At 34.2% G+C, this 109,834-nt stretch overlaps 3 protein-coding genes across 20 annotated transcripts; 2 read left to right on the top strand and 1 right to left on the bottom strand.

Moving 5' to 3' along the window:
- Positions 1–37,231: 37,231 nt before the first annotated feature.
- On the top strand, positions 37,232–38,795 carry LOC123702499. The gene is made up of 4 exons (XM_045650278.1): positions 37,232–37,301; positions 37,397–37,599; positions 37,845–38,025; positions 38,549–38,795. The coding sequence occupies exons 1-4, from the start codon at positions 37,262–37,264 to the stop codon at positions 38,734–38,736; spliced, it is 612 nt and encodes a 203-aa protein (XP_045506234.1). The 5' UTR covers positions 37,232–37,261; the 3' UTR covers positions 38,737–38,795.
- Positions 38,796–49,758: 10,963 nt separating this feature from the next.
- On the bottom strand, positions 49,759–79,081 carry LOC123705748 (dynamin). 14 transcript variants are annotated; one of them, XM_045654757.1, is made up of 20 exons: positions 78,856–79,081; positions 75,575–75,648; positions 75,199–75,348; positions 70,991–71,194; positions 70,487–70,679; positions 68,374–68,583; positions 67,647–67,854; positions 67,305–67,442; positions 66,940–67,097; positions 64,601–64,645; positions 63,339–63,445; positions 62,711–62,898; positions 60,898–61,017; positions 60,651–60,665; positions 60,545–60,550; positions 58,803–59,012; positions 58,219–58,453; positions 57,290–57,443; positions 53,495–53,638; positions 49,759–50,455 (listed from the first exon to the last, which is right to left on the bottom strand). In XM_045654757.1, exons 1-20 carry the CDS (start codon positions 79,017–79,019, stop codon positions 50,392–50,394), a joined length of 2,787 nt encoding a protein of 928 aa, XP_045510713.1. In that variant the 5' UTR covers positions 79,020–79,081; the 3' UTR covers positions 49,759–50,391. The 14 variants fall into 14 exon arrangements, with proteins under 14 accessions (XP_045510713.1, XP_045510714.1, XP_045510715.1 ...); XM_045654758.1 differs by lacking the exon at positions 78,856–79,081 and adding an exon at positions 77,808–78,081; XM_045654759.1 differs by lacking the exon at positions 78,856–79,081 and adding an exon at positions 77,808–78,081 and having other exon boundaries at positions 62,711–62,895.
- Positions 79,082–81,174: 2,093 nt separating this feature from the next.
- LOC123705747 (protein PRRC2B-like) lies at positions 81,175–98,908 on the top strand. Of its 5 annotated transcripts, none has more exons than XM_045654754.1 (14): positions 81,175–81,335; positions 81,825–81,986; positions 82,461–82,606; positions 82,774–82,831; positions 82,966–83,140; positions 83,301–83,428; positions 83,522–83,787; positions 83,960–84,913; positions 85,495–88,756; positions 88,906–89,044; positions 96,731–97,020; positions 97,262–97,537; positions 97,809–98,049; positions 98,254–98,908. In XM_045654754.1, the coding sequence occupies exons 2-14, from the start codon at positions 81,873–81,875 to the stop codon at positions 98,373–98,375; spliced, it is 6,171 nt and encodes a 2,056-aa protein (XP_045510710.1). In that variant the 5' UTR covers positions 81,175–81,335; positions 81,825–81,872; the 3' UTR covers positions 98,376–98,908. The 5 variants fall into 5 exon arrangements, with proteins under 5 accessions (XP_045510710.1, XP_045510711.1, XP_045510708.1 ...); XM_045654755.1 differs by having other exon boundaries at positions 96,713–97,020; positions 97,809–98,010; XM_045654752.1 differs by having other exon boundaries at positions 96,713–97,020.
- The last annotated feature ends 10,926 nt before the right edge of the window (positions 98,909–109,834 follow it).

Genomic DNA, 109,834 nt, shown 5'->3' with positions numbered 1-109,834 from the left:
AATTTTACTTTGGCAAAAATTAGGTACTATAGGTAGGTATGTTTTGCAGACGTAGATACTGCTTCAGAGCTTTGAAAGTATTCAATTCGTAATTTATGTGATTTATATTGAAGAATGAAATCAATAAATACCTATACCTACTACACCAGTACCTGCCCAAAAAAGATTAATGTCTATCAAATATTTAAATGTGTCAACTTAGCTATTTATCCATGTCGACGAGAGTTTTTAACTGTTGAAATGCAAAATATTTTAAATGTTTGTTGTTGTTGTTTTTAATTTTTATTTTTTTATTAATTATAGTTAATGCTTAGTTAGCTTAGCTTAACGAATAATCGCAGGAAAATGTTAACAATATTAATTGCCATTAGGTAGGTACAAAATCAAATCACCAAATTTACCCCGGCAACTGTCGAAAAATAAAAATAAATTCCGACTTTGTGGACCATCATTTTTGTACGGCATCTGTGTCATACTATTTCTATACTGCTTTTAATCCATTATTCCGCAACGCCGTGCGAAAATCATGGAGACAAAGGGAGAAAATCTCTACCTGTACTTTCGAATTCTCATCTGCACTGAGGTGGACAGCTTACAAGTGACGTCATAGACCATAGTGCTGAATGTTATTATTTTATGCTCTTTATATCTTTCTAGATAGGTCACCTGGTGGGTCAAATGACCCATAATTTTCAACACGGCCCTGTAGTCTATATGAATTCACGAACGAAATATAATCTCAGATAAGAAATAGGTAACGTTGTATTTAATTTTAATAAAAGAGTGGTAAAATAAATAAATCATATTTTTCATTGACGTTCCTATTCTTAAATGGGTCGCATAGTACCTATATAATATCATGTAGGTATTATAAATTATTGTAAGGATATCAAATGCTAATAAAAAAATAGAGTAAATAATAAAATAATTATCTATGCACTCTAACAACGGAAACGCTAAAAACACCTGCTAAGCAATAACAAGGTGCCTACCTACTGTATCCTAAATAATATATTAAGCCAAGTTATAAATATAAAATTATATAATAAAGAATAAAACCTATTATATATATATAAACCAATTATATATAATATTAGATACAAGGTACAAGAAATAACAATAAAGTAGATATCTACCTTCCTACGGTATGGCGTAAGTATAAATATAAAACTAAGATTTATGTATTTTTCAGAACAAAAAAAAAACTGTTAAAATCATTAATTTAATGAATCTTTGATTAATAGATAAAAAAATTTATTTAAAAATACTGAACACGATTTTATATAAAAATAGCTGATAGCGATAAAAGCGTGTCTACCTTCTTTGAAAACCTTATCCATAGATTTTTCAAACATTCTTAGTGCTCGTTCGTTTAAGAAAAATATTAATCAAAATGTAACATTCATAACCTTAAAAAGTTGACAGAGCACATCCTTTAAAGGGGACTATGTATGGGGGATACGTATAGATTCAGATCTAAGTGCAAATTCTTATATAAAACTTGCACGTACCACTAACAGTTGCATAGATTGAGAGATACTGATGTGTGAGCTTTTTAAATTTGTAAAATCAAAATATCTGGTTCAGTTTATTCATGTATTACCTAATCTTTATTTATTTTATAAGCAAAAACAAGCTTGATAATTAAGTTACATGTCTATGATGGCTGTATGACTCAAAACCTTTGCCTGCTTCTGATGATTCCCGCGTAATTTAAGAATCTTTTTTCAAATTATTTTTTCATAACTTTCATTCTCATTAAATAAGCGAAGAAATAAATGAAAAGTTTTATTTTATTATATTTCTATTTTGTACAAACTGATTTTGGATCGGAGATACGTGGATTTTTTATTATGTAGGTACCTACCTACATATTTGTTAATATGTAAGTAACTAACAGCTTTTTATCTTTTTTTATTTAATCTGTGATTATGGCAAGTAAGTATGATTTTGTTTTGTTTTGTTTTGATTTTAATATGAAAACACAATGTGCTATTCGAAAAGGAAATGTAAATAAGACAAAATTAACGATTCTGGAAGGATTTTACAATTTTACATAATAATATATAGGTACCTAATTACTAATTAGGTACCTTTGCATCCATCGTCTGATATTGTATATTGTTCTAGGTTTATAAATTATATACCATATATTTATTTTTCCTGATAAAATACAGTTAATACCTACCTACGTTTAAATATTTTCATGTTTCATTTATTTCATGCTCGTGTGAATCTTTAATCGCATGCTGTCTACTTAATTGCATATGATGGCTCGTACTGAAGTGCTTATTGAAAGTATTCAGACTGTTACATAGACACATTTGAGTTTTTACATCACCGCTAGAACTGTATTTATGCTTAAAGATACTCGAGCATTTATCGAGAGCGCTAGTTAGCTAATTTCACGGTCGCCGACGCTGATCGGTGATTAAAAAAATTTAATCGTGCCCGTCTATTCATAATTTATATTACAAATATGATAATATTGAATGATACATTATGGCTGTGGCTCCAACTCACAAACTAGAACGGTTATCGACCGTTTCCGTTCTTCGTTCGCGCGACTTTTTGCTATCAATTTCCACGGAACTGTTGTTTTAATAATTATAATCGTTACGTTCCAGTTTATTCCGGCGCGGTTAATCTTTTATGTTTGTTAATGATGCTTAAATAAAAATATTAATATGTATGTACGCCATTACACATAAGCTATACAAATAGTAATCGATATCTAATAAAGAATTATGCATGTACCATCTAATGATTATATGAAATACCTACTTATATTAGAACTAGGAAGGAAGGTAGGTTTTTAAAAATTGAATAGGTACTAGAAAAATGCTAGGTTTATTTTGGTTACCTAAGCATTCTTTGGAGAATTTTCAAATGAGGGCCCAATGAAATATCAATATCGAATAGAATTTTGAAGATCGGTTTCCTATTAAAAAATTGAAAGTGAGAAACCGGTGAACTTGTGGTTGTGTATGTAGGTACCTACCTACATAAAGTTAAAAAAATAGATCACATGTGATTTGATGTTAGATGAAAATTAGTATGAAAATCTACACATACCTAATATTAGGTATGTTACATTATTCACAAATATCTAGTCTTAAACTATAACGCATAATTATATATGCCTTTAAGAGTAGGTACGTACAGACAGGTGCGAGAGATCAATTAATTTCTATTGAACACTGATGTTATAGTAGATTCAACTAGTACCATACATATTTTCTTTGGCCATGTAAACTTCATAGACGGATAAGCCGTATCATATGAATATCTGTTCTCACGTAAGTAATCAATCTCATGGATGGCTTATTTATCACAGGCTGCTTTGTATTTTCCGACGATAGGTGATCCCCTTCGCTACTCTCGACTTTCGCTGAGTACCGTCAGGAAAATTACACATGTATGATGTATTTTAGTAAATAATAATTAATCGTCAATGTACAAATGAACAACATTTATATTTATTGCAAGAAATTCTTCTTATACATATTTACACATATATTACGCTCTTTTAAAACTTATATAAGCTGTTGCAGAATAATATTCGATGCTTTTAATGTTACAATTTATGAGTTTTAAAAGACACGATAATTATTCATTAAATTTTTATTTAATTTACCTATTTCTTTCAGCCCCGATTTCTGTCTCCTAAAAGATACTAAACGCTGATGGTTGGCCAGCACACCTTTTAGCCAGGTATTTATTTTTTCTATTAAAAATAAAACATCGTTTAGAGTAACGTCGACTCCAATACTAGGTACTACAAACACTCCAGACTCCTATAGTAACCCAAACTGATTAGATGATAATTGGCTAGAGTTTGGTCTTGAATAAAGACTGTTATCATCATTAATAACAATTAAATTCTACTTAATATAACTAAAAGTATTTGAGACATTCTGACGGTACTCTAATTGCTTTAATCACTCATTATTAGGAAGCTAGCTCGCACTAATTTACGGAAGTTTTTCTGCTTAACAAATACTCGTGTAATTACATATCTATGTTTTTCAAACATGTCGTATTATCTGCAAAGAATTTTTAACCGACTTCAAAAAAAAGGAGGAGGTTATCAATTCGGCCGGTATGTTTTTTTTTATGTATGTACACCGATTACTCCGAGGTTCCTGAACCGATTTACGTGATTCTTTTTTTGTTCGATGCGGGATGGTGTCGAATTGGTTCCATGAAAATTTTATTCGGAGAGGCCCAGTAGTTTTTATTTTATGAGCATTTTTGTCTGTATTTGTAAATGTTGCAAGTGCAAGTTTGACGTAGTTATCACTTGTGTTGTAAAATTAATGCCTTTAGCTGACTAGGAAATCTATTTAGACTCTACCATGCGAGTGATGAATCGAGTTCTTTTAGAATAGTTATGGGAGAATGTTAGGAATAACAGTTTATAAGTTATTCCAGTTGATTGATTTATTCCAGTTTATAATACCAAAATTTACATTAAACAATTTCCACTTATTTCGAGTGGTATTTACTAGATAGTAGATATATCCTGCAACTATAAATGCTTTAATTCGAACCGATAAGTTTCATTAAATAAGTAGAATCGAAATAATTAGCAACATCCAGTAAAATTCCATGCACTTAAAATTGAAACATGCAATAAAGGAATGTCTCATTACAGAAATAAAGGAAACCGAAAATTATTTCACACTGTTCACTTTGTTTGTTATTCCACAGACCCGACAGGTAAAATCGTAAGTTGACAGGTGATTTTCAAAACGTAAACACTATTCGATATAGCGTGCTACTTGACGAGCACCAAACACATCGTAATTATATGTTAATTTGCCATTTATAATTTTCTATATCAACACTCTTATGTAATTAAACCCGCTGGCCAATTAGCCAACTCATTAAATTTGAGCCTATTGGTTGAACGTCAATACACAATTTTGGAATTAGCGACTATAACAATTATGAATATGAATTGAAACGTTTATTTTCATGAAAAATAGATAATATTATGGTACATAATATAAAGTACCTATCAACATTTTTTTAAGATTATTCAATTTATTATTATTTCAACGATTTTTACTTTTTACACAAAAATTGTACGAAGTAAACCGATAGTGGTATTTTTCATCACGCACACCTTTGCATACCAAGAAATAAAATGAAGGTTACGTTAGACATTTTTCAACGGTTTAGATCACAAACATCGTTAATTAATAATTGGATTATGTATTATTTTTATTTTATATCAGGTCCTTTTCGAATTTGCCTTTAAAGGGTAGAAGCTTAATTAAATGTATAATTATTATAATTATTATAATTTATTGTGTTTGTGAGGGTGTATCCATTAAAACTATTAATTGATAAGGAGATCTTTATTATTTATTTTCTATTATTCTTAATTAGTTGTTTAGCTAAAACGGTTAATTAATGCAATAATTGATTATGTTGACGTATTACATCTATCCTCTCCATCACCCGTTCGTGCATGTGGTTATCACGATCTTCTTCAAATGCGATATGCATCCATCGTATTTCCATAGCGTCCTCCCGTGCTAGGCGGCGACCTCAGCGGTGGTGATTGTTCATAAGCGACGTTACTGGTGGTCGCTTGTGGAGAACGTATTGTTGTAGGTTCTGGGGTGCTTAAAGCAAAAGAAAAGTTAGGCTATAATTTAAAACAATCATTAATAATTACAAAATAAATGTTGAGTAGTTCTAACCTAACCTATATCTCGAATTTGCTATTTTATAATGACTTATTTTAAAGTTCTCTTGTAAATCTTAACTTCTCGTAACTCGTGTCTGTCTCTTCTTTATTCCATTTCAAACAAAGATTATAAGAGACCTATTAAGATAGGACATAGAAAAGGCTAGTAGGTACCTACATAGAATTGATATTAATGGATATGTTTTGAAAATTATATTATTGTAGCTTTCCGCTTGCGTCTTTGTCGGTAGGAATCCGAAATTACCCCAAGAACAATAAAAAATTAAATATTAACTTTTCGTCATTTATCCGTCGATCTCTGAACACCACCGCCTAGAGAGTTCAATAGAGTTGTGATTTCAGCCCATAATGGGCGCTTCTTGCTCTTCCTTGAGAGAGTACCGACCGCCAAGCTGAGCGTCTACATGGACGAAGGGTTTTGGCCGCAGGGAGTTGTGTTTCGCCGCTTCCGCGGACGGATACCCGGCCCCCCGGAGTCGTGTCACACGCCGAAGACATAGCGTGTGATATTAATATTAATTTAGTATTTAAGTTCATATGGGCCGTAGTTTTAAGTTATATTAAGACCTTTAACTGTAACTACATTTGTTGCCTGAAATAAATAAATAAATATCTCCGTGTCTGTTACATAAACAACACCACATTAGAACTTTAGAATTATTAAACACAGTTCAACATTGTGTAAGTGATGCCATCTATATTGTAGAGATAAATTTGATTGTTTGTGTGTTTGAAAACCACAACACAGAACAAATTGCTTTTTTGCTGAACTTGCGAAAATTCTAATTTATATATAAATTTTCTTCAAACACAATTCACACTTCAATATTTTTATGTCAGTTTGATAGGATCGTGAAATTTAATAATTCATAGAGAATAATTGTTATTTTTTATTTCTGAAGCGTTCTAAGGTTCTAATACTTCTAATAGAATGAGCATTCGATCTATGGTTCAATCACTCCGGTACATACGTTTGGCTACCATGATGAACGTACATATTGTATGTTTGTAGAAATATATTAGATGTCTGCGTGATGTCTGCCCTTTGCCTAGAGGCTCAAATTCGTTTCTTCTCTACATTTGTATAAACAATTACGTTTTCTTAAAATTAAAATATTGCACTGTTTTAAATAACGCATTCGTATTTCGTACGATCCACACGCGATAAGCCCATACTAATATTGTAATATATTATCTGTGCCTATACTAAAATGACATAACCTATAACTTATGATCATGCTATCATGTGTGCTATCATACCCTGTAAGGTGTCTTGTTATTTAGATTTCTATGCCTGTAAGCAACTCCATTATGCAATAACAATATCACCATTAAGTTTGGACATGCTGAACTATGGTATGTCTTGAAGCGTGAAAATATAATAACGACTGGTAATGTGCATACCTATTCTGTAGACCGTACGCGGGGTAATTGCTCCGTTTAATCTACTTACCGCGATTTAGAGATCTTTTATCATGCCTTATGTACCTAATGAGAGAATATGAAACTAGCAATGCTAATTGGAATGTTTTAAAATGGAGAAAGGGATTTGTAACATTTTTTTTTTACAAATTGCCTTAAGGAGTTGTTACTTGTTACACGTAGAAAATATAGTTAACCTCGTATTAAGAGAACAGTAAATTAGATAAAATGAACCAGATTTTTTTAGCTGTTTTGAAATGAATACAGAGACACATACCTAGTAGTTTTGTTTTAACTGAGACTTTTTAGATGTAAGTCATCTTAATATTTTTTTATAAAAAAAACCAAGCTAAAATAATAATAAGACATAGTAGTACATTTATAAATAATATTGTAAGTTATATTTCTTGTTATTAAATTTTTATTTGAATAGTTAAAAACACACTTTATCGTTTATTTCACTCATTTCCTCTTATTTGAAAGAAGTGGAACTAGTGAAGTGGAGTTACTTAGGTAGGTATTTGTTTATTTTATTCTATTTATGGTATAAACAGCTTTACACGGTTATTGAGCGGGATAATGTTATTTTTATTTTCATATTACAACGTAAACAGGCATGTTTTTTTTATACTTTTCAATATTCCAATCTGACTATTTATGTACATAAATGATTATAGGTAAGTACAACGTATATATAAATCACATGATAATAAACAAAAAACTTTCTATTCAAGCCAATTTAAAAACAGTGCTAAATTATGTAAAGCTTTCCGTTATCAATGTAAATGAAGCAGTGCATTCATTAACCAAACCGTTAAAATAATTCATACGTCAGTTCCGATTCATGTCATACACATTAGTCAGATGTTCTAAAAATAAGAAAGTATATTATTAATCATAATAATGAGTCAGTATAATTAGGCAGTCATTAAAACAATCGTAATAAGTGAGCAGCGATTATATCTTACATAAAACAACAAAAGTTACACAAGTGGAAATTAATTAATTGCATTTTTGAATTACGAAAAAGCTCATAAAAAATCAAATAGTCACAAAACCATAAAATTGGTGTTTAGAGGCACCGCGGGACCGGAAACGGTACAGACATGTAGAGAACGCAACAAAATAATGAACAAAAGTCATTATAAGTGGCGAGATGGCCGCGATAAGCGAACTGTTAGAGTAAACGCGCTTTTTACGTTAATTAAACCTCTTCTGTAAACGATGACGGTCTCATTAAGAGTGGGCATAAAGCCAGAGAATTTCTAAAGTTATGGGCCCCGCCCTAGCGCGCCATGCCGCGCGCAATCATTCTTCCATCATACACGGCTCACCGTACTTACGTAAAGTTCATCGGACGCTAAATTAAACACAATATTCTTCGCGCGTTCAACGCGTATTTTCGGTAGTTAGTATACAGTGAAGTTGAAATCATGGCAAATTATGTAATATGATAATTTATTATTATTTTTTAATTTTTATTTATAATTATTGATGATAATCTATACGTATATAATAAAACAGTAAAAAAAGTGTATACGTATGTAATATATTCAAAAAAACGATATTAGGGAAACAGTATAGAGCACGAATCTGTAAAAAATTCTGTCTGTTTGTTTATGTCTGTTTGTTTGTATGATTTGAATGAATGTTAAATTGTTGTGTTTATACTTTATATTATATTTATTATATACTAGCTTTCCGCCCGCGGCATCGCCCGCGCAGTCAAAGAAAAACCCGCATAATTCCCGTTCCCGTGGGATTTCCGGGATAACACCTATCCTATGTCCATTCTCGGGTATCAAAATATCTCTATACCAAATTTTATGTAAATTGGTTCAGTAGGCGTGATTGAGAGTTACTTTCACATTTACAATATTAGTATAATATTAGTACAAGGTAAATTAGCTTGGAGAAATATTTGCATATCTAGTGGTGTGTATATTACTCAGATCTTAGAGCGCGTTTCCACTATAACGTTCAGGCCTATACAAAAATGTTTCGATATCCTTACATTACTATTTAATTTTATACTTATTCCTAGCAACACTCTGATTTTTGTTTTCAATAAAAACAAGTTTTTATTTGAAAGAAAATGGTTTTGACTTTATAAAAAAAAAAAAAATTATCATTCAATTTCACGTTCTTGAGCAAACGACAAAACGACTACCGTGAAACAATAAAATATCGTGTCCATAATAATTTGTTTCGTTATTAATATTTGACCATAATAATTGCGAAACAAAACAAATAAATAAATCGTCACTTGATAGTTGAAAGTGGAAACACGCACAAAACCAGAATAAACCATATAAACCAGTTTACGCTGTCCGCAGGTACCACGTGCAGTCCGTGAGTCGCTTGGTACCGTTAGAACATAAAGCACACATTTCATTCAAAAGTTATAATTATTACGTAATTGTTAAATTTTGTATTTGTTGATTGTTGTTAGTATTTGTTATTATTGTTATAATATTTGTTGAAGTGTTTAATTTGTGTGTAAGTGTTGTAACTTTATATTGTTAATTGTTAATGTAAAAGTTATACGTATGTTAAATGTGCAAATATTAAAATAAAGTTTCATCTTTTTCAGAGGAGAAACACATATAGTTTAATTTAAAATCCCATATACAGGGTTATTTGTAAAACACCGGCAACCTCGCAGGACAAGATAGCTAACATCATAAGTAACATTTGTTCTACGACTTTTGGCTGTTGGCATAACGAAATAAATTATTTTTAAATGATTTTTTAAGCTTTTATTGTACTCTCCTAACGTTTGTAAGTCTATGTTCTACTCATCATCGAAAGGACAACCGCGACGCGACGCCCCCTTTCCCCTCCCGTTCGCTTCTTGTTTACGTAATTTTTGTGATGCACGTAGAGTTTATAATATTCAAACGGAAAATGAAATGAACATTTATTTTTTTATGAAAATAAAATCTAACAAAATATCAAAAGTCGTAGAACAATTATTAATGTTGTTACTTATGATGTAAGGTATCTTGTCCTGCGAGGTTGCTGGTGTTTTACAAGTAACCCTGTATATATAATAAAAACTAAAAATAAAATGTTGTTTTTTTTTATTTGCTGACCATACACTACTACAAACGCAAAAATTTAGCAAAATTAGAAAATCCCCGAATTTGCATTCGCGAGTGTATTCATACTTAGGGTTGCCAAACAGTATTCTACTGTTTTTCACTAAATTATACTTTTTACTGTTTAACAAATAAAAAGTATTTATACAAAAGACTGTTTTCAGCATCAAAGTGCAGACACATAATATAGACAGATATAATGTGTTACATTTAGACGCTCACAATTTTTTTTTATTTAGTCAGAGGGCACACACTACAATAAATACTGTTTAATATTTTTTTTTACACGGTCGTAAGAGACGCCATGGACAGAGACCGGTGGAGGCAAATCATCCGCTCCAGATGCAACCCTGATGCTGACCACGATCCTCAGACATGAGGGACCGACAAGAGAGAGAGAGAGACCTGAATAATGAATATACGTACTTTATTTCTTGTAAAAAAAGTTGGCAACCCTATTCATAGAGTTTGTTTATAATATATATCGGAATTGCTGCTATCACCGTCGGTCGTCGCTTGAAACCGGCGCTCCAAAAATGGATATTCCATCTTTTGATTCACGCGCAGGACTGTCGCGAAATTTCTCTTATTGGATTTCGTATGTAGGCATTGTACTGAATGTTGTTTCATATGAGCGCAATCGAGAGCGCTCCGTTTCGCGTGTTACTTATGAATGATATATGTATTTTATTTGTAACTAGCGGTCCGCCCCGGCTTCGCCCGTACATATTTACGTTTTCTCTACATGAGAACCATCCTTCATCCTTCAAGGGATACAATAAAAAAAGAATTATCGAAATCGGTTCAGCCGTTCACACGTGATACCGTGAAAACGCGAAACGGGTTTCATTTTTATATATACAAATATTTAGACGAGTAAAGTTACTTATTTTATTTAATTTTACGATAGATTTCAAATAATGAGCAGGTATAACTTTATAATTTACTAGAGGTCCGCCCCGGCTTTGCCCGTGGTACATATGTATTTCGCAATAAAAGGTAGCCTATGTCCTTTCTCGGGTATCAAAATATCTCCATACCAAATTTCATGCAAATTGGTTCAGTAGTTTAGGCGTGATTGAGTAACAGACAGACAGACAGAGTTACTATCGCATTTATAATATTATAGTATGGATTATAATTATTTATGGGAGTTCACTGCACCAGTGATTATTATAATACAGATTGTGAATATATTATATTATATATATCTACTATTCACAACCTATTTACGTTATTTACTGGAACAACCATAGGAATCTACAAATAGGTAGTAGGTAATCATAGTAGTAATGGTAATAAGTAATAAATAAAAAAATATACTAGGTACATATAAATCTTTCTTGATTTTATTGATGTAACACTATGAATGAAATATTTGTATCCATATAATATATACCTATATATATGTTTGTATACCTAAGATCGTCGCGTCAATACTCAGCCCACGGAAACGAATTTATGCATTTGCATAAATTCGTGTGAGTGTGATTAGATATTACATATTTATGTAATATCTAAACTCACCTGCATAAAGTTTCTGAAATGAATCGAAAGTCGTATTTTTTTATTAATACATATTAATAAATAATAATTATTATTATTTATTATAAATAATAATTAGGTATTTATTAATATGATTACAATACTATACTTATCTTCGAAAATTAGTTAGATATCATTTAAATATGAATCTCTTTTAGTTCTCGTTTCTGAAGTTTCAATGTTCTTTTGTTGTTTACCATTTTCAAAAAAACAATATTGAAACAATATTATTAAAAAATCGGCGCGCGGCACAGCAATTTAAGCATGGTCTACTCGTCTCAACGGAGCGATAGCGTCTGATGTATGAAATAGAATTATGTTTGAAGCTCCTAGAACGTGCGATGCAAGATGATTTCTTGCGTAATTAAAAATATAGTAAGCGCCAAAAGTGTTTTATCGTGATTAAATCAAAACTAAAAGTAATTAGACAAAAGTGGTATAACAAAGTTCTCACAAATGTTTCAATATAATTGTTTATGAAAAAAATAACATAATAGGCATAACCATGTCAAGTAAAAAACGTCAAAGTGTGAAATTTAGAGGTAACTTCGTGAATTATTTCTATCGAGTCAATTTCAATATTTTATGTTTTTGATCAATCAGGATAATCGAAAATATCATCAAGTTTTACATATATTTTATTTTTTATATTTGGTCTTGAATATAACACGTATCAACTAAATGTTGATTGGTGATTTGACTTTAGTCGCGTTCTTAAGCGGTCGCGGCGGGGGCCGGGGCACGCCGGGCGGGCGCTCGCCCTAGTCTGCGTCCTGTGATGCTTCGATGCACTCCTTATAATGCTAAATATATTACGATAATGTTCGACACTGTTAAGAAATTTTTACTCTTACGTAATTTAAACTGAAATAATTGTACCACTCTTTTAAACAGTATCTAAACATATATTATGTATACTACATAAGCAAACGATTGTCTCTACATCGAAGTGTTTCATTTTATCAATTTCTCGGCTAGAAGCATGTTTATTTTATGTGTGCATGTTTAAAATATAAAAACGCTTTTTTAATAAGTATTTATGTGTATCAAGAATAACTTTATATGCGCTTAATATAATTAGGCATATTCGTATTATATATAATTAAGTTATAACGATCCTATAAAAGTTACTGCTTAAATTTTTACTCACAATAGAATAGACACGTACCGGCTGTAAACTATACGGTTCTTTTATTTCATTTACTTTTTTAACATCCATTATAAAATATATTTTTCCATGCTCTATAAAATGCCACAATTTTTCTACGAAAGACTATTACGGAATAGAAACGTTCAATTACAAGACGATTATCTTCGAAAATTGGTCCTGAGCCGTTTCGTGATTGGCTACGCGAGGAGCGACCATGCGTGGCGACCACCACAATACATACGCACAAATTATATAATAATAATCACTGACAAGCCAGGACAGATGACAAAAACCGCCTCATTATCTTTTCCTACGACTATTCAACTCCATTTATAATGCTATTAATAAAATAATGCCCCATTACAACAATAAGATTTTAATTCCGCATCAAATGTACATTAAATGTTATTTTATTAGCAAAAAATTGCTCAGCGTATTATATATAATGGGAATAGTTATTTTAACATTATACGCTAAGCCACGATAAACATCCGATTCGCATTTCATAATGTTAATTTATGTTCTGTCTATTGTTAAAAATTAACATTACGTAATTGTTTTTGTAATGAATTTGCCTGCTTCCGTGCATATGTAGGAACCAAATGTAATCAAAAATAATTAACTCAGCATTTTACTCATCTTGATAATATTAAATTGTAATAAATATTATCTACTCTCGTATTTCATTTGAGCTGCGTGTATAACGTTTTCTATTTATACCTAAATATATTTTTTGTGTATCGAATATAATATAAACTCACCTTAAGTGTGTTACCGTGTTTATTATCTATAGAGGTAGTTACATCGCAGAAAGAACATTATAAAACAGAATATATTTACGAATGTAAATGTAATTAGGTATTACGAGACCGAGTAATTACAAACAAAACAAAATGTAGAGTTAGATCTGTATTCATTGTAACGTTATAATGAATGATAAAAATACAGTTGTAAGTGTAAAATAGTTTCATGGAATGGAGAATTTAGAATCGCGAGCGGCTAGAAGTCACAAGGGAGACGGGCGAGGCAGGCGAGCAGGGATAAACATGAAGAGTGAAGACTGCTTATTACGGAGCGCGTTAGTATGCATGGGCTGGGAGCGTGCCCTGAGCCCTGCCGATGTTGCATTATGAACGACCACTGTACATAAACGATGCCTCAATTTACAAGTATCTAGCAAACCTCTGCACTGTTATTATTTAGATTGCGCTCGTTGTTATCTACTTTGTTGTGTACTGATTATTCGATGATTCGAAAATTGGCGAACTACCTATTGCTGAAATTTTCGACGACAAAAGGCAATATTTTTTGCTTTAGACCATTGCACAAATAATTAAATATGTAATTCCGCGTGAAGTGGTGTTAATTAGTTAGATTTATGTAGGTTGGAGAGCAAATAATTTTCAAAAGATTTTACTCGATAACTGTACAAAAGTGAATATAATTAGAATTTTAACTAAGAATTAAGATGTTTTGTTGTTATATAAAAAGTAGGTATACGATAATGATTAAATGTATGTCTTCAAAATAATATAACACTTCACATTCACAATTTAAATGTTATTTATCTTCGAGCATGAGATAGTACCTACCTAGGCGATATTATTGCCAAGAGTAAAGAAACAACCCTTTGCAAATAATACATCTATTAATTAATTCTCATTTTAGAAATTTATTTATTTATTTATTTTTTACATACATAGATTCCTTACAGCTATTTGTATTACAATATTTTTATTTAACTTTAACAAAACAATACGCCAATAAAAAGGAATACCAATAATAAGACAATTAATGTGACAGTAGTTTTACATTAATTATAACAATGATAAAGTGGAAAAAATTAATTTATACATATATATTTTTGGACATGATACACAAAAAAGAGGAAAACCTTTAATTAAAAAAATAATGATTCAATTATATCTAAAGCTGCCTTTAATGTTCTATATTGTCTAAAATGTACATTGTATAAATTTCACCTAAATCCTAGTAGTTACTAAAGCTAAATCAGAGTCATAAGATTGTTACGGAAACAAAGAAAAAACCTTCCCCACGCTAAACAGCGATTCAAAGATAAATCCACCAATTTTGTTCATTTACGTAAAAAAGTAATAAATAGGATGACATTCCGTCGTTTTCTCAGAGACATTTCCTCAAATTAGACTATTATTAGTTGCCGATCACATCGTAGGATACTTTTAATATTGAATTAGGGAACCCTGTGGTTATTTTGCCCTTAATCGTCCCTACGAGAGCGATGTTCCTATATTAACGTAATATCTACAGAGCTGTAATGGCGTAAGTAATAATAATGCCCAAATGACACAAAAATATTGTCAAATTATAGGCCCTGAAAGTATGAGCAACCACTTAGAAGACTGCTGTTGATCCCAGAGTAGCGACAGCAATGTAACTTTCTTTTATTTTGGTTAAAGCATCTGTCGCTTTATTTTATTAAGGTATATAATATATGATTAATAAAAACCAGTATACGTCAGATTTGTTGAAATATGTTAATGAATTGCTGTCTAAAAAAAGTTAAATTTAAAAAGTGTCGGTTCACAAATTTCATTTAATTAAGTATTATTTATTTATTTATCAATTCTTTATTGCACTTAAAGAGAATAGGCGCCAGGCGGTCTTATCGCTTTAGAGCGATTTCTTCCAGACATAACCTTTGGTACAGTAGAGGAAAAAGTATAAAATAATTAGTTATAGTAAAACAAAATTTACTTTTAATCATATTTTATATCAATTGATAAAAATGTTAATTGTTTTTTAATACTCTAATAATTATACTTCTACCAATATTTTTTTCAAATGCCTATATAGAATTATATCATACCTATTATAAATCTCCGATAGAGCTCTAGTCACAGACTTGTTGCAGGTAAAATGCAAATATGTAGGTACTTAGGTATGTAGGAAATATTTATTTAAAATATCAGCTTGAATGTGGTATATGACTACAATATAGTTTTGTAAAAATAAAGGTTTGTTATTATTAGATGTCGTTGCTGCCATTACAGCAAAATTATGACTATATGAATAGTATCCAGGACCGTGCATCAGACAGTTCCAAAAAGGCTGTGTCATATTATTTTAGTGGATGACGCCGATCGTATATCTAACAGCTGCAAGTTACTGCTTGATTGTAGTATTTATACTCGATACGAATCGATTTCATTCGATTCATTTCGAATTATCCGATCGTAGGCTAATAGGAGCGATCTCGGTGTATTTTTCGGCCCACTGACCGATCATTTAAATTGTACGTGACGCGCTTACACGAGAAATAAATCGTTTGATTCGCATTATACCCATTCGTATTATTAAATGCTCATCTCTGTGAGAATTTTTGATTATTCGAACGTGCTGGAATGTAATATATTCTGTTTTATGTTCCTATAGCAAATTTGTGTTTATTTGCTTGAAGATTACAAAGTTTCCATTTTATTACCGTTTTATGGTTTTCGAATACACTTTATCTAATTAATACCGTTCGGTGATTTATGTTTTGTTTAAAGGCATTTAAACGTTATCTACCCTTTAATTTTATTGCCAATTTATTGCTTGGAGATTCCTAAGCGTTTTATTTCGTCAAAATGTTATTTCTTTTTTATGATTGTGTCAATAAATCGCTGCATAATTAAATAGCATAATATTTACCGTTGCATTAAACATACTAAAATGTGCAGTTTACTTCTAAATACTGCGAAGTGGTGTCAACGATGAGGAATAGTGGACGACCTTTACAAACAAAATAAACCCTACCGATTTATCGGCAGCAACCGTACTAAAACAATATTTAAAATAGAACTGTTTGATTATTCGTCAAGTTTACTATTGTCCTATGTCAACATAATATTTGGAATTAATATTATAATATGTATACGAATTTTGCTTTTAATAATATAGAATACCTATTGGCTATTACCTATAGATCATTTCTAAAACAGAATAGCAAATATCTCTCTTTTCTTCTTTCATAAAACAAATAGGTACTTTAAGTAATCGTATATGTACCTAGAAGTGTAGGTGTAAAAAAGAAATGTTATATTATCTGCAATAATATCCATATAAAAAACTTTATTATTGGTGTTAACATAAATCTATACAAAATATTATTCCAATTTTGTTAAAGGTAGAGCGAAAACAAACCAATGATCGTAGAAATATGTATTTTAAAGAATATTATCCTCCTCAGGTAACATAATAAGTAATAACATAATATTATGTAATATTATATTGTTAGATTTTATTTTCACATTTTCAGCACTTAGATATATTAAGTAGATACTATATAAGTACCTAACTACTTACTTGATTTCCTCCCGCGTTTTCAAAGAAAAAGCCCGCCTTTGCCGTTCCTGTGGGATTTCCGGGATAAAAATTAGATAGGACCTATAGAATAGGACATTCCGGGTCTTCAGCTAACTACCTACATATCTGATGATGTGATATGATTTCCCTTTTTTAATTGAGCTTATAATTAAAATTTTAGTGAATTTAAGGTTCATAAATTCATCTTAATAATAAGTAATAACAATACATTTCCTAATTCAGTAGGTAGGTATTTTAGTTACCTATAGTTTTATTTCTTACTAGGTTTCCGCTCGCGGCTTCGCCCGCGCAGTTAAAGAAAAACCGGCATAGTTCCCGTTCCCGTGGGATTTCCGGGATTGCGTCATTTTCCCGGGATAAAAAGTAGCCTATGTCCTTTCTCGGGTATCAAAATATCTCCATACGAAATTTCATTTACCAATGTTCAGTAGTTTAGGCGTGATTGAGTAACAGACAGACAGACAGAGTTACTTTCGCACTTATAATATTAGTATGGATAATAGCGATCAAAATGACATTCATGATTTTTGTGAATCAAGAATGACCTGTTTGGCTAGTAGATATCTATATGTATGAGCAAATATTTTAAACATATAGATAGAAACAACATCATTAAACATCCATTTGGTACAATTAATTAATTTTATCTAAAACCAAATTGAGCAGGCCGGAATTGCTGTGTTTAGCACCGGAAATGAAACTATCGCTAAATAAATCAAAATTGCACTCTATTATGACCGCCGTGTCTCAAAGGTGCCGACTGCCGACACGGCGCTATACGTTAGTTCAAACAATAATGACTAAGCACGCCATAATTTTGTCTAATCATAGATAATTTCTCAAACGACCGGTGACTCGGGTAGACATATTCCCACAAATTTGCGGATCCGCGTGGACCCAAAAGTCCATCCATTCATAAAATTTTACGAGAGGTAAAAGTAACCTCGTTATGTAAATGTCGATATCCGTTCTGGCTTCATTTTAGAATACAGGAAATCGCGTAAGCGTTTTATTCGTCGTTGTCTTCGTCTGATAATGAATATTTAAACATTACTTTGTAATTAAAACGGGAGATTATTATTTATGAAAGTATACAAATACGTGCTCAATCAATGTTTAATAAAACCGGCTTTAGCTCGTCAACCGCACGATCGATTTTAACTTTCAAATATGTTTCACGCTTTTAGTCTATTCATATAATGTAAATGTGACTAGTTCCGGATTTGTTCTCGCTAATTTTACGACTTGACGCAGAGGACTCGGCGACATTTATAACTCGTCATTAACGCTAATTAACACCTGACAAATCTAAACGTAATGTGAAAGTATACGGTACATGACATATTATAATTAGAAATAGCACGTTTTATAGCGTTACGTGACGGTTCGGTCGCGACAAGGTGCTAATGGAGTCGAAACTATTATCTGTGATAACTGAAGGGTTCATCATCCTGTGTATCTCAGCTCGGACACGTAGAGAGCGGATATTTGAAATTGGTACAATAAAACGCTTAGGCCCAATAGGTTTATCGAGTCCACTTCCTATAGCCGCCCTAATGACCAAAACAAACAATCACGACGGACACAAAGGGAGGCAAATAGTTCAAAAAGTGCTAATATAAAAAAGTGTGCCCGTTTTTATAGCGCCTCAAGTAAGTGTGAGGTCGGAGCGAGGAATGTTGGCGCCTGTCTGAGTACGTATACCTGTCCGTTTATCAATGGGCCGTGGACAATAAGACGAAAAAAGAACACGGAAAAAATATCAAAAGAGTGTTTTATCAATCGTTGCGTCCGGCAAGGGTTGTCTCGTACTCCATTCGTAACCATCATCGCTGTCATTTCTCTATGTATCATCAAATTTAAGAATGTGGTTATGGTTACTCATTATTTAAATGTGGGTAGGTATACGTATATTGTTCTCATGAGTACACGTGTTTATTGTTCGAGAAGTTTCCTTCAAGAGTCACAATTCTTCGCCCACCACACACTTAGTGTAAAGCTCCATTCAAAGTCGTAGGTATTCTGCGAGTGCGTATAAGTAATAAGTTACCAACATTGTCACATGTAGACTTGCCACCCCGGCGTCGGGCGACGTAAATATCCCGAGTAAAGCCTAACACAACTCAAGATGAACACGACAAAACTGATAAGACCTGCCGCGCCTCGCCGAGACATCCCAATTTAGTACCGGCTCTCGGAGATAACGCTATTATACAGCTTTTAACTATACTTGCGATACGCTAAATGTGTTTAAAATCACCTTATTGTAGTGTTTTTTAAGATAAAATAATGCTTTAGTGGTTTTCGAAGCTATTACTCATTTAATTGGGAATTTTAAGGCTTAAATTTACGTCAAAGTGTAGGCGTCAACGTTATTGATAGTGGAAGTTATTGAATGGAAGGGAATTATGAACTGAAACAGAGCTTTGCGAAGTCTAGGTAAAGTACGGTCGCCCACACGTTACATTTTACAGTATCGCAAACATGTCCCGAGATTGTACTGTGGACTATTTATGAGATCACTTATTATTGACCGATAACTTTTGGGTTTTTATATCGATACATTTATATGGCTAATGATGTTTTGTCGCTATTTTTTGCAAAATAGAAGACACGTAATCACATCGACATGAAATAACAACAGAAAAAACAAATGAACGTCGTTATATAAAATACCATAATAATTTAATGTGTGTGTGTTAGGTTAACGTCTACATAGAGTTGAATAAAATTATATTTAAATACCTACATTTTGTTTTCATTTGGTACCGTTAGCTAAAATCCAAACTTTAATAAGTACTTATTAAAGCACCTACTTACATTATTCTCAAAACACAGAAAAACATTGAAGTTTTATGGACTGTACGTATATGAATATTTATGAGAAAAATGAATGATTTTCCAAATGGGCCAGAGTTCAAAACAATCGCGTTTATACGTGTATAATATAGCATGATGTCACAGCCTCTGGCGGGTTAATGGGTTTTGCTGATAAAACTATTCAAAGGTGCCACTAAAAACATACTTCAATAAAATACATTTGAATTTGAATTGAAAGGCTTGACACACCTGTGGCTTTCATCAACCATTCCACAATACGACTGACATAATCGTTCATTAAACTGACAAATTACGACTTTAATTTTACGTTTTATGTGCACATGTTTATTTTGTTATATATTCATATTGAAAGTGTTGCATAAAATTGTCAATGGTTTTATTCATTAATATTATCATTAATTTATTTTATTGATAAAACAGGCGTTATAAAACAGCTATTGAACGATTCTAATAAAAACAAGAAAAACATTGCCATTTGGACATAAACGACGTAATAAAATTACGAATGTGACTTTGCGCAAATACATGATTACGGATTTATTGCATTGCATTTACATTTTTCAAGATAGCGTCATAATAAAGTATTGCACAACTGCATAAAACTTTTGAACTAATGAACTTGTAACTAGGACTAGGTAAATAATTTGTCGAACTTTTTACGAACACGGCGAGGTGTGTAGAACATTGCATTGGCCATGTCGGGCGAGCGGGGCGCAATGAGCACACAGCGGCGCACAGTGCACACAGGCACACGGCGGGCGCCGTGTGCGACCGCCGAGGCTCGATTTCCGTTTAACTAATTGAGCGAAAACGACACAACACGCCATTCAGCGTCGAACTAATGAATGGCCCTCGAAAAAGCCAATTTGTAGTTTTTTTAACACTTCAATTTGTGCCGTAAACCCCAAAAAAGTCTCGACCGAAACCACAATCGAATTAGTGTCCCTTGTTCCAGAGATTACAGGACTGTCCGGCTCTTATCTCGGTCGTTCGTTATTTTATTGGCTTGTAGAGAGTAAGTCGATAAACACGACGCATAATGGCCCATAATGAATCGTCCTCGCTAGAGGTTTGACTAATCATAAAGGTTTTATGGGTGTCGTTTCTGAATACTCGCTATATGACGCACGTTTGATTTTTAACGATTAGATTAGTCCATTACCCTTGACACTTTTGTACGGAATTTTAGACAAATAAAACTTTAAACAATACATATAAATATTGTCATTGATTATTCGACCCGCTGCGTCTGTACTCTGTATTCATGTTGCAGTATTCATCTTTCCTTGTAATAATAACTCCGAAATCTGTATTTCCAAATGATAAGAATTTTTGCTTGTAACCTTAAATTATGATTTTCAACGTAACTGAAATATAATCATCAATTTTTTTATTTAAAATGATTACAATTAATCTATGTTAACTACTTAGGTATTATTTTATATCAGATAAATAATGTACCTACAAAAAATTGAGAAGTTTTTGTCAAAACTGTTTCCATGTTTTTAAAACCAAGATTATTTATTATTTGCACATTTATTTTTAAAGACTTAGGTACACTTAAACATGAAAAGCGCGAGCTGCGATAAGTCTTGATGTTAAATATGTATGACAACAACATTGTGTGTATTGTCCATGGGTAACGAGCCATATTAATAATAAATTAATGAATAAAATGATACAAATTGCGCAAAAGAGCCATTCAGGCTGCGAATTAAAAGTGAATTATATTGTCTAAAATGTCCAATTGCGAGGGCACATGGCTTGTTAGTGATAGCTCTACCGAATATCACACCGTTTTGTAACATAAGATAATTGTATTTTTATTTTTTATTAAATCTCTAAGGTTTAAATTATTTGACGCTTTACATTTTGCAGCAATACATTACAATACATAATTGTATAGGAAGTGCATCTTTGAATTTATTCATAAATAGATTTTTAAAATAAGTTCTATTGATACGAAAATGATAAAGTATGATAAGTATGAAGATGTAGATTTAAGAGAGTTGGTACCTTATCTCAAAAGTCGTCTGAAGTAAATTCTATGTGGGGAGCGGATTTTATTTAACAAACAATAAATTCCTATAATTAATTGTTTGTTAAATAAAATCCGCTAGGGTAAAAGCCGGATAGTTGCGCCACTTTTCAAAAAAGCTATATTATGAAAAATTATGTACTTAACAAGAATAATGCAACATGTATATCAAAACATAGGTCTTTGAACCATCATATTTTAATATTTTATTAAACATAATTATTAAAGGTTTTGAGTAAATCCTGTTTTATTTGACCTCTCAAAAAAAGGATAGTTGCCTAACCTAGCGGATAGTTGCCTATCGTAAATAATACTTCAGAGGATACTTGCCTCGTGAGGGGATAGACGCCTCGCAATATTTTTTTAAATAAAAACAAATTTATATAAATTCACTTAATCAGTCTTTATTATTTGTTTTGCTTTTTAATTAAGAACTAATCAACTTTATACATTTTTTTGCTATAAAACTATAACAATATAACAAAAATAACATCTAGTATAATCACATATTAGTTATAATCACATATTAGTAAAATTATTGATATTTATCTTACAGATAGAAGAAGAATAATCAAATCTGGCAATCAACTTTGGCATTAATCATCAGAAGCGAGGGATTTCATCTTTCCACATCGCATGCAATAATTTGCAAATTTTGTACAAGTTTCATGTAACCACATTTGACACATCTCACATTGAATCCAATCTGATTTCGATTTAGTAAAATTATAATTCTCAAAACATTCTACGCAATAATCATTAATAGAAACATTTTTATTTTTAATTTTTGAATTAGCATTTTTAACTTCTAATATATTTTCAGTATATTTTGTCGATTTTATTGGTAGTCCTTCAGTGGCTTTTCCTTTGAATGCTTTCGGACTTACATACCTATACATTTTCTTCATTTTCACTGTCAGAACTGTAATATTGTATTCTTCTCTTTCTTAAAGGGAATTGACCAAAGGAAGAGCCTTTGGTCAATTTAATATAATCTGTGTCGGATTCTTGATTAACGGTTCTTGCACCTTTCTTGGCCAATACTTTACCAGGTTTATTATTGAGTTGGACCCCAGTTTCATCCATATTAAATATTCTTCCTAAGCTTTCTTCTGTCCAGCTTATGTGGCGTGGTACCACGCCTGCTTTACGTTGATATTTGCGAGGCATTTTGCTCACCTAAAACCGTTAACAATTTATTTGATTTAACATGGATGAGATGGATCTATGATCAGAATACTTATTTTATTCAAGCTAAGTTATAGCTACAATGAGTAAAAACAACACAAACAAAAAATATCTGCCTTTGCTAGTGAAAGAATTTATAGTTGTGGATAGTTGCCCCGAGAGCAACTATCCGCACAAGTTTCTAAGGCGACTATCCTTTTTGATACGGATACTTGCCGTTTTTATTTGCGAAATAAATCAACAATGTTTTACAATAAAATGTAATTAACAGTATAATTTAAAGTCTAATGCACGCAAAGAAACATAAACTATATTGAAATCACAATTAGTAACAAAAATATTCAATACAAATGACTTACCAATATAGTTTCAACGCCTATCGAAGTTTCACCGCGGAACAATTTCGCTCGCAGGAATGAAACGCTTGCGTTTACACTAACGATTGACGTGGCCCTAAGGTCTGCAGGAAGGGTACTTACAATTATAGTAAGGCGTTAATGCCACTAAAGTCCGTAACATAGTGTATTCGAAACTGCGGCAAGTATCCCACTGGCGCAACTATCCGGCTTTTACCCTATTTTCTCTCTCCGCGCATTTTCTCAAATACTCAAAATATAGTCCAATAGATTCATTAATATACCAAGATTTTTTTCCTTCATTATTTATTAATTGCAATATCAATCTCGTACTAACACAATTAATTTTTTTTTTGTTATTTTCAATTGCTCAGTACTGTGTAACACGCGGTCACACATACATAACCATAGAAACATCCCGGACACCGGTGTCGTGAAATAGTTACCGTTCATTTTGTCACTAATGACTTCCGCTATTTTATTACTAACAAATTATATTACACGAATGACAAAAAGAGAGCCTTTTGTTTATAGTTTTGTTAACCTTTAAAATAATCGGCTAAACTAGGGATATAAAATATCTATTACAATATGTATTTTCTGATATATGTTCTTACTCTTGATGTATGTTTCTGATATATGTGTAATAAAATCACTTACTAAATTTTTAAAACAAAAAGCTACTTAAAGTGCATTCCTGTGTTTCAGTGTTTACAAAACTGTACAAGCAAGCCTAAATTATTCAGCTCTATAAAACTCTGTTGTAAATGTAGGTCTGATTAAACATAAATAAAAAAATATGAATTAGGAAGGAATATATCCTACTTCAATTTCAATACATAAGTATATTTTTATGATTGCACTTTTAAAAAATAGTTTTTTAATATGAAAGTAACTAACTCTACATGCATGTCCAGAACATTGTGTATTTTAACTTAAAGAGAGAAATAGAAAATGAAAACTTGTAAGTAAAACGGCTATCTTAATTAGGTACTGGTGCCACGCAGCACTTGCGGGCAGAAAGGCTAATGTTGATAGGTAATATTATCTACCAAGAAGCCAGAAGGTAATTAAATTCGTATGATTAAAAAAATGAATGATCTATAAACTATTACTATATACTACATCTGTAACATATCTATACAGGGTGTAATCGTTAAGTGTGCACAAGCGATTATTCCGTAACTATTGCAGATACCAAAAAACTTTAAACTGATATCGAAAGTACTTAACCTAATGAGTAAAATGGCCATAATAAATTTTTAAAAATAAAACGAGAAATATCCAAAAATGTTACATTAAACGCTCCCATACATTTTATTTCCCATACATTTTGTATTCATAGCAGATTTTCGAATTGATGTCCTCATTGTGCAATACAATGAGGAGCTCTATTTACAGTTTCTAAATGAACTTCCATTCAAATTTGCGAAGTAATTAAAGCAGAAAACCAAAAAAATAAAGAAAAAGCTAAAATCTTTCATATTAAATGTACTAGGTTGATCCAAAAGTAATGATAATTAGGTATTTCCTGTGCACATAAAAATATAAAATAAATGTTTTTTGCTTGCTCATGTATTCACTAAGTAATCACAAAAAAATCATATCAACAGGCCACGTTTCCAATTATTATATGTATTTACATTAATTTGAATGTGAACCGTGCGTGCCAGAATGTTTCCCGACGAAAAGAAGAAACAACGATTCGATATGTAGAGGGTAAATTTCTAAATTTTTAATGATATCAGGATAATTTTTTGTCACGTTTTGTGATCATGGACGTTACCCGAGTTCACCATGTTTATGCTGAAAGCAAAAAAACAATCAATGTCCTGGATGCGAGCTTCCAAAGTGACGATGAAGAAATTCAAAGTGAAAATCAGTAGGTTAGATTAAAGCGGTAGTTTTTTGGGACGCTGAAGGAATAATTATGGTGGAATATTTTAAAAAGGTAGCCACTTTATTGGGCTCTTACTAAATAGACCAAATTAAAAGATTGCGGTAGGTTAGTAAGGAAAAGAGACATGGCAAACTGCGGACCTGAACGCTGATTCACCAAGACAACGCACCAGATCACAAAGCGTCAGTTGCGATGGCTGCCATTCAAAAATCGGCATTCCAAATGCTTGAACAACTACCCTATTTTTTAGATCTAGTTCCTATTTACTTTTATCTCTTTCCTCGGCACAAGAAACACTTTCTTAGCAATAAATTATTTTAAGACGACAGCGAAGAGTTGGCCGCGTGGAGGGGTTTTTGTGGATGAAGTCAAAGTTTTTTTTTTTTTAAGTTTAGGAAAAAAAATATTGAAGTATATTTTCTAGTTAGAAGACTATCTATAGAACTACATAATTATTATAACTGTAATGATCTTGTTTAATATTGATTATCATTACTTTTGGATCAACCCATGTACATGGGATATTCGTATCTCATACTAAATGTATGGGAGGGTTTCAAGTTATTTTTTAAGATATTTCTCGTTTTATTTTTAAAAAAATATTATGGCCATTTTACTCATTAGGTTAAATATTTTCGATATCAGTTTAAAGTTTTTTGATATCTGTAATAGTTACGGAATAATCGCCTGTGCACACTTAACGATTACACCCTGTATACTACATCTATCATATATACTATATCTATAACATTTAGCTAATTTTAATACTCTCCTTTATTCCTAACACCATTGGCTCCTACAAAACCAACGCATATACATTTCCTCACCTCACAGTTCTCTATCCAAAGATTAGTAAATAGTAATGGTGTGTTGAAAGCAAACTTCACTGTCGATACATCATTATACACTTGACACGAGTTGCGTCGCAGCTGCAACCCGCTTATTTCTTGTGCTTGGATGATTTAATATTATCCGTTACAAAGAACACGGTAAATGAATTATAATAAAAGCGTGCTAGTCGTCATCGGAACAAATGGGTTTTAGGTACGTGTTGCCGCCCACGCAGCGCCGCCATCGCTCTATAACTTTATAAACGATGCTTAAAGATAAAACAATATCGTTTATCTGACAGTATTTTAAGCTAATTATGTACATACGTATATCGGATGATTTAAGGCGAACTCTAGTTTATGAGGCAACTGCAACCTAGCTATCTTAATAGCCAAATTGATATTTTACAAAATTTCATAAATTGCATGTTTGGTTCCGTGATCCGTACATGGAAACTTGAGAATCCTTATCCTAATGTTGTTTTATTATTTTAATCCATTTAAGTAAAATAAATGAGGAAATATGTTTGATTTTCACACCTGCCGCCAAAACAAAATTGAAAAAATATCTGGTGACCCTGGATAGGATAGTACTTGTCTATAATTTCATTTTAGTATTAAAAATTTCGCAAATCTTAATAATTATCCGAAGTATCTTATTAGGAACACGTTTCGGCCACAAACGACAAATACCTACAACTTTTGGAGAAATTTTACGTGATAGTGCCATATAACTAAGAGATCCGTATCTCCTCTTATCTTATCGTTTTATCTGTTCCAAACTGTAACAGAATTATTATCCGAATTTAGTTAAGAACATTGTTAGCCGAGGAGCAAATAGACAGAAATTCTATTTGGTAATTTTTTATTCACGTCAATTTGTTTGAATATCTATAGGTACTGTTAAATAATCATGAAGCTAGTTAAAATGTTTATTATAATTACTACCTACTTTATTCTAAGCTCTGGCCCAGAACCACAGAGCACCTATAGTACCTATGTATTCAAATTGGATGAGAAACCTTATTTAATACTAGCTGCTACTATCTATCAATCTTAAATTCTCATTCAAAATCTACATACATCTAGTATAAAAAATTCATATATGTATACACATACGACATCATTCACCAAAACACAAAAGTAATTGCACACCGCCCAAAGGCACGGAAGAGACAGTGGATATCATTAAATGACATATTATAGTAATAACCACTTTTGTATTATTATAGACCCGATGAAATTATGCGGTGTCGAAATGCTTGCAGTCTGCTTAGCCATTTAAAACGCGGTGGAAACCGCAAACAATTATTCCTTATTTCGAAGACTGCTATAAAATGACATTTGGCTAATTCGAACAGCTTTTGCGAAACGGTTTTGTTTATTTTACGTGCTTGATGGTACGTTGAATGTTCTGTTTTATGTTAGCCTAAAATGAAAATAGATAATAAACAACATAGGCTTTTAAGGGCCGATTTTTCAATCCTTAGTTAAAAATTATTCATCGAATATCGTATTAAACAACCATTTTTAAAATGTGTTACTTTCCCACTTTTTGACAGTTTTTAGGTGACACCTGTATATTATTGTGTAATAATTTATTGTACGTACCTAGTATTTGTATTCACTTTGATTTATTGGACGGATAAGATTTAACCAAGGACTGAAAAATTAGCCCTTAATTGATAAAATATGATGTGATGAATAGGAAATGAATATTATGAAAACATCATCATACTACCTATTGAAGCAGTTAGCTTTTCTTTTTTACTTTTCACCTTAGGTATCTACTAAATACTTTATCTATAGATGTCTTCGATGTATACGACCAAGGTTTAAGCATAAACAATAATTTTCACGACGATAGTGCGATTATAAAAGTAGGTACGTAAAGATAATAAGCGTTCTTACACATGGCGCGTTTGAGGCTCAATACCGGCTTCATTGAAGGATACACAAGAAAGCACGTACGAGTAAATGAAGAAAATCGAGCTATATGATTGATACTACGTGACTACCAACCTTGCAATTTATAGTTATTGACTAGTGCCTAGCTTTTGTGCGGTAACGTAAACCGTTATTTTGTTGGCAAAATAAATAATTGACTGTCATTTGTTTAACACCAGCTTTGATGTTTTAAACACTTTTATTTACAACAAACGGTCCGCTCCGGCTTTGCCCGTGGTACATGTTTACGTTTTCTCTGCATAAGAACCATCCTCGTACTTTACTAAGGTTTAAGGAATAGGTATTAAAAAAAGGATTAACGAAATCGGTTCAGCCGTTCTCGAATTTTGCGATTTGCAACACTTTTGGCGATTCATTTTTATATTATAGAAGACTAGCTTACCGCCCGCGGCTTCGCCCGCTTTGTATAAAACCTAATAAATTATATAACTAAAACCTTCCTCTTGAACCACTCTATCTATCAAAAAAACCCGCATCAAAATCCGTTGCGTAGTTTTAAAGATTTAAGCATACAAAGGGACATAGGGACGGAAATAGCGACTTTGCTTTATACTATGTAGAGACTAGCTGCTCGCTCTGGCTCTGCCAGGACAGTCGATTTAGGTAAGCTGGCAAATTCTTAATATGTTAACAATTAATGAATAACTAATAATAACCTATAGGTATTAAACTTATCCACGCTGAAAAAAATCACAAAAATCGGTTTAGACGGTCAAAGTAGGTACATAGTTAACTATAAGTAATTTCAAAATATTCCCTTCAGTTTTCGTTAACGTGCTTCGACTATAAAAAAAAATCCTTTGATTTCCATGAAGGCACTCCTGGCTTTTCTCTTGTCTTTCCTCAAACAATTTATATCTATCAAGCTAGGATTTGATATAACTAACATAATATGTTAATTCGGGAATAACTTATGTAAATTAAAATTATCACATTTTTAAATATTCAATGAGTGAAATTAATCACATTGAAATTATCATAATGAATAAATTTATAGGTATGGGTAGGGTAGACTGGGTACGGTTGAAACAATTTCACTTATAACGACCATAACTTTGCTTTTTATAACCCGAGCGATGAAAAATATATGTTAAATAAAAGAGCATGTATCTGTCTACTAATAGGCACTGTGGTTTTAGTTCCAGGTGTATTATTTTAAATAGTAGATCAAATTAAAAAAATAAATCCGATTTGTTTCCACCGTCCCCATACCAGGGGCGGTTGAAACAGTGATTGGGGTCAGTTGAAAAACATGTGAATAATACAAAATATAGTATTAAAATATGTTTTACTGATTGTTTATTTTAAATCTAACAATAATTAAGAAACTCTTTTACAATAAGGTCTGCTCTCTACACATGGTGACATACAAACAAGACAGAAGTACCTACTCCTCATCTTCTGATGATATCTTCTCTTGTACATTTTCTTTTTGCTTTAATGGTGTTTCTTTTACATTTTCCTCCATCAAACTTCGTCCTTTTTCCTCTATCCAATCGCTTCTTCACTTGCTCAGCTCTTGTTCGTTTCAAAATTAATTCTGGCTCTTTTCTTATCTCTTGCTTATCTGTTGTGTCAGTGTAAATAGTAGACTTCCTGATTTTTCGCCCTCTATTATTATACCTTCTATTGTTATATCGTCTATTATATCCCATTTTTTTATTTTCTTGCTTGCCAGAGTCATCTCGCATTCGAATTTACCTTAGAAGCGAATAATCGTGCTTCTCTGCCGCTTTTTGCAATGATTCTCCGGTTTTCACCTCCTCATATGCGTCTTTGTACTTCGACAAGTCTATTTGTCTTCCCAAAATCTCTCTTACACGTACTATCGGCTTCTAAAAAATAAAAAAAACAATTAAAACAATGTTTCAACCGTACCCAAAAAAAATGTTTCAACCGTCCCCAACTCCTACTTTAGGTAAAATACAGTTATAGTAATTGTAACAACAATGATACACAAAAATTAATCACAATTTCATATTCCACCAGATTCACTTCAAACAAAAACGCACACTTAATACTGTCACTTAAATAGAAACGCCAATAATTGGAAAAATCTCCAAGCCAAAATACTTACTTTTGGTCATAAAAACACAATAGGGTCTTATAAAATCAGCTGAAGCGCGCGGAGATCGACGCAACTTTGTTGTTCGTGTTTAGAACAGTTGTGCGCTTCATTTTCCCCTTGGACCCTTAACGCCCCCACCAACGGTTTGCGAGATATTCGTGTTGTTTCAACCGTCCTTTGTTTCAATCGTACTCAGTCTACCATGCATAAAGCATATATTTTTAAACAGCTGTACCATGTGTTTCTTGTAGAAAACATGCTGTTCTATGCAAATGAAGCTGCAAATAGTAACCCAACTGATGAACTTCAATAAAATAATTTATTTCAATTGTAGGATATATATGGATAACGGAGATTAGGTAAAAACTTTATAGCGAATCACATTAATTATATCATACCATACTGGTAAGTACTGAGAAACGAAGCTTAAAGCTCGTCAAGTTTAATCTCTACCAGAATAATATCTAGTATCTGGAGCTATCCATACGGCTAATATTATTTTAAGTTACATTTTTAAAAGAGTAAATTCCCTTATCTAATCAAAAGAATAGGTATGGTATGGAGATCAGGTAGATTTGGGCAACTTCTGCATAGTCTATCATACAATTCCTACTTAGGCTACCGCGTGTACCTAACATACATTTTTTGGCATGCAGTATTTAATATTAAGTCTAGTACTACATAATTTGACCCAGATTCACAATCTCAAAATATTATTGTTTTAGTATCGTGTAACTTGATACCTATAGGATATTAAAAAATCATACACAATTATTATGATTCCATTCACTGCAAACACATCCTCAATAATCAATTGCAAATCAAAATATACCGTTACAAATACGATTTGATCTTTCAAAGCTTCATACTGAAAAGTAGTCGAGGATAGTAGAGTAGCAATCAGCAAACCGAGTTGTATAATTAGCTTATCGTCAGTGATCGACTAACGACGTCCAATCATGCGCGGCCGCACTGGCGAGGAACAGGCCAATCGCGTGCCTCCCCAGCCACGGTGAGACCATCGATTCTTTTCGGTTATTACAATAATTCAGACACGATTCCGTTTAATTGCGATTGAACGAAGACCTACCTACACATCAGATAAACCCAGATATCGACGTAATCGCAACATCTAAGTATAATACCAGCATTGTAAAATCGGCCCTTGTTGAGAAAATTATATCACGTCCGTAATCTTTAATATTGCATAGTTAGATGTTATTAGTTATGAACGTGTTTTCCGTATATGCTTTTAACAACAGCTTCCTCAGGGTTTCGTGAATATGCCTGCATTTTAATAAAATAGGGTCAACTCATCTAATTCTGTGACAAAACAGAATATGAGAAAAAAAAAACAGGTTAAACTTTATAAATTTTATTTTTATTTTTAATAGGAACATTAATCAGTCTTCTATTTATCATATGAGCAAGTGTAATCTTAACATATATATGAATTATTTCAGCGTTAAAATGAGCTTAATCAAACCGCGATGACTTGTCTAATTCTGTGACAATCACTATAATTCGGTGATAGTACTTCTCTAATTCTGTTATAACCGAATTAAGTGAGTATTTATTATTTTTTAACACAAAAGTAACAAAAAAATAAAATTAATAAAGAATATAACATCTTGGAAGTAATACTTATGTATTTATTAATCAACGAGAAACTATCAAAAGAGGGTAACAATAAAAATCAATATTGGACTTTATAAATTGTTTGTGTGTAGTGTGTACGGACTCATTTTTGACTGCAGAATACTTTGAATTGCGGATGTCAGGGTTGTTTCATTATATTTTCTATTTTTATTTTTGTCTTCCTCCATGCTGTCTAAAATAAAAAAAATAACTCACTTAATTATGTGATAAAAACTCGATAAAAAAAATAACGGACTTTTTTAAAATGCTTGAAAGCTATCCTAATTTTTTACCTGAGTAAAAATAAATATTTTCTGACTTAAACTACTAACGTATACGTACTGAAGACAATTATTAATACACGAATTGAAAATAATAAAAGTTTGCTTGGTTAATTCGGTGACACTGTTTTGAGTTGCAATATTGAGAATCGTTAACTTTTTGAACCCAGGAAATAAGGTATTATGCAAAAACAAATGAAAAATTACTAAAACCTTTGTCGGTATCAACAAATATATGTTTTTAACAATTAATTGTCAAAGTATCATGAACTTTAATTCACCTTTTCTATTTAAAATTAATTAAATAATGACAGCATAGTCGCACGCTACCGGTGAAACGTCAAACATGGCGGGCGCAATGACAAATCCCGTGATTGTTACTATTTCACTCGCACGATCTTAACAAAAATTTGTACATGAAAAGAAGCTTTATTACCCTACCATAGGGTTAATTTTAAAGTATTGGATTTTACTCCTATAACGCTGTGTAAGAGTCCAAACGTTGTATCTCCGAATTAAGTGAGTCACACAATTAGGTGAGTTTACCCTATAGCATCATTATGTATCATAATCCAAAGTATTCAGATTCAAAGTCACAAGCTTGAGAAATGCAGAATTGTCTACAATAAGTAGTTGAAGTCTACCTTCAAATTATCTAATAATTGTCGTATAGAGACGGAGAGATCAGAGATGTCGTGCTTAATACGTAAATTTGTTCGCTTCCAGTGTTTGCACATTTGCGTAACAAATCAATATCTACATGTAACTACAAAGCTTGATTTGTATCTTTATTTTAAAAAGAAGATTAAAATGAAATATTAAATTTAACAATCCTCCAATACTAAAGAAAAAGGATAAAAAAACATGCAATCTTCCATCTAAATCGTTACAATGCTTTTTATTATCAACGTCAATTTAGCAACGGAAGCTTAAAAACCACCATCGGCAAAACATTTCAGTAATGTTTTTACCGGCGCGCTAAAGGCTCACCGCTAGATGGAACGGAACCTTCGTACATAATCAAACCACATGCAGAGCAGTAATTGCCTCTACATTCAAAGACCGCTCACATCACGCCGTATAATGACAAAAATAGTCCAAAAAATGCCTCCGCATATGAGATATTTTTTCATGAGTTCGCGCGCTCGCATCGAGCTAAATTACGAAATAAAAGATTAACTTAAAAGATCAATAAACTTAATAAATGATCTCAATAATTGTTGTATTACGGACACAATGGAGCGGCGTCGTGAAACGTCATTAAGGCGCGAACATCATTAATTTTATTCGCGGCTTTCTGACTTAAAGGCAATGGCGTCTGTCAGATTTGAAAAGAGGCATTGCTGCCACCTGTTGGTAGCGCGGTGAATTAGACATCGAACCCTGCTGTGTTCCACTTGATACTGCCACTGGAATGACTCGCCGGAAAGGATGTCTTTTAATTGCATTCACAATAGTTGTTAATTATCGATACATTAAAAATGCTTTTATGTATTAATTGTGATCAAATCGCGATTGAACCCATGCTGAAAATATGATATCGTACCTATATGTAAATTCTGAACTTAACTAAGCAATTTAGCGCATTCTTTTATATTTTAAAATATTCATGTGCTAGTTTTAATTGAAACTGAAACCTATCCATTTGTACGCCGCAAGTTGTATGGCATGGGATTAGTTTTTTAGTCATAATGAATCATACGGCGAGCATTACACCCACAGCCCACTGCGTGTTAATACAAAGAAAAACTCCATGATATTAGCCATCAAAATGGAACTCATTCAAAATTGAAGCTGCCAAAAAACTTGAGCCGCCTCTGGAGATTAGATTTCTTTTTGGTAGCTAATTGCGTTTTATCAAATTAAGGCAATTCCGCCCGCGGCCGCTGCCAATGATTGATAATGTTTGACGTGGAACTGTTCCCACTAGTTTTACAGAATAAACTGTTTTCATTTATACTAATATTCGTCATTTGTCTTGAACACATTTAGAGATGAGATGATTTCTTAAAATTATTATTTATAAAGATTTAACGCGTTATAGATATATATTATGGTCTTAGTTTGGGTGCACATAGGTAGGTACTATAGGCAATTCTAATATAGAAACTTTGTAGACAATACATGTAGGTAGGTTATTATATTTATTTATAATTGTACTTAAATTTATAACTTATAAATTTTCATAAATTGTCTTTGATTAATAATAGAAAAATAATCTTAGTTTATTTATTTAGTTCACACGCATATCATTTGTAAAGCTACCGCTACAAACATTTAAATGGAGCCTTACAGTAGCTCTGCTCTACATTGCCCCAAGCTCTTCTCAGGATATCAATAATAAATTATCTACTTTTGCACGGTACACAGAAATATAAACTTTATACGAAATTGCTTCAGTACATTGCAATCTTTTTGCAAATATCAACGATTGAGAAAGGAATTGAGGCATTTGTTAATTAATATAATCGGGTAAAAAAATAACATAATATGGCAGCATAAATACTTTTAACAATGTAACAAATTGATACACTTATTTAAACAATAAAAATGAAGGTATGCAACCCGGCACTAAAGACTCCGAAATTGGCAAAATGTTTGACAGCGATTTAATTTAAAACGTGTTAAGTCCGCCTTTAGGCCGGTAATACACGAGTTAATGTTGTTCACATTAACCCCTGTGCTCTAGTGCATCCATATATCGCTGCCGTCATTTCAATCATTAAGAAATTCGGCGGCGGGCACAAAGCAGTGATTGATGCGCCCGTTTACTGGTCGCAGTGGCAGACTAAAAAAAGAACACTTAATTAACTCGTTTGGCACCGCCGCTCATTAGAATTATTAATCAAACCGAGGCGGGGCGATAGCGCGAGTATGATGTATCGAGCTTTGATTACATTAATGTATTCGGTTCGCGGTAATTAAAACCTCGCCGAGATGTCTACGTGACGCTCCGAACAAAGCGTAAGGTCAGCTCTATCCCGGCCGACTAATGACACCCAATGAAATATTGTTTCGCTAATTCCTAGGCAGGTGAGGCAATCAAGATAATTAAATTTCATTCGAATAAAATAAAAATACACCTGCTCGGTTTATTGTGTATAGTTTTTCTCTATGTGCTTCTAAGAAGGGTTCGAATCAGCCTAAAATTGATCAATCCTCGAAAACGATTTTCACTTTTCAGCATATACAATAATATTATTTGAATCGTTCAATAGTCAATACTCAATAGATGAAGGTTTTAAAATGCGATCTATGTATCTAATATAATGTATAGCATGTAGATTGAAAAATGAATGTCAATAACAACAGAAACAAATAATCGTGACTGTCCATCGAAACACACCGATCATTATTAGTATACTTACATAATTATTGTTTAGTCATCGAACAGTGCATCAGAATCAATATAATATCGTTAGAACTAGCAATTATTGGTATTACTGGGAAATAAATAATATTCCAATGCAACCTAGCAGAACAATTTCAAATGAAAATAATGTAAGCCAAGACTGACGATCGTGAAATAATTATTTAAATTGCTTATCCAACGAGCATTTATTGAGTATTTTATATAATATTTATATAAGAATAAGGTATAATTATTACGTACCTGTAAGCTTTGTATAGGAACTATTATATTGTAAATGCAACCTTTAAGTGGTGTCCATTCGATCTGTTATTTAAGTCGAGGTTAGGCACACCTGTAAGAAATATACACTACCTACTACTTCTAAGATTATCGAATAATAATTATAAGCAGCAACACTACAGTATCTTTCCAAATGTATTTCCTTTATAGGTTTCTTTTATACATATAATATATTTTCGTATTTTAGTCTTACTATTTCGTATTAACATGCTGGAAAATCGTGAAAATTCAAGTAATTTTTCCTGATTATCTTCAAGGGAATATTTGACATTGAGTAATGTCGCTACAAAATTTCCCATTAATTACTTTAAATTGACTGGCACAATATCAATATTAATAGGTGGTATTAATTTACATAAATCGCGTTCACGGCGAGGATCTCGTAAATTGCAAAAGTACAGAATGGACGGGATGCCGCCGATTATTCAGTTTACAGTCCACTCATCATTTACTCCAACGCGTTTACAAATCTTATAACTTATGGACTTGACATTTTCCACTTCAAAATATTTCTTAATCAGACACAATTAATTAATTACTAATATTTATTTAACTGTTTATTACAAATATATTTTACAGAAACTTGAAACTCAGCCATTCAAACTCAACGTTATCATACATTCTTGAATGTAAGTATTTCTTTGGTTTACGTGGTAGGTACCTATCGCATTCTGATTTCGCTACATATTTTAATTTCATTTATTATTTATGCAATGGAACATGAAATAGTTGAGGTGATTTTAAAAGTACTTATTTAAAACTTAATTTCTTGGAACTTTACAGATAATACGTACCTACCTACTTACATAACGATGCAAGAATAAACAATAAATGTATACCTACTTATAAGAAAAAAACCGAGCATAACTCGAAAAAAAAATATATTTTCAAATAAAATAATAGTTTATGTTATCTAAAGATATACCTACATAAAAGATAGAGGCAGTATTTCGTTTCTTCTTAGGGTAAATCATCTTAACGATCTTCTTTTGTTTTACTTATTTACGAAGTAATAAATCGTAATACAGCGTATCAATCCTTAAACCTCTTGTTTTCCTGGAAAAAGGCAGATATTAGCAAGAATACCAGCAAAAAGACGCATTGCCGCCTCTGGCAATAAGATTTATTCGCAAATGAATGTTTAATGCTGTTATCCTTTCGACATACCTAATCAAGTCATTCAATTCATTACCGCAGCTCACGTCGCTCTCGACATGATGTTCTTTAAAACGACGCCAACGGTGTTAATTTTTGGTAGTTTTTATTTATTTATCTTCATTCATAAAAAAATATCTAGCATCTGCCCTACACTCCATCAAGCTTACTTTATACTTTTAATTTGTTTGCAGTAACAGCGTTGATGTGTATTGGATTGATAACGGGCAAGTCACATAAACATGCCGATGGTCCGAGTTGCCAGAACTTTTCAGCGGGTGTGAACTTCAAAGACGAGCAAGCTTATGGCACGTGGCATCTGCTGCATTTCAAAACGGAACTGTCCAAAGGGTCTGGTGAAAAGCATTGTGTTTCGTTCTCCGCTCTTAGTAAGGAGGTTCGTCATTTCGATTAAGTAATAATTTTGGGTTCTATTTACTATTTTTTAATTAAGTACTAATGGTTACCTGCTAGCACTAATCTTGAATAATTATTCTATTTTATCAATGCATTCAAGCATTGATAGCATAAGGTACAGTTTACATTGTCTCTACATTTGATACCTATTAGATATACCTAATAGGTACCAATTTAAGAAATATAAGTTTTCTGAATAATTTCTCACTCATCTTTTACTTTTAGGAAAGAACTGATCTTGAAGAACGTATAGGAAAATTTGTGGAGAACCTTAAATGGGAAAACATGTCTTTGAAAATGCAAATACCCTGCGCTGAAATTAATTCCAACAAAACCAGGGATTATTATCTAGAACGACTTCGCGATGATGGCTCTTATAGAACTTTACAAATGCCACCTCCCACAGGTAACTAACAACTTATACTTAGTAATATAATACATATTACACATTATAGGTATAGTATTACTTGTATTTCGTTATAATGATAACTCTCATTAAAAAGTACACAACGTAGTTTTTGGAAAATTAGATTCCTAAAATCGAGTGTTCCATTTTTCAAACTCAACTGATAAACAGTTGACATCTACCGATTATATCATACTTAATCAACACAAACCCGCACTTGGCCAGCGTGGTGGATTATGGCCTGTACCCTCATAGGAGGCCCGTGTCCCAGCAGTGGGAACGTATATGGGCTGATGATGATAATCAACACAAAACTGAAAATAAAACTATACCTACGTTTACGAGACATATAAGATATTAGAGATTAGACTTCAGAGAAAGACAAGGTAACTTTTTATCGCGCCAACTACAATTATTGAGGGGGTTGAAGTGAAAGGTTGAAAAAACAGTTGTCCCGAAAAACCTTATCCTCGTGGATGGATACCTACAATAATTAGACCCCTAATAGATCTTTACTTTACAGCTAAGCTCGACTTGGCTGATTTCAGTCGCTACCCAATGCGTTTGAAGATCATTGAAGGTCAGTACCTCGGAATGATGGACTGTCACGAGAAATTTGTCTTCTTGATGGGAAAGCAACCTCCAACGGAGAAGCAAATTGACGACCGACTTAAGAAAATGATAGAGGCATATTGGCCTGAAGAAAATTGATAATATTTTGTATACTTTAAAAGCATATAGTTATGATTATTTCATAATATTTATGAAAGTGATAGGAATGTTACCATATTTTTAATTTAATATTATTCCTGATCATAGAAAAACATTCTTATGTCATATTTATCTATAACTACTATTTTTTTATTAAAACTCCAGTGAATCTATACATATAATAAATCTGTAGAAGGGTCAATTCTGTACATTGAAAATATTGAAAAAATAAATAGCAGGGGATGTTACTGGATCGATACCAAACCCAAATATGTGATTAAAAAAATTTTTGTCTGTCTGTCTGTCTGTCTGTCTGTCTGTCTGTCTGTATGTGAAGGCATCACGTGAAAACTAGCGGTTCGATTTCGATGAAACTTGGTATAATTATACCTTATTATCCTGGGCGTAAAATAGGATACTTTTTATCCAGGAAAAATACGTAGAAAAAAAATAATCTTAATTTTTCAGTTTTATCCATAGACGTTGTTCCGTAGAACCGCGAACACACGTTGCGTATTATTATAGGCCTAGCCGTATTTGGGAATTGGGTCCAATAGATATTTATAAGATGTTATTGACAGAGGTACTCAAAATGGAGAAATAACCATCCACGCGAAGACCGACATCCGCGCGGACGGAGTCGCGGGCGGAAGCTAGTTACGAATATTATCACACTAGAAAATCTGAAAGGTGGCTTAAATTAATAAAAGCTAATAAATGAAGTGTCGTTTCATTAAAAAATAATCATCACAGTGAAAATAACCTCAACAATCTTCATTACATTAACTACGAAATAATTGTAGTCTTTATATTTTAAATAAAATACCTTTTGTTGTAATGAACACTGGCGATGAAAACGTAAAGTGCTGTTACAATTAATTTTGAACAGAGTCAAATGATTTAAATGGGCAATCAAAGTGCAATTACCCTGTAGTGGCATACCGTAATGGAGGGGTTGGAACTTGTAACGGTCGGAAACTTGACGTGATGTATGAAATCTATTGTAATTGTGCTTCATTTTAAATTGGTTTTGTGCAGTTTTAAAATAATATAACAAAGGCACGTAAATAGTTGTAATAATATAGCGTATAATAGCTATCTAAAATACTCAAGACTTGTTTTTAAGGATAGAGCTGTTGTTATCTTTACGTGCAATTCTTTGATTTACTATTTATCAGTCAGTATAGTCATTGAGCCGTATGTTAAATTACGAATTCGCTAAGATTTACCACTAAAATGACTAAGGGCTTATTTTTCAATCCTTGGTTAAAACTTATTCATCGAATAACGTATTAGACTACCATTTCAAAAATGTATTCTAATTGTCCGTATTTGACAGTAATTACAGGTGACATTTTAAAATGTTCGTGTTATACTTTATTGGACGGATAAATTTTAACCAAGGATTGAAAAATCGGCGCTTAAATAAACAATAGAGCCGATTCGATAGAGATGCGACTATCCATTATGTAGGTAAATTAATTATTTTAAAATGCAATAAAATTCCTTATAGCTATTGTTGATAAAATTTACTTACTTAACTACTTACCTTTTTGGTAGTTCAATAAAAATTATACAGTTCTCCGTCACGGTCGTCTAGTGAGATAGAGCTAGCTTCCTAAACGTCTGATACTGTTCCCCACAATTTAAATAGAGCTTTTAATTTTCCCACAGAAATAGAGCTTCTGAGTAAGATAAGGGAAATCAAATTTAAAAGAACTAACAAATCTAATATTAATTAGACATAAAAAGCTACCTATTCACTCAAACTTTAACAACTTTTCGATTCACATTTAATAATTCACCAACCAGAAAATCAATACTAATTATTTTACTAATATCACGTTCCAATTACAAGTTCCTGTGTACAAGATAAATACAAATATGAAATAGTCATAAAAGCAAGTGAACCATTACTTTCCACCCCACCCGCGGCCCCTCGCACCACTCAAATAAAATTAAGTGTGCCTCGATCAACAGTCATTTTCGGTTACAATTAACCACACATTTGAGTGAAAAGTCAACCACCCACTCCAATTGATTTATTGTGTTCTACGAGTTGCTGCTATTGTACCGCGAAACTTTTATTATAGCTGTAGAACAAAATATGATACTGGAAGGATTAGTCGTAATGAAAATACATTAATTTAGTATTTTTTATCATTATTGTTCCTTTGTCAAACATAGTGGAAAATCAAAATAAAATAGCGCTCATTTTGAGTTGCTGCTTGCATAGTATTTAATCTCTACATTTTCGTTGAAGCTAGAATAACAATATGTTATATCCGTAATGTCTAGTCAGGTGGCGGAAAGCCGCTGGATGCAGGCCGCTGGTGATCCACCGTTCTGGAAGTCTTTGGCCTGGCCAATGAAGCAGTGAACGTCGTATGACGACGACGACGATGAAATCTGTAAACTTTACCAAGCTTTTTACGTTTTCAAATACTTTTTATTTCAACAAAGTAAGTATATATACTTAACATTTATTCTAGAAATGAAAAAAATTAAAATAATTAACAGTAATAGCTAAAAATAAAAACCCTTCACTTCTAGCATTTTTAACTCAGTGTAAATGGCGTGTGCCGTGAAGGGAGCAACGTTGTTCATTTGTCTAAACGCAGTAGCATTTGAAGGGCACTCGATAAGGGCTGGGAAAGTGTTGCACTTCTAAAAAGTCAAAAATGGATTTCGAGGACTAAAACACCCGCTTGTTATATCACAGCCGCTGTAGGCTATTATCAAATTATAATTACTTTTTCGAGTGGCATTTTTGACTGCGCCACAATAATTACGAAGAATCAAAGCAATGAAAAGATGGCTAGGCTCTATTACCTAGCTAGCGGAACAGATTTGATAGAATTTAAAGAATAAAAAGAGCTTTTATACGTATAAAGTAGAATTAATTTGTGATATTTTTGACCTTTCCGTCTGTGTACCTTTAGGTACCTACATAAAGTACCTGTTATGATTGTAGAGATCTATAAAATAAAATAAAAAAGAATCATAGTTTTACCTTCTATCTACATTGTAAGTTAAAATTGTGGTGTCATTAGTAAAAAAAATTACACACAATTACAGGAACGTCATGCCGACTCATTAAATAAAGTCGAAATTACACCGAAGTAAGTGATATGAATCTTTTCAACATAACAGTAAGTATAATTTACGACTATTTGGTCACTATCGACGAAAAAGTTTTTCAATTAGTCGCCATTGCTAATATTAAACTTAGGAGTTTCTTTTGTTTAAACAAATGAGTTTTGTATGTGCTGTTGTTTTCCCAGAAATAGTTAGGTATTGAATTTTATTATAATAAAGGCTGAGTGAAATTATAAAAGAAAATTCTTATTTTTGTTTAACACCACACATTTGCATTGAAGCTGCAGATAAAAGTAGGTAAGTTACCTACTCGAAATTCTAAATTAATAATCTTGTTTTATTTTGTGGCGTATTGATTCATACAGAACATTTTCATCCAAATTGTTTCATTGTGTCTTTAAGATAAAAGATCCTAGTTAAATTTAAATAGGATACTTACATCTAAGTACCTAGTACGGTCTACCATCTGCTTGGTGTACCTAGATGATTCGCCTTCTGTGCCTTGACATGTCGAGCCTTATTTTGTTTATAGCCCCTGCTTGGTGTAGAAGGTATACGAAGACGAGGACAATATACAAAAATATATAAATGTTTTAGGTCATACCTATATTCGAAACCGAAACTCGCCCATATCAATTTTACTGATAATTCAAAATCAATCTTACCTACCTACTTCTTTAAAGGTCTACGTGTCTTGAAAATTAATAGGGTCTATACAAAAAACAAAACCGTCTGGAATACTCGTTAATTAAGTAAAAATAGGATAAAACAGCTGTCTACAGTGATTGAACCGGCGCTTATTGCAACACCTGTAATTATTGCATGTGTATCACGAACCTCGCATGTTAATTGTTGGGAAAATGTGTTCTTTATGAACGAGGGTGACTTTATGACTTGTGGGAACTCGCCCGTTGCCAATTATATTAGACAACTGTTTAATTACATCGACCAAGCGCTACGATTTTTGTTCTGCTAATAGCCGACTTTAGGTGTCGCACGATATTTAATTGGAATGACATACGTAACGATTATTAGCCAGATAATTACTTTTGTTTTATTAATTAGACGATTGTATGACATTTTTCGGAAAAGATTTCTATAGCTGAATTGGTTTAATTATACCTAGACGTTTTTAACGACATTATTTTCTTTTCATTGCTGAAAATGTGTATATGTTCATAACTTAATTTTATACAGACAGGTAGGTACGTACCTAAAAAAATGCACACAGAACAACCCGTTTCAAACGTTAGATACCTATATCTAAAGAAATAGAGATATGGTCAACTAAGCCCAAAACAAACGAAAAACAAAAATGAAAGAGCGTCACTAATCTAATTTTGTAACAACAATAACATAATATGAATTACAATCTTTGGTAGTAACAAAGCGCGACTAAGTGCATCCAAATAGTTTCCGCTCAAGTCGTCCACGGCCATTACGGCGGAGATACGAAGGCGATAGAATTACCGACCACTGAATAATTTGATAGGGGAAATGATTGATACAACGATCACACGTAATCAGAATCGTGCGAGTGCGATTAGGCCTCCGTAGGCCGCGACAGAGGGCGCCGCCGCAGGACCCGACATTTGCTTGCCGACAATTTAATCAAATACGACCTCCTAATGGCTTTTTCTCTTCATTAAATTGTAATAATGGTTGTTTTTGTCTTCGAGCTGCGATGGGCGTGCACGGGAGTTAATGCTTTTAATATAAAAAGCTGTAAGCCTTAAACTCTTATGAGCATAAATGCGTACATACTGAATGATATTATTTGGTTAGTTGGCTTCTACTGTATACAGTAGGTATATCTATGCAGACAATTTAAATGAAATAGAAAGCTTTTATTTAATCATTAGATAATGTATTCTTAAACATTTGTTCATTAGCCTTTATAATCATTATACCTACCTAATAGATAGGGAGGCGAGGTAGCTAAATGGCGTAATTCAACGGCGTCGTCGAGACTTATCAAAATCGAAAGAGAAAATAATTTCGAAAAGAAAAGCTTCTATGGTAAAAACCATTTTAGCGGTGGGTTTGGCGTGTACGGATTTTCAAAAATGTAAAAAAAACAGTTACTTGGGCATTCTCGAGCGCGTCAGATATTCATACTACGTATGCCCCAAGTGCCTCTGATAACAACGGTATACTAATCTGCCGGTTTGCGTGGTGGGGCTAGGCATATAAATTCGTCAAAAATGCACAAAAAAAAAATTTACTCGAGCGCGTCAGATTTTCGGAAGGGGTGTTAATTAGGCCCCAAGAAAGCTCCCCTTAAAAAAACTGACGATTACGGCATGACGATAAGTTACGATGAATTTTTGAAAATGCAGAAAAAAAAAGTTCTTTTGAAATACTCGAGCGCGTCAGATTTTCATAGGGGAGGTTAATCTAGGTATCCTGAAAGCATATTTTCTTAATCTGATAAAAATGTTGGTGGGTTCTCTTAATCTGACCCAAAAAGGTTTGTGGGTTTCTTTTTTTTAATCATCGTTATTTCATATCAATTTTTCTTACCACCCTCAGTTTTCGAGATATACTCAAAAAACCGGGAGTTTGAGTTTTTATGATGCTTCAAGTAAAAAAAAATTAAACTTTGGACAAAAATGAAAAGAGACCTTTTTTTGTAAAATAAAATTAAGTACCATTTTTGTTTATTTAAACTTTTTTTTTTTGAAAAAGTAAAGTTCGCGACTTATATGCAACGCGTTTTTCGGAAGACGAAATGGCTTCTCCAGACTTCCGGTCATGCGGAAACCGGCAGATTTTGTGTTTTTAGTAAGTTTTAGATTATATTCTTCAAAATAAAAATAAAAAAAATCGCGCTCGAGAATGCCGGGTTAACGTTTTTTTTTTACAAGTTCGCGACCCTATAACTCGGCGGCGTCAAGGACTTATGGTCAGATTAATTAAATTTAGTCTTAAACACTAAAATCAACCCCCAATATCTTAATCTGACGCGCTCGAGTATTTCAGACTATCGATTTTTTTTTACTAATCTGATCGTCTATCCTAGGCGCGCGTCACTACATATAGAGCTAAATAGTGAAAAAGTTTGTTCTATTAGGTCTAAGGTATCTCTCATCTCATATCTTAAACTGCCACGCTCGAGTATTGCAGAAAATTCCCCTCTTCGCCTCCCTATCTATAACTTACAGCCTAAAATTACTACATTATTAAAATGTAAAGGCAAAGTTCCAATTTTCTATTCTTTATTATTTATATTCAGGTCAAATGGGTACTACCACTCCAAACATTTGCAAAAGCATTAAATAAGGTCTATAGTATTCTCAACAGAGTTAAGAATAAAGAAATAGATAATCTGTTATATGTCTGAAAACTGAAATCCTAACGCTTTATCTGTCTTCTGCCTAAACTGGCCAGGGGACAGAGACTGAGTAACTACCAAACGTAATTGCTAAATCTAGTGTTGCCATACAAAATATTGTCTTCAGATTACGAATAGTTGTTCGTAGCACAAGTGTGCGTGGTACTAGGTAGATACCTACATATCTTTGCTCTCCTTGTTTCTTGGTATTAAAATGTGAAAGTAAATATAGTGTACCATTCAGTTAAAAATTTGTCGTGAATATGCCTCAATCAAACTTATGTTTCAGCAATAGTAGAATAAAATAGAAATGATAAATATTGTTCAACTGTGTATTGAGAAGCTTGGATAACCCATTCAAAATGTATCTTCTTAATTTTCAGTTAAGGAATAAATAAGCTTTTAGCATTCCATATCATAACTCTTTAATATCTCAACTATCGATATCAAATTTTGACCATTAACCCTTATTAAAACGCTGGGAGCTATACTTCCCACGTCTCAGATTGGAATAAATCGTGTTTTATTTTTATATGCTTAAACCTAATGCAGTGTAATACTTATCTACGCAATCTTAACATTTCAGAGAACTTTTTTTCATGGAAACACTTTTCAGAAAATTATTACATGTCATGGTAAACACACGTCAAAGTCAGGTGACGTGATTTTGCGACCGAAAACGACCGTTATTTTTTAGTTTTTTGTGTAGTGCTGAAAAAAAATTAGATAAGTAGATTTGAGTTTTAGCTATGTAAACTAGACTATATTAAGGTAGCGTGAAACGTAAAAATATGCCCAGAATCTTTCGTTTATACCTTGGTAGAGTCGATTGAAATTACGTCTATAAGTGGGAAGATATCATCCCAGTGTTCTTCACTGCACACGACATTCGGAAATTCTATATATAAAATCCGTGTGTCTAAAAAATCTTTTTTAGTTGGTAAAAGCAACTTATTTATTATTATTCATTATTTCCTGATCAGATAATTAGACATCTTAACTCAATACATTAGTATTTACCTATTGCTTTTATTTTGTTTTAGAAAAATGCCTTGTTTATGTTGAAGTCATTCATTTTTCAATTCCCGAATTCTTCCCTTAGTAAAAGAAACTTGCATTGATGAGTACTTTCGCCTGCTTTATTAAAAAAATATAATCTATATAATTTTTTACGATAAAATTTAATTCACAAGTGGAGTCAGGGAAACTAGCTAGTGTTTGAAAATATTGGTGTCATACTGGACACTGGGAGCTATAGTTCCCACCTTTCCAACCTTTTTACAAGAGAGAACAGATGACGGGATATATACTTCCCACCAAAAAAAGGGTACTTCCCCCCCACTAACCCCTCTTTTGTGTGTATTTTTGAAATCTACGACCCAAAATTACCCAGGAACGTATCTTACTTTTTTGTTAACTCCTCCACAGGCTCGCGTTTGAATAAGGGTTAAAGGGCCTATCAAAAACTTTTTTATGATATTCGTAAGAAAGCTTTTACGTTTCCAACTTTTTCCATTAGACAGATATAACCCTTCAAACTCATAAGGGACAATCGTATGATTTACTTTAATGGGTATAAATAAAAGTAATATCTAATTTATATACACATTTATTACATCTGTATACATTAGTACACATTATAAACAGGTCCACAATTACCATTACATCTATATACACACAATTTACGCTGCCGCTTGAATAATGAGAGTTGGGGAATGTATGGAGAATAATTCAACATCATGTGATAACGAGATAAGATTATTATAATTGACTAGATATAATTATCGTAAATGTTATTAACATAAATTTTCAATTTTTACTCTTAAATCATTATTTTGTGGAGTTTAATAACATTTGCTTATATTTCGTATTCATATAAAAATTAAATAATAATTATTTTTAAATAATAGAACACAATTTAACACTCTCATTATTCATGTTACAGTTACGACAGTAAATGCCACATAGATACACTTTATTCTTAAATACAGAACAGAAATGTTACAGTCATATTTTTACATAAAACTACGTTTAAATTATATTGTAAGTTCTGTGCCTCCAGTGAATAAGGGAATAACTCAAAAACAGCACTTTTCAGGAGAGACAAAAAACTATATATCAACACTAAATCTTTATAGCTTCAAATTTTTATGCTTGTATGGGTGAGATATGATGTTAGACTTTAGTTTTACATATGAACAGATATTGTAACAACCCCATAAATATACTTTTTTCGTGTTTTTTTGTAGTTGTGGCCTTATGAACGAGTACTTCATGGAATAACTCAATGTATTCACATAATTTTTTTTTGCTCTTTGCAATATAACGACTTATGCCCTAATGCACTATGTTCATAGTCGCATAACACGACTTATATTATTGCCAGTTTTGGTTTTATAGAAATGATGCGACTTATTACCTATGCTTGAAATTTGTGTACTTTATGACTCAATTGATGCCTTTTAGTGGAATAACCATGCACGTAGCTTGAAAAACGAATAAAATCTACGGATTTTTTATCGTTATTAGATATAATAAAAACAAAACAACATTTAGGTGTTTATGCATTTAACCCTAGAAGTCCAATCTACGTAAATGTGATGTACACCGCGGCCTTAGACCGCGGCGTATTATCTTTGTCTTTTCTATATTTACCATCGAATCGCTTCGAAATCCAGAAACAACTCATTAGCCGTCGAGACCTAGCAGTACATAGTTGGCTCATCCCGGTAAATTCCGCCATTTTGTAGTAAAGAGGATATTGTACGTCATTTTGACGTATAATTGGGCTTTTCGTAACTTATACGATTGTTTAAAAAAAATTATTTTGTGATTTATTTGAATATTTTTTTTTTCTAAGTCACGTTTTACATGATATAGTATTATATACTATATATTGAGTATAAAATAGGATCCTGAAAACTTTAACACTAGGACGAAAAACCTTCAATTTTAGTAAATGACGATTATTGTCCTCCGCTGGATTTGGACTCCAAGCAAAGAGATAAGAGAAGCTTGAAAACCATATTCCTGTATGTTCAGCTACCTTACAGGGAAAGTTATAGGTGGTCAGTGGCGATATTTTACGGCATGATACGGAATTTTAACAATTTCTATATCTAATAATATCAAAATAATATAGATAAATAAAGAAAAAACAATGAGCCGCAAAGATTTTATGAAAAAATTAAGCACAGATTTGAAGGTGCCTTGGATGCAAATACGACTTGAAGAGACTCTACGTGGCAATATCCCAATTTTTTCAAAATATGTGGTACCAGAGTATCCATAATACCTATGTTTACGATAATGCAGGACCAAAATAGTATCGATATTGCGGATTTTTTTCCTATAAAAAAGGCAAATTACTTACAGTGGCTAAAACGCTATATGAGAGAGAACACAATATTCATAATTGTCAAGACTGGTTTTTTCTATGCGTCTATAATTATAGTATTATTGGTTAGATTAAATTAAAAAGAGAAAAAAAAAAGATTAAAAACTAGTTATTTTTTATAAAACTTACCCAATTATAAGAAGAAAATATACCTAACATTTTTGTTGGCTTTAGATGATTCAATTATCGTTCCGTATTTATATAAACAAAGAGTATAATATCATTAAATGCACTTAATGTGTTAATTTTATAATCATTCATTCATATAATCATTTAATTATTTAATAATCATATTTGTATAATATGCTTGCACATACCATTTATATATCTAACTAGCTCACTTTCCAAGTTTTTTTGTTTTATAAAAGTTCAAATGACTTAGGGAGAAGCTGGTGCCTGTATATACAGGCTAGTTCTTCGAACTAAGCCTAAAACGGGTGCCACTTATACTTTTTAATTGTGAACAAAACTATATTGAATATGTCCATGTTTATGTCTATGAAAGAATAAGAAATAAACAATATATAATTAATTAATTACTATAATTAATTAAAACTGTATTTTTATCTATTGCAAAAAATAGGTTAATTTCCATAGAAATATTATTAGTATCTCAAGTTAACTGATAAATACCTTTTTTTTTTAATATGTATAAAGATTTATTGTTGCAGATTTATTGAAAAAACGATTGAAAAATATTATTATGCAAAAAGGAATAGTGTCCGTTGTTTCCGTGCAGTATTGAATAGACCAATAGCAACACGGCATTAATGCGCAACTGTCTCATGTCGTCACTTGAACCAATGACACTAAGAGTTGTTCCTTTATGCTCATGTTAGAAAAATGACACAAATGCGTTTATACTAAAATAGTGTTAGCAAGGATGGAACAAAATGAATTAAGTCTTTATTCAAAAAGTATAACTACACATATGTCTTTATGTTCGTGGGTTATTTTGACTCGAGACGAATAGTTCCTTTGCGATTGCCTAAAATGATGAATAAGGTAACTTATACCGTTAATCACACCCTACTTATTCCGTTTGGGTCATTCGAAAAAATGGGTTAGGATGCAGCTAGAGATATGACCTTTTGATATGTTGTGTATTTTGACGAGCTGAATCCAATGGTGCAATAAAAACCAAAGGGAATAACTCGTCTTACTCCCTTATTCACTGGAGGCACAGAGTTATTATTAGCTATGGTTTTAACATTTCCGAAGCAAACACAGAATATTTATAGCCTTCTGAATGGCAAGCAATTGAAAATACGAATATAATTTCATTAAAATTGTATTTGTAACTTGTGAATTCTAGCCAAAATCTATGAATTAAATAATTTTATTACACCTAAAATTTTAATACTTTTTATATTTTTTTCATTATTTTTATTGGTAACATTCTGTTATTTACTCTACAATCAATCTCGTCTAGGTTTTTACTAATAAAATAACATTCATAGGAGAAATCACAAATACATTTTTTGCAGACACTTGACTAAATTATGCCTTGATTTACACAGTAATACTTTTAATTTAAACACTGTTCAATGAATATTGACTACCGAATCAAATCTTTCATAAAAATTTAATATTGTCAACAATAAACCTGCTTAAGTATTACAGCACATTCAAAAATATAGATTACAAAAATCGTGCCATTTTCAATTTCAAACATTATGTAGAGAATACTACTAATACATACTACTTTTCTACTTAACCGAAAATAATGCTATGCATTAAATATTACGCTAAAGCAATATACAGACGAATAGTAACATATTTACACTGAATAATTATCACAAAATGGCGGCGAAGCGGACGTAGTTCAAAATGGCCGTCCATTCTGCGGTCGTTCAGGCAGCTTTGGCGGCACGTTTGGCACCGGGCGGCTACACAGAAAAGTTGATAATTAAAATCTTTGTGTAATATAATAAAAACAATATTCTATCGAACTAATATTTGAGAATAAACTACGATGATATAAGTAAACTTATAAAAATAGATCGAACGTCGATGAAATTTGAAAAAATTATCGAGTATAAATACTAATAGTACGATGATAGATAAATAATGCTAAAATACAATAAAAAACATGCATCATTGTAATTATTTCAAAGCTACATACTATATTGTACGCATATACGGAAATACAAAAAGCCTTGTACTTCTTAGCACAACTAGCGACAATTTAAACATTAGTCACGCATGAGGCATGCACCCATCTTTAGTAATGTTATTTGACGTCACGCCATGCAACAAATATTCCAATAAGAACAATACTTCAAATTAAATCATAAACATATCATCTACACGTTCTATAAACAACGAAAAATCTAAAAATAGGTCTCATTGAAATATGAACCGCAATAATTGGAACTCAGCTTACCTAAAACATCCAGTATTATGTAAACGTTAGAAGCGTTACAAGTGAGATTGTACACTCAATGCTAATGGAATAAATCAAACATCTTCAATACACGTATATAGCGTTTAATTACTCTATTTATACAGCATAAGATTAACAATATTCATAAACTATATCAAATCCAACAATCTCTGTCTAGATCTTTCGATGGTACTAACGCTATTAACAAGAGAGAGAGAGAGCAAAAACTTTATGATGATTATTAATTTAGTTATTATTATAATTGTAATATAGTAACGCGTTAGCTGCAGCGTCAAACGTGTAGGAACTATGATCAATGACGCCGACTTTGTCCCATATAATTGAAAAATACCCACTGCTCATTTCGGCGCCAACTTCCGTTAAAATGAACTGAACGACAATGAACAAGCAATGAACAGGATGAAACACTATTGTGGATGACGTAAGCCGCGCGTCTACGTGATGATGAGATAAGATTAAAATTCCATTAATTTTGTAACATTTAATTCCGATTTCATATCATATATACCATAGAACATTCTAATAATTGACCAAAGATATTGCTAACAGCAACAATATAGGGGACAATCGCTTTGGTCTTAACCATAAGTACAAACAGTTTACGTACAATTTTAGAAGGCGATACCGATACAATAGTGCAGAGCTCGGAACGTTCGCGGAGAGTCGACAATCTAAGCTAATGAAACACTTAAACACTGAGGTGAGAACAATCTGCAACACGCCTACGCAGCTAAACTACGCAAGTCTGGTGCATCAACATCAACAAATAGACGCTCGAGTCTTCTTCACGTACATAATAATTACTTAAACCATTTACAGAAACAATTTGATATGCTCAATATTTTTTTGTCGGATGCTACGAGACGGGACGCAATTCCCGCGCTAAACTCAACTACAATATACACCTAATATAATCTTAAGCCACTGAATATAATCTTTACAATTATACAAAATAAATTTAATTACATAACCATGTAATACGTGCGCGTTGCGCGGGGAAAATGGTCTGTTACTCTTTTTTATTACAATAATCCTAAAGCACTGCTTGATTTATTTGTAGATAATACTGTAATTTTTCACATAATCTGGAATGTATGTTATATCAGTATATGTATTTATTAATACTCATGTAGAATCCTACACTCATGTTTATAAAAATTATTTTGAATAAATCTGTGAAAAAAAATCGACAAGTGTGTGATCTTCAGCAATCACTAGACAACTAATTTCAACAACCTTTTTGGGACAATTGTGTTATTTAATTAAAGAGTTAATAAATTATTACACTATGGTAACATTATTACGTATCACAAGCAGTGTTATACGCACAAAACTTTATACATGAAGCGATATAGATAATTCAAATCCATATGTCATTCGATAATTACAGATGAACTAATCAATATACTCGAAAAAATAGTACTTCTTGAAAAAGTATCGCTTTATGAAAGTTTCACAAAATAGTAAAAACATTTATTTTCTAAAATATAATCTGCAATTTTCTGTAACAAATGTATAAAGCGTGTAAAAGACATAGTTTACAAACAAAAGCGTTAATTTATCACTGGCAACATTTATGAGTCACAAAAATAAAAGACAGTTAAAAATATATAATTTGAAAAGGACACTGTGACGTACATAGTAGGAGGTCTAAAAAAATATTTATACGATACATAACTTGTATGTGAATTTTTGTGTATTCTAGGTATTTATTTATTTGCTTTAAAAGTTAACACATTGAATTTAATAAGATTAAATACAACAATTAGTGGGCTCTACTAATTCATTAACAACAAATCCATTAGTTATAAGTTGTATGTATTTTACAAAATTACACAAAAGGCGTAGTGCGTTGCGTATACACACGAGTTAGTACTATATTGGGGTAAGACGAGGAGCGATCGGACCAGGAGAATCAAAAAAGCCCACAAAAATACATTGGGACAGTATCTTTTTAATGAGGGCATAATACTGATCGAAAACATCATTTAAAACAAGTAAATTATTAAAAAAAACAAAATACCCGACTGCACACTAAAAAAAGAGTGATTGAAATGAATCTAATGATACCGCATACATATTTTTTTAAAGGGAAATTTAGAAAAAATATTATTATGTCTTTATCCCGTGGGACTTTTAGGATAAAATGTATCCTATGACACTCCCGTAATCAAGACAAATCTAACGATACCTCATACATCAAAATCCATCAAGCCGTTTAGGCTACAGGTGGTCACAAAGGAAAAGACATACATACATACTTACATACACTCGAAAAACATTACCCTCCTTCTTTGGCAGTCGGGTAAAAAAAGTAGGGTATCCAAAAAAAAATTCCACATCAACAATTTTTTCAAGCTAGTTCACTCCTAGCCTAATTCCAAAACATAACATGAACATTTCCCCCCCCCCCCCCCAATCACTAGTAGCAACAGATTCCAATTCCTAGCCCGATCCCCCCTCCCACGCAACAACGACTCCCACCAGATGGCGCCACATCACGTAACTACAAGCACGTTACTTGAATCTCGCGAAGGCGGAGCTGAGCTCGTTGATGGCGGCGTTGGTGACGGCCTGGCCGACCGCCTGGTTGACCTGCTGGCGCATGTGCGGCGGCAGCTGGCTCACTGCGCCCAAGGCAGCACCCGCCGCGCCGCCCCCACGCCTAACATACATGCAGATTGTACGCTACTTGTGTTGCTCAATGTATTTTGACACTTTCGTTATATTATGTAGTTTTAAGTACATATTGTACAAAATGTACTAGAATTAATGATTTGTCGCTCAATGTATTAGACTCTTACCACACTCCGGACACTCCATACAAAATTATTGTTTTGACAGTCACACTGTAGAGACTGCAAATGTCTGTGTTAACGCTTTATGGTTGGCACAAAAATTCGCGTTTTTCTGATGAAATACATCCGTAAACAGCACAATATCTAACCATTTTCTACGAAAAACGATAATCACAAATCCAAAATAATAAAATTACTTTAAGTCAATTTGATTAATGTTGTCAAGCTTAGTTGCGATCGTCCTTGCAGAAATCGTGCGGGGTGAGGTAATTGTTTAATTTTGGCGGGAGGCGGAGAGTGTCCGTCCAGCGTTTACCTACTATTATGTATTCTGTGCTCTTACTACGCTCCAGGTTTTAGGTACCTAGTTTGATTTAGGTGAAGGTTGGTTCACAGTGCACTTTCATTGCGAAATTGGATTATAAAAGTGCACCACTATTCTTAAGTTGATGATTTTTTAAACATATTAAATTTATATGTTGCACATATTGAATTTATAATTCATTTATAGCTTTTTGTACCAAAATTGGTCCTTCAAGCCGGTTTTCGAAATAATCATAAGAGAAATATTATTTTACAAACTAGACAAGAGCCACAAAATAGTTTAAAACATTAGTAGCATGTTACATCATAATTACAATTGAGATTAATATAAAAACACACTCACAGCTTCTCTGTAAGTATTGAGTAATGTAACTGCCATAATATATCGTAAAAATCGTAGCTTTATCTCTTACAGGGTAACTGTGATTGTTTAACATAATTTTATTAAATACACAGTGAAACATATTTACAGTGGGGAGTTGTAACGAAGACCACACACGTGTTAGTGACAAATTACATGCAGTGCTTTATCTAACAATGACTTATAACTGGCTAATAATAAAATGAACGTAATCTTAAATCGGTATACTAAAGTAAAATAGCAAAAAAGAGCCTACATTGTACACATTTGTTGATTCTTTATATAAGTTAACTTGGTATATTATAAATCTTAATAGACACCTATAAATTGGAATATATTTTTTGTATAATTCTTAAATCTCACTGCAGACAGTTCCGATACTTCGATGCGAGCACAACCTTATCGTTGTTACACAAAACGGGAGCTTTATAGGTTTAAAAAAATAACATTTTAAAGTAATATTCACAAAAATAAATTACTCATTTGTACTTACTACTTATATTTCTTTAAATCACATAAGGGGCTGTCCATTAATCACGTGAGGCTCGAAAGGGGGGGAGGGGTCCATCAAAAAATCACGAAATATCACCAGGGGGACGGGGGGTAAAGTAATACATCACGTGTATTTATTTTTTCGGCAAGCGCGCGATACTCAACCGAAAAGGGGCGTTACATGTATTTATTTTTAGTCAAACGCGTACAACTTGTTCGCATTTCTTTCATTATTTTTATGTCATTCGAAACAAACTGCAATCTTTCTGTCTACCTATGAACGCTTAGTAAAGTAGTCTTTATTTTCTATAATAAAATAAGATGATACTTATACCAGTATTTTTTTATAAATAAAAAATAGAGATATAGGGGGAGGGGGGAGGGGTAATCTTAAACCTCACCACGTATCACCAAGGGGGAGGGGGGGGTCAAAAAATGCCGAAAAAAACCTCACGTGATTAATGGATGGCCCATAAACCGTCCGCAGGAGATTCAGGAAGCGAATATTTTTACTACAACCACCTACGTAAACATTACTAATTTGATTATTTATTGGAAGCAATATTCTTTCAGACATTTCATAAGAATTATATTAATTATTTATCATTGTAACTAATAATATCGTATATAACATATGTATAAATATTTATGTATTAACCGAATGTTAACTTAATACATTTGATAATCATGTTTCAAAAAGATGTAATAAGTTTTTGAAATAGATTTAACCAACAGTAGGGGCGAATTTCGTTGTTTAATAGTGCTTTGCAACAATAAACATTAATAAATAGAGAGATCGCATTTTAGGTTATATTTTATTGGCTTTAAGAATAATACAATGTTTGATATTCAATTGTACTAAGTTAACATGTCTATTTTAGTTAGTACCTTATTTCGTACGTAACTTAGTTTGTTAGCACGCCCCAGCCCGAACACTTAGCGCCGTCTGCGAAAATAATATGTCTACTTTTGCAATATTCTTCATCTACCAAATGAAGACTGACAAACGTTTTTATCAAAGTTAAATCATAAATATGAATACCTATTTTACTTGATTAGTAGAGCAAGCATAGAATATATTAAACAAATATCCCAGTGATTATACTACTAATAATTATTATGGCTGTTACATCACCCAAATACAGAGCAAAGCACACACAATAGAAATAAGAGGTGCAAGTATAGTTTTTATTTCCCAAAACCCATTTAAATACTATCATGGAAAAAAGGCTTTATTATGCAAACAGACAAAAATTTCAATTATTTTATACTTTTGTGTGTTTACACAATTAGTTTTATTACTACTATATTTTCTGTGGAAATATTAATTAAGAGAAACCATACCATACAGAAAAGAGGAAATATTCCACATAGCTTGTGTGTTATGTATGTACTATGTAGATATGTATAATGATTTTGTATCATCGAAAAGAAATAGTATATAGTATTGATTAACGAGTGGAGATGAGTTCGTGTATGTTTGTTTTGAATTATAATATGTAGTTAGATACGTGTTATCGGATAGGTAGTTTAAGAGTCAGAATTGCTACAAAAGCTCCTAGGGCTTTAGGTTCAATCCCTTTATGACTATACTACGTCGTTCATATATTTTACGACGGTTTTGAAAATATTATTTTTCGAAACTAGGTACCTACGCGTAATAAATTTGCTGTGTATACGCGTATCTGAACATTTACATGGCTGCGTATGTATACAAATGCCTGCACATGTATGTGTATATGTTTGTCACTAGACGTGTAAACGTATGTTTGTTTCAGCATGTATGAGATTATGCGTATTTGTGAGCTAACTTTTGGGCGGGTGTGTGTGTAGATACATATAGTATACGCGTTACGCTTATACATATATACGTATGTGCGAGTGTTAGTGTGTTGCATATTTGTAAATGTGTGTGCGCGAGTCAGTTGCGTTCATGTAGAGTACTCCTAACGCTCATGTGTCAAGTGTGTGTGTTGCTCATATGTACATGTGTGCGTGCTGCTCATATGTCCCTACGTGTAACATGTAACAATGTAGCATGTTATGTCCGTGTATGTGTATTTGTTAGGGTCAACTCACACCAAAAGAGCGGCGGAGGGCAGCGAAGCGGAGCGCAGTTTCCGTGTCATATGAATTTTTACTTTATTATCATTACTATAAAACTTATTATCGCCTGAGAAACTCGAACGAGTCTCGAAGATGCCGATGCTGCGAGTTTTCAGGCGATAATAAGTTTTATAGTAATGACAATAAAGTAAAAATTCATATGACACGGAAACTGCGCTCCGCTTCGCTGCCCTTCAACGCTCTTTAGGTGTGAGTTGACCCTGTGTATACTCACGTGGGTATGAGGGGCGCGGGCAGGCCGGCGCCGGGCGCGGGGCGCGAGCCGGGCGGGGGCGGGGCGGCGCCGCCGGGCCGCGAGGGCAGCGGGGGCGCGGGCCGCCCGGCGCCGCCCGCGGGCTGCGGGGGGGCGCCGCGCTGCCCTAGCGAACCTGCCAGAGGTAGAGTACAAGGTTTAATTGCGGAGGAAAAAGCAAATTTTAAAAATGGAAAATTTCTTTAAATAGAATAATTATTTATTAGAATTTTTTTTATGGAGCTACCCAGTTACAAATATTATTATATAAATGACTTCGTCAAACGTCAAAGTCAATAATACTTTTACACTAAAAATTAGTATCAAAATGTCATACATTATATTTTATCCTTATATCTCACATATAATCTACATAAAACATGATTTAATTTCTGTTAACGTAATATTTAATTAGATTTGTATGCTCATAATCTACCTATTGAACAGTGAGGGTAGTTTGCACTAACACTGCTAATGCAGAATTCTCTTCAGTTATAAATCATAAAAAGAAAGAAATCAGCAAGATACACGCTTTCACTATCCTAAAACAGCAGTTCTAATAATAAAAACTAGCAATAGAGCATTGAGATATACATATGGAGACGACACCGCCTACATCACTTATGTTCCGCTCAACATACGCCATATGGCGTAACTGCACGCTCATTTTTTATTTGTTCTTATCTCATTTTAGTGAAACGCATCAAATATGCCTTCGTGTGTGTTACGATATTGCACAAATAATACAAATAATACGGAAAAGTGTAAAGGAATAACTTTCATCGGTAAGTACCTAACTAGATAATAATTTTTAAAACTTAGAGCAAAAAAATGGCGCACAGATTTTGTTCGTGGCGTCTCCTCCATACGTAGTAATATTATCTGAATGCAATAGAGGGTGTTGCACTAACTCTGCTGCGGCGGCGCGGCGCGGCGCGGGCCGCCGGGCGAGGGCGGCGACAGGCGCGGGTTGGAGTCCAGCCGGCTCTCCAGCCAGTCGTTCTTCACGGGCGGCGGCACGGGCGTGCTCACCGTGGCCATCGACACGTCGCCGATGATGTGCAGCGCCTCCTTGCACGCGTGGTACATGCGCAGCATCTCCTCGCGCTTCAGCGCCTCCTCCGGCGACTCCTCCATCATTTGCGACTGTGCAACCGCACGTAAATGAGTTATAAAGATGTATAAATAGACTGTACGGAATGCAAATTAAGAACCTTTCTTATTTTAGCCAAGAAACTACGCCTACAGTTCGAAAGGTAATTGAGCTTTAACATGAACCTTATTAATCTATACAAGTAGCTCATTGAAAATAAGCAAGTTTTAAAAACTTCATGAGACGGAATATTTACGACTGGAATAGCATGATTCTTTAACTACATAATTTTATAAAATTATGTGGTTTCAAGACTTTAAAAAGTATCTATAACATTTTCTTAATGCATAAATTCAGAGTAAAACAAAATTTTACTTAATAGCTAAATATTTCATAACCCACCTGATCACCAGACGCATACAGGTGCGCAAGCAGTTCGCCGTTAATGAAATCTTTGGCATTATTGATGATCATCATCATGATCGTCTTCGGCACGAGGTCCCTCGTGGTCTTGGTGACTATGCGCATGTACGAGTCGACCAGATTCCGGATCGTCTCCACTTGCCTCTCTAGCTGCGGGTCCATACTGCTTGTGCCGCTCGAGTCAGAATTCTGCAAGAAACCAAATAACCATAGAATAAAAACACTACTTAATATTGTGAAAAAGACCTCCTCGATGAGTAATGACGATACGATATTTCTAACGAGTAACAAACGAATGTGGCTGTGTGCTGTATGTATGCAAGTTCTTCCCGACACGATATTGTCAGAAATATCGGGGACGATGTATTTAATCGTTTTGTTGCTTCTAATAACAGCTATATGAAACTTTTGTCTAGAAACCGTTGTGGCGAGAACTATAATATGTATATGAAGGTGTGCGCATAGGTATTTCTTTTTGTAATTGTAGTTTTTAGGTTTGTATTACTTTCTTAATGACTGTTTTTAAGAATTGCGAAAACTTCGTGTCTTTGAAAAAGTATAAATAGTAGTACAAAATAAAATTTATTACAAAAATACATGAATACTAATGTAGAAATTGAACTTATAGTAAGAGTATCACACTATCAAAATGAACTTACAATCATCGATCACTTTTATGGACTTTGTAAACAGTAATTACTAAGGTAGAATCTGTATCATGTACCTATGGCGTATTCGATAAGATATTTATGTGTATTATAAAAAGACAGTAAAACGAGAATCCTTACATCTTGTTCAATATATAAATTCTAACTATCGTAAATCTTAAAGACGTTTCACACGTCCACGAGCATTATCAAAAAAGCCTGGGATTAACGCATAAAACCCTTGTCTACAAGCGGCTGATCTACAATGATGACTATAGGATATCCAACGTGATCTATGAGTGGCTCAATTAAACCATAAACTAAGCCTTTGCTCAACCAAACTCATGCATTAATAAGCTTGTGGTTGTTAATTTTCTGTCTTATAGCATTAATTAATTTTAAAACGCACTTGTAACGTCCTATAAAAACAGCTATCCTAAAACCCTCAAAATAAACCTGCTGCCTACTACTGATCAATGCGAATACATTACAGTAGTTAGAAATATAATCGATATAGATACATAATATAAGTTTAGTCTCCCGTAACGCTGCCCAAACTTCTCTATCAAACAAAGCGAATTCAAAATAATTATTAAACATGCATTCACAAACTTTAAACTTCTTATGCCAACGCATCACACCCTATATACATCTTCAGTCCATAGCACAAATATTGGAAACGACTTACTTTCTTATTTGGACCCGGATAAGGCAGAATAAACTAAAAATAAAAAAACAGAAGATGCTAAAACAAACAATAATAAACAGAACAAAAAAAAAGATTATTCAAAATCCTTTCCTAATTTATTATATCCCAGCATAGTTTAAGAATAATTTTCTGTGCTAAAAATTTCATATTACTCATAAAAAAAATATTTTTATTAAAAAAATGTGAAAATGCGCAAAGATCCAAACACACACGATAAAAACAGTACTTCACACGAGTAAAAAATGGCGCTACATTTGAGGGTTACATGCTTACTCTATTAGCGGTAAAGTAGAATATACAATGTGCGTATCAATAATTATATGTAAATAGATAGCTGAAAAACTTATGCATAAGATTCGACTTACACTCCTCTTGAAATCAGATATCCATATAAAACAATGAATTACGAGTTAGTATAGTATGATATAATATGTGCACTATCAAAACAAAATCAAGCCTGTTACAACAAACCTCGTTTCCTTCGCCCTGTATCGCATGGCAAAACAATAGATTATTGTATATCAAGTCACTGACGGTACATACTATTAAAATATCAAATAGTTAAATAAATACATATAAATATAGTTAATTGTAAAGCAATATATTATGCTATAAGCTAAGAACTATAGGATCAAAAAGTAAAGAGAATATTGAGAGGAAGGTGAAAGAAAGAGTAAGATAAATACGACAGGCAGAATACTGTGGAGTTAGGACATACCTCTTCGCCGTTGGCCGCTTCTGAAGTCTTCTCTGGGTACACACCAGCTCGGAGGAACGACGCCTTCCAGGAATCCACGTCGTCTTGGGTTTCGCATGACAATTCCAGTTGCTTGTAATCCTGATACAATAAATTATTATTAAGTTTATGTACTGTTGTGGTTTTATTGGAAAAATGTTGTGCCTCTTCTACTTTTCCGCTCTTTCAGGATAATAGAACTCTGAATGAATAAATAATAACAATGAAATCTATGTTATTATTTGGGTCCAGCAAGAATCTAACCCTGAACCTTTCCGTGTTATACTAACTTATGAACCAAACCAGTCAGACATGATGAGATAGAAACACAATCCATATAGCACACAAAGCCTTTTATTCTTCTTCTCCTTTTTTCTTGTTTCAGATTTGTATCTTATTTAATGTAATCTTTGTCAAAGATCAATTTCACTTTCTTCGGAACTTCTACACATATTTTTAGCATTAAATTAAGAATTGTAAAAGTTACATTTTTCATTTTTGTGGGTACCTTGTACACGTTCCTACCCTTATGCGACATGAAGCCCTGCTCGAGGTCGCGCAGCTTGAGCCCGTCGAGCGGCAGCATGTACTTCTTCTCTCAATAGATTCCATCAGTATGTACTGTACCTTGTACACGTTCCTGCCCTCCGGGTTGAAAAGCGCGAACATGTGGCGGCGCGACATGAAGCCCTGCTCGAGGTCGCGCAGCTTGAGCCCGTCGAGCGGCAGCATGTACTTCTTCTCTCAATAGATTCCATCAGTATGTACTGTACCTTGTACACGTTCCTGCCCTCCGGGTTGAAGAGCGCGAACATGTGGCGGCGCGACATGAAGCCCTGCTCGAGGTCGCGCAGCTTGAGCCCGTCGAGCGGCAGCATGTACTTCTTCTCTCAATAGATTCCATCAGTATGTACTGTACCTTGTACACGTTCCTGCCCTCCGGGTTGAAGAGCGCGAACATGTGGCGGCGCGACATGAAGCCCTGCTCGAGGTCGCGCAGCTTGAGCCCGTCGAGCGGCAGCATGTACTTCTTCTCTCAATAGATTCCATCAGTATGTACTGTACCTTGTACACGTTCCTGCCCTCCGGGTTGAAGAGCGCGAACATGTGGCGGCGCGACATGAAGCCCTGCTCGAGGTCGCGCAGCTTGAGCCCGTCGAGCGGCAGCATGTACTTCTTCTCTCAATAGATTCCATCAGTATGTACTGTACCTTGTACACGTTCCTGCCCTCCGGGTTGAAGAGCGCGAACATGTGGCGGCGCGACATGAAGCCCTGCTCGAGGTCGCGCAGCTTGAGCCCGTCGAGCGGCAGCATGTACTTCTTCTCTCAATAGATTCCATCAGTATGTACTGTACCTTGTACACGTTCCTGCCCTCCGGGTTGAAGAGCGCGAACATGTGGCGGCGCGACATGAAGCCCTGCTCGAGGTCGCGCAGCTTGAGCCCGTCGAGCGGCAGCATGTACTTCTTCTCTCAATAGATTCCATCAGTATGTACTGTACCTTGTACACGTTCCTGCCCTCCGGGTTGAAGAGCGCGAACATGTGGCGGCGCGACATGAAGCCCTGCTCGAGGTCGCGCAGCTTGAGCCCGTCGAGCGGCAGCATGTACTTCTTCTCTCAATAGATTCCATCAGTATGTACTGTACCTTGTACACGTTCCTGCCCTCCGGGTTGAAGAGCGCGAACATGTGGCGGCGCGACATGAAGCCCTGCTCGAGGTCGCGCAGCTTGAGCCCGTCGAGCGGCAGCATGTACTTCTTCTCTCAATAGATTCCATCAGTATGTACTGTACCTTGTACACGTTCCTGCCCTCCGGGTTGAAGAGCGCGAACATGTGGCGGCGCGACATGAAGCCCTGCTCGAGGTCGCGCAGCTTGAGCCCGTCGAGCGGCAGCATGTACTTCTTCTCGCGCTCCTCCTCGTCCTTGAACCACGAGATGCTCTCCGACGTGAGCACGAACCAGTAGTCGCGGGAGCCTCCTGGACGGAACGCGCCGATATTCAATACCCGTAAGGTAGGGGGGTTAAACGTACAAAAAAGAATGGGATCAAGTATGCGACTAATTGTGAGGTCACAGATGTAATTTATCATGACTAAAATAGGCGTTATCCAAAATGGTTTTTCGAGTTAATGACATTTGACACAGTCCTTGACGTTCCACGACGACTTGCGAATATTGGACAATAGTGCACTCCGTACTTTCCAATTACCAAGATGTTTTAATGCATTTGTGAAGCAAAAATAAAAAGGGTTGATCTTTTAATATGAACATTTTTAACGTAACACGAGGCAAAATGTTTCGATAGTTTAAAGTTGAGTGTATCTTTAATTGAGGAATTATTTTGTTACGTATATTATTTAAAACTTATTTCAAAGTAAAAGACAAATAAATAAGACCTTCAAAAGGATTCAAAATTACCTTTCATTATTCCCAAGTTGTGTATGCACATGTACCCTTTCCTGATGACTTGGTTCCCGAGCGCCCGGTGACCTGACTTAGCCGCATTTTCAGACTGATTCTGTGCGCTGTAAAGTAAAATCACATTATATACAGTACGGATAAACTTAAAAAAATTGGGCTAATGAAAACAAAGCCAATTATTTAAAAATCAAAAGTTCTATTTTATAATATTGGTAGGACTTTTTAAATACCCTAACGTTCTAACATAGAAAAGAGTATAAGACCCTCTTTTTATTAACAAGAAGCACATTGCTTTCAACTAGCAAATGGTTATAGATTCTAACGTAATGGGATACAATCTAGTATCTACACTAAAAGCAAACAGTTAGCTGATGAACTTTAGTGTTTATAACTATAGAGTTAAATCGAGCCAGTAGCTTTTGCGTAATCGAGAAACAAACATATAACCAATATCAGAAATTTACCCATTTATATATTACATTTTTATGTATCATCAAAAAATCGCAATTAGTGAAATTGTCTTCATACAATTTTTAAAAATGTTTAAGCTATAAAATAATAGAAATAATCATAGAGTGACTAAGATGCTTGATCTTACCTTTTCTAATGGGCAGTCTTCAATTGGTAGTAGATATTATATTATAAAGACAACTTTATATGATTGTAAAAAACGGTGTTACCACTTCTAGATTTATGGTTTGTACCGGATGTAAAACCACGTTTCAACGAAAAGTTTGTTTGTTTGACTAACACACAAAAACTACTGGGAAGTTGAATTCTTAAAATCAGTTGTTTGATGGTTTCAATTGTGGTATGAGTCATATAGATTACATGAATTACAGCATGGTTTTCATTGTGGTCAAAAAAATTCAATTACTTTTTACCAAGCATGAATTATAATTTATTAAATGATAATTAATATTTATTATTTATTTGTAATTATTATGAAGCAATAAACTCTTTCAAGATATAAATAGTGCAAAAAGTGACGTTTGTAAGTTTGCCCGCTCCTTAGTAACAAGTTACGGTGCATCATTCCTTTGAGTGATTATTTTATGAAACATGAAGAATATGTTACTTCTGCTTACATCTTACTTCATAAAGAGAAAAAGGTCGAGTGTTATAGAACTGCCAAAAACTTTAGTTCAAAATATATCCGATAAAAAATACAGTAAAAAAAACACGTGAGCGCGGGTGAAACCACGGTTTAAAGCTTGTAACAATATACATTATTAGTCGGTAATATCATTTTTACTAACCGATTATTTTCATCAACATCATTATAAGATGTGTGCCGTCGTTTGCTGTAAAAATAACAGAGCTATTAGATCACAAAACATGGATCGAGATAGAAAAGAAAACGCCACCGAAAATCGTGACATTTTCTTCAAAAAACAGAATCTAACAAATATACCATGGAAGGATCAAATTTAATATGATTGAATCAAGTTTAACGCACGTGTCTTGTGTATAAAAAACAAACAAAACAAGAAGATGTTGAATGTAATAGTTGCAGACATATAAAAATATGATAATGATGAATTATACCTTGATCTATGTTCTGTGCAATAAATACAATGTACATGTGATTATATATATCTATCTAATATATAAAAATCAATGCCACTTTTCGTTGTAATTCCATAACTCGAGAACGGCTGAACCGATTTCGATAATTCTTTTTTTATTATATTCCTTGAAGTACGAGGATGGTTCTTATGTAGAGAAAACGTTAATATGTACCACGGGCGAAGCCGGGGCGGACCGCTAGTAATATATATATATGTATGTATATGTGACAGTAAATGAACTTTTAACAAAGAGTAAAGTTTTAGTCAGCGATTTGAATAGTATAATTTTCATATTAAAATTATTGTATGCCGGTGGATATTACATTGGTAGAAAATAGAAATATGTATTTGATATCTGTAAAGGTGTATCTAGTCTGTTGTATATAGTAATAAGTGAGGATATAATTTTTCTCATAAATGAATACTTAAATAATATTATTAAGTTAACCATCTCCTAAAACAATATCTTGTTATATGATAACATTATAAACATAATTATAGACCCTAACTTTGTTTATGCTATAAAGAGCATGAGCTTTGTTCATGCGATTGAAGCATGGAAACAGGAACATTTTGTTAATTAATGTTGAAGTATGATTTAGCCTAGTTTATAAGCAAGCGATGTAAAGATTGCTGAATGAAAGTGAGCCACACTTTTCCACATTTTCCACTTTTTCAAACATAATTAAGATATTTAATTAATGAATTGTCAAATAAAAGACTAGCATTATCACTTCAGTTATCATCTAACAACAACAAATGTATAAACTCCGATAGAGTTTGTTTTAAGGTATCTCGCATGCAAAGTTATCCTTGAAGCAGCCTCCAATTTTTTTGTGTACGAAAAGAATATTCTGAATATGCAGAGTATCGAATGCGAGCGATCTTGCGAATCGCTTTTGCTCTGTAATTTACGAACATGTTTACTTTGGAAAAGCACATGTCCATTTTTTGAAGAATTTTAATGCAAGTCTTATCTTGTTACGTGCAGCGCACAAAGTACACTAATTACATTCAAATCGCTTTTAATGTTACAATAAAAACATGCCACACACTTACTTTAACCCAAACAAACGATTGTCGCACTTACCAATTAGTCCCCTTATGTTACATGACCTGTCGACTTATTTAAACACAGTTTACTGTGAATATACTCACATGGCAAACCCAATTGAAGACTGTAATATCTTGAATCTGAACAGCACCAATTAATTCCCTTATGTGTTACATTATTTAAACTTATTTTCACTTATTGCAGGTACACAGAAAAAACAGAGCATGTGGCTCTGTTTTTTCTCAAAAGAAGGTTTCCTGTCCGTTACCAAAAAAAAATGTACTCACTTGGAAAGCAGACCACCCCTCACTTCCTGGGTAGTACCAATTAATTTCCTTGTACGATACACTATTGAATTATTTACACACGCGGCAGGCACACTCACTTGGCGAACCCGATGAAGTCCTCGTGGTTGGTGTTCATGTAGGCCAGCTCGCAGTCGATGAGCAGCACGAGCTGGTCCTTGCACTGCTGCTCGCGGGACGCACGTGCCGATACACTACACATGTCTACACGCGGCAGGCACACTCACTTGGCGAACCCGATGAAGTCCTCGTGGTTGGTGTTCATGTAGGCCAGCTCGCAGTCGATGAGCAGCACGAGCTGGTCCTTGCACTGCTGCTCGCGGGACGCACGTGCCGATACACTACACATGTCTACACGCGGCAGGCACACTCACTTGGCGAACCCGATGAAGTCCTCGTGGTTGGTGTTCATGTAGGCCAGCTCGCAGTCGATGAGCAGCACGAGCTGGTCCTTGCACTGCTGCTCGCGGGACGCACGTGCCGATACACTACACATGTCTACACGCGGCAGGCACACTCACTTGGCGAACCCGATGAAGTCCTCGTGGTTGGTGTTCATGTAGGCCAGCTCGCAGTCGATGAGCAGCACGAGCTGGTCCTTGCACTGCTGCTCGCGGGACGCACGTGCCGATACACTACACATGTCTACACGCGGCAGGCACACTCACTTGGCGAACCCGATGAAGTCCTCGTGGTTGGTGTTCATGTAGGCCAGCTCGCAGTCGATGAGCAGCACGAGCTGGTCCTTGCACTGCTGCTCGCGGGAACGCACGTGCGACATTATGATGCGTTCCGTCTCTTCGCGGAGGCGTGGGTAGCGGGACATCTGAAAATAAATAGATTTATATTATAGCTATTAATTGTATTTTTATTCAATGGGTGTATTAAATGGAATATTTGGTATCAATGAATTTAATTTTCGATGATACACATGATATAGAAAGGGTGATAAATAGCCGCTACATTCGCATAAATAGACACTATGTTTATAGTTGTGAACTCAATGTGACTATCAACATAAAATTGTACATACCCTTTCCGTACAAACGCGCACTACGTTGGAGAGCTCCTGCACAACGAGATCCACGCACTTGAGAGAAGGCTCCTTTAGTCGAGCTATCTGCTTCTTTACGATTGCCTCAAACGCCATGTCGGGTGTGAACAGACCAACCTACAAGAGACATGATAAAAGATTTAAATGACAATTTTATAAAGTCCTTAACTACAAGTGTAATCAGAACATTTTATGCAATTTTTTTTATTATTAAAAATAGGCAATTAGACATGTTTTGCATTATGATACGCAACAAACCAGCCCTATTTGCAGCACATTATTTTTTAATTTATTTATATTACATCATAATGAGCCACTCACCCTAATACCGTGAATATTTCGGATAGCGAAAGCGATCTCCCTACGCAGTTCCTTCTCATCGAACTCCATTTTTACAATCTCGAATGGGAACCGCTCGTGGAACAAGCGGTTGATCTTGGCACCGCCCGACAGCTCGTTCGTGTTGATCTGCGCCGATCCAGAACCTTCGATCGTTCTCTCGAAGTCTGTTTGCAGTTGCTGGATCATTCTGTTGCGGATAATTGTTTTGATATGTAACTTTTTTTTCAAGTGTAATTTTTTGTTAGTTAATGTTATTTTAACATGTTATGTAGTACAACATTGTCGTATATTGATTATTTACAAATCACACAATTTTATAACATGCCAAAATCACACAAGGATTAATTTTATATTGTTTAATTAAATCCTGGGAATATTAAACGGTACGGTTAATTGAAGGGCATCATTGAAACAGTGTAAATCATTCAAAACCTACACACACTATCACATCTTTACCTGTACATAAGAAAGGCGCTGACGAAATTCCCCAGAAAATAAATAATTATTATTTAAAAATTCTAGATCTAATTAACACAAAAATATAATAATCTTCAATATTTCAATATATTAGCCCCGATTTATTAGCGGGACTAAATATATAAATTTATAATCATACATTAAATCTGGTCCTTTAAAATATGTATGTAAAATTGTAAAATAATTTAAGAAACAATTTGAGCAACTACCCAAAAAAAAAGCAACTCACTGCAGCATAGCCTTAGTCTTGATAGACGGATCATCAGGTCGGAAGTGCTTGTACTGTTCCACATCCTTCTCGAGCGCTAGCAGTTGCTTCTGCAGTTTATCCCGTAGACCTGGAAGCGTGTCTCTGATGTGGTTCGTGAGCTGTTGGTTGAGCACTCTCTGCAGGTACGGTGTGCCGAGCCGGTCCGCGATGTGGCGGTAGGATGGGTGGCTGGAAGGTGTATTTTTATTTAATTATAGTGTACTAGCTTTCCGCCCGCGGCTTCGCCCGCGTTTTCAAAGAAAACCCGCATAGTTCCCGTTCCCGTTCCCATGGGATTTCCGGGATAAAACCTATCCTATGTCCTTTCTCGGGAATCAAAATATCTCTATACCAAATTTCATGCAAATTGGTTCAGTAGTTAAGGCGTGATTGAGTAACAGACAGACAGACAGAGTTACTTTCGCATTTATAATATTAGTATGGATATATAAAGTAATAGAAAGTACGTGAAGGTAAAGAAAGTTTATATTAGTTAAAGGCACTGATAGTCTAATTGTTACTCTTTGATGCAATTTTTTTGTCATTTTAACTTAAATACGAGCTTAACATAACACGGGATTTTATGACAAAGGCCGCTTTTGTTTTAATCGTAACTTGTTAGTAAACAGATGCAACTGATTTAGTGTAAAATGTATTGTTAAAATCTTAAAAACAAAAATAGTTACACCGTTTTTTAAAGTAAAATTAAATTCGGTATGTTACAATAATAATAATTACATTCTTTTTAATTTAAGAACACTTGATAAAAATTATCGTGCCATGACTCATGATTTAGTAAACATTTAAGAAGAATGTTAAAACTCGAAGACCGATATAGAAGGCGTTTACATAATTATGGTAAACGAAAATACGTCATCGCTTATTGATTATAGACACCACATTCTCTTATATTTGTTTAACATAACAATGTATATGATAAAATGGAATTATGTTTCAGTAGCGCTGGATATTTTCAGTATTATTTATAATCACGACGCTTCTCATTTTACTTTTATTTCCTTTCAAAAATTAAATCTATCTGAAGCGTCTCCATTGCTTTATCAAATTGATATTAACTTTCAAATCTCTACTGATTTTCAAAATAATGCAATATTAAAATGCCATAAGATGTTGCAAGGAAATACACGCATATTAATAACGCATAGTACATTCATGTAATGATAAAAGCGATAGAAGTAGTAAGTGGGCGTGAGCCATGTCGCCACTGATTCGTCGTAACTAAAGTCCAATTGAAAAATATAATACATTGGTATAATGAATGCTACAAAATCTTTACTGTTTTTTTGTTCGCTTCATTAACAAGGTAAATTAATATAACCTAATTAATTTAGCTAATTTATAAAATTCATTTATCGTGAAATTTATTTATTGAATTATTTTACTTATTCTAAATCACATTTAATTGCTCTATTATCTTTATTATAAATAGCATTATATTAACTGCAATTCAGAATATAGATCCAGACAGATAAACATTTGGTTCACACTATCAGTCCAAATACGGTTGTCGCTTGTTTTTACAGATAATAAAAATTTAATACTAGGTACGTATTATCATTGCTTGACTTGAATAAAAACAAACATATTTCTTATGCTATGCGGCGTGAACCGATAAGAAAACAATAATAAACCGGCGCGCGATCAATGAACAACACTTTTATTTGTTTGTCCAATCCATTGCAGAGTTCAATATTGATAAAATCTAATTTATACGATTTTTTTTTATATTAGGCGCATTTTATAAAGACCGAAAGTGTGTAAATAAATAATCATATATGTTTACGTCTTTTTTTTTTTCATTAAAAAAATCCACAACGCATGTAGGTCTGATAATCGTTTATACGTCTTTACTATTTTAGGACTTATCCTCTTATTATCAATTTGTAAAGTTTACATTACAATATGCACCAGCATGCCTTAAAACGTTTTTTATGAAGTTTTCCATCTAGCCCTGCCCTGATTAAATAACCTCTTTAAGTACGCAGCAGCTCGTTATCGAACACGTCACGTCTTTTTATACCCTCGCCCATAATATCAAGTTTATCCCGCAATAACCCTAACCCCGTCTTACCTAAGGAAGAACTTCCTCTCCGCGGCCAGCGCTGCGGATATGTCCTTGCGTCCGTCGATGTCCTTCTGCGAGCGGTTGACGACGCCGATGTACCCGCGCCGCAGCGGCAGCAGCTTGTTCTCGAGCACGTCGCGCGCGTCCGTGCCCTCGTCCATGAGATCCAGCTTGGTGATCACACCGATTGTGCGCAGACCTACAAGTATTCTCGATTATGTTTATTTTATAATAATTACATAAGTCTATTTTTTTGAGAAAATTAACCGCAAATATTGGATATCCAGAAAGGATTTACTACATTTACAGTATGATTCTTTATAACAGACATTATTGAAGATGTCGAATTAGATACATTAAAATATTACGTAAAAATTATATCAATAGCAAACAAAAAGATACAAATTGAATTTGCTAATCACTGTATTCGAGCAGTCATACAATTAGCGGAAACCCGGTTACATCATAGCTTAAGGTCAGTGGAAAACCTGCGAAAGATCGAGACATTACCTTGTGGATCCACTTCTTTGGCAAGTTTAAGGGCATCGCTGTTCGCCAGATCGGTGTTGGCTGGTGTGACAGCGAGAATGAGGCAGGATTCGCGCCTGATGAACTGGAAGATCATGGCTTTGATCTGCTGTTCGATGTCTATAGGCTGGTCGCCGATGGGCACCTTCGTGAGCCCGGGCAAATCGATCAACGTCAAGTTGAGTACTGTAAATAATTATTTTGGTAAAAATGTGGTTCATTCTTCTTCGTCTCTTTTGCATAATTGTTTTAAAAGTTCATTAAAAACTAACGACTATAAACGCTAAAACATTTGCAATTTGTTTCTTTGTGATCAAAACACGAGTGTACACGTTAGCGTTAGTTATGTAATAAATCCGAATGTGTGTCTGTATTAGCGGCAATCTGTATAATCCAGTAAAAAAAAAGTGTAGGTAATGTATGAAATAGTTTCAGTGCATACTACTCAGTACATAATACTTTATATTTTTAGGGACTACTTGGGATTTATTCTCGCAAGCTAAAAAACGCTCTAACAGAACTTGAACAAAATAATGTTGAACAAATAAACAAGGTAAGGACTTTATATTATACCCTGTAGGCTGTACTTATTACGAGTGAACTTATAAACTTGAAAATTTTATATTTGAATTAAATTATTATGTGAACTGAATCTATTTATTAATGTTTTAAATAGGTCACCATTTCATTCATTGTATCGATAGTAACTTGTACGAGTAAGCGTTACACTTACACATAATATGGCACGCATAATAATCAATGAATAACTCATTTGCCTTCTACGTCCTTTAGAAGTTCCCGGTTGATATTTTGTGAATGACTCAGTTCTAAGGAAAACGCGTCACTCCGTATCTTTTTATTGTATTGACATAGAAACTTGAACTTCTCACTGGAGCGTGATTCGGCCGTTGACCTTAAGACTTAATGATTTAAATTTTAGGTAAATAAGTGAAACAAAACAATCTAGTTATAAGTTATTTTATATTTATTACAATGTGTGTGACGCGAGCGTTCTCTTAAAGCAAAGGAAAAATAATTTTATATTATTGAAGCATAATATTATGATGAACGCATTTCAGAATGCAATTCCTAGAATTAACGTAATTCATAAATCAAATAAGGTGGACGATTTACAATTACGCAAAAAAGAATAAGATACTCATATTGATTGATAGTCAATACTATTTTCATCCCTGATCCGGCAGTCGGCATGGAGCTGCCCTTAAAACTAAAACGCAATAAATTCCACGCATGCGCTATAAACGAAACAATCGGGCTTTTTATCAATATATTTCATGACACTACATTTCATCTACCGACTTTTAGATAATTGAAGTGCAATAAATTCGTCATCATCCATATATTTGTTTATAATATGAACCAAAGAATAAATTGCTGAAATTCAAAGGTTTTATTTTTTAAAAATTACACCAATTTTACTGCTAAGGTCCAATATAACGATATGCCGGTTTCTTACCGGGGCTTCGGTTGGGAAATGGGAAAAAAAATGTAGCATTCATTGGTATAATGCATACCTATTTACCTTGATTTTCGATTGTTATATACCTTTGTGGCATATTTTATGTATCGCTCACGTTTCGCAAAATTACAAAGTACCTAATATTTGAATTATTTGAAACTCATTAATAGGTATTTTAATAAATATACAGTTCACACAATTTTCACCTTGAATGTTTCAGAAACAGTTTTCTATTTCTTACATCATTGTATCAAGAGATAAGATAACACTCTTGTGCTTCTGTTTTGTGTCAACATACAAATGAAAAATAAAATGAATAAATCACATTGTAGTAGTAATTGTACACATTTTGTTGGGTTGCGATCTGCTCCTGAAATTATAAATGTGGCGCCTATGGGCCCGGCAAGATCGTGATCTGCTATGTGTATTTAATTTAAATAAATAAATAAAAAATGTGTTCAATAGAATTACTATAGCTATAACATAAGGAAGAAAGATCTCCTGTGGACTATGCATTGCATTCCTATAATATTATAAATTTCCACCGTTAATAGGTATGTATCACGAAGAAATGTAAACATTTTCCTATTACGAGACTTATCTCTTATCAAATGAATCAAACTGTAGACTAAAGATCACGATTGTAAATAAATAACAAAGAAAATTTCATTAATACGCTTCATAATTCCTAGCAGTATTCAAAATTTTAAATTGAATATCATGGTCTTCATAACATTTGTAAAGCCACAGCGTGACTAATATAGAATTTTACGTAAAATTGTTATACGTAATACCTACAGCAAATCGTTTTTACTTTAAAACAATACACTAATGTGCACCGTATCCGCGATGAATAAAAACTCAATAGATGTAAAAAAAAGCCATTATTTTTGTCGCAGTTTTAATTATTGTAACAAAAAAAGTTTTAGTTAACAAAAAGACTAATAGGACCGCTGCCTTGCGCTGAAATCTAACAATTTTCACCTTTAAAATTATGGACATCCTGTTTACTTTTTTCATTTATGCACAATATATGAAATGTATGTGTGGCTTTGCAGGTACCAACATTACTTAGGTATATGAAAAAAAAAATATTTTCCAAATACTTTTTCATTCATCAAATAAATTTCATCCCATAAAATGTATGGGTACAAACATTAATATAATTATGTTGCGATAGTGCTATATGATAATACATTTAGGTCAGAATCGCATCCGACATCAGTTCTGTTTTGCATAATAAATATTGCTCACTAATCTTTCACAATCTCATTATGATCGTACTTAAAGAATCAAGGTTTTAATTACAGGACAATGTAACTAATACATAACCTTTCCTGTTTTAGTAATGACATATGAATATCATTTATATTCCTTATATTACTTAGGAGTCTAATAAATACCTAGCATTAAAATTGTAAGCCTTCAACATCTTTTAAGATAAGACGAAAAACTACTAGAACTTCATATTTTATAAAATTATAGAGCACGGTCTACACCAATTATACTAACCTGTGACACATTTACTAAGAATCAGACAATAAAATATAAAGAAAACCATTCCCTTTTGTAACACAGTTTTGATTTTACCGTGATTCATGTTGTTATAATTATCATGTAATCTTTAGACTATTCAAAATTATCTCTAAACACACACTTCCGATTAAGCATCATAATTATATTTAAAGTGTAATATATGATGGTGTTGAGTCATTGTACACTTAGATTATACCATTTATGGCGTCATTTATAATCTCTTGTCTACTAATTTCAATACCACTTAGGTAGTATGCTTTATAAAAGGTAATTCCTTTATAAATGTTCATGCCATGAAGAATCGGTTCCCAGATATACCGAGCCTAAAGAAACGAGCCAAACAATAAATAATTATACATTAGCTTTAAAACAATTGTGACAATTTCCTCCAACATTTAATGAATATTCTATCAAATAGATTTTTATTTTAATGAAAATTACTTCATGAAAAAAATCGTATCTCATTTCGTACTAAATTTCGCGTGCTAAATATTTTTTTGTGCAATTATAAAATGATGCTGTGCCCTCAGGGGCGAAAGGATGACCTACATAGCATTCAATTAGATTTTAATTGATACGAAGTTCGAATATACGAATCAAAATCACTAAGGTGCATATCATGAGTGACCTCATTTACACACTTGACATCGGACCTTTAGTACAAATCGTATTATACAATCGTCGTATCCTTATAGGGAATACGTACCTATTGCGATAAAATTTGCGACAAAGCGGAAATAAATGTTTTGTCGTGTGTGTTTGTGTCTATAATATACGGAAATCTCAGAAACAAGTGATGTATATTATGGTTGCGCTCTCCCTAGGTCGAGAGAATCTCCCTACTGTATACATACATAACAGCTATATCCATAGCATAAATCCCAAACTATACATCTAGCATTTTCGAACATGAAACATTATTCAGAGGTGAATAAAAAAAATATTTCATAGATTTCATTTGTATATGGAAACATACGAAAGCAGAAAACGTATATGCATCAGTACTTAATTTGAACCATCAAATGAAAATGGTTACAGATTCAATAAAAGGCAGACTGTGAAATTTTCATACCTTTATTAAAATTTGGCAAATAAGGATTATTTAAAAAAAAACATGTTTCTCTCATAATAGAGTGCTATTGAAAAAAAGTTTTTAATAAAATAAACTACTTACCATTTGGTGAATAGACTCGCAAGTTGATAGGCACTGGGGAAATGCCTTTGTTAGATCCAGTGATGCGATCTGTCTCAGATTCAATCTCAGAACGTACTTCATTGAAGTCTGTGAACTTTTTGCCCTTGCAATGCAGGAACTCGGCATATTCTAAAAACAAAATAATACAATAGACATATTGCTACTTGCAATAGAATATTTCTATTGACTATGTATGGGCTGTTATCCAATCTCAACCAAGAATCTCAGTAGAAAGATTTATTTTAATAGAGTTTTTCACATGAATGAACAAAAAATATCTTTATTTTACAAAATAGAACCACAAATGTTTCATTCACAATTTTAATAATATACTATGAGGATTGATAGACGTTACCTGCATTTCCATTTATCAATTGTAGAATCAATGGTCGTCTGGTTACAATACCAGACCCACGGGGCAAGAAATCCCTATAAGAAAAATGACATTTGAACATATCAATGGGTTATGTGTAAAACGGCTAAAATTATGCTAAAATATGAAATTTGGTATGGGGATAAATAGCCTAGATTAGCTTTTGTTGTTGGAAACTTTTTATTCAAGTAAAATGCAAGTGAAACTGTTGTAAGATAATAATAATATAATTAATTAGATAAGATATATGACAAGCTCATTTTTTTGTATCATTATGGTAGGGTAAAAAGAAAAATGGATTTAAAAATAACCCATTTTTTATCGGGAAACAGGGCATTTTTTCTATACTTAATGCATATTTATGACGTAATGATGTAAATCTTAATATATATAAATCTCGTGTCACAATGTTTGTCTTCAATGGACTCCTAAACCACTTAACCGATTATAATAAAATTCGCAAACCATGTGCAGAATGATCCAACTTGAGAGATAGGATAGTTTAAATCTCAAATCGTTTTAGAGAAAGCGGGCGAAGCCGCGGGCGGTAAGCTAGTACTCTATGAATATTTGTACAATTGGGAGAAGTAAGCAGAAAATTGGATATACACATAGAGAAACTACATTCAATTTAATATTTATATTTCATTTGTATGTGTGCTTGTAGCAAATGGTTGTAAAGTCCTGCAAGACGACTGAACCAATTTTAATTTTTTTTTTTTGGGGTTCAGGTGGATTTGAGTATGATTTAAATTTACAATCTGGATGCAAGTGAAGCTAAGTAGAAAAACCTTGACTATTATGTTAAGCATAATTATAATTTAATAATCTATACATCTATACAAATATTATAAAGAGGAAAGGTTTGATTTTTTGTTTGTTTGTTTGTTTGTATGAATTGAATAGGCTCCGAAATTACTTGGCAGATTTGAAAAATTCTTTCACCATTCGAAAGCTACATTATCCACGAGTAACATAGGCTAGGTTTTATCCCTGAAATCCCACGGGAACGGGAACTATGCGGGTTTTTCTTTGAAAACGCGGGCGAAGCCGCGGGCGGAAAGCTAGTCAAAATATAATTTAGATGTATCAACTTTACAGGATGTGTTGATGACATGAATTTAAAGCTTTCATTCATGGGGCATCATGTGGGGCATATATTTTCGTCATAGGGGTCAACAAGCAAATTGATAAATGACAAATAGAAATATAATTAATATCAACTGATAAGAGAATAACTTCCTATGCTTTACTCCATTATTCATAGTTAAGCATCATATCCATGAAACTATCAAATTTATTAAAGATGACTTTTTTTTTTTTTTTTTTTTAATACTAAAACCGGCAAAGAAGCGGGCGGTGTACTGATGAGGGTGATCACCGCCGCCCATAGCAATTGCAACGTTAGGTAACTTTGCGATTGAAGATGACTGATAATTGTTGTAGAAAGAAAGAAAGACAATCTCATTTATTTCAGGTATGGAAATATAAGATAAAAGTATAAAGAGAACATATTACAAACAAGATAAAAATGAATATAAACAACAGAGAAGTAGTTTTTTTTCTTTGCTCAGACAAATCCATGTAGAAGGTACCTATAATAGATTTTCCAAAACATTGTCTTAAACTATAAGTCTAATATTCTGTCATGACCTTTTGGAGGTGTACAATGTATAATAAATAAAGTTTTCAATGGATATTTTATTTCATTCTCATAAATAATTACAAACATTTATTGTTTCAATGAGATTTGTATACTTTGTAAAAATTGTTCATTTTGGGAATTATCTGTATGATAAAGGGTAAGGTAATAATTATTTAGAACTCATCTAGTCCTCAATTAATAATCTAGAATTATATAGTTTGCTCCCTTGATTATAGAGTTATTTTGTACATCAGATAGTTGTGAACTATAAAAAAAAAGAAATATGTCTCCCTTATTAGGTACTTGTTTAATGTATAGACAGAAATATTTTGATCAGTTTTTAAATTGCTTAAGATTTTTAGCCCCTGAAGTTTTACAATCAACAAAGGCTTTGTCTTAAAGCTAGTACATTTGATGAGTTTTAGTACTGACATTATTTTCATTGAAATTTAAATTAGTTGTTATTAAAACTTTAAATTTACTCGGATATTGTAACTGAACGGACAAAGCATTCAGATTTGTATTTTTGCTTTTAACCGTGTTCCATTTTTTCATAGTGGAAAATCTCACCTGCCGACAAAATTTTCTAACACTGAACTTTTTCCTGCTGATTGACCACCCACTACCGCAATTTGTGGTAGATCTAGGGACATATGCACACCCATTTGAACAAATGCATCTTGCAATTTGTTGACAATGGGTATGAGCTGTTGCATTCCAAAATTTCCAGACATTTTTGCTGAGAAACATCAATATTCACCAATATCACAATCACTAATTCATCATCGAGACTTCACATCATCGATAAACTGATATATTTTTCAATATGGTGGTTGGTGGGTGGTTATGGCAACCTACGTTCCGTTTCTCGTAATAAATGTCAAACATAGAAGGACGAAAATTATTTCTGTTATTTCAATTTAGATAGTCGATTAATGCAAATTATTAATTTTATACAACAAACTATATACTGCAACATACTATAGAATAAAATATGATAGAAGTATTTTAATTTTATCCGTCTTAAAATCTGCTCGATTTTTTTTGTACCTACATAATATGTGCCTACTTATAATTTTTAAATAATTGTCCGAACCAAGTCCGAACTCTTCGCATAATATAATAATCAAAAAATATGATTTTGATACAGATTTTGCAGAAATAAAAGCAAGTTTTTTCAAGGTTTACAAAATCAATACTGCGTGACATGCGCAATAAATATAGGCCACTATGATGTATATTATGTACTACCAAATATTACGCACGTCGTTTAATTTATTGAGAAAAATATTTATTTTTGATAAATTTTCAATGAGGTCTATAATATACTCACATAGTTATGAAATTTATGAAATTAAAAAAAATGTATTTGAATATTGGACTAAAAGGTTCATACAAAAAGGACTTTCTTATTTTTTTTTTTAATTATATTACTATTTACTCAACAAATTCCTTGTATAAGGCTCGAAATGATTTTTATAGAGTCTACGTGCATGCTATTTTTTAGTCATACTTAAAACAAAGTCACATATCGGTATCGCCTCTTTTAGCAGTTTTTAAGTAGGTAGTATTAGGGAAAAAAGGATTGGGTGAAAAAATATATTATATTACTACATACCTGCCCACAAAATTTTCAAGTACTGAACTCTTTCCTGCAGATTGTCCACCAACGACTGCAATCTGGGGTAGATCTAATTGCATATGAACTCCCAGTTGCGTGAAAGCATCTTGGAGCTTATTAACAATTGGAATCAATTGTTCCATCCCCATATTCCCGGCCATGGCTGCCGGCTTTATTCGATCTCCTCCTTATTCTGCACTTCTTCAAAGATCTTCACCTACTGATTTTCGTTCATCAATATGACGATATTCCTATTGCGCAAGCGTAGAACGGCAGCTGAATATTATATTTAGTTATCTAATATCTTGGGTTGAACTTCAAAGAGCATACGTTAACAATTAAAAAAAGTTTCAGTTATGTATCTCATTCAAACATAATTATTACAATACTGTATCTATTTAGCTTTATTTATGCTTCAATATTAAAAGTCTAAACGAAATCCTAAATAGTACATTTGCATATTCGTGCGTTTGCGAAACAAGAAGCTTTATAATGTGCAAAACGATTAGTGAGGTTAAATAAAGAACATGCACGCATATGTGAAAAGTGCATTTACTTTTCGCCTTGAGATTTGTGTATTCGCGGCAATCAAACGGTAGACGAATTTTTCATGGTTAAATTTATATGTTCGATTGAATATGGAGGAGACTATAGAACACGCATTTTCAATTAGTGCAATTGCTTGCAAATTGTAAAAAAACAGCCACCTCACAGTCACAGTCTAGTTTAATTTTTAGTACATAAAATACCCCGCTCTTGATCTCTCTCCAGTCGTGTAGGAATTACATCGTAATTGATAGTTAGGTAGATAATTAATATAATAAATTAATAACGTAATACATGTACGTCTTATATAGGTATCACTTATAGGTGTTTAATAGTACATTGTTATTAACCATTTTTTTTAGTAATAAATCCATTATTACCAGATCGCTCACAAGGTACAATATACATAGATAGGGAGGCGAGGTAGCTAAATGGCGTAATTCAACGGCGTCGTCGAGACTTACCAAAATCGAAAGAGAAAATAATTTCGAAAAGAAAAGCTTCTATGGTAAAAACCATTTTAGCAGTGGGTTTGGCGTGTACGGATTTTCAAAAATGTAAAAAAAAACAGTTACTTGGGCATTCTCGAGCGCGTCAGATATTCATACTACGTATGCCCCAAGTGCCTCTGATAACAACGGTATACTAATCTGCCGGTTTGCGTGGTGGGGCTAGGCATATAAATTCGTCAAAAATGCACAAAAAAAAAATTTTCGGAAGGGGTGTTAATTAGGCCCCAAGAAAGCTCCCCTTAAAAAAACTGACGATTACGGCATGACGATAAGTTACGATGAATTTTTGAAAATGCAGAAAAAAAAAGTCCTTTTGAAATACTCGAGCGCGTCAGATTTTCATAGGGGAGGTTTATCTAGGTATCCTGAAAGCATATTTTCTTAATCTGATAAAAATGTTGGTGGGTTCTCTTAATCTGACCGAAAAAGGTTTGTGGGTTTCTTTTTTTTAATCATCGTTATTTCATATCAATTTTTCTTACCACCCTCAGTTTTTGAGATATACTCAAAAAACCGGGAGTTTGAGTTTTTATGATGCTTCAAGTAAAAAAAAATTAAACTTTGGACAAAAATGAAAAGAGACCTTTTTTTGTAAAATAAAATTACCTTTTTTGTTTATTTAAACTTTTTTTTTTGAAAAAGTATAGTTCGAGACTTATATGCTGCAACGCGTTTTTCGGAAGACGAAATGGCTCCTCCAGACTTCCGGTCATGCGGAAACTGGCAGATTTTGTGTTTTTAGTAAGTTTTAGATTATATTCTTCAAAATAAAAATAAAAAAAATCGCGCTCGAGAATGCCGGGCTTACGTTTTTTTTTACAAGTTCGCGACCCTATAACTCGGCGGCGTCAAGGACTTATGGTCAGATTAATTAAATTTAGTCTTAAAACACTAAAATCAACCCCCAATATCTTAATCTGACGCGCTCGAGTATTTCAGACTATCGATTTTTTTTTACTATTCTGATCGTCTATCCTAGGCGCGCGTCACTACATATAGAGCTAAATAGTGAAAAAGTTTGTTCTATTAGGTCTAAGGTATCTCTCACAGTATCTCTCATATCTTAAACTGCCACGCTCGAGTATTGCAGAAAATTCCCCTCTTCGCCTCCCTATCTAACACATTCGTGTAATGTTCGAATGTTAGCACGCATTTATTTTGTAGCTACAAGTTTATTTTCTGAACGCATCGTTTAAATTTAATTTGTCATGTTTTCCTACAGAGGGCGCTGTGTCGCGTCTTTGTGACGTCACATTATTGATTGTAAAGGAGATCGTCTTTTGGAGACGCCATCTTAAAATAAAGTGATATAAGTTTTGGTAGCGTAGAATTTAAAAAATCCAAAGTAATCTTAATTTTTAGTGTAGCATTTGTGCTTATATAATTTTATTATAATATTACTAAGTGATACGGACCAAGGTATTAGTCTATTTTGGTTTTGTTTTATATCTCTTTGCGATAAAAATTCGTTTGTTATTTACCGTTCTCTCTATTCTAAATTTTGTTAGTACCGTTACTTCAAGAAAATTTTTGTCAACTTCTTTACGGTCATAAGGGTGAAAAGTGTAGTTACTGACGCTGAAAAAAACAGAGATCATCGATCCAGCGTCCGTTCAACCTACGGATGTAACACGTCAATATACTCTGAGGGCAGGGCTAAAAATTAGTCTATCTCAGTGCTGTGAAAGTGTTTTATGAATTTTATGGTTCCAGTGATCCGTGAATTGTGAGAAGTGTTACGATAAAGTAAAATTACGTTTTCACATTTAGTTAAACGCTAATAACGGTAAATAATTAGCCGTTTCGTCTGCGAAACAAGCTGTGAAGGCCAGTTCTTTGTGGTGATTGTCAGTGGGCAGATAGTTTCGTTTTTTGTGTCAAGTAATAGACCAATTGTGGTCGTTGCAGTTGGTGGTCGGAGCGAGGGTGACCTCCTGATGGTGTGTACATCGCAGCATGTCTGCACTCTCGACGCCGGGCGGCGGAGGCAATACGGCGCAGAGCAAGCCGACGTCCGGCAAGCAAAAATATCAGAAGTTGGACATCAATAGTCTGTACTGCGCCAACAGGGTATGTGACCTACATACTTACAAAATTGTTAAAAAAAATATGTTTACTTAGACAATATCTTTGTAGTTGGTATGCTTTCAAAATTTAAATGATCTCTTTTCTAGCCTTGTTATCATCTGTATCCTAAATAAAGTGTTTTGTTATGTCAATTCAAAGACACTGTATGTTAATTGTTTAGACATGATGACAAATAAGTACCTACAAGGCTTTTCAAATGTCTTCCTATTTAATTTAGAATAATGAATCAATGTCATATTTTTTTCTAGGGACAGGAATTCAAAAAGTACAAGAAATATTTATTGAAAGTAATGTAATTGAAATATCATTGATCTAGAAGGTCATTGACCTTATGAGATGACCTTGTCCTTGTGTGTATTCATTTGTATTAGAATTATAAGGAAGCTTGAATTAATCCTTTATTTCATTCAATTTATAAAATATAAATACTGAATATCATATTTTTTGTATTTACAGAACGAAAATTCAGAACCGTCCTCAGTTAAATCACAATTAAGCCGCAAACATGGAATGCAAAGTCTTGGAAAAGTGCCTTCTGCGAGGCGTCCTCCTGCCAACCTGCCTTCTTTGAAAACTGAAACTGGTCAAGACCCAAGCGCAAAGTAAGTACTTACCTTGCATACTGTGATTTGAAACAAATTTACATTGCCTATTTAAACTTCATTAAAGTACTCACTTATTATAACTCTCTCATTAAACTTGTACCTTAGTCTAAAATGTCTGCCAAAGTATAAGAAAAATTATATTTACTAATAATTTTTTTTTTCAGCTTAATTTCTACTGTCACTACTACTACAACAGCGGCAATATGTACCTCACAGACAGCAGTAAGTGTATTTTATTGAATTGGGTTTCATGTTTATAGGCTCTAATTACATAACAGCATAAACAGTAACAAAATATTTATTTAAATGTATAAAATTCTTCAATATTTTTTTTTGTAATTGTAAAAATCTTTTAGACCACAACGTCAACGAGTGGTGCCATTGCGGGCACAGGGTCAGCAGGATGGGTGGCGCTGCCCCCACCATCGTCGCCACACTTCCGTACAGAGTTCCCCTCATTGGAGGCAGCAGCTCAACCGTCACACCGTTCTTCAGATCATTCTGCACCCCAGTTACAACTGAGACCACAAAGTAAGTCTTACTATAAAATTATTAAAATTGGTCAGTTTTGTGTCGTATATTTTTACAATTTACCTGTGCTCTATAACAGAATCTTAAAACATACCATGTACTTTTTATTTGTTTTAATAAACTTAATAATATGGAAATATATTTATACTAACTATTGTAGCGGAAGGCAGTTGGACGTGCGGTGGCACGGCCGGCGTTCGGCAAGAAACTACATCACCCGCCGCCGCGCCCGCCTCCACGCCTGCTTCACAGCAAATACCCGCCTACCGCGCCATTGTGCCATCCTTCGTATGTAGAAAACATTCAGCGTTACATTTGAAACAATAATTTTTTTTTAATTGCATAGGTTACTCATGTTACAATTTGTTTTTTGTTTAACAGCTGATGAAAGGTAGCAGTGGTAGTGGGCTTGGAATAGGACCTTTGAATACACTTCGTGATAATAGAAGTAATAATAGTGGCAGTGGGGGAGGTAATGCAAACAATAATAATTCTGGAGGCCCTAGACCAAACCCAAGGCCATCAGCTACACCGAGAGCTGTTGAGGTTCTTACAGCACGACCCATCCTACGCGATGAACAAATATCTTCACTTGATGATATATCGCGTGATGCTGGATGGGCTCAACATGACGACATTGATTATGAGTAAGTATTATGAGTAATATTTTTGTGAATTAAAATTTACTTTTTTTTTAATTCATTATCGCAATCGTATATCGTATAATTTACTGAGAAAATAAAAAATGTTGGTGCTTTTAAAATTTAAATCCAGTTTTCCTTTTTATTGTTTTCGGTAAAATAATTTTGTTAATTTCAGTCAAAAACTGGATTTCTCTGATGGTGAATCTTCAGCACCAACCCCTAAAACCAGTAGCAAAAATAATAACCGCGCCAGTATTGACGTCGAACGTGTGGATTCTAAAATCCAGGATCCGGGTGATGAAGATCAGCTGTGGGCGGAGCGTAGGCAGAAGCAAAGCAATGAAGTTGCTCAAGCCGTCGCTCGGGCTCGCCAACGCAAAGAGGAGGAGCAGCGCCGTCAAATGAGGGACCCTTCTACGCAATCTAAAGGAAACCGTGATAGAACTGATAGAAATGATCGCGATCGTGAGCGTGATCGTAATGATCATAGAGAGAGAGATCACGATAGTCGAGAAAAAGATAGAGTGGAAAACAGGGATCGTATGGAGAATAAAGAAAGGGCTGACCGGGATAGGGATATAAGAGATAAGGATCGCTTAGACAATAGAGACCGTGATCGTATGGATAATAGGGAACGTTTTGATAATAGGGATCGCGATAGAGATCGACCTATTGATAATAGAGACCGAAACAGAACTGATAATAGGGACCGTCAGGATGCTGATAAAGATAGGGAAATGCGTGATCGTAATGATAATAGAGACCGTAACGATAAACGGGAACGTAACGATAACAGGGACCGTAACGATAACCGGGACCGTAACGATCGTGACAGATTTGATAGAGAAAGAGACCGTAATGAAAGGGATAGAGAAAGAGATAGGGCAGACAGGGACAGAAATGAACGGGATCGCGATTTTCGCGATCGTGATAGAGACTACGGCCGTGACCGCGACCAAACCAATCCTGCCTTTTCCAAAACGTTCCAAGCAAATATTCCTCCTAGGTTCTTGAAACAACAACAAAATAGACAACAAGACGACCAAAAGTATAGACCCAGGCGACAAGAACCCCCGGCGTATAATGCGCCAAGACATGCTCCGCATAATGGCCGGCGTTCTTATTCAAGGTAAGTAATATTATGTAATAAATTCATACTATGTATTTTTTAATTTCATCTTACATAAAATAAACTCGCTTTATAATTAATTAGGGCAAATAAAAAGCTGTACTTGAATACAAGTTATTGTTTAGAAATCAAGATCAATAACAGTCAAAACTGAAAGTTTTTGAAGTAGATCAGCTTATAGTTTGTTTAGTTTTAGTATTTGTATAATTTTTTTCGTCACAAATTTATTATTTTTTAATTTTTTTTCTAATGAGTTTCAACAATGCGATGTATTGACAGATAGAGGTCCGTATATGTATATTTAAATAGAACAAATAGATACTAATAATAAAAAAAGAATGAAAACCATATCTTAATATTATTTCTATTTTTTATCTTTATTTTCTATATAAAAAAAAAATTCACATAAAAATAAATGCAAACTAGGATTCAGTATTTATTACTTTCGCCAAAAATTTTCTTATTTATTTATTTTATCTATCAAATTTGACCTGACCTATTTCATTTAAAATTATTAAGGTTATTTTAGATAGAATAAATTTTAGTACAACATCCATTATAAAAAGTAATTGTTTTCTTAGGGATTATTCTGACCGCGAAGATGATGTAAGACGGGATAAAGAGAGCTCAGGACCCCAATGGAGATCGGAAATGCAAGACCAAGATAGAACTGGTAGAGACTTCGATCGTTCTAATTCGAAAGATTATGGTGAACAAAAGGATCGTCGAAATGAATCTGATAGAAAATCATACGAAAGTGCGGTTGAAAGTAGTAGAACGGCAGCTGATAAGTTATCTGAAGTATTTGAGAGGAAAAGTATTGGTCTTTTTGAACCCTTTGTTAATTCCGACTCAACTGCATCAGTAAAAGCTCCTGAAAGAAAGACTACACCACCATCCAATGTTCCACAACGTGATTCCTCTGAAAAAGACTTCGGCAAAACATCCTGGGCAGAAGTTGCCAAGGAAGAAACTAGTAACCAGAATACAGTAAAGCCTCCTGTAGAAAATGTGGTTCCAATAAAAGGCAATGAACAGCTTTTAAATGAACCTTCTTCTTATATTGAATCTAAAGAAACTGCTTCTACTCCAATTTCAGTAGCACAAACACCACAACAGAATATTGTTGCAGTAAATATTTCTTCTGAAAATAATGGCACACAGGCCCAGATAAACAAATACTCTAATAACATCCCTCACCCTCAAAATTATGTTCATCCCCTTCAATCTAATCAAGCTTCTTCTCATGTACAAACTCATAATACTTCTTCAGTCACCTCCCTTCAACCTTCATTTACTGATAGTCAATCTCTTCCTAAACCAATAAATGTTTGTCCTCCTAAAGTTGAAGTAGTTCCTAATTTACAACAGCAACAGCCAGTTTCAGAACATGTAACTTCACAAAATAATAAGCCTGGTTTTAATAATAATATGCAAAAAAGTGAAAAGGTACTTTTGGAGACTGAATCAGTTATGACCAAATCTAATAACGATCCTTCCATTACCAACATAAAAATTAACGATCCACGCTCTACAGAAGCTATCCCAGCAGACTCTATCAATATACCTGCTGAGGAAGTAAAGAATGAAAGAGTTAGTAATGAAAATCTTACCAAAATTCCTCCTAAAGAACCCGTGGAAAGAAAATCAAGTGGATCTGGATCTGAAAAGAAAGGAAGAGGATTTGGAACTGGTGGTTATAATGTGTATAATAGAGGTTGGGGACCTAGAGAATCTCGGGGGCGTCGGTCACACCGCAGTTCACGATCTAATAATAGAGCAAGCGAGTCTGATGGTTCAACTGACGCGGATCGTAAAGAGAGGCGTAGAGCACCACGGAGCCCAAGAAGACCTAAAAAACAGGATAGACCTGAAGATGTTGGTAATATTCATCCAGATCAAGTTCAGGTACCTCATGCAACTGATGCACTGGAGAACAGGGAACCCTTTGCACCCCGAGGTCAACCTTCACGTCGTGGTCGAGGTGGTTTTCAAGGTACTACAAGACCTCCTGCTCCTGCTAAACGAGTTACAGGTTATGGGCCACCAAACACGAAAAGTCCGTTTAGTCAAGCTAACCGCGTGAAAGAAAATGAAGAAGTAAAAGAAGGAATCCCAGATGATATGGACAAAGGTGGCAACAGGCAGCGTACAGGTTCATCAGGAAAAGGACGTGATCGTCGTTCCAGGGGTGGAATGGGGCCTAACAGCGGCGAAGATGAAAACTGGGAGACAACTTCCGAACATTCCGAGGGTGGCGGAACTCGCCGACGTTCTGTTGGGGGAAGACAATCTGGTCAATCTCAAAAAGGTGGAAATCGTAATCAAAATTCAGGGAATAGACAAAATGGTCGTAATGCACCAGCAGCTAAAAAAGATAACTTATCAGACAAAGGAGTTGATGTCACAGAGGCTATGACTGATTTAAAGATTTCTGCAGCTAAGAATGAAGAAGCAGTTGATGATGGATTTCAAGAAGTGCGTAATAAAAAGACTTCAAAAGATGCGCGAGGTTCTTCTGCAAATGCTAAAGACGAAAGTCAAAATGGTACAAAACAACCTCGTTCACGCTCCAATCAGGGAGGCGGTAGAAACGGATCTTCAACTCGAAATTCTAGCGAAAAATCTAACTCTCGTGGATCAGCTCCTGTGTCTGGTAAACCCAATTCGCAATATGAAAGGCCGCGTACAGCTAATCTGCCTCCACGTTTTGCTAAACAAAGACAAAAACAACAAATGGGATTAGTACCTAGTTTTATTCCTGATACGGGAGCAGCCCCACCTCCTCCTACAGTTAATGCTTGGGATAAACCAATTTCGCAAACTCTAAGGGGAAATGTAGAAGAGCCTTCAGAAGTGGTGGATAAATCCAGCCAATCGAGTCAAAGAAGTACTCCAGGTGATGCAAACAATCAAATTGACCCCAAACCTAATTCCACTCCTGTGGTTGTACCTGAAAAGACTGGTGTACTTGATGGATCCACTCCTCCAGTTGAAACAATAATATTCGAAAATACTAACTACAAAACTCCGCCAGCAGAAGCATTAAAATCAAAATATCAACCAAGTGCTAATACAGTTAAATCGCAAGAGGAAGTTGCTAGCGAGATGGAATCTCGAGCACTTCAATTTAATGGTGATGTAAGGACACGGCCCAGATCTATTCAAGAGCTAATGGCTGAAACTGGTAGACCTGTAAGCGAGGCTGAAGGATCCCTAGGGTTGCCAATGTCATTTGATGCAACACAAAAAACAGAAGATTCATCTGATATGAAATTAGACTTTGCGTTCGATTCTGATCTGGGACAATTAACCGAAGACAAATCAGCTAAATCACTTGGATTGCCACGTGGTACCCATATGAGTACTTCAAATACAATATCTCCACTGGCTGCCGATCTCAATTTAAAAATTGCCAGTGTAAAAAAAGTCTGGGAAATGCCAGCTGTTGCTGAAGGAAGTGAAGAATTACAGTTTGCCGGTTTTGAAGATGCGCACAATAATACAGATACAGGTGCCCCGCCAAATGTTTGTAAAGTAAAGCCGACGCAACAGTTGCAATCCCCACCGCCACAACACTACAATCACGTTAGCTATCCGGGAGGTTACGGCGGTCTGTCAGTACCTTCTCCGCCAGCTGTGTTATTTAATTCGTCGCAACAAATTCTGGGTTCCTCCCAGCAACTGCCACAGCAAGGAGGGCTCTATGGTGCCTTTTTAGATCAAACAAGGGGACAATTCGGTGGATTCCCTGCAACTCCATATGGGGCAGGATCAGCCACTCCATATAATTACCAGCCTCCACCAGATATGTTCCAGAGCCTTCAAAGTCAGTACCGAATGGTAAGTTAAAAACAAAAATCATTCATGCATATTATAACAATATTGTCCATTGAATTAAAAAATAAATTAGTTACCTACTAGTTATAATATAGTATTCATATATTATAATTAAAGGTTCAGTAGACAATAATATCTTTATTAATTTTTAGGCAGCAGCTGGGGGTGGCGCAGCTTTTGGTCAATCAGGACAGTTGGGTAATAGTCCCAGCACAGTTCTCATCTCTAGCACATCCAATTCATTGATGTCTGCCACAGTCAAACCATCTTCACAACAGATTGGTGCAATAGGTAAATACATGTTAAAAATGTTTGAACGTAATTTTAAATATTGAATACACAAAATATTTTTATACTAGTTACGCCAACGGATCCCCAAGACATTGCTGCGTCAACGTTTCTCACGGGAACGTATTGTACGGACGTAGCAGATTCCATTGGCGCAACGTAATTTTAAGTTTTCATTTTATATTCAATTAGCTTTATAATTATTAATTGTTAAGACTTGCATCGAGCAAGACGTATTGTAATAAGTTTATATTAAAGTATTTCTAAGTGAATTCGTAGTTTTTTTTGGGGCCTCCGGCTGTCTGAAACATAATTGGCGCAGTCGGTAGGATCCTCAAAAATTATAAGTGGCATAGATAGTGACCTTCGCTATCGCTACGAGGATCCAGAATCTACGGTTTCTGCGGCCTGGAGGCGACATCCAAACATTGATCCCGAAAGAAGCCGAATTTTGTTAATGTAAGTACATAGAATAGATCTGTGTTACTTATCCTTTTAGTTTTAATCCTTTTTGATATTTTTTATATTTCCAAAATTTTCCATCCGAGAGAATTATTTTCCCGGGCCTGCATCGAGTAGGTTATCTCGTAGGTCGTATCTAGATAATAATCGTAGGAATTTAGGTAGCTTAGAAAGTATTTTTGAAGAGATGGCTGTACATGACCCTGACGTTATATATAAGGCCTTACGCCCGGTTCCCGAATTCGACGGGAACCCGAATGTTTTAACTAGATTCATAAAGATTTGCGATCTAATAGTTAACCAATATGTTAGTACAGGGCCAGGTAGCGAATTATCAAACTTATGCTTATTTAACGGTATTTTAAATAAAATTACCGGTTCTGCCTCTCGGTTTATGAATTCAAACGGAATTCCCGAAAATTGGTCCGGTATAAGGTCGGCTTTAATTAACAACTTTTCCGACCAAAGGGATGAGATTTCTTTGTACAATGACTTGTCTATGGCTTCACAGGGGTCCTCAACCCCGCAGGAATATTACGAAAGGTGCCAGCAACTTTTTAGTACAATCATGACTTACGTTTCGCTTCACGAAGTGATCGAAAGTACAATCGAAGCTAAACGTACGCTCTACAAAAAAGTAGCCCTTCAGGCTTATGTTCGCGGTTTGAAAGAACCTCTAGGGTCACGAATTCGGTGTATGAGGCCCGAGACGATGGAAAAGGCCCTCGAATACGTGCAAGAGGAACTTAACGCGACATACCTGCAAAATAGAAATAGTTTTCAAAAATTAGATAAAAAGCAATTTAATTTAGGGCCCATGCCTTTGGGGCCCCAATTTTCATTCAGTAATACACATGTTCCAAGAAATTCCGAACAATTTGCACCGATGCCTAGACCTAGTACGCATCAACCTGTTCAAGGTCGGCCGCAATTTAATAATTTCAATAGGCAGCCGACGCGAACACAACAGATGTTCCGCGCTTTACCACCGAACTATAATCCGCAAAGTAACGTTTTTAGGCTACAACCAAAATTTAATCAAAATCAAGGTCCGAAACCAATGAGCGGCGTTAGTCATTATGTAACTAAAGAGATTCCATCTTCCCAAATTGCGCATAATTTTAGGAATAGGGAGATGCACATGCATGAATCCCAAATACCTCATGAAAGTTACTACTTTGATAATAATTTTAACAATTATGACAATAACTGTTACTATGACCCTGAACAATACTTTAACGATTATAATGACTATGACTCATCTAACCTTGACTGTAACTATATTGAAGAACAGCATTGCGACTTATCCCAAGTAGTGACACCTGAGTTAGAGCCCTCTAGCGGTGATAATGAAAATTTTACGAAAAAGTGCCTCTTAAAAAAGCCAAGATAGAACTTAACATTCAAACGCAAAGGCAGCTTCCCTTTATACAAATTTCAGATCCACCCTTAAAATTATTAATTGATACTGGTGCTAATCAGTCGTTTATAAGTCCTGAAGCAGTTCAATTATTTTTTGCGCATGTAAAATTAGATTACGATCCCTTTGAGGTAACGAACGTTCACGCGACAACTCGCAATGATTATTCAATAACTATACCGTGCTTTTCGGAATTTAAGGATAACGAAAATATAAAACTTTTTATATATAAATTTCATGAATTTTTTGATGGGCTTATAGGATTAGATTTACTTGAATTTTGGGGCGCAAAAATTGATTTGAAGGACAGAGTTTTAATTACGCGTTATGCTCGAAACCCTATCCTCATGTATAACTCGTGTAACATTAATTTTTATGAAGACGTCATACCTGCCGGTTCATCAAAATTGGTTAAAATCCCCATTAATTGCGAAAATGGTGACGTCATCATTTCTGAGCAGGCTGTAGGCAGCTGCGTGATACCCCAATGTTTAACTTCAGTAGTGGAGAATAGAGGTTTCCTGGAAGTGTACAACCCATCTCCGCATGACGTAATTTTTTCATTAACTAGACCAATTAACTGCGAAATTTTTAATGCAGAAGTTTTTAGCGATAATATAGTTACATCTCGTGCAGATAAAGTTTTATCCAAACTTAGAACCGATCATTTAAATCCGGAGGAACGTATTAATTTAGAGAAATTATGTGCTAGGTACGCGGACGTATTTTACATTGAGGGAGAAACTCTCACGTTCACTAATAAGATTAAGCATAAAATTAGGACAACGGATGAGGTACCCGTTCACACTCGTAGCTACAGATATCCATTTATTCATAGAGAGGAAGTCAAAAGCCAAATTAAAAATATGTTAGAACAAGGTATCATTAGACCTTCTGCATCTGCATGGAGCTCACCTATATGGGTGGTCCCAAAAAAAGCAGACGCTTCAGGTAAGACTAAGTGGCGGCTTGTTGTAGACTTCAGAAAGGTTAATGAAAAGACAGTAGATGATAAATATCCCATCCCCAATATAAATGACGTCCTCCATAAGCTAGGAAATTGCCAATATTTTACCACCTTAGATTTAGCTAGTGGATTCTATCAGGTGGAAATGCACCCTGATGACGTCCACAAGACAGGGTTCAATGTCGAGCATGGGCACTACGAATTTTTACGTATGCCCATGGGATTAAAAAATTCTCCATCAACTTTTCAAAGAGTGATGGACAATGTTCTCAAAGACCTACAGAACACGATTTGCCTAGTTTATCTCGACGATATCATTGTTTTTAGTACGTCATTGCAAGAGCACATGAATAATTTGGAAAAGGTTTTTGCAAAATTGAGAGAATCAAATTTTAAAATCCAAATGGACAAGTCAGAATTTTTAAAATTAGAGACATCGTATTTAGGCCATGTTATTTCTAAGGACGGAATTAAGCCTAATCCGGACAAAATTTCAGCAATAGAAAAGTATCCTATACCTAAAACGCCTAAGCAAATTAAACAATTTCTCGGTTTATTGGGCTACTATAGAAAATTTGTACCCGATTTCGCTCGTATCACAAAACCTCTAACGCAGTGTTTGAAAAAAGGCAAGAAGATAATTTTAGACACTGATTACATAAATTGTTTTACGAAATGTAAGTCTCTCTTAACGAATGATCCGATTTTACAGTATCCAGATTTTAGTAAAGATTTCATTTTAACAACGGACGCTTCAAATTTTGCTTTAGGAGCTATCTTATCGCAAGGTCCTATTGGTTCTGATAAGCCTATCTGTTACGCATCTAGAACACTTAATGACAGTGAATTAAATTATAGTACTATAGAAAAAGAGCTTTTAGCTATAGTCTGGGCAACAAAGTACTTTCGCCCTTATTTATTTGGCCGTAAATTCAAAATCGTTACAGATCATAAGCCATTACAGTGGGTTATGAGTATGAAAGAACCGAACGCAAGACCAACGCGGTGGAAACTTAAGCTTAGTGAATATGATTTTTCGGTAATTTATAAAAAAGGAAAAGCTAACACAAACGCAGATGCGTTATCTCGCGTTGAAATTCATAACGAAGAAATTAGTTCCGTATTAGTTAACACATCAGTAGATAATATTTCAAATAGCTCATCCACAGAGACAGTTCATCTTAGCTCACCTAGACGTAATCAGAACGCAATGAGGTCTTCAACTGAAACGGCTTATTCACCATCAGGTGACCATATATCGCTAGGCTCATCCACGGAAACAGCACACACTAGTAGAGAAAATCCTATACTCGAGGTACCAATTACAGATGAACCATTAAATAAATTTCATAGGCAATTATTCATTACGGTAGTAGGCGATATTAAACGTAAGCCCAAAGTAACTAAGCCTTTTGAAAATCACACGCGTATTTCTCTCCAACTACGTCAACCTTACCTTGAGGAAGATATAGTCGATATGATTAAAGAATTTGTTAGTCCAAAAATTAAAACCGCGATGTTAATAGAACCATATGACTGTATGTTCGATATTGTTCCCATTATACAGGAAAAGTTCAAAAGTTCGTCTTACAAGCTTGTGATAGCCAAATCCGAGATAGAAAACGTCAGTGACTACTTAAACCAGCAGGATTTGATTAGGAAGTACCACGATGGTAAAACAAACCACCGAGGGATAAACGAATGTTACTTAGCTCTTTCTAAACGTTATTTTTGGCCTAAAATGAAGGATGAAATAACTAAATTTATTAACGAATGTAGTATATGCGGTCAGGTAAAATATGACAGGAAACCCATTAAACAGCAATTCAAGGTTGTTCCACCAGCTACAAAGCCTTTCGAAATTGTTCACATAGATACTTTTACAGTTGAGTCCGAAAAATATCTAACTATTATAGACGTGTTTTCCAAGTACGCGCAAGCTTATTATCTCCGAGATATTACTGCTATAAGTATTGTTCAAGCTCTTTTAACATTTTCAACGCATCACGGTCTGCCTTTAACGATTGTAACTGATAATGGCACGGAATTTACGAACCAAATTTTTTCTGAATTCGTTAACTTACATAAAATTATTCATCACAAAATACTTCCAAATTCGCCGAATGACAACGGTAATATAGAAAGATTCCATTCCACGCTTTTAGAACACCTTAGAATACTTAGATTAAAAAATAGAGAGGCTATGGTGACGCATTTAATACCGTACGCACTTTTAGCATACAATAGTACTATCCATAGTTTTACAAAATGTAGGCCGTATGACCTCATACTTGGTCATATGGATCCTAGAGACCCTGTAGATATTGATCTAACAAAACACTTAATGCAGCAATATATATTAACACATAGGAGTAGAGTACAGGAAGTATATAAAACGATTAACGAATTTTCTTTACAAAATAGAACTAATCTAATAGAAAATAGGAATAGAGATCGGGATCCCGAGATCCAGTACGAACCTGGTCAGATAGTATTTGTCAATAACCCATTAGCTGCCCGTAAGAAATTAGCACCCCGTTATACTAAAGATAAGGTTTTAACTAACTTGCCTATACATATATATACCTCTCGTAAAAAGGACCCCGTTGCAAAACACAGACTTAAACGTGTGCCTAAGACCGCCAAATTGTTACAGGATACTGATGCTTCTCACGATCCCCGTAGTAATGACACAGGAGATAAAACTTGACGACTTAGGAAATGGACCAGGACTACTGCCGTTTAAACTTGGACAAGCGAGACTTTTGACGCACTATCATACGTTTTTAGAATACATAGAACTTAATGACATTGACATTAAATTAAGGACATTACAGGACCAACTTATACACTATAAAAAGACTCTAGACAGTGAAGCTTTAAGTTTGTACGAAAATCAAATTGAGCACCTTTCTTCTAAATTAGTGCAAGTTTTAGAACAGCTTAAGTCGCTTGAGCCAAGCCGTGTAAAAAGAGGTCTCATTGATGGGCTAGGATCGGTAATAAAAGGCATAACTGGTAATTTAGATTATACAGACGCAATAAGATACGATAGTGTTATCAAAAATTTAGAACACAATCAGGATCAAATAGTTAATGAATTCAATAGTCATATTAGTATAAGCAAAGAATGGATGAAACGTCATTCTGAACTTATATCCAAAATTGTCGAAAATCAGGTAAAGATAAATTCTACTTTATTATTTTTTATGACGCAACAAGACTATAAAATATCCCGTTTGATAAAATATGCTAAATTTGCCCAGATCCTTAGCATAATGACAGAAAATGTAGATGATATATTGCAAGAATTGGTTAGAATCGAAAATACATTAGCTTTCATTCGTACGTCCTCAACACATCATTCTATGTTAAGTTCAAATGTGTTAAAGGATATATTAATAAAATTAAATACTATATATGGTAAGGATAGAATTTTAGAGTTAGAATTAAGACAATATTACGATATAATAAAACCAGGATATTATTTTAATGGAAAAAAGATTATAATTGTTCTTAAATTTCCAATAGTATCTAAGGATTCATTTACTTTTTATAAATTAGCTGTTTTTCCTAATAAGTACATGCAGGCTCTCATCCCTCCTTATACTTTCATTGCCACAAGTACACAGTCTTTCTTGTACATGGAGGCTGAATGCCCGAAGTACGGTAACGGGTATCTTTGTGAGATAAAAACCAATCAGATCCAGACGAAAGCAGACTGCATACAGGATTTTATTCAAAGTCAAATGTTGGGCCAAGGATGCAGGATGACGGAAGTAATCCTTTCTCAAGAAATGATACTAGGATTGGATGACAGACACTACATCCTATCTATGCCACACCAGACGAAAATACACCTAAAATGCAAACAGGACGATTTCATGACTGTTAATGGCAGCTTCCTCATAACCGTTCCTGAAAATTGTATCCTGGAATCAGATAAATTTAAAGTCAATAACGTTCAAGATAGAATTCGAGGACAACCACTGAAAATAAGTAATATCGACTTAAATGAAATACACTTCAACCACAGCCCTGAAAATCATGTAAAGTTGAATTCAATAAATTTGGAAGATCTGCATAAGATTCATACTAAGATACTGATGCAAGCACCGATTGAACTAGAAAAGGATACATCGACGATATACCATACCACTGTCCCAATTTATACATTCCTTTTGGGCACTTTGCTACTTTTCGCAACTTACAAAGTAATCCGTTATAAGAACGTTACGTGCTGGAAGAATCAAGACGACCCTAATACAAAGACGGAAGATCAAGACAGTCAAAATTGTACCGAATCTTCGCCAGGACCACAGTTTCCAGCAACATTTTATCACACCGTGCTCAAATAGTTGCTGGTCTTCGGGGGGAGGAGTTACGCCAACGGATCCCCAAGACATTGCTGCGTCAACGTTTCTCACGGGAACGTATTGTACGGACGTAGCAGATTCCATTGGCGCAACGTAATTTTAAGTTTTCATTTTATATTCAATTAGCTTTATAATTATTAATTGTTAAGACTTGCATCGAGCAAGACGTATTGTAATAAGTTTATATTAAAGTATTTCTAAGTGAATTCGTAGTTTTTTTTGGGGCCTCCGGCTGTCTGAAACATAATTTACTACATTTATTTATTTATTTATTTATAACACTTTATTGCACAAACAAAAATTTGGACAAAATAACATTATAATACAAAAGAAAGGCATAGTTTGTACAAGAGGCCATTACATTATAAAGTCTATACAAAAGTTTTACCAAAATTATTACCTATCAAGTATATTTTGAACATGAATGATTATTTTTTATCGCGTAGTTAATGCACAATTCGCAGGGAGCAAGGGCGGCGGCGTGAGCGGCGTAGGCGGCGTGGGCGGCGTGAATACGTTCCAGCAGCAGTACCTGGGCTACTCGGGGCCGGTGGGCGAGGCGCCGTACTCGCTGCCCGGCCTGCTGCCGCGCCCGGCGCCGCCCGCCAACTCGTACTACTCGCCCTACCAGCCGCCCAACGCGCCGGCGCCCACCTACCCGCTGCAGTTCACGCAGCCGGCGCAGTCCAACGCGTTCAGCTCGCAGTTCCTCTCCTCGCAGCTGCACGTCGCGGCCGCCGTACAGCAGATGCAAGTGAGTGTACATAACGAAAATAAATTTATCGACCCACATTTTATTCATCTACATTCACTTAAAAACTAGCTAACGTAACGTTTGTAACATCGTAAACCTTAACTATAGAAAGTAAACCTAAAAACTAAAGGAAATTTAGAAAAATATGTCCCAATGTTATCATGGTCTCAAAAAAAAATTCATAATGAAATGTTATACAATGCTAAAACCAAATACTACAACATGAAACTATTTCCACCAGCAACAATACCGCGCGCCGCCGCTGCAGCAGCAGTACGCGCCGCAGCCGCGCCCGCCGCCGCAGCAGCAGCTGAAGAGCCCGCTGCACGAGCACGCGAACGGGTTCCCGCTGTGCGACTCCGCGTCGCCCACGCCGAAGGGCGCCGCCAAGCCGCAGAAGCCGCCGCACTCGCCGCCGCAGCACAAGTACCACCAGCACCCGCAGCACCAGCAACACCAGCAGCACCCGCCCCCCGCGCACACCCCCCACCAGCACCACCACCAACAACACCAACAGGTAACTATTGTGTGGATCGATATCAGTCACCCGCCTTTGCGACATCTTAATGCTCACATACATAATAACAGCAAATTAGCTTTCATCTTCGCTTCTTTAATTGAAAACTATCCATGTAAAAATTGCACATAACTCATTAGTTTTGATTTAATTTTGGAGTCGTTTTAATACAACGCAACTCAATAGCCCCTCATTTTTCAGCCTGGCATTGGTTTCAAACTGGAAGCGAAAAGTTTAACATAATAAGTAATCAGTTTTTGCACATGTAAAGCAACTAGTCGGCGGCGGCAACAACGGTCGCGGCGGGTGCGGTAACGGCGCGATGAACCGCAACATGGGCCCGCAGCGCTACCCGGCGCCCATCCAGCGCCCGCACGCGCCCGCCATGCCGCTGTACCGGCCGCCCGCGCAGCCCGCCGCGCGCCCGCACCACGCGCCGCGCCACAACCTCTACTACCACCACCCGCAGCGCAGTGAGTACTCGCACCCTGCGCAGTATTCGAACATTCACTGTAATTAAACCTGTTTTACCATTCATATTTGTGTGTTTATGCTCAAATGTGTTATTGTATGTATTATACAGTGACATATTTATAAAATTTTGCTCATAAAAGGGGGATTTTCAATATTTGGTGAAGGAAAACATGCGATATTTTAAACAGATAGAATTAGAAGTTGTGTGTTTATATGCCTTAAATTATAATGAATATTCGTAGACGGCAGCGGCGGCGGCGAGCCGTCCCGCGACGGGGGCGACACGCCGCTGACGGCCGAGGAGGCGGTGGAGGTGCCCGCCGCCAGCGACGCGCCCGCGCCCGCCGAGGTGAAGGCGGAGTGAGCGCCGCCGCACGCGCCTCACGCCCCACGCGACCCGCGCGCCCCGCACGTAGCACGCGGCTGACGGTTCTCTCGGTATTTTAAGTCGTAAATTATGGATGTGATGATTAAGATTATTTAAGATTCGGACGGAGACGCCTCAGGCCAGGGCTCCACACCGGAGCGCGCCCCGGCCGGCTCCGGTGGCCGCGACGCGAGGCGCTCCTTGTTTGTATGTAAATATCGGACGGACATCCGGCTGTCTAATTTGACTGTTATATTTTAAGTATATGTAAAACGCGAAGGTCGGCAGCTTCGCTGCGAACGGCCGGAGCGCTGCGAGGACTCTGCGTCCGCTTAACGATGCTGCCTCGAGACCTCTCACTAGTGAATATGTAGCCACGGTTTTGCATAACGAATGACGATGCAATATAAATAAATAATGTAATTTGGAGCGGAACGACCGAGTTGCGCTCGGTGTCATCTGACCGGTGCGCGTTAGCGCTCCATGTATCATAATCAATTATTATATGCGAATAAAATTATTATGACCGATATTGGATTTTATTTTCTTAAAAACAACACCCCTTTTCTATAGAAAACTTCAATATGTAGTATGCTTTGGTTAGTGTTTGTTTTTTTTCTGAGGACAACTATTTTTCTAATGACAATAATAAAATTACTCGTCATTAACTAATTAGGTACCTACATCTAAGTAAATAGTAATACTCCAGTCAGTAAAAACAATCAATTCACAATAATTCCAAAAGTTTTCAAACTTCGGTCAAGTGAATAGTACATTGGGATGAAAATAAATCTCATTTTGCAACCTTGTCCGCAGTCCGGAACATTGTTAAAATTGCAATTAAATTATTTTTTGTTGTATGGTCGTGAAAAAAATTACAAAAGTTCTGCAAACTTGGGGAAGTTTTCGATATAATATTTCATATCACGTATTAAATTTGCAACCAATCTCAGTGTACGGAACATCTTTTAATATTGAATATTAATATTTTTTTTTTTTTTTTATTAAACTGAATGAGGTTGCAAATTTGTATATGTGTTACCGGAAATGTATGTAATCCGTCATTGTATACAATTCCTAGGAAATGTATATAATTCCTAAAATCGTACGGAAATGTGTGAAATAAATTATTTTATACACATTTCCTAGGAAATCTATACATTTCCTAAATAGCTATCGGAAATGTAAAACATTTAAGATATTGATATGTCGCAGGCAAGTTGTATATAATCTGGCCGTTTACAAACGGTCGGCATTTAAATAAATAAATAAATAAATATTTCAGGACAGTTTTCACACACGGCACGATCTAATCCCATACTAAGCTTTCGCTTGTGTTATGGAAACCAGATGGCTGATAAACATACATATTATATAATTTTAAATAAATACTTATATAGATAATCAACACCCAGACACAGAGCAAACATCTATGTTCATCACACAAATATTTGCCCCGGGCTTGGAAGGCAGAGTCACTACCAACCAAGCCAACCGGTCAGTCAATTTTGTAGTACCTAACTATGCCGATAATTCGTAATCAGAAATTTTTGGTTTGGATAAGAGGGTGGGTTAGGTTAGGTTCGTGTTTTTTAAAACTACTCAGAAATAGGAGCCCCACGCAGTGGGGCTCCGTCGGCTCGCGACCGTCTTTTTGTAGAATTTTGGAAAAAGACGAATTTTCGGCATATTAAAACAGCTAGCCGTAATGTAATACGGCGGATTGTACAATCCGACTGCGCCAAATATACTAGTACGGGAGCTAGCAACGTTTAAAAAAAAGTCATTTTAGTATAGTTGGGTTTTTGATATACTGTTTCTCTTGCTATTTCGGTTAGAGTCCGGGCTGTCTGGCTGGCCGCAGTGGTTGCGTTTATTAGTGCGCATCTTATCTGCACAGGAAAATATCCTTAATTTAAAGTCATTTTTTAACGCGTAATTTTTAATTGTTTGCCTTTAGATAGATCCATCAGACATAATTTTTTTATTGCAAGACGTTTTTTTCGTTGTAAAATAGGTGCCATACGCAATTTTTATTTCAAAATAACTAAAATGTCATCGAAATAAGTGAAATTACATCAACATGAGTCCGCTTAAAAGGTAAGTAATAACTTTATTATTTATATTATATTATCCTTTTTTAATACTTATATTGAATAATTAGTAAACTAATATTTTTAATAGATGGTTTCATATTTATTACACTTTTGGGCAGGGCTCGGAACCGGTTTGAAAAGAGCGGTTAATTTAGATTATATACCGGTAAATATATCGTTCCTTCATTTACCGGTTAAACAAGTGAACTGTTTATAAGTAACCCAAATGATTAAGGTTACCGGTTACTTCTGCACAAACGGTTTTGACACCCAAATTAACCGGTTAATTCCTTTATTATTTTTGCCTCATTTTTTAACGCTTGCCACAAGATGTAGTGAATCTAATATCTATACATATCTATAATAAATCTGAAGAAGGGTCAATTCTGTACATTGAAAATATTGAAAAAATAAATACCAGGGGGTGTTACTGGATCGATACCAAACCCAAATATGTGATTAAAAAAATTTTTGTCTGTCTGTATATTCAGGCATCACGTGAAAACTAACGGTTCGATTTCGATGAAACTTGGTATAATTATACCTTATTATCCTAGGCATAAAATAGGATACTTTTTATCCCGGAAAAATACGTAGAAAAAAAATAAATCTTAATTTTTCCGCGCGGACGGAGTCGCGGGCGGAAGCTAGTATCTAATATATCTAATATATTCTATTCTAAAATATAGTTTGTAAGTATAGATGTATGGATGTATGGATGTTTAGCACACATATAGAGGCAGAGGGTAACTTGGATTAACACATAGGATAGTTTTTATCCCGGAAATCCCACGGGAACGGGAACTATGCGGGTTTTCCTTTGCAAACGCGGGCGAAGCCGCGGGCGGAAATCTAGTTATCAAATTCAAATTTCAAATATAAACTAAAATTGCGAACTTCAACTTGAGTGCGATTAAGAATTTTGTAACTAAATGACTTCGCAAAGTCCAGGCCCGTCGAGCGAGGGTAGCGGGGGCCGAGGATCCTTATGTAACTTGGTTTTAACCGGTTAATTTTCACCACCATAACCAATATTAATGAAAAACCGGTATTTCGCATAAACCGGTAAAAACCGGTAAAGTGCAACCTTTAACCTAAATCAATTTCGGTTTGGGGTCAATGACCTAAACCGGTTAAGAATTTAAACCGGTTTCCGAGCCCTGCTTTTGGGTATAAATATGAATTTGATGATATTTGTATTTTCTAGTGTTTGATTTTACGCGAGTACATTTTGAAATTAAAGACTTGAGAAAGTAATACAATGAATAAATCGCGTTTAAAATCCGTTAAAAAGTCTTTAATTTCTTGATGATATTTGGTTTTTATCAAGTTTACATTAACGTCCTATTTGAGGTTCGTTGGGAAAAAGGAGGCGATATGGTAGATTGTTGCAAAAAAACTGTAAATAGTAAAATGAATATTATATATAGTATAAGTAACACAGTGATTACTTATCCTTCACTGGGACTCATGTTGATGGAATTTCACTTATTACGATGATATTTTAATTATTTTGAAATAAAAATTGCGTCTGGCACCTATTTAACAACGAAAAAAACGTCTTGCAATAAAAAATGTATGTCTAATGGATCTATCTAAAGGCAAACAATTAAAAATTACGCGTTAAAAAATGACTTTAAATTAAGGATATTTTCCTGTGCAGATAAGATGCGCACTAATAAACGCAACCACTGCGGCCAGCCAGACAGCCCGGACTGTAACCGAAATAGCAAGAGGAACAGCATATCAAAGAACCAACTATACTAAAATGCTCACTTGTCAACGTTGCTACCTCCTAGAATATACGTGAGGACAGCGGGACGAGAGGACTGATTACTTGCTAAATGAAAATTTGATTTTACTTATAAGAATAAATATAAGTTGATTTTGTGATATTTACGTTAAACGTTAGATAGGGTCAATGTACCACTAGCTGACCAAGCGCCAATACATGACCAAAATTCAAATATACGCGCCAATTAAGAAAATACGGCAGCCCCAGATGATAGTTTATTGTTTTTTCTATAAAGCAACATCATCTATAAAATAAAAACAAACCTTGCTGCTATTGGTCAGAAATATCGACATTTTTTGAACACGAAGATGTAATTAAGTAGGTAATCACATTTTTTACTAAGAGTTTTTATCGGGAGTTGATTGGGAAATATTAATTTATCTTGAATGCAATCGATTACTCTTTATATGTCTTGTTATAGGCATAATGTTGAACCATTCTGTTATAGACTTTCGGCTTCATTTTTGGCATGAACAGTTTTTCATGATTTTTAGCGGCCTGGTTATCTTTTGGAGCAACAAAAACAATTTTTCGCCTATTGTTGACCAGTATGGTCAGCTCTTGGTTCTTTATATTTTGCTAAGAAAGACTTGCTTTTTTTTGTGCTTATACCTAATTTAACAAACCATATAAGCCGTCTAAGTCCTATTCCAACACCAACAATGCATCTCGAATCAACATCAACTTCAGTCAGTCATTTCCTTGAACCTCCTTCGCCCAAATTAGTAGATTTAATAACTAAAATGCAACAGCAAATAAGCCCAGCTTTTGGCAAACATTTAATATGGCCTTCTGATTCTCCGTTAAAAAAGAAGACTGAACGCTTGCCCTTTGCTACAACTTCCAAGAAATGGCAAGACTACTGGGTGTCGAAGGAAAAAGAGAAAGAAGAAAAGATTGTATGGTACGTAGGTATAGTCATTAAGGATTAATAACAGTATTGTAAGAATGATTTATAACATTTAATAAAATAAACTTCAATATAAATACAGACTTTTTTTATTTATTAAACAAAACTAATATTCGAAGAAGGACATTTTGTCCATTTTGAAAATGGTCAACTTTTAGAGCAATGATGGTCAGATATTGGTGATCAGTGGTCAGGTATTGGTACTTTTAGCAGAAGTAACTTTCAGAGTAGTTTTCATAAAACCTTTAAAGGTTATCAAATTGATACTAAGAACAATAGTTGCAGTGACTATTCAATTATCTGTGTCCCAAAAATAACATTGAACGTAAAACAAATAACCCGTTTTTTATATATAGCTAAAGATAAAACCGCTTAAATGGTCAACTAGTGGTACATCAACCCTAGTTGATTTTTAAAATGTTAATTAGTAAAATGTTAATTAATAATATGAACATAATATTATTACAATTTTACGGTATGACTGTTACCCGATTGTATCAATAAGAGCTATAATAAAAAAAAATAACAACGTGTTTTATTACAGAAAGCATTTACTTTACACATTTCCTAATAAGATGTCGGAATTGTATACAATTCCTAGGAAGATTATACATTTCCTAGGATATGCATGCATTAAATAGTTTTTTAAACAATATTTTATACATCGTACAGGTATTGGAATTGTACACATTTCCTAGGAATTGTATACAATTCCTTGATTTCATACATTTCCGGTAACATATGCATCAGAATAGATGTTTGCGAAGTTTGCAACCACGTTCCAAAACTTTTGTTCCGAGACCACCTTACTCGAAAAAATGACCACGAATGAAAAATAATTATAAATAATCCATTGAGCCTCGAGCGAGCGGCCCGATTGGTCCACGACACAATAGATTTTCTATTGTGTCTGTGATTCTGGTCAACGAAAAAGGTTGCAAATTTATACAACCGTTCGGTATATATTTCCGATATCTGTGTCAAGTTTGCAGAACTTTTGGAATTTTTTAACGACCACACAGCAAAAAAATAATTTATTCGATTTCGGTGCCAAGCACAGCAGTGTTAAGCCCTTCCAGCTTCCTTGTCAAAAAACCTCTGTCTAGTTGTTGATTGAACAGATTGTTTAAAAACTCTTTGAAAATAAGAAGTCTTTGTATAACATATTGTTATGATCACCATAGATATGAATAAAAACGACAATAAGCAGCCCTCTTTCACTCCTAAGTCCTATATAAAATCCGGTCGCTTGCCTACGCAAGTTAGGTATTACCTGACTTTCGTATTGGCTTTTTGGGACAGCGATTCGATGTCTTTGGAAAAATCTTAGATTTTAACAAAAATTGTCTTGGGCCTCATATTCGACACTAGCTTCCACCCGCGACTCCGTCCGCGCGGAAAAATTAAGATTGATTTTTTTCTACGTATTTTTCCGGGATAAAAAGTATCCTATTTTATGCCCAGGATAATAAGGTATAATTATACCAAGTTTCATTGAAATCGAACCGTAAGTTTTCACGTGATGCCTGAACATACAGACAGACAAAAAATTTTTTAATCACATATTTGGGTTTGGTATCGATTCAGTAACACCAGTGCTATTTATTTTTTCAATATTTTCAATGTACAGAATTGACCCTTCTACAGATTTATTATATGTATAGATTTCACTTATTTTGTCTACGAAAACGAGCGATCGCTGCATTTTTTGACATTCCTATATCCTCAGTTCCCTGTTTCATCGTTTACGTACCTATTATGTGGACTAATGATATTGAGGACAAAATAAAAATCATGCAGTATCAAAATCGTTAAGTCCATTTTCCCTAGGGTTGCATAATGCATACTCAAAATTTTGAGATCCCTAATTGCCATCAGATTCTCGTTTACCCATACTGTCTACATAAAAGAAGGGTACACCGTACAAGTCAACATAAACAATAGGTAGAAATCATTATCGTCTTCCCAATTATTTGCATAATTCGACGGATACAAAGTGCAATTATTTTTCTTCTGTGTGCGTACTTAGGTATGTTTTATGTTTGCGGTCTCACAAGAGAAAGAGCCTTGCTTTAGAAACGATAACTTGTTATTCAACATGCATATATTTGTAAATAGTAAATACCGTATCTGACTACAAGTTAAAAAGAGACTATTTTTTAATTTCTATAGATATGGCAGCATGAGTTTTAAATTAAGTGGACATATTTTCTACCAAAATGATAGCTTCAAATAGTCACTATTAGGAGTCCAGACTGTTTAAAGGTCGCATCTATTTTTACGCAATCTAGAAGAGCACGAAAATATAAAAAAAGGAAACCTTAAAAAAATCTTGTTTAAATTTATGTGCATAATTACGTAAATATTAAGGAAGAAAAAGATGGATATTATAATTATTATTGTATTTTTATCGATACGTGGCGTCTCCACTTTGTCAAGCACTAAGCCTGTCAAACTATTTTCTTTTTCTTCCTAAAACAAAAAGGTAGAGGTTCTATGCTCGTATAATAATAATTTTAATTTATTTTTGCATATTTTGTGTTTTTTAATTTAATTTAATTTATCGTTTTAAAAATAATTTAGTAGGTATACGTACATACAAGTATTGTAAATTCTGGTTTAAAATAATTATTGAATATATGTATAATACAAATATCAAGCATTATAAATAATTTAGGTACATTAAATAGCCTTCGGCGTCCATAACAAAACTAGATTTCGAAATATAGCACTGATAAAAACGTATTTACTTTTACAAGCTGTATTAATTCGGATTGTTTCTTCTTGTAAATTCATATTTAGGTTTTGTATTTTAACGGGTTTTAATCTCCAAATTACCACAAAATCAACTGTGAAAAAAAGCAAACAGAAATATACAGGCCGAATTGATAACCTTCTCCTTTATTTTTCAAGTCGGTTAAATATCAAAAAGTAACAGCCCTATAGCTATACGTCATAATTTCATGGGGGGGGGGCTTAGTTTCCTAACTGTATGTACATACGTAGTACATATCAGTCTGCCGTCCTTTAACTAAAAAGCCGTTAACCCTCAAATGGTCAATTTTCAGTTTTAAATGTAGGGTGACAAAGTTCAAAATTCTCTATCTTTCTGTCTAAGAATCATTTCTCTAGCATTAATAGTTATAGAGATAAGAAAATATTGTGAGCCGTTAAGTAACACAATTTTCGGCGATTCCATAACTTGAAAGCGTCTAACCAACACTACTTCGCTAATTAATTTCCTTTAAAGTACCTTAACCGCCACATTTCATAATTATTTTTTAACTTTTTACTTGACTAAAAGTACGTCATCAGATTATACTTGACTATAGGGACGCAAAATGACTATAACTGCTTTGTGATATGCTTTCATATAACGATTCCAATGGAAATCCTTACCTTATTTGCAGTTACTCGCCCTTAACGCTTTTTTAGTTAAGTAACTTTATTTAGGAAAAATTCTAATTACATTTTTTTGCTTAGTTACAAAGCAGTTAACCCTCATTTTTTAGCTAAAAGGCAGTTATCCGATTCTGGTGATGCATCAGTTTCGGGGATGAGTGTGATGCTGTAATTGTGTCGCCCCCAAGCAGAGTACCGATTGCTTTTGATTTTTTTTTACAAGACGCATAGTGTCTGATCAGGTTTACTAAGTTTAATACAATCTAGCAGCTAAATTACGGAAAATATAACAAGTCAAAGTTACGAAAATTTGGTAGGTACTGCAGGTTACGACAGTGCGAACTTTCAATCGTACATCTCTGTTTAGACTCTGATTAGTCTCTGTAACCGAGAAAGAGGACAAAGACAGTCTGTACTATTTATTAATGATATAATTTACCCCTTGGGTGGAATTAGTAATCGACTGTCAAGCCATGTACTTGAGATGGTGATAGAAAAATTATTATGAGTACACTACCTTTGACCCCCTGGCGGGGAGTCCATTTTGCCACTATTTCTATTTTTTCTTTTCTTTTAAATATTAGACTATTATGATTTGTATTTTTGTAACATGGTAGCAAATAAAAAGTTTTCTATTTCTACCTCCTGCTATTTTCCATAATATATTCTGGTATATTATATTTTCTGAATGTGGATGAAAGAGTCTTCTAATCATTTGATAAGCAACATTATTTATTAAGAGAATCCCACTTATAAGAGCTTGAAGCCCTTTTGAAACCAAGATGTTTTTTTTTCAAAACCCTCGTGCACAAGTCTTAACTTTTTTTCAGAAAACGATTTATGTTTACATTGTTTGTTGTCCTATTTGTACTCACATATCCGTGACTCGTATGATGCCTTCGCAGAAGAGTATTTATAAAATAACGTTATAATTGCAATTCTAGAAGATTTATCTCAATCTTAACCCCGAAATGATCCTCTGTAATGAAATAAACGTGAACATGACGTAAAAAAAAAGGTTAATTTTATCAAAAACTTAAAAGAGTCATTAATTAGTAAAAGAGTTTAAAATACTTGTTACTCACAGACAGACGCGAAAACCATTAATTTAGATAGTGTTTAAATCCTTAATACTTAAATCTAAAAGCTTTTGATCCTTTTCCTTTCCATTGGTGACCTAGGGGATGTAATCCCGGAGAGCAAAGCCTCAGACAGCAGCAAATTTTTAACATAAGTAAGATTAAAATTTAGTACAACTATTTGAATCGTAGTACAAAAGCATCCAAAAGCCCTTAACCGCTGATTATAAAGTATTTGAAATTTAAATTAAAGCGAAAGTCATAGTTTAAAAGCAGTTATAGTAGCTTAACGACGTTTTAGGTAAGCATTTTATTAATAAATTAAATAAAATCGCAAAATGAAAATAAAAATACTAAATTACTTAGCTAAAAAGTCGCTATGGTATATCAACGGCCGTCTTGTCCAGTAAAAAGTTAAAATTTTCAGATTATATGCTGAGCTAAACGAGAAAAAGTGAATTTAAAAATAAATTATAACAGTGTCTGGTTAGAAACTATTATTTATATATAATATAATTAAATGTCGATCGATGTATCTCACAATAATTATTCTAAGTGTCATAATTTTTAAGAAATAACGATTTCCGTGTTTTTTGCCATTTACTCGAAACTCACTTCGGTGGCTTAACGGCTTTCTAGTTAAAGGACGGCAGATCTGTCAACTGTGGCTACGTTGACTTCGAGTTCGACAACGTGGCGCCAAACGTATGTAGGGAGGTATTTAATAATGTTATCGGACACAGAATCTGGACCCTCCCATATATTACTTATGTTTTTTACTGAACTTTACTGTATATTATCTTCCGTTCATACGTGTAGCGACTGTTTGCGCTATTGTACATTTATAAGAAAATGCAAATATTTACACTTTCAACAAATTAAAAGTCTTTGCATAATAATTAATAAGGCACCTGCCATAATGTACTAGTTTTATAAAATAACTAGCTTACCGCCCGCGGCTTCGCCCGCTTTGTCTAAAACCTAAGAAATTATATGCTAAAACCTTCCTCTTGAATCACTCTATCTAAAAAAACCGCATCAGAATCCGTTGCGTAGTTTTAAAGATTTAAGCATACAAAGGGACATAGGGACAGAGAAAGCGACTTTGTTTTATACTATGTAGTGATAGGCGATGCCATTTTTTTTATTTATTCCAAGATGAATTTATTAGTAAATTACCTACCTAGTAATTAAAAATAGAATTACAATAGAAATATCTAGTTATTTGATTGCTTAACCCATAATTTAACTTCCGTGGTATAATACAGTTTCCTTGTCTTTTTTATTATATATTCAATATTCAAGAGATTCAAGGTAAGAAGATCTAAGTCTAAGTAAACATAATTTTTCTATGTGACGTGGAGCTTGACTAATCGTTCAATCAATATTGAAAACAGTTCGGTTTAATCCTAAACTCCACGTCCTGGGTCAACAGCCAGACGAGATGCAGCCTGTGAATCTTTGTTCGAGCTAGCCGACGGGACGTTCACCTTGCACCTGCCCTATGTGGATAAAGGCAAAAACCTGTCATCAGAATTGATATAACCTTTAAAACCTGGATAAAATTAAGATGAAAACTTATCTTAATTTTTTACGTATTGTAATTAATGACCACCTTCAGCTAGTCACTAGTGTCTGAATTTGTTTAGATTGTAGGTAATATGGGAACAATAGCGATATATATATAAAGGAGACTGGTGAAAGTAAACTCATGAAGGTAGCGTACGAAAACAAAGAAAGGGCTATGACCGCGTCTAGGTTACTGTACTTACTACCTTTATTATTTACCTTACATATTATACGTACCTAGTTCCGACGTTCGTTCCCGTGAGTAGGGATAGGTCAGATAATATCATGTATAATAGGTACCTACCTACCTAGGGATCATGTTTTTAAAATATGAAACGGCCGGCGGTCAATGTAGAAGTAACATTTACATATAAGAGCTTCATTTAAAAAAATTGATTCGTATAAAATTGTTTTATTGTAAACTACGCATTAAATTGTTTCCTTGTTAAAACTTAAAAGATTAAAGATAGTAGATAATAATAACAGCTATTGAAATTCTAGAAAATAACCGATCTTAGATAAAATATCTGATATAACACTTGATTACAATAATTATAATGAATAAAGGATGGAAGTTAGGTATAACTAGTATGGGGCTATGGGGG

This window comes from Colias croceus, chromosome 2 (assembly GCF_905220415.1).
Source record: "Colias croceus chromosome 2, ilColCroc2.1".
NCBI lineage: Eukaryota > Metazoa > Arthropoda > Insecta > Lepidoptera > Pieridae > Colias > Colias croceus.
The sequence above is the reverse complement of the archived record's forward strand: the minus strand, read 5'-3'. Positions and strand labels throughout refer to the sequence as shown.

Bases quoted from the DNA above. Each gene is read 5' to 3' on its own strand.
- LOC123705748 (XM_045654757.1), bottom strand. From the start codon at position 79,019: ATGGCCGGGAATATGGGGATGGAACAATTGATTCCAATTGTTAATAAG. The intron at 64,646-66,939 runs GTGAGTGTGCCT...TTATTTTTACAG, and splicing joins GACTTCATCGGGTTCGCCAA to CAAACGACGGCACACATCTT. The intron at 61,018-62,710 runs GTACAGTACATA...TTATTGTATCAG, and splicing joins AGGGCAGGAACGTGTACAAG to GATTACAAGCAACTGGAATT.
- LOC123705747 (XM_045654752.1), top strand. From the start codon at position 81,873: ATGTCTGCACTCTCGACGCCGGGCGGCGGAGGCAATACGGCGCAGAGC. The intron at 82,832-82,965 runs GTAAGTGTATTT...AAAATCTTTTAG, and splicing joins TATGTACCTCACAGACAGCA to ACCACAACGTCAACGAGTGG. The intron at 83,788-83,959 runs GTAAGTATTATG...TGTTAATTTCAG, and splicing joins CATGACGACATTGATTATGA to TCAAAAACTGGATTTCTCTG.
- LOC123702499 (XM_045650278.1), top strand. From the start codon at position 37,262: ATGATGTTCTTTAAAACGACGCCAACGGTGTTAATTTTTG. The intron at 37,302-37,396 runs GTAGTTTTTATT...ATTTGTTTGCAG, and splicing joins GCCAACGGTGTTAATTTTTG to TAACAGCGTTGATGTGTATT. The intron at 38,026-38,548 runs GTAACTAACAAC...TTTACTTTACAG, and splicing joins ACAAATGCCACCTCCCACAG to CTAAGCTCGACTTGGCTGAT.